At 43.4% G+C, this 132914-nt stretch overlaps 1 protein-coding gene across 1 annotated transcript; it reads right to left on the bottom strand.

Moving 5' to 3' along the window:
- Positions 1 to 16253: 16253 nt before the first annotated feature.
- Positions 16254 to 132712, bottom strand: BORCS5 (BLOC-1 related complex subunit 5). The gene is made up of 4 exons (XM_005290081.3): positions 132247 to 132712; positions 130202 to 130345; positions 45144 to 45301; positions 16254 to 17120 (listed from the first exon to the last, which is right to left on the bottom strand). Exons 1-4 carry the CDS (start codon positions 132302 to 132304, stop codon positions 16890 to 16892), a joined length of 591 nt encoding a protein of 196 aa, XP_005290138.1. The 5' UTR covers positions 132305 to 132712; the 3' UTR covers positions 16254 to 16889.
- Between the last annotated feature and the right edge of the window lie 202 nt (positions 132713 to 132914).

Below are 132914 nucleotides of genomic sequence, written 5' to 3'. Positions count from 1 at the left end.
GTGCGCACACAGTGCCGCCTTGCTGCTGAGGGGGAGTGACACATGAGGGGACAGTGGACTTGCCAGCCTGGCCTCACCTTTGAGACTAAGTGGTAGCAGTTATACAGTAAGTGTGCTGCATTCTTTTCTGGGAAAAGCGTGTAAGCTCTTACAGTACTGAACTGAGGATGAGATGAGGCTGTTTCTTTGGCTGAGATGTCAACCTACCAGCTGGTCAAGGCATTGGTGCTGCTGCACCCCCTGTCTTGAAGTAGTTTCCATCATATACAGGGTTTACAGTTTGGTTCAATGGCTCTCAGCATCTTCACTATACAAATTGTTCCAGCACCCCTGAGTCAAGGGTGATACCACCAGAGGCTATAATGACTCCTATAAACCCTTGCTTACCAGCTTATTAAAATCATCCTAACTATCCACCCAAAATTCAGCAGTGTCTTTTTTTTTTTAAAGTTCTGTTTACAATATTAAAAGGGAAAGGGTAAAGTTTCTGTATTTCCCCTTCCCTAGGAGGTAGTAGCACCATCTAACTAGCAATCTTACTTTGTGCTGGCTTTCTGAAAACAAACTGCCAGTGCTAAATAAATGCTTGAATCCAATACAGAAAAAAAATAGGGCAAGAGTGACATCTCATCTAAACTGCTTCATGTTCTTATGAAGAAAAATGCACATTTTGAAAACCTCCTTGCAGTGTCTGCTCTCACTCAACTTCACTCTGCCCCCAGCAAGTCAAGTTCTGATTTAAATAGAACATTTTGCACTTGAGTTCTCCTTGAGAAATAGACCTTAAAAGGAACAAGAGTAGTTTCAAAATGAGTCTGCTTATCTTCCAATTGTTCCTCACACCCACTCTGCATACACCACCCAGCCTTTGCATGATTTACTGTACTCCTCTCCCCACACCCACCCTCCTGTGCTCCATGCTGGTGCCATCAGAGCACTGCAACAAGAGCCCCCAAGCCCTCTCTGGCAGAAGGGAAGGAGATGAAATACAGTTGGACTCACCAAAACTTGGTCAGCTGCATCAGCAGCTTGCATGTTGCCACAAGCCAGTTCTAACTACATTCTCAAATCTGCCTCCTACTATTTCAGGGGTCTGGTAGCCTACTGATTAAATGCACTGCCTTTTCACCTGTGGAACCTCTCTCTACACAGCAAAGAAAAACATGGGGCTGTTTCATTGCTGTGTAGGTTTCCAGGCTCAGGCTAGAGCCCAAGCTCTGAGACCCTCAGGGCGCTGGAGCCCAGGCTCCAATCCAAGCCTGGAAGTCTACACAGCACTGAAATATTCCTGCAGCCCGAGCCCTGGCTGTCTAGTTGCTGTGTAGACATGGCTTTAGCTTCATATCAAGGCCAAGTTTCAGACCTGGGTTGTTCAGTCCAGATTCTAGTGGACAACTTGCTCTACTTCTCCAATCATAAAACAAGAGAACTCCATAATGCAGAAAAAGGCAGTGTTGTGCTGTTGAGTGTAAGGAACTTAACAAATTTGAAATGCTTTACTTTATTGGTATTAAGAGACCAGTAAGTAACAGTTCTATAGAGACATTTTTCCAGATAGTTCAAGCTTCCCAAAGTGTGCGTGCAGAGTGTTCATCTGTCAAAACTGTAACTTGCTGTAAGTAGTGAAGGGCTGTGGAACAATCTGCTGCTAGTTATGAACACAGCAACCACACAACCTGATTTGATCGGTGCTTGTTCTGTTTATGAAAAATCACCAAGGAGTGGTGGTTTCAAAAGCACTCAGTGTTGGCCTAACTCTATGGCCACTGTCTTCAGTAGGAGCAGAGTTAGACCATGGCTGAACAGTTCTGAAAATCAGAGTTCTTGCTAGGAGCTCCTGACTCTCTCTCACATTAAAGCTGAGCAAAAACTCCCTTGCCTTTGTTTTTAACCTTTAACTTCCTCCTGAGGTAAAAAAATCCCATTGTTGTAATACTGTGGTGATCACACTAAACACCCTTCCCACAACACAATTTGTTTTGAAGCCCAAAAGAATTCTGCTCATCGTTATCCTTATTAGACAACTGAGTTCCTGGCAACCTACCCCTCTAGAGTATTACGTGAAGTTCAACTGGAATTCAGGTCTTCCAGGTGGAATTGTCATACGTAAGACTTATTAGAGTTTCTAGAAACAAATCTGCCATTACAGTTTATACTGCCAGACGATTAAGGACAGCTGTTAGCCCCCTTTTTCTTTTCTGTTTATATTTCTAGCATTCAGTAGGTTCACCCTTTCCCATAAAGTGCTGCCTTTTTAAAAAGCTGGAGTGTAATTAGGCTTATCAACTGCTGCAAAAGAGACAAAGATTATAGAGTTGTCCTATTAGAGGGAGGTGCTGACAATTAGTCATTTATGTTATATTTTTGAACATGTAGTTCCACCTACTGTTTGGGAACTGCCAGAGGTAAAGCTCTGACTATGGTACTACAGATTATGGCAACAGAGCTTTTGATTAAGTCACTACTTTGACACTGCCAGAGTAAAGAGGTCAAAGACTGAACTGGCATGGAGAAAAAATTAAGGCCTCAAACCTGCAACTGACTCCATGCAAACACATGCCTACCCCACACGTAGTGCCCTGAACAGTGCTGAGTCTCTGTGGGTACAGGGGACTTACTGCCTGAGTGGCTCTCAGTTCAAGAAATGGACCCTAACTCTATACCTTAAGAGATGGCCATTCCAGGTCACAACTGGGGTACAGTGACAGACTCCTGTGAGAAAGTAGGAGTTCCAGACACCTGGACTACAGCTGTGGTAACATCCCACAATCACTTAAAATACAAATTGGTTTAACAAATATTTGTACTGTTCAAAACCCCAGCACAAAGGGGAGTTTTTGCACTGTTCACTGTTTTCCTATCCCAAGCCCAGTGGTTGCAGGCAAACTCACTCACTTTTTCCTTTTAGCCCTTGGTCTTCCAGCTGGCTGATTACTGTTATGGGTTGGTAAGGGAGGTGCAGCCTGCATTTCCCCACCCCTGAATTCCTTGTTTCCCCTTGAACAATCCTATCTCCCCCCACCACCCCAGCAGAAGAGAGACCCAGTGAAAGAACTTTAACAATTCTGTTACAGGAGTGTGGCAGGCAGCAACAGGATTTTAGGGAGGCTTCCCTCTGGGTCCCAGCCCAGCAGATGTTTCAAGTCCTCCTGCTACGCACAATTCCATCCTAAATGTATGACACTAAACCCATTGCCCAGTAACACACTATTACATCAGGAGATGGCTACTACTGTACTGATGGTGTGTTTAACGCTATGCTTATGGTAGCAAATGCCAGGGGTCAATGGTCAACCCTCCTGCTTAACAGGCTAGAGGCCCACTGCTGTATTTTGAAGCTAGAAATTATCATGCAGAAAACCTATTGTCAAACGAATAGTGCATGTGTGAAAAGGTAATACAGACCTAGTGTAATTAATGAACTCTTAGAGCACTCTCCTGTAGCTTAGACTGCTGCTGGCTGAATCAATACAGGATTACCCCAAAGCTGAACTCCAAGCATTTTTCAGAATGAGATGATTACCTTCAAATGATATGCGTCAGAAAACACAGAACAGGGTTAAAGACCTCCACCCACAGGATAACACACAGGAACTGGACAGTACTTCTAAAGATAAGAAGTTTCTCCCACCCCCCGAAGAAGTCACCACAGAGGAGGTTCCAGCATGAATCACACATCCTTCATTTATTAATAAAACCTAAGCAGTGCCAAACAGAATAAATATTTCAAGTCAAGGTTGTCTCCTTGGCTAGAGCGATTTGAAAATGTCCTTAGACAACAGCCCAGCGTGAGAAATCCTCCTGCTGCCTAGCACTGGAGGAAGTTGCATTTAGTAAACAAACACACACAACTTTCATACAGCGTTAAATAAACTGCTGGACAATCAACCTCACTCAATAAGGGGGGGAGGGATAGCTCAGTGATTTGAGCATTGGCCTGCTAAACCCAGGGTTGTGAGTTCAATCCTTGAGAGGGCCACTTAGGGATCTGGAGCAAAATCAGTACTTGGTCCTGCTAGTGAAGGCAGGGGGCTGGACTTGATGACCTTTCAGGGTCCCTTCCAGCTCTATGAGATAGGTATATAGATAGACCTAACAACATAAACCACTGAAGTGGCACTAAAGTGTTGGTGGGGCAGGACTGCATCTACACCACAAGTCTCACCATCCCAGTGCACAGTTAGGTTATGGTAGAACATGGCCATCCCCTATCTTAGCTACTCCTATGGCCTCCATTACTATTGTACCTGAGCACCTCACAATATTTAACATAGTTATCCTCACAGCACCTCTGTCATTATCCCCATTTTACAGATGGGGACCTGAGGCACAGAGAGAATAAGTGACTTGCCCAACATCACACAGGAAGTGTGTGTGTAGCAGAAAATTGAACCTTGGGCTAGCACCCTAAGCATTAAGCCACCCTTCCTCTCTTCCCCAATACAGTTCTATAATAATGTCCCATCCAGACTTTTTCACTCCCAAAGCTATACTAGATACCCCTACCTGTACCAGATGACCACACGCTAGTAAGGGGCAGACAGATTGAACAGAAATTAGAGTATGGCATCAGATGGCTCATTCAAAGCTGTAAACCGGTCGCTGCTGACACATTCACCTACCCATCCCACAACTGTGACTATTACTGAATGATCTTATGCCCTTTATGTTAAACTGAAGAGAGGAGGGGCAGAATGATTGAGGGTGCAAAATCTGAGGCAGACTGTGGAAGATGGGAGGCAAAAATGGGGCACCCTCCAACCCAACAGTGCCAGGCTTCCCTTTCTGCCCTCTACCCCCTTTTACCTCTGTGCTACTTTAACTAAAATTGGAATACTGAATGGCTGTTAGAGCGGGAGCTACAGGTGCCTGTTGGGACAAACTGCTGCTGAAAGGCTTCCTGGCTTCTGGAGGGCTGGACAGGGGACCCAACTCGACCAGGGAACCTTCCAAATGGAAAGAGAAAAGAGAAATGAAAACACTCAGTATTTTTCCCTATTTCTTTAAACATTGTTTATAACCTTCCCCCGCTCTTTTCTCCTCCAGTTAGGAACTATTTTTCTTAGTGGAAGGATAAACTCACTAATCATCATTTGTCGATCTAATCCCCCTCAAAATGATTTTAATTTTTTTTTAAATCAAACATTTAAAATTATAAGGAGCCACACGCCGGCACTTCTCTGGTGGCTGAAGCAACACAATGTTGAACTTTGTCCTATGTCTCACTTCCAACAGGGCCAGCTCCAGCTTTTTTGCCACCCCAAGCGGTGAAGCAAAAAAAAAAAAAAAAAAAAAAAAAAAGAAAGACGAGCGGTGGCAGGTCAATTGCGCCGCTTCATTCTTCTGCGGCAATTTGGCAGTGGGTCCTTCGCTCCCTCTCTTCCTCTTCAGCGGCAGCTCACAGAGGAAGAGAGGGACTGAAGGACCCGCCGCCGAATTCCTGCCAAAGACCCAGACGTGCCGCCCCTTTCCATTGGCCGCCCCAAGCACCTGCTTCCTTCACTGGTGCCTGGAGCCAGCCCTGACTACCACAGCCCCTGCTCTGACGTCTATCTGGGTTTCACACTCTCTAGTGCCGTATGACTTCAAGCAACCCCAACCACATCTTTCCTCTTCAGCATAGGGATGGTGGCAGGCAATACTTACACACTGTCCTCTCCAGAGCTTTGGCAAATTTTGGCTGCGTACCCTCCGGGCCTACCTAGAAAGGCTGCAGGAAAGCAGCCAATCAGAATGCAGCAGGCTCAGTTGAAAGGCACTGCAGGGCCAGAAGGGTGAAGATGGACTAGGGGGCTGTAAAACTCCACAGGTAAAGAGACTGGGGAGAATCCCTGCTCAAGCAGGGATAGGATTGCTACAAGCTCTCTAGGCAAAAATGTCTGAGAGAAGACCCTGAGAAATCATGATAGAGACTGGGAAACTCTCCAGACAAGGAGCCCTAGGACAGACCCTGCTCAAACGGGACCAAGAACCCAAGAGGAGGAAGGGACTATGTGGGAAGTAGCCTAGGGAATAACAGCAGCAATTATTGCAGGAAGTATCACCTGGCTGCTATTTGTAGGGTCCCTGGGTCAGGATCTGGAGTACTGGGTGGGCCTGGTGTGGCCAAAGCCCTGAGAAGGGGATAAGGCTCGTTTAGACGCCCAAGTGAAGAGTAGGACTTAGAGTCTCCAGGGTGAAAGCCCTGCGGGAACTGCTCTCTACCAGGACAGACACAGACTTAAAGCTAGCCCAGAAGGGGCTGAGGACTGAGCCCAGAAACAGGGCTAGAGACAGTAACAAGGTCACAGGGACAGGCCCTGTTGGACCTTTTACCCCAAGAAGGGTTCCTTCATGTGTTTAGATTATGTGTGACTTCGTTGTAGGGCTGAGCCACTGAAGACCAACCTGATGAGGGCAACAGCTGACAGGGGGCACCGCAAGCAGAGAGAGTGCAGGTTTGCACCTCGCTGACAAGAGGTACTCACAAGAAATGAGTCACAGCAACAATCTACATAGTGAGAAAACTGATAAGTCTCTGCACACCCTTAAAGACTCCTGTGCAACCGTCTGCTCCACTGGTATTTACACCCCAGCACCTTGGAGAAGTACTCCAAATCATCTCCTTATAAACTACGTCCTGCTCCTCACCCCTTTTACCATCAGAGAACTTATGAGCCTCCCAGGAAGTGCCAGAAGATGCAGCAGAGCAGACAAAATGCCCCCGTGTCATCCTCTGCCCAGTTCCAATCTTCTGTCCCATTTTTGATGGGACCCATTGGAGCTGCTGATCAGTCCCCACTTCTTCTAATACCCGTTTGGTATCTGAGCCTTCAGATGACAGCTCGATCCTGCCTGGTCCTCCACAGGCACGTGGCCTCCTGCATCTATGTGACACCCTTTGCAAGCGTCCACCTCTGGTGCCTTCAGGCCTAGTTACAGACAATCTATGCTCCTAGCAACAACAAGCTGGACAAATGAGTCTTGATTCTCCTCAGTGTCCTGACATTCACCTGATGGGAAATCAAAGAAGCTATGTGCAAAAGTTTCTCTTCATTCCCCCATCCACCACAAAGATGCTAGTTATGGATGGCTCCCTACTGGGCTGGGGAGCCCACCTGGTTGATCATGTGGCCCAAGATTCATAGTCCCAACAAGAATCCAAGCTGCACTTCAAACGCCTTGAACTGAGAGCAGTACACGAAGCCTGCAAAAGGTTCCTGCCTTTCATCCATGCATCTTCAGGTCACGTCAGACATTATAACCATAATATACTATGTCAAGAAACAGGAAGAGTGAGGTCCACCCCTCTGTGAACAGAGGTGGTCAAATTCTGAATCTGGTGCATCCAACACCAGATGATCATCTTGGTAGTGCACCTCCTGGGAGTAACAAACATGTTGGCGAACAGTCTCGGCAGACATTTCAACAGTGAGCACAAGTGGGGACTGCATGGCTGGGTGGTACAGAACATCTTCCGACAGTGCAGATTTCCAGCGTGGAACCTCTTCATGTCCCAAGAGGACAAAAAATGCCAAGTCTACTGCTCCCAAGCAGCTCAGGTCACGATTCCAAGGCTGATGCACTCCTAGTTGAGTGCTCAGAGCCACTAATGGATGCTTTCCCACCCATCCCTATTACCTTGAATCCTGAGAAAAATCAAGCAGGACAAAGCGTTGGTAATTCTAGGCACCTTGCTGGCTGAGGTAGTTTTGGTTCACCAGCATCCTTCATACAGCGGCATGTCTGTGCCTATGACTCCAGCAGTTTCCAAACCTGCTGACTCAAGACAAAGGCAAGACCAACCATTCCAGCCCAGCATCCCTCCATCTATAAGTCTTGTATTTGGATAGACGACAAGCTTAGAAAGGTCATGTTCACTGGGGGTACAATACATCTTCTAATAACAGCAGGAAGTTCTCTATGAGAAAATGTTACACCGTTAAATGGAAAGATTTTCTATCTGGTGCCAACCTCCAAAGCACTCAGGCCTGATTTCTTTAGGGAAAGGAGGTAGTCCAAAATGGTAGGGCTCTATCTCTCAGCTTACTGTGTGCATTTCACAGCAAGCAACGCCTTCCATACTGTGGTGGTGAACTATTCAGTCTTCACCCACCCTACAACTTTAAGGTTTTTCAAAAGGACTTACCAGAACATTTCCTCTGGTACCAGAACCGGCACCAACTTGGGACATCAATCTGGTGTTGTCAGCGCTCATGAATCCTCCTTCTGAATCTTTGGCTTCCTGCTCCTTTTATCTGTCTCTGAAGGTGACCTTCCTGACTGCACTCACCTCCACAAGACTCGGTGAGCTCGGCGCCCTTATAGCAGACCCTCCAGACAAGTTCTTTCATAAGGATAAGGTTTCTTTGAGGTTACACCCCAAGTTCATTCCCAACGTTCCCTCTGAACTCCTCTTGACTCAGATCATATACCTGCCTGTTTTCTACCCAAAACCCTCACAACACCAACCAAAGAAGACAGGAAGCTCCATTCTCTGTATGTCTGCCATGCCTTAGTTTTCTACCTGCAGAGGAGAAAATCCTTCAGGAAATCTCTGAGATTCTTTGTGTCCATTACTGAGAGGATGGAAGAGGAAGCAATCTCCTCACAGAGACTTTCTAAATGGAGCTCAGATTGCGTCCTGCTCTGCTATGAGCTGATGGAGACTCCTCTCCCTCAAGGCTCAGGCTACCTCAGTGGCTTCTCTTCAGGGTGTTCCCCTCCTGGATATTAGAATCTGGTACAAGCACATCCTTCAGTGTGGAATAGTGGTCCTGCAGTCTGTGGTGCAGCATGGTTCCTCGCACGCTCCTCCTCTATGAATACTATGTGAGTCATCCTCAGTGGAGTACGCCACAGGGACCACCACTCAAAGAAGAAAGGAAGGTTATTTATCTTGCAGTAACTGGAGTTCTCTAAGATGTATGGTCCCTATGGGTATTTTGCTGCCTACCCTCCTTCTCCTCTGCTTCAGATCCTTTCCTAAGGTGATTCACAGTAGAAAAGGAATTGGAGAGGTGGTCAGGCTACATCACCTCTTATGCCCTTGGGTCAGAGCACGAGGTGACAAAGGCATGGACGGTCTCAGTGCATGGAGCCCATGCACACCCACAGTGGTATACCCATAGGGATCACACATCTTGAAGAATTCCAGTTACTGTTAAGTAAGTAATCTTCCTTTCTCCAAAAGGAAAGAGTTTGAGTTAAATAGGTGTTACTAAAACACACAATGTTTAGAAAATCTACTCAAGTTTCAATCCCGCATGATAGTGGTTCTCAACCTTTCCAGACTACTGTACCCCTTTCAGGATTCTGATTTGTGTTGTGTACCCCAAGTTTCACTTCATTTAAACGACTTGATTACAAAAATACAAAAGGTGTCACAGCACGCTATTATTGAAAAATTGCTTACTTTCTCATTTTTACCATATAATTATAAAATAAATCAATAGGCATATATTGAACTTACATGTCAGTGTATAATATTTAGAGCAGTATAAACAAGTCATTGTCTGTATGAAATTTTAGTTTGTATTGACTTTGCTAGTGCTTATTATGTAGCCTGTTGTAAAACTAGGCAAGTATCTGATGAGCTGAGGTACCCCTGGGAACACCTCTATGTACCCTCAGGAGTACATATACCCCTGGTTGAGAACCACTGCCCTATGACATCAAAAACCCACCTTGTTCTCCAGAGGATTTTCAATCAATAACAGGAGGTCAAGGACTAATATTTCTAGTTTAAAACAAAAGAAACATAAGCCACCAAGCATTTTTAGCAACCCCAGAACCATCAGACCTTTTTTAACATCCTAATGCAGCAGCAAAGGACAGGAATGTTTATTTTCCTTTTACAGTCACTTTTGAGTATTACTAGTGTCAGGGTGTGGGGCTGAATCTCTTCCAGAACTACTGGCCAGCTGTGTTTCATGGATGGCATAACAGAGAGTTATTGAGACTATTTTTGATGCTGTTTGGGAGGAGGTTTGGAAAGGAATTGCATTAGTAGGCTGGTAACTCAAGGCTTACATCAAATACCATACTAAACAGCATGAAGGGAGAAAAGAGCATCAAACACCTTGAGAATCGCATATGTCTGAGATGAAGCCAATAAGCAGGACATGGAGCAAACTGGAGAGCAGCAGCAGTTAAGAAAATCAAAAGCAGCAAAACGACCAAAGCAGCAGCTTATGGAGATATAGAAAGGAGTAGCTTTCCCACCGCAAGTGATCCAAAGACTTATGGGTTACAAAATCTAATGGTGGAGAAATGAAATAAAATTGTGAACAATTAGAGAACACGTACATGACATTTTACAAAGCAATCGTCACACGTACGCTTTCTGTGCCACCCACTGAATAGAATCATAGAACATCAGGGTTGGAAGGGACCTCAGGAGGTCATCTAGTCCAACCCCCTGCTCAAAGCAGGACCAATTCCCAACTAAATCATCCCAGCCAGGGCTTTGTCAAGCCTGACCTTAAAAACCTCTAAGGAAGGAGACTCCACCACCTCCCTAGGTAACCCATTCCAGTGCTTCACCACCCTCCTAGTGAAAAAGTTTTTCCTAATATCCAACCTAAACCTCCCCAACTGCAACTTGAGACCATTACTCCTTGTTCTGTCATCAGGTACTACTGAGAACAGTCTCGATCCATCCTCTTTGGAACCTCCTTTCAGGTAGTTGAAAGCAGCTATCAAATCCCCTCTCATTCTTCTCTTCTGAAGACTAAACAATCCCAGTTCCCTCAGCCTCTCTTCATAAGTCATGTGTTCCAGCCCCCTAATCATTTTTGTTGCCCTCTGCTGGACTCTTTCCAATTTTTCCACATCCTTCTTGTAGCGTGGGGCCCAAAACTGGACACAGTACTCCAGATGAGGCCTCACCAATGTCGAATAGAGGGGAATGATCACATCCCTCGATCTGCTGGCAATGCCCCTACATATACAGCCCAAAATGCCGTTAGCCTTCTTGGCAACAAGGGCACACTGTTGACTCATATCCAGCTTCTTGTCCACTGTAACCCCTAGGTCCTTTTCTGCAGAACTGCTTCCTAGCCATTTGGTCCCTAGTCTGTAGCAGTGCATGGGATTCTTCCGTCCTAAGTGCAGGACTCTGAACTTGTCCTTGTTGAACCTCATCAGGTTTCTTTTGGCCCAATCCACTAATTTGTCTAGGTCCCTCTGTATCCTATCCCTACCCTCCAGCGTATCTAGCACTCCTCCCAGTTTAGTGTCATCTGCAAACTTGCTGAGAGTGCAGTCCACGCCATCCTCCAGATCATTAATGAAGATATTGAACAAAACCGGCCCCAGGACCGACCCCGGGGGCACTCCACTTGAAACTGGCTGCCAATGGAGCCGTTGATCACTACCCGTTGAGCCAGACGATCTAGCCAGTTTTCTATCCACGATTCATCTATCCATTCATCCAGCCCATATTTCTTTAACTTGCTGGCAAGAATACTGTAGGAGACTTTGCTAAAGTCAAGGAATAACACATCCACTGCTTTCCCCTCATCCACAGAGTCCGTTATCTCCTCATAGAAGGCAATTAGGTTAGTCAGGCATGACTTGCCCTTGGTGAATCCATGCTGACTGTTCCTGATCACTTTCCTCTCCTCTAAGTGCTTCAGAATTGATTCCTTGAGGACCTGCTCCATGATTTTTCCAGGGACTGAGGTGAGGCTGACTGGCCTGTAGTTCCCCGGATCCTCCTCCTTCCCTTTTTTAAAGATGGGCACTACATTAGCCTTTTTCCAGTCATCCGGCACCTCCCCCAATCACCATGAGTTTTCAAAGATAATGGCCAATGGCTCTGCAATCACATCCGCCAACTCCTTTAGCACCCTCTGATGCAGCGCATCCAGCCCCATGGACTTGTGCTCGTCCAGTTTTTCTAAATAGTTCTGAACCACTTCTTTCTCCACAGAGGGCTGGTCACCGTCTCCCCATACTGTGCTGCCCAGTGCAGCAGTCTGGGAGCTGACCTTGTTCGTGAAGACAGAGGCAAAAAAATCATTGAGTACATTAGCTTTTTCCACATCCTCTGTTACTAGGTTGCCTCCCTCATTCAGTAAGGGGCCCACACTTTCCTCGACTTTCTTCTTGTTGCTAACATACCTGAGGAAACCCTTCTTGTTACTCTTAACATCTCTTGCTAGCTGCAACTCCAAGTGTGATTTGGCCTTCCTGATTTCACTCCTGAATGCCTGAGCAATATTTTTATACTCCTCCCTGGTCATTTGTCCAATCTTCCACTTCTTGTAAGCTTCTTTTTTGCGATTAAGGTCAGCAAGGATTTCACTGTTAAGCCAAGCTGGTCGCCTGCCATATTTACTGTTCTTTCTACACATTGGGATGGTTTTTTCCTGCAACCTCAATAAGGATTCTTTAAAATACAGCCAGCTCTCCTGGACTTCTTTCCCCCTCATGTTATTCTCCCAGGGAGTCAAAGTCTGCTTTTCTGAAGTCCAGGGTCCGTATTTTGTTGCTCTCCTTTCTTCCTTGTGTCAGGATCCTGAACTCGACCATCTCATGGTCACTGCCTCCCAGGTTCCCATCCACTTTTGCTTCCCCTACTAATTCTTCCAGGTTTGTGAGCAGCAGGTCTTGAAGAGCTCTGCCCCTAGTTGCTTCCTCCAGCACTTGCACCAGGAAATTGTCCCCTACACTTTCCAAAAACTTCCTGGATTGTCTGTGCACTGCTGTATTGCTCTCCCAGCAGATATCAGGGTGATTAAAGTCTCCCATGAGAACCAGGGCCTGCGATCTAGTAACTTCTGCTAGTTGCCGGAAGACAGCCTCGTCCACCTCATCCCCCTGGTCTGGTGGTCTATAGCAGACTCCCACCACAACATCACCCTTGTTGCTCTCACTTGTAAACTTAATCCAGAGACACTCGGGTTTTTCTGCAGTTTCATATCGGAGCTCTGAGCAGTCATACTCCTCTCTTACATAGAATGCAACTCCCCCACCTTTTCTGCCCTGCCTGTCCTTCCTGAACAGTTTATATCCATCCATGACAGTAGTCCAGTCATGTGAGTTATCCCACCAAGTCTCTGTTATTCCAATGACATCGTAGTTCCTTGACTGTGCCAGGACTTCCAGTTCTCCCTGCCTGTTTCCCAGGCTTCTTGCATTTGTGTATAGGCACTTAAGATAACTCGCTGATTGTCCCGCTTTCTCAGTCTGAGACAGGAGTCCTCCCCTCTTGCATTCTCCTGCTCGTGCTTCCTCCTGGTATCCCATTTCCCCACTTACCTCAGGGCTTTGGTCTCCTTCCCCCGGTGAACCTAGTTTAAAGCCCTCCTCACTAGGTTAGCCAGCCTGCTTGCGAAGATGCTCTTCCCTCTCTTCATTAGGTGGAGCCTGTCTCTGCCTAGCACTCCTCCTTCTTGGAACACCATCCCATGGTCGAAGAATCCAAAGCCTTCTCTGTCAATGGCTGACACTTTGAGGATGTTTGGCATCAGGGCCCAGTTATATTTTCCAATTAAGCTACTGATTTTTACTGGTTTGTTTTGATACCCGACACTGAGACCTGCATACCACATTGCTGTTTCCTTGCTATTTGTAAAGCATTAACAGGGTGCTCAGCAGCGTCCAGAGAGCTATACAACCAGATTCTCACAAATAAGAATTTTTTTCACAATCAGACCATTTTCTAGATGTTTCATGGCAACAGTGCATAAATTAAGAAGTTGCTGATTTGCTGTGGCATCTAAATTCCCTCTAAGCTGCGCCGCCACACGGCAGGCTATCAAGGGCCACAGAGGCAGGGAGAAGCGCCTCTTCCCCAGTCCCGGAGCTGCCGTGGCCAGGGAAAGGTGCCTCTCCCCCGGCCCCAGGCTGCTGTGACAAGGACTGGGGGGGGGGGAGGGGTCCTCTCTCCTCGCTGCAGCCCCGGGGCAGCCTGCACCCCAAACATCTCATCTCCAGCCTCACCCCAGAGCCTGCACCCCCAGCCGGAGGCCCCTCCCCACACTCCAAACCCCTCGACCCCACCCCCACCACACATCACCTCCATACTGGTGCATGTAACAAAATTAATTCCGCACATGGACGTAAAAAATTAGAGGGAATATTGTGTCATCTGCAGCAAATTACATCATTGCCTTAGTTTCTGCAGCTGTAGTAAAATGGAGAGAATACTCAAGACACCTGCCTCACTTGTGCTGCAAGGAGCAATATTGGAAAGTACTTAGAAGATGGGAAACGTTGTGTATGCGCGTGTGCACCACACTTAGAGAGACAAAATAAATTGCGGAGCCACAGGATATATTGCATCTTTGACCTAGTACCTTAATACCAGGAGTCCAACTGTCCAGACCTTTATGGGAGAGAACACATTTACAGTACCTACCTTCTAAAAAAAGACCTAACAAAATATAAGCTCTGGTATCTTGTGACCTACCCAGTGGTATAAGCCTCCAGCTTCTAGCTCTGCACAGTTGTGGGATATCGATCATTCAACTCGTCATTAGTCTAGGACTGACTATTGCCCATCCTGGATCTCAAGCCAGCGTAACTCGAGAGAGGAGGTACTACTTGTGTGTCAGGTTGATTTAAGGAAATATGGCAGCTGTTTGAAGCTGCTCGAGGGAATGTCAGACACCCAGGGATGATGGAATAGTGGGCAGAGATCAGGGTTGCGCAAAAGTGCATGATAAGGGATCTTATTACAGTGCTCCCCAATTTAGCAAATGGATCTCTCCACTACGGAGGCGATGTGTGTTATATGGCTTTTGGCTTTCAATTGTCTTGACAATCTAAGAAAGAGCCCAGGACCTCAGGGCCCGATTCCCCCTTGCCTTGAACTTTGTGTTGTCATTAGCACTGGTGCAAAGCTGTTGTAAAATGCTACCATTGGTGTGAGGAAGGGGAGAATTCTGATTTGGCAGTGTTTTGCTCACAAGTACACAAGGTATAAAGCAGTGGAGAACTGGGCCCGTTAAGCTGCCTTTACTTGCATGTATCCTGCCAATAAATCTTTTGCCAAATCTGAATCATTAATTGTTCCTCATTTCAAAGGGACTCTATTCCCTCACAATGTTCAGAGGGCTTGAGTCCAACCATTGCTATGTTTCAAATATAAGTCAAAGTGGGCTGCACTCTACAATATGGATACCAATACAAACCACCTGGCCTTAGGTAATGCAACAAAAGAGAACAACAGGCAGCAATTAATATTGACAGGAGCCTGGGCACTTATTCACCAGTGCTTAGACACAAACTTTGGCTGAGTAAATTCTCTACATGTACAATAAGGTTTTCAAAGCCCTGTAGGAGACATTCAAAAAAAACCTTTGGGTAAATTACCTAACCATCCACTACATGGGGAGAATGTCACAGGAGGCTCTCAAACAGAACCGCGAGTAGGCTACTAGCATTCAAAGCAGCCAACAGGAATCACACCCTGCTTCAGGATTCCAAGATCCAGGCCCGCTGCAGCATGCACCCTGTGGAATGGCGCAGTGACTACCCAAGCCCGGTACAGGTGTGCGTTTCACTCTCAGTGACATTTTGTGGTTAAAGTAACAAGCACACGTTTGGGCCTGATTGTGGGTCTTGATTTCTTTTCTCAGGTCGCTACAAGCCAAAAGCAGGGAAGGGTTCCTCACTTTTGAGTTAAGACTATGAAGCAGCTATTCAGATCATTACATATTTGTGGCTTACACAGCACCGTTCATCTAGAGATCTCAAAGCACTGTACAAAGGCGAGTAAAGTATCATTACCCCGTTTTAGAGACTGAGAAACCATGGCCCAGAGAGGTGCACTGACCTGCCAAAGGTCATCCAGCAGGCAAGTGAAAGAGCCAGGAATAGAACCCAGCTGTCCCAGAGCAGAGCTCTACCCACACAAGCACACTGCCTCCCTTGCAGAGCTGCATGGTGTTTGCAATAGAGTGAGAACGTCCTGTTGCCTTTGGAGCAGTTTGCTGAGCACAATCCCAAAGGGCGGTGTGGTTTTAGTCATGAAACACTGCACTCACAACTGCTCTCAGAATGAAGGCAGCTGAGCCAACACACCAAGCTCAATGGACACTTCAGCCTCCCTTCAAAGATATAACTACAGTCTTCCAGCTAAAGGCAGCAGCAAACAATCTGACCAGCATGTTAAAGGCTCCCATCACATTTATCTCCTGATGCAAAACCAAAGGATGCCAAGGTTTCGATAGACTTGCTCTGGGGTAAATGTTCTGGATTAGCATCACTACGTGGGGGGCTAGAGCAGGGCCTGTATAACAATAATGACACAGACACATGGAACTGGAACAGTTATTCATTTACAGCCCCATAAATTAGTAAGACCATAAAATAGGAGCCTCAAGGAAAGAGATGCTGACTAGAACTGAAAGGGAAACTTCCTTGCCACACAAACCATGTTAATTACAACAACAGGCAGATTTAATAAGCCTGTTCCTGGCTCCACATTTTCACCTATAAAATATACATGTTTCCAGGGCTGGGGAATATTGTAAATATCTGCCAGCCATCTAATTGTCCACCTCTCCAGTGACATGGAAAGTACATTACAGGGTTTATTACACCCAGTACCCCTTTGAAATTTTTCTAAAAAGATCAGGTGGAGGAATCGCTCCTCTTTGAGACTGAATCTAGTTACAGGAATGAAGCACATGTTTCAATACAGATGGCGCTGCTATGGGGATAAAGGAAGGGTAAATTTTCTTCTCCAAACAATCCGAATAGGGAGCTCCTTTATTCCTGGCTGTACTGTTTCAATTCACAGTTCTGGCAGCTGAGACAGCTCTTCCTCTTAAAGCCTGGCAAAAAGTCAGGCAGCAAAGTGGTCTGTTCCAAGTGACTGCCAATTGGGCGTGCTGGAAGCGTGTCGTTGTGCTGAATGTTTGAAGGAGAAGGTGAGGAAAGGGAGTTTGGAGAGACTATAACTTGAGCTCCCTGTCAGGTTTCATGGTGAAGGGTTCCAGCCTCTCGCTTTCAGGCAGCATGCTGTTTAGCTTCTCCATGAGAGGGACCGTCTGGTCGATGCCCATCTGTATACGGCGGAGGATCGCAGACATCTCATTGACCTTTTGGATCTGCTCTGCATACTTGGCGTACCTTTTCTGGCGCTCCTGCATGAAGCTATAGAGAGTTTCCACTGAGAGATCCATCTGTTTAAAAACAAAACAGAGAGGGCTACGTTAGGCTAGAGTTTCCAAATGCCTTTCAGTGGGGCATGTGACTCTTACCAGTGATCAAGTGTATTTGTCACTCTGCCAGATCTCCCAGTAGCTATAAAAACGAGCTTCTCTAGCAGCTCTCTCCTGCCCATCTATACCATTAGATATAATCTGTACCTACCTATCATGGAAGTGGTATGGATCAGTTAGTGCTGGAATAGCACTTTGCATTTATATTGGTTATTTCATCTTCAAAGTAATTCACAATGCATCATCTGTTCCCAGCTTTCTAATCTACCATTTTAAAACCTATTAAGTGTTCCAGCTGTTAGTCATTTATAATGAATGCATGACAGGATAATTCCTTTTTTTTCCCCTCAAGTATTTTGAATATTGACAGATCTAGTGTATACATCTCTCTCATTCACAGCAGTTGGGAGTATTTACATTCCAAACCCTCTGGAACCATCTAAGACCCCAAAATACCCAACCTTGCAATGGCTCAGGCATATGATCACACACTTGCACGCACTTCAGTTTGCTGACTATTCAAACTCTGAGATTTCCAAGCACTTGGGCACAGGTCTTGTCTCTGGCATGCAACATTGGTAAGTGGGAGTCCTCAATCATCAGCTGAAGTAGGATAAATATACAGAATTGCGAAAGTACTACATTCAGTCTCCGCAGAAAACGACCTCCTCAGTCACGAATGAAGAAATGCTAGGTGGTGGCTACCAGCTGAAGGGGAGAAAGCGGGCATGATGGCTTAACTTTAGCCCACAGGCCTTCTGCTCTCATTGTCACCAGTTCAAGTTACCATTGTGCCCTTAAACTGGCAACATCACTGCAGTGAGTTTCAGGAATCCAGTTACACTACTGTAATACGGGGAGGAAGAAAAGCATTTTTGATCGTGGAACTGCTTTCCTATTTCCTCAACCAGCACTGCTTTCTGTTGGTCTGCTGCTGTGAACAAGCTTGACCAAGATTCCTCATTTTAACTAATAGTGTTCGATTGAGGGTGTTGACCCCAGTAACTGGAAGCTCAACAGTGTTGTACAAACTAGCTAGCTTTGCTGATCACGTCTGCACTGTACATTTTCCCACACAGCACTCACTAAACAACTCAGGTCTTGTCCCAGCATGCACTAGGGAAGGATACTCTGGGAGCAGACTCTTTAGCTGCTCCAAAGTCCTGCTTGTGAATCGGGAGGGGATGTCCCCGAGACAATACAGAGGAGGAGTCAGCCAAGGTTTTGTTAAATGACCGTTGATGACAGTTGATGCAGTCCACACCAGCAATGTCTGGCAAGAGCTCAGGAAGAAAAACAGCAGGGAAGGAATCAAGGCAAAAGTAGTCAGGAAAAAATATTTTGCTAAGGAACTGAAGTTACAAGTAGTATTAAAATAATATGTGTCTGTTTAATTGCCCTGCGGATTTAGGAGCATTTTTTCTATCACCTCCACCAGTGCCGGATACAGTATCAATTAACCTTCAATTCTTTCTAGCCTGCTTTCTGTCACTCTCAGGCTGAAATCCTTACTTTCCCCTCTGTTCTTTCCTGTGGATTCCTCCCTCTACCCTTTCACACATGGGACAAAATAAAAGCCAGCAGAGCAGGAAACTCCAAATAGTGTGGAAACAATTTAAGCCTGCTTAGGGGTTTCCATTAAAACTCCAGCTTAATACTTTGATGCTAGCTCTGTAAATTGTAGTGTGTAAAAGCAGATCACCACCAGGTCGGCTTGGGATAGAAGTAAATTCAATCCAGTGCTTAAAAATGAGACACCTAATGAGAGAGTGCTGCGGTATGGTAGCCAGTTGGAATCCTTTCAAAAGTCAGCATGCCTCATTAAACAGAGCAACACGGGGTCTGAAATAGAAATAGCCCCTGGTTTTAAAGTTTTCCTCAAGATACGTTCTTCACATGGCCTCAAAACCCCAAGCAATAGGCAAAACTTAACTTTACAAAAGGTTTGAACATAGTAAACAATCAAATAATCAGAATTATTAGCTTCCATATAGCGCACTTTATTAATAGATCTCTGGGCACTTTGTGAATGTGAGTAAGTATCATTATCCCCATTTAGGGAAGTGGAGGCACAGAAAGTTTACACTTGACCTGCAAAGAAGAAAAAATAATGGGCTTGTGCTACTTTGGATGTACACACAAAGGCTAAAGAAAGAGCCTGTCCCCCACCCCCACCTCCCAAAAGAAGTGGGTGAATTCACTTGGTGGTTGTTTTTTTCCACATTAGTAATTCAGGTTTTGTTTATTTTGGAAGACTATGGCAACTGCACAGCTAGTGATCTCACAAGAGGGTGAAATTTGCGCAACTGATTGAGGGGAAATGGGATTTTTGATCAGACTGTTTAAAAAATAATGTTTTGTGTTAACATCTGTTTATAATGCCAATGCCTACCTTTGTATTTGGGTGTGTCATTGTTACAGGGCAAGCTGCACCTCTGAAGTCAATGGGTGTCTTTTCCTTTACCTTAATGGGCTTTCAGGTCTTAAGCAACATGCTCAAGGACAAATAAGAAGTCTGCATCAGAGTCCAGAACTAAACACAGACTTCCCAAGTGCTAGTCCAGAGTGCGAGCAACACAACAGTCCTTCTTAACTGGGACTTGGGGAAAAGGAAGTGTTTATCAGTTAGGGTGCAAGAACTCAAAATACACATCCTCCAAGACTTCCTCCCTTCCCTCCTCCTGTCCAAAAGAATTCCTCCTGCTAAATCTAGGCTTCCCTGATTTTGCATTTCTAAAGTAAAACAATTTTTTTCTCCCGTATAAAAAAGTAAGTCTTAACAGTATAACAGTAAAAACAGGTACAAGCCCAATGTTTTTTAAATAAGTTCTTTTGCAAGTCAATGGCAGAGTCAGCAATAGAATCTGGGTCTGCTGGTTTCTAGTCCAGTGCCTTAGTCACTGGGCCAGTAATGTAGAGATAACATTTCATGCACCTAAGTAGTAAACAGGCTGTGCATTTACATTCATGAAAACTGGATCTCAGCCAGCTGTGGTTGAAATGCTGCAGAGGACTTTGGAGGTAAGAAACTTCTTTAGACAGGAGATTAACTTTATTAAGTTTAGGATCTAGAAAATTATGATTTTGTTTTATTCTTACTTTCTATCATTTGAATCTTGAATCTTTGATAACAAATGTATTCTGATTTTCACTCTAAATATATCTAAGTGCTGTGATATTAAGCAAGGTGCTGAGCCTGAGCTGAACCATTCAATCTGGTGTGTATTGTTCCTTTGGGGCCAGCAGACCTGGTATTACTGTGAGCATTCAGTGGAGAACGGACTGAACACACTATAGGGGAATGTTTCAAAAGGGATTCAGGGGCTGGGGTGCCCCTATTGTTAACCTGCAAGGCAAAGTAAGGGCTGGAAAGGGCTTGCAGAGCTCAAAGGAGAGTGCTTAGGTGGCTGGTGCTGGAAACTGACACCCAGTTAAGCACAAGACTCCTTCATGATGAGGCAGGGGCGTAACAAGGTGATATTCAGTTCCGGCTACCCCAAGAGCCATCACAATGGTGTACTCAGCAGGACTGATACACAGTTGGTTGGTTAGCTAAAGATCACAATCCCAGCACTTGCAGACTAGATTCTAAGAGGTTCACAAAAGAGAAGATTGGGAATAGACAAAGAAAAGTTTGTTGTTTTCTGTTCATTTCAGGTAAGGGAAAGAGAACAAAAGAAAATATAAAACGAGCAAGCAGGATGGATGGATCACCCTGATCTTTTGGCCATCCAACAAAAGGGCCTGAGAGCAAAGGGGCAAAAACAGCCTGGCATATCCCTCAGCAAAATAGCCAGGAAGTTGGAGCTCACCAGGATGAAGCTGATAGCAGAAAAGGAACAAGAGCACCAGAGGTGAGCAGCTGCAGAGAGAGCCAAAGAGCAAGAGTCAGAGAGATTAGCCCAAGAAGCTGTACATGAGGGAGCCATGGAGATGGAAGAGCAAAAACACGAAGAGAGTGAACATGTACACAGGCTGCTGGAGATGCAGATACAAAACCCAGTAAGCAGTCCTCTACAAAGATCACACAGCTGGGGCAAATTGTGACCTAATTACAAGGAAACTTGCTGCATTGAGGAATTTTGACCACCTTGGAAAGGATCTGCAGTGTACAGAACATCGCTGAGGACCAGAGAATGACTGTTGTGTTCTCCAAGCTGATGGGGAAAGCATTACAAGTGTTTAATGATATGGATGTAAGTGAAGCTATATGAAATGTGATGTTTTTAAACTGTTTCCATTTAAAAGGTTTCAAATTACACCAGAGGTTTATCGCCTCATATTGAGGAACCTTAAAACGATTGATAAATTAAGTCAAGGAGAATATGTGCATAAAATGGTGGATTATTTGAAAAAAACAGATTAAAAGTAAAGGGGCAAACACCCATGACAAATTGGTGGATTTAATAGCTCAAGAGCAGTTCTCTGAGGTTTGCACTGAAGAAGTGTGAACTGCTGTGTGGGAGAAAACTCCTGTATCAGTAGAAGCAGCTGCAGAAACAGCTGACTTATACGTAAGAGCAAGACTATGCAGGGAGCGTAGGCCACAAGGAGAAGGACAAAGATTTGGAGTAAAAGTGGGTCCCTGGTTTGTCCGTAGGAATAAGGAAGGGGGAAGTGAAGTCCACCCGACCCCAGTACCACTCTCCTCCTAGGACCCCAGCCCAAGAAGATGGTCCCTGAAAGTGTTACTCGAGTGCTTCCCCTGATCATATGAAAAGGGAGTGTCCTATGAATGATTGTTGAGTGATTTTGGAACTATCTGTTCAAGTTAATATATCTACCCTGAAGTCAGAAATTTCAGTGGTGGCAGAGGGAGCTCTAGTTAACTCTGTCAGGTTTGACCTCTCAGAGGTGGACAAAGAGTTCATTAAAATGGCCAAAGTAAATGGCAAAGTCTGTCAAGGCTAACAAAACAGTGGTGCTCAGATCTCCCTAATCAGGAGAGATGCAATTCAGGAAAGCAACATGCTCTCTGGGGAAGAAGTGAACCTGCTATCATTAGATCAGGTTAAAATGACAGTGCCTTTAGCATGCATTCTATTGGAATGGGAAGGTTTAAGGGGTAACTTAAAAATGGGAGTTCTTGAGAATTTACCAGCTGATGTGCTGGTTGGTAATGATATGCTCTTACTGCCCAAAGCGGTTACTATTGTGACCCATAGTAAAAAGGAACATGTCTCCGAGTTCCCAGAAGTTAACACTGAGGAAGGAAAGATGGATTCTCTCTCTTTATCAGCAGACGATAGTTTTGTGTCTCAAAGTGTAACCTTTTGCAGGAGGAGGGGGAGCCTTTCCCCTTACCTGTGCCAGACTTCCTTGCAAGCAAAAGCCAAACAGTTTTTGATGTTGAACAGGAAGCAGGTCTGGTCTACACTGGGGGTGAGGGGGAAGGGGTAATCGATCTAACTTATGCAACTTCAGCTACGTGAATAACATAGCTGAAGTCGATGTACTTAGATCGACTTACCATAGTGTCTTCACTACGGTGAGTCGACTGCTGCCGTTCCCGTCAACTCCGCCTGCGCCTCTCGCGGTGGAGGAGTACAGGAGTTGACAGGAGAGCGCTTGGGGGTTGATTTATCGCGTCTCGACGCGATGAATCAACAGGACGGCGCTCGGGGGTCGATTTATCGCGTCTACATGCGATAAATCGACCCCCCACTGGATCGATCGCTGCCTGCCGATCCGGCGGGTAGTGTAGATATACTATCCCTAGAAAGCATAAAAGGAACCATATTCATCAAGCCCCAAATCAAGAAAACAGGGGAAGTTTTTGTGACGTTGTGCAGTCTATAGGGTTTTATAAAAACTTGATAATAAGTCAATATAATGTAACTGAGATAGTTTTAGAGAAAATACGGTAATAAGTGAACGTAAGTAACTGGGATATGCCTCACGCAAAAGGTCTCTTGTAAGGTATCATTACAAAGCTTATAATCTACTGAGTGTGATCATCTGATTTGTATAAATGTACCACTCTTGTATCTAAAACTATAAATATAAAATGTAACTCTGAGGGCCTATTGTAATTGTGTAAAGTGTGGACCATTAATGATGGTTTGGAATCTTGATGACTCCCATTGTCTGCAGATGGCTGTATTTACCTGTGAGTCTTCCTGTATATGTGTGTGCTGGCAAGTGAGTAATGAAGTCTTGCAGTGACATGTGATCATGTCACCTGAACTGGAATCCATCTTTAACCTGGTGTTTTTCCAGTGAGGGGGGGTGGAAACCCAGAGAGACACAGAGTTCCCGCCTTATGCAAAAGATATATAAAGGGAGGGAAGAGAACAGAGAAAGGAAGAAGCCATCATGAAGAATCCCCTAGCTACCACCTGAGCTGCAACAAGAGCTGTACCAGGGGAAAGAATCGTGCCCAGGCCTGGAAGGTGTCCAGTCTGAGAAAAACTTACTGAAACATCTCTGAGGGTGAGATTATCTGTATTTAGTTTGATTAGGCATAGATTTGCGCATTTTATTTTATTTTGCTTGGTGACTTACTTTGTTCTGTCTGTTACTACTTTGAACCACTTAAATCCTACTGTCTGTATTTAATAAAATCACTTTCTATTTAGTAATTTACTCAGAGTACGTATTAATACCTGGGGGAGCAAACAACTGTGCATATCTCTCTATCAGTGTTATAGAGGGCGAACAATTTATGAGTTTGCCCTGCATAAACTTTATGCAGGGTAAAACGGATTTATCTGGGTTTAGACCCCATTGGGAGTTGGGCATCTGAGTGCTAAAGACAAGCGCACTACTGCGAGCTGTTTTCAGGTAAACTTGCAGCTTTGGGACAGGAGATTCAGACCCTGGATCTGTGTGTGGAGCCAAACAGGAGTGTCTGGCTCAGCAAGACAGGGTGCTGGAGTCCTGAGCTGGCAGGGAAAACAGGAGCAGAAGTAGTCTTGGCACATCGGGTGGCAGCTCCCAAGGGGGTTTCTGTGATCCAACCCGTCACAGTTTTTTTGTACAAGAGGGAAGGATGTTCAGAAAAGCACCCTTGGGGAAAAATAGAAGGTCTGGGGAGCCCTACAAACAACTGATTAAGCCCACTAAGAATTGTGGGGAATTAATGTTACTAATCCACGACTATCCTTGTGCAAGTCACTTGGCATCAAAGAGGACATATGAAAAGTTAAAGGCAGCCCAATATTCTGAGTATTTATGGCCCAATATTCAGATGAGGGAAAGAAATACTTGTGACTTATGTCAGAAGTGGAAAAAGCCTGTAGGGCCCCACAAGGCCCCTTGCACTCATTACCAATAATCAAGGAAACGCTTTTCCAGGGTGGCCATAGATATTGTTGGGCCAATGCCCCAGGCGATTCAGAGAGGAAAGAAATATATGTCAGTAACAGTGGACACACCACAAGATACCCAGAGGCAGTTGCTCTGTCTACTATAGAGGCTGAAACAGTGGCTGGGGCTTTGTTCACTATATTCAGTGGAGTAAGTTTTCCAAAAGAAATCTTATCAGATAGTGGGTCAAATTGCATGTCCCAGCTGTTTACTGTGTTAGGGAGGATGTATCAGGTAAAACAGCTGAGCTCTGCCCCATATCACCCATGAACAGTTTAGCTGAAAGCGTCAATGGGATTCTAAAAAAAATATGATGGGAATATATGCAACCAAAAGGGCAAATAGCTGGGCTATAATGTTACCCACCCTGTATGTTAATTGCTTAGAGGGAAGTACCCCAAGAGTTCACCCCATTTGCTCTCCTCTATGGGAGGAAGGTCAGAGGTCTCATCAGAGACTCCTGGGAGGGTGGCACTGAGGCTAAGGGGGTACCAATGACTGAACATATACAGAAGCTTAGGAAAGATCTAAAGTCTGATGGAAAGGATTCAGCAGAACCTCAGTAAAAGCATGGTATGACCACAATGCCTGTGAATGATCATTTGAGGTTACTCCTTGTAAAAAAGCACAAAATGGGACCCCACCTCCACTGGGTCCCAAGGCCTGGGCTCCAGCCTGAGCTGAACGTCTGCACTGCAACTTTATAGTCCCACAGCCTGAGCACTGTAAGCCTAAGTCAGCTGACACGGGACAACAGCGGGTGTTCTACTGCAGTACAGACATACTCTGTGGGGCCCCAGCCTGCCCCTAGCAGGCCATATCAGACCAGTGGGAAAAAGCATGAATAAATTCATAAGGAAATACAAAGTATGCTAGAAATAGGGCTAATTAAAGAGTCAAACAATCCTGGGCCTCACCAGTCATTATGGTTCCTATGAAGGATGGGACTACAAGGTTTTGTGTTGATTACAGAAAACTTAATGCTGTCACAGTACCCGATTCATATCCTATGTCCTCAATTGACGATATGTTTAGGCAAGGCAAAATTTTACTTAAGTACTCTTGACTTCACTAAAGGATATTGGTAAATCCCATTAGACAGCGAAGCACAGAAAAAAATCCCACTTTCATTACTTATTTGGGACTTTATGAGTTCAAAGTGTAACCTTTTGAGTTAATTAATGCAGGAGCCACCTTTCAGAGGCTCGTTAATAAAGTGGTAAATGGGTTACAGACTTTGTATGGGCTTATATTGGTGACGTCCCAGTAGTTAGCAAGTCTTGGTCAGATCATAAAAACCACTTGGGAATTGTGCTGACAAAACTCAGAGAGACAGCTCTCAATATGAAAGGTGAGAGTGTGGCTAGGTCTACACTACGGGGGGGGGGGGGGGTTGTCGACCTAAGATACGCAACTTCAGCTACGTGAATAGTGTAGCTGAAGTGGCGTATTTTAGGTCGACTTACCTGGCTGTGAGGACGGCGGCAAGTCGACCGCTGCCGTGCTGCCGTCGACTCCACTTCCGCCTCTTGCCGCGGTGGATTTCCGGAGTCGACGGAAGAGCCATCGAGGATCGATTTTATCGCGTCTTCACTAGACACGATAAGTCGATCCCCAATAGATCGATTGCTACCCGCCGATTCGGCGGGTTTTGAAGACATGCCCTGAGTAAAATAGGCACAGTCAAATCCCTTATTTAGAACACAGGGTAGACGGTGGCCAAATTTCTCTTGAAAGTGGAATCTATTGTTAACTGGCCTAGATTGAAGACTAAAAAGCAAATCCAGTCTTTCATAGGCGTGGCTAACTACTATTGCCAATTTGTACGTGGTTTCAGTGACACAGTTTCTGCTATTGCAGACCTGTGCAAAAAGACAAAGACAAATAAAGTAGTGTGGACAAAAGCTTGTCAGAAAGGTTTTGATGAGGCAAATAAAACCTTATCAAGAAAACCTGGACTGGCCAGAACAGGTTTTGACAAAATACTTGAAACACATACTGATGCAGACACTGGTTTAAGTGTGGTACTGATGCAAATGGGGAGGTAACAAAAAGCACCCCACTGCTTTCTTTAATAAAAAACGGAGACCTACTGAATAGAATTATTCTGTCATAGAAAAAAGAATATTATGCTATTATGTGGGCAATCAAGCAATTACAGTCCTAGCTATTTACCAGAAAATTTAGGATCCTCACAGACCATTCTCTCTTTTGGTATGGCTACATCGAACCAAAGGTACCAATGCCAAACTACTACACTGGACCATTGCTCTAAGAATATGACATGGCAATTGTGCATATTAAAGGGAGAGAGTATATAGTAGAAGATGCCTTGTCCAGGCAAGAGAGTTATGGCCAGACAACTGTGGATCAGCCAGTGGCTAACCCCACTACATCAATATAAGGGGGGAGGTGTGACCCAAGAATCCCTTAATGCCAACTGGCAAGGGGACTACAGGAACATCTTGATATTAGTATGTCCACTCTGGTTCACCAAAAAATGTCAAGTGAGGGTCACACTGGTCATTAATATTATTGTGAAATGTATTAAAGGAATTATGTGTATGTACCGAAAACATGTCCTTAGATTTTGTATCAAGACACGAGTCACCAGCAGAGGTGAAGAAACAGGTTTTCTGCCAGACAAGAGATGTTTATTCACCTTTCTCTGTCATATGTAAATTAAGCACTGTAAGCCAGCATTGTTATCGAAGAGATGTGAAATCAACAGGGCAGCAGCATACAAGAACAAGAAGCCACGGGGGCTCACACTGTCTCAGGAACTTTGAGGCTATAACTAGAAAGCAAAGAAAACACTGCAGCTAGGAAATAAACACACTGCCGGTTTACATTAATGAAAATGGGATCCCAGCCAACCTTGGCTGAAATGCTGCAGAGGACTTTGGTGATGAGAGAAACTTCTTTAGACAGGAGGTAAGCCTGTTAGTTAAGTTTGGTCTCTAGAAAGTGTGTCATGATTTTGTTTTATGTAACCATTTGTTTCCAATATTCTTGTTCTCTATTGCTTGAATCTGTGAGAATAAATGTATTCTGGTTTTCACTATAAATATATATAAATACTGTGATATTAAGCACGGTGTTGATCCTGAGATGAATCATACAAGCTTGTGCCTACATGTGCCTTTGGGGGATGGCAGACCTGGTATTTCTGGGAGTGTTCAGTGGAGAAGGGGCTGAACACTATAGGGGAATGCTTCAAAGGACCTCGGCAACTGGGGTGCATCTATTGTTAACTTGCAAGGGAAAACAAGGACTGGCAGCGCCCAGAGGAAAGTGCTTGAGTGGCTAACAGGCTGACACCCTCCTGATGGAGGCAGTGGTTAGAAGATGACTCTCAGTCCTGGATACCCTGACAACCATCACACAATTCATGGCATTTTGGGACATTTTGCACACACTGAATAGTTGCATTTCATCCCACAATTATTTCTGACCCATGCTGCTGACCAGAATGAAGATGTTAACTTAGTCAATGGAGGATTCAGATCAGCACTGGACACTACCTTTTCCTTTTCAAGACACAGTGCAAAAAAATAGTATAGCAAAAATGAATGATTCCTATTCCCGAGCCAGTGGGATTTTATAGTACGTTTACAGTGAATACACCTTGAGCAATGGGAGGTTGAGGTCACAGCTTCTAATTTTGATCTCAATTTTGTCCTCCCTTGTGCCACTCACATTTTTTCATAGTTTCAAGATTTAATATGGGAAGAGAAAATATAATGAAAGTTTCATGACTCTTGAGCTTTGAGGCAATTTTTTAAAGCAGTGTTTGCCACATTGACAGTGGTAGAAAAATATATTCCACACAAAAAATGCTTTGTCATTTCCAACCCCTCTTGAAATTTCCCTGGTGGCACAAAGATTTTTCTCTTTTCAATAATAACCTTGTAGATCCCAATGACATGTACCAAAATTTTGGTTTTTGTAGGTTTCTCTTGTCCCCGTTGCCTTCTCTGCAGGCTTTCAACCTCGATCTCTGCTGTGGCTCAGAGAACACTGCAATTAGAAGCAGATCTTTATTCTGCAAAACTCACTTATTAGAACAATGCCCTTTAACATAAACGGCCTCCACTGTGCACTGTCAGGTGCCTGGCTATGAATGAATGAGTTTCTTCTTGCAGCTGCACATAAATCACATCTGAAAATGACAGATAGGAACATGACTGCACGGAATATTAGTCATGATGAGCTGGTGTGGAAATTCTTTTAAATAAATACACTCCAAGCTGAAGACAGACCTTCTCTCTGTCAGAAGCTAGAGAAAATGTGTTTGGCGAATTACATTTCTGATAATGTTATGCAAGGTTAACACAATATCATGATGATTTCTTGATATCTCCTTTCTCCCTATCTTATGTGCTTGAAAATGAAAAGCATACAGGGTGAGTAACCTGGTCAGTGCAAAACACAACACAAAAGAGATCCAGGAAGCCTGAACCCTGCTGTGCAAAAGCAATTGTGGATAGTTTTTTTTCCTAGAGTGTTACCAGGCCAACATATGCAAAACAGATGATTTCAGGTTTTGTTTACCACTTCCACGACCAAAACCCACCTCAACCCCCTCCTTTTCCATTTATATAACCTATCTTCACTGCAAACAATGCCAAGGACTCATTCAATCCATGCTCTGCAGAGATATAATCTGAGCTAGGGGGAAAAGAAGCATTTATTCTAATTGGATGTAAAAGTCCTACTAGGATTTGAAAAAGTACACTGGAACCTGTACTACACACAAAGGGCCAAATTCCATGCCCCAAAAGCTCCAGTTATTTCAGTGGCGTTTCTCTACGTTCATCTACATGATCCTTCATCACTAGAGTGTCTGAGCTGCAGAGTGTCTTAGCTAAGATTTAGCCAGGACTGCAGAGTCTGTTAGCCAAAGTCATTCATATATTTGGATGCAGGTTGTGCATATATTTTACTTAAAGCAACACCAGACTGGTTTTTTAAATTAGCTTCTGTATTTTTTAATGTGAACCTTTTCTCTAGGATGCCATGTACAGGGTGCATTTTTGGGCCTTCCACAAATCCTGACTATAACAACCTATCTTTTTCTCATGACCTCCATTCAGCACTTCCATATTTCTAACCAACTGGCATCCCCTAAATAAAACAGACTCAAGGTAAGACGTGACAGATCTCTCTCATCACTAAATGCTGCTATGAAGCCTCCTGAAAATACTGTCAAAATTATGTGTTGTACTGCTTAAATACGTCTAATGTTAGAGAGTCCTGTTCTCAGTGTTGTGTTGTGTCACTAAAAACACACCCAAGTTCTTGAAGGCCTCACAGAGCTGTGTGTTGTGGACAATCGCTGTCCACTATCATTGCACATGTGCTAGCTCTCTTCTTCTTCTTGCCTTTTATTATGGTGAATAAGAGTGAAGTTGCAAGTTAAGAACAACTGGAAGGCCAAACATTTACTTAGTGTCCCTTTATCTGGATCTGTTGAGTGATGGGTTAGCGCGTATTAAGGGAAGTTTAACCCAATGCTGACTCAAACACATTTATAAAATCAAAATCAAAATTGTTAAGAACGGACCAAAATAAATTTCACTGTAACTGCACTTAGCTCAGATCTAGACTGGAACACCACAAAATGCCACTTGGTATTAATTACTTCATTCCCTATTTCCCTGCCTCTCCTCCCCAGATATTTACAGTCCCTTCAGGGTCTTCCATTTTTCTCCCTACCATCTATAAAACCCCACATTCAAATAAAAAAAGAGACGTTTAAACCTAATAAAATTCAGTGCTTTCTTATGTATCATAAGATTAATCTGTGCAACTCACACTACAGGGACATTACTATATTACATGCCTTAGTAACAATCTACACATGGTAGAACCAGGGCCGGCTCTGGCTTTTTGGCTGCCCCAAGCAAAGCAAAAAAAAAAAAAAAAAAAAAAACCACCTGTGGTGCAGCCGGAGCGCAAGTGCAGGGGGACCGGCTGGGGGGGGGGGGGGGGAGAGGAGGGGAAGGAAATGGGCGGGAGAGAGAGAGAGAAGGAGGTGGCCACGTGGCCCCTCCCGCTGCGCCACCTGCCACCTGCCACGAGGGCTCCGCTCTGGTCAGCGGGGAGGGAAGGAAGAGGACTGCCCTGCAGGGCACTCTGGTTCTCCGCGCCGCTGCCCCCTACAGGGCGGCCGGAGCGGAACAAGAACAACAACAAAAAGCGGCCATGCCACCCTAGGATTGGGCAGAATGCCGCCTCCAACAATCTGCCGCCCCAAGCACCAGCTTGCTCAGCTGGTGCCTGGAGCCGGCCCTGGGTAGAACTGGCTGTCAGTGCACATGCCAGACAGTTTACAGGATAATAACCAACCTCAAAGTTATTAGTTTGATTGTTATCATGAGATTTGTGAAATCTGAATCATCACTTGGTTCTTGACTTCCTAGTCTAAGCTGCAGATTGTCCCTTTTTAGATTTTAAAACTCTTCAGGAAGTATTAAATTACACTATTTTAACAGTTATGGGTGATTACTTACTTTAGGAAAGAACAAGCTTTTCTGTCTTCAGCAAAATTACAGGAGTTAACAAAACTTGCTACCATGAACAGTTCGAACAGTATGTTCTTACCCAATTCTTTGAGGTATTTACCCGCTGCTGTTTTTTGCCACAAGATTACTACATTTGGTACACAAAAACATCATAAAATTAGTCCTTTGACTTAAGCAATTTATCAGTCAATTGTCTCCCTATCACTGGATTTTGTTCAATCGATTCAGATTTCAGAAAAAAGGTATTGCAATTCTTAATATTGCAAATTTTTCCAAATTAGCAGGAAAACTCCCTAGTTGACCACAAATAATAAATCATTCAGTCAGTACTTTTACAGAATATTGGGCACGGACTTAAAAAGGGGTATCTGTGAGACAAGTCTTTTTCAGATGCATTAATATGGGCTACACCTAAAATCCATTCAAACCAAAGCTCGTCATGGAATGTGACTGCTCACTTGTTAAATGAGATATCGCACTACAGTACATGACACTGGGGCCCTGGGATCTGCACTGGCTGTCTATTAGTTTCTGTAAGGAAAAATTAAAGCAGTAGTATTTTTGATCTATAAAAGGCCTAAATACCTTGGGACTCACCTATCTGAGAGAATCACATTAAAGTGGAGTACAGAATCTGGTCCAAGAGGTGCATATAGCTGAACCTCTAAGTAATAGCAACCATGAGGTAATTATATTATATTAATTATATTTAATTAATGTAGTTATATTTAACATCCTTGTAAAGGGGAAATGTTAGCTAATGTAACATTGATTTTTTAAAAACACTCCAGAGGAGATCCTGGCAATTACAGGCCAGTAAGCCTAACTTCAGTACCAGGCAAATTGGTCAAAACTCTAGTAAAGAACAGAATTGAAACATAAATGAATACAATATGTTGGGGAAGAGTCAACATGGCATTTGTAAAGGGAAATCATGCCTCACCAATCTATTAGAATTCTTTCAGGGTGTCAGCAAGCATGTGGACAAGGGTGATCCAGTAGATATAGTGTACTTGAACTTTCAGAAAGCCTTTGACAAGGTCCCACACCAACAGCTCTTAAGCAAAGTAAGAAGTCATAGGATAAGAGGGAAGGTCTTTAGTAACTAGTTAAAAAATAGGAGACAAAGGATAGGAATAAATGTTCAGTTCTCACAATGGAAACTGGTAAATAGTGGGGTCTCCCAATGATCTGTACTAGGATCTGTGCTGTTCAACATATTCATAAATGATCTCAAAAAGGGAGTAAACAGTAAGGTGCTAAATAAAGTCTGCAGATAATGCTAAATTACTCAAGATAGTTAGGTGCAAAGCAGACTGTGAAGTTACAAAGGGATCTCACAAAACTGGGTCACTGGGCAACAAAATGGCAGATGAACTTCCATGTTGATAAATGCAAAGTAATGCACATTGGAAAACACTCCCAACTATACACACAAAATGATGAGGTCTAAATTAGCTGTTAACAATCAAGAAAACATCTCCTTAATGTGCAGTGGCAGTCAACAAAACTAACAGAATGTCAGGAACCATTAGGAAAGGGATAGATAAAAAGACAGAAAAATATCATAATGGCACTATATAAATTACTCCTGGGAGGATTCTGCATGACTGTGTACCTGCAGAAAATGCACCTCTCCCCCTCCCCCCCCCCATTTCCTGCGTTTCCCTGCAGAAAATGGCAAAGGGAAGTCGTGCGGGGGAGGGTGGTGGATGACCATGGGCGCAGCTTTCGCGGGGGGGATTGCCCCCCACCAAACAGGCGAGGCATGGGAGCAGGGCCACTTCCCCCCACATTCTGCAAGCGCAGAGCTGCCCAGCTGAAGGAGGCTGTGTCTGGTCTCCGCTAACTCTGCAGCTGAATGCTGCATCCTGGTCCTAGTGCCAGTCGTGCTCCCCTTCTGTGTGCTGGGAGCCTTCCTGTTCTCTATTCTGTGCAACAGTGAGTGCCCGTGGTGGGGCTGGGTAAAGTGGGGTGGGGGAAATGAGGGAAAAGGAGGTGAGGGGGTGGGGGAAGAGGCAGTGGGGAAGGAAGAGAGTGGAATAGGGCAGGAGGGGAAATGAGGGGGGGGATGGAGAAGAAAAGGGGATGGGGAATCGCGGGGGGAAGCAGGAGCTCGGCATGCTGCGTCCCCTCTGCAGCAGCTGGGGCTCCCCCGTTAAGCAGCCCATTTAACCCTCACTCTGACAAGCCCTACCCCCATACACCTGGACCCCTCTGACAAGCCCCCACACCCAGAGCCCCACCCCACTGATCCCCAACCAGCTGCACTTGGACCCCCACCCCATCAAGCCCCACACTCCCGGTACCTGGACCCCCCCCACACCAAGCCCCACACACCCAGCTCCCCCCCCCCCCCGCCAAGCCCCACCTCCCCATACTCAGCTCTCCCTTCCTGAGCCCCAACCACCTTCACCTGGATCCCCTGCAGAGTCCCACTGCCCCTTCACCCAGAACCCTCCAACAAGCCTGTGTGCATCCAGATCCCCCACTGAGCCACCCACACCCAAATTGCCCCACACAGAAACCTCTCACCCCACACCTGGATCCCCCCACACTAAGCCCCTCCACACTTGGATCCTCCTGGGCTGAGCCTGCCCACCCACACATCATGCACCTGGCGCAGAGGGGCAGGCCCCGGGGTGTTTCTGGGGCAGGCTCAGCCCTTCCACTGTGTCAGGGTCAGGTGCAGCCTCACTGCCAAGTTCCTGTGGGGGCTGCAGGGTATTCTCCCACCTCAATACAGCCAGTGGCCCGTGCTCCCCACTGCCATGCTGAAGACACATTTATTTATTGACGAATAAAATTTGCAAAATTTTAAAATATTGTGCACATAATTTTTAATTTTTTGGTGCAGAATTCCCTCAGGAGTAGATTAAATCCATGGTTCAGCTACCCCTTGAATACTGCATGTAGTTCTGGTTGTTCCATCTCAGAAAAGATATATTAGACTTGGAAAAGGTAAAGAAAAGAACAACAAAAATTATTAGGAGTATGGAACTGCTTCCACATGAGGAGAAATTTAAAAGACTTAGACTGTTCATTATAGAAAGAGACAATTAAGAGGGATATTTCAGAGACCCCTTCTTTGCATGATATCATAATCCTCTGTTTGTGGCCACAGAATAGCTTGTTGTGGGAATAGATTAGGATGCCCCAGCTTTCTATGAGGCCTTCCTGAATTCAAAAGACGTTTGTGCCATAATGGAAGTGCAGCCACATAGGAAAAAATTGCTGGAGTACTTAAGCCCTGGAGTGGAGGGAGGATGGACATAAAATCTTAAAAAGCTTATCTTCTGGAAATGAAGGTGGGTGAGCTTTTTGTTCGTTTGTTTTCCCCAAGAGGACTTTACCTCAGAATGGAAAAAGGGGGGGACTGGACAAAGTGACCAATTCAGAGGTTCCATCACTCAAACTTGATACCCAGTAATGTGAACAACTTGTTTCTCGTTCTCCTCCTACCTCTTAGTTTGTAGGAAACATGTTAACTCTGTTCTCAAAAGGGGTAAGGAGCAGAGATAGAGAGCTTGTTCACTTGAGCTATGTGACATTCTTGCACTTCCCTCTTGTCTGTTCCTGACTTGCAGTACATCTAAGCCTTTCTAAGAGTGGCAAAGCTTAGCATCTCCATTTGAAAAGTTACAGTAGACTTTCCTAGGCCTTACGGAAAGGAAAAGGAACACCTGGCGGCTCCGGGGGGGGGAGGGGGAGGTGAGACTCTGAATAATAATAATTGAACCTGCAGCCTGCAAACTTAATGATGTTCACTTTAACAGTGTATTTTACATAAACACCTTTTCACTTTAAAACGCAAACAATGATCTTCATGAGAAACGTCTCAGTAATGGTCTTGGTTCTCTTTTAAAATCAAAGCTTCAAAGATTGTTGTACAGATAGAAGAACAACTTCCAAAAAAATCCACTTGGTTGAAATAATAAATACTTAGCACTTGGACAGTGTTTGTCTTGAAATGAATCCTCACAGAATCCTTTTGAAATATTATTTACTCCATTTTAAAGAGCAGGAAACTGAGGCCTCCTGGTCTGATTTTCTAAGGCGCGGCGCATCAACTGTAATAGCCACTAGGGTTGCAACTCTGAAAATCAGACCATTAGTAACTCCCACAAGGCTAGAGAGACAGAGAGAGAACACCAGTAACAGAGTTGGAAATATCTCCAGACTAACGCTCTGCTATAGACAGGAATGTAAAAGAAGACAATTGAGCTCTTTTTTCCTAGCGTGTGTATATACACCTCTACCTTGATATAACACGAATTCGGATATAACGCGGTAAAGCAGTGCTCCGGGGGAGGCGGGGCTGTGCACTCCGGTGGATCAAAGCAAGTTCAATATAACGCGGTTTCACCTATAACGCATTAAGATTTTTTGGCTCCCGAGGACAGTGTTATATCGAGGTAGAGGTGTATGCACTAAAAAGGTGTGTTTTTATCATTGGATAGCTAACACACTGGAAAATCCTAGTGTAGACAGGACAAGTTGTCATTTTGCCTCAGTTTAGCAGGTCAAGGTAAAATACAGATTTCAGCCTGAAGTATCCCAAAAAACACTCTGTACACAAGAGTAACTTCACCCACCATAGAAATGCAGCTATCTCTGGGGTGAAGCCCCTGAGGAGGAATGGGGGGTCATCTAGACTTATTAAATAAAGGTTAACTATAACTTGTCCTGTGTACACTAAGATTTTACAATTCGATAACTATTCGGTCTTAAAAATATACTTTTCCCCCTAGTGTAGACATTACAAAGAAACTCACTTTTTTCCCATACTGTCAGTACTCAAGCTTCTGCAAACCAGCTTCCAGTTTGTTTGAACAGCATGGCCACAGAAATCAACTGTGTAATAATTAATCCAACAAGCTGCCAGTTTTCATCCTACACAATATTGCAATCCACTAAAGGGCAGATATACCACCCAGACAAACCTACACAAGTAATTTTGATGGGAAACTGACAGGTGATATCAAGTGCCACAACACAGAATTAAAGTTCCACAATCTGACACACAAAAATCTGTTGTGTTGTTCTTTCTGTAGTTTTTCAGTGAGAAAAAAAAAAAAAGATGTATTAATTGCACAGTTTGGCAGTCATGTAACAAGCCATGGTGAATGCAAGCAATATTGTGACAGATGGTGATTCAGATGTCAATAATTCATGTGTGACACAGAGTGAAAAATAATTTTAACAGGGAATTAATTTAAAGGAGTCAGGGCTCAGATTTCTAGATGAGGAAAAAACTGTCCTGGTTTTAAAACATGATAGCTAACAGGCTTTTAAACAGGGCATTGAATTTAGTGTAGTCAAGACAAGTTGTGTTTAAAAACCATGTTAAGATGTTTGTATTCAAGGATTGTTTGTTGTGCAAAGTATTGTTTAAAATCACATTGCTTAAATCAACTTAGGTCATTTTTTAAATGTTAGCTATTTCCCTAGGCCTTATCTACAAACAGAAGTTGCACTGGTTGAAGTTGTATTGGTTTAATCAGTTTAAGAGGCTGAACCAAATTAAGCCAGGTTTAAGCCAAAGTAAAAGCATCCAAACAAACTTGTATTCGTTTACAAAACAATTTTCAGTTAAACTAGTACAACTTCTGCACGTAGAAAAGCCTGTAGGCCTTGTCTACACACAACAGTTGTGCCACTTCACTATACTGGTTTAGTTAAAGTAGTACAACCCTCCCTAGTGCGGACGCAGTTACACCAGTATAAAGGTGCCTTTACAGGAATAAGCTCTACCAGTATAAGACTTGGTCAACCTAAGTCAACTTGTGTGGACCTAGTTATGAACGTGTCTACACCAAAATTTGTCTCCTGCCAACACATGCATCCCATTACAGAGGAACAATAAAGCCACCTCCTTGATGCAGAGCCACAAATCTACCTCCTTAGGTCAGCGCCATGCAAGTGAAAGCACTGCATTAGTTGTGGCGACCCTACGAGTCCTCCAGAAGCTCTCCCACAATGCCCCTGACCTCATGACAATTTTGAACTCCATTGCCCAGGGGTCACAGAGACCAGAAGCCCACCCACCTGTTTTTAAAATGCCTTTTCCTGATTGCCTACCTTGGTAAGCACACCTACCAGCTCACTTCAGCTGTGTGCATCTAACTATGCCAGCTCCAAATAGAGAGAACACGCTACTAGACAAGTTCTTGCCTGGAGCAGGAAAGTAATCTTCAATCTCCATAACCTATGGGGAGAAGAGGCTGTGTAAGCACAACTATGGAACAGCCACAGAAATACTGACATCTAATGGTGTGTCTGTCTCTTTTAAATCAGTAGCCTCTGGTATGGTGACCTTGAGAGATCCTTCTTCCATGACTTCTAAACAACTGACGCTTATCAGGAAAAGAAAGAAGCAGACTAAGGGAGGATATGTTTGGTGAGCTCCTCTAGGCCTCTATGGCCTCAGCTCATGAGCACAATGAGTAGAGTGGCCATGTGACTTGACCATGGAGGAGGCCTGATAATTAAGGGTTCAGTTGTTCCACGAGACGGAAAAAGGACCAAGAGGCACATCGGGAAATGTACTAGGACATCATGGGTTTGCTCAGGCAACAAACTAACGCATCGCAGAGCACTTCTGATATACATGTCCAAAGACCCCTGAATCAGAAGCCTTTCCAATCTTTGGAGAATTGCATGGTCAGTTCTCCCAACACCACTCAACGTAATAGGTGGGAGCATGGCGTACATCTCTACCTCTACCACTCCACGCTGGGAAAAAACAAGGAAAACCATACACCAACCTGTGAAAGCACAGGCTCAGACACAACTGTGATGTTACACCCCATATTCTTTATGGAAATATGCTTATGATATGGATATGGCATAACAGATATATTTTATGCAAGATGGGTCTTGTAAGATATAATTGGAAAGGTTATGATTTACTGAATGTGATTATCCAATTTGTATGCATGTATCATTTCTGTATCTGAAGTTAGGAATATTAACTATGTAACAGTTACAACTGTGTGTGTATTTGGGAGACACCCATCAGACAACAGGCCCCATCAGGCTTGATGGGTCATTAGGAAGAAACAATAAGACTTTGAAGATATTAATCTCTCTCCTTCCTGTGAGGTGTCCTGGGACGTAGCTGTGACACTAATAGGTCAGGTGGTCCTGTCACCTGGTACTAAACACCATCTTGGACTTCTAGTAATTTTCCTCTAAAAGGACGGGGAGGTCAAGACTGGGAAACAAAAGATTGCCACCGCATGTAAATCTTATTTAAGGCTGGGGATTAAGGCAAACAGGGCTCTTCTCCATTGCCTTCTTGCCCAATAAGAAAGACTGATGAAAGTACCTGAACAGACAAAGGAACTGAGCTGTGTGAAAGGCAAGGGCTGAGTCCAGACTGAGACAGAGAAGTCTAGCCTGTGAAGAGAAATACCTGGAACTTTAAGCTACAGAAACTCTGCAACTTGCCTAAAACAACATTTAGGGTGAGAAATTACTTCTTGAAACCAGTCTCGAAGATCTTAAGCTTAGTATGCGTGTTTTGTTTTATTTGCTTAGTAATCTGCTTTGGTCTGTTTGCTATCCCTTATAATCACTTAAAATCTGCCTTTTATAGTTAATAAACTTCTTTTGGTTAATTATTAACAAGTTTGTGCAATTCCTAACGGGGGGAGAAGTTGTGCATATCTTCCTCCACATTGAGGGAGGGAGCGAGCGAATTTATGAGCTTACGTTGTATAGATTTCTCTACAGTGCAAGACAATATTATTTTGGGTGTACTTTCCAGAGGGGAGCTGCACTTGAGTGCTGGGAGATTTCCTAGCAGTCTTCTCAGAGAGCTTTTTGCAGACTGTGTGATTCTACAGCTGGGGTGTCCCTACCTGTGTGTGTGTGCTGCCAGAGGCCGGAGAGCCTGATTCAGCAAAATGGAGAGGAAGCTAATGGAGCAGGCAGGTTCAATGAAATCCCAATATATCAGGTGGCATCCCAGAAAGGGGGAAGCAGGGTGGTCCAACCCGTCACAACAATTACTGTTTACTTCAAATTTGAATGTGAGGATTTAAATCATGGTTCATGTTGGCACGCTGTTTTTATCTTGTATGTTTGTTTGCATTTTACTTTTGTTGCCCTGCTTCTTTGTACATTGAGGAATTCATTGCAGGGCCCAATAACCCACCCAGATTTCCTAGTTTGTACCATACATTACAGAATTTACAGCAGCAGACAATAACAGACACATGAACTGTTTCATAACATGTTCATCAGAAAACATTTAAATGTGCCTAACTATTAAAATGGTCGTTTAAGGCCTCCTTGAGCTGTAGAGTTTCATGATAGGTTCTTCTGATAGCCCTTGTGTATAGTTGTTCAAATTCAGCAGACAGCTACTTCAGCTCACTCCTCTACCCTGGCAGTAGCTTTTTACCTTTTGCCTCATAGATATTGTGGAGCATACAACATGCAGCAATAACAATGGGGCTATTTCCCTCACTGAGATCCAATCTGGTGAGCAGATAGCGACAGCATCCCTTCAGTTTACCAAAAGCATAATTCCAGTCATTCTGCACTTGCTAAACCAGTAGTTGAATCTTTCCTTGATGCTGTTGAGGTGGCCAATTACAGCTACCTAAGCCAGGGAAACAAGGGATAGGCTGGATCCCACAGAATCAGTAACTGGCATTTCAACTTCGTGGATGATAATGCACCAGCTGAGGAGATGTATCCATGCTTGCAAAGTCCTGTATTCTTAAAGATGCAGATGTCATGCACCTTCCCTGACTGGCCCACGCTGATAATAGTGACATCTCCGGCGATACAGGGTTTGCAAAACCACAGGAAAGTATGCCTTTCTGTTGATATTCTCAATGGCAAGGTGGGCTGGTGCCAGAATAGGGATATGCATGCCATCTATCATGCAGTTTGGAAGCCCTAATCCATTCAATAACTCCTGCATTTTACAGAGAGTCACAATCCTGTATAGCAGGAGACAATTAAGAGCCTTATCCTCTTGGATAACGATAGCCCTTACTGTGAATTTTCCAAAGCCGAATTGATTACCCATTGACTGGTAGCAATACGTCGGTGTCACAAGTATTCAGAGCATAATCCCCCCTTGCTTCTCCACTACCAATGTAGCTGTCATTCTGGTGTGCATGCGCTGGAGGGTCGGGTGAGCTCAGCACAGAGATCCTGGAACGTGGCCTTTTGCATTCAAAAGTGTTGCAGCCCCTGCTTGTTATCGCAAACCCCCGATATGATGCAATCCCACCAATCAGTGCTCATTTTTCTGGGCCAGAAGCGGTGGTGTGGAGCTGTTCCATGAATACCAGCAACAGCCTCGTTTTTGTTTGTTTGTTTGTTTTTGCTGTGCCCATCAGAATCCAGTTATTGTGCTCTAACATCTCTGCATCTTCCTCATCACACACACACACAGTTCTGCAAATAAAGGGCAATTTTGTGTCCTGTATCAGCAACACTCATGAGAATTATGCTGAACTATGTAGGGTCCACACTTCTGCCAGAAAGATGGCAGAGACTGAAAAGCATAATGCAGGACTGTGGGAGGTTGTTGTTTTGGGATGGGATAAGCATTATTGGATGGAGAAAGTGGCATGGTGGGAACTTGATCCCTAGCTCTCAGAAATCCATGGGCAAATGGATGGTATCCCACAAAGCACTACGAAAATGTCCCACAAGGCATTGAGCTGGATGGCAGTTCGGGGCCCACTGGGATCCCTATCCATGGTGTAATATATTTTACATCAATGCAACCACTCATGCATACACACAACACCAACCAAGCATTCAAGGTGCAGGTGCCCAAGCAATATACAACAGCTGATGGCTGTACACCGAGGCAACTTGTGTCAACAAAAGTCTGTACTATAGAGTTGGCCTAAGGGATCTTTATACTGGTGTAAGTACGTACACAACAGGGGTCTTGCAGTGGTTTAACTAGGGTTATGTCTTCATTGCCAAAAAAGGAAAGGTTTTTTTTTTTTGGTTTAGGTTTTTGTTTGTTTGTTTTTTTACAGTAAGATAGCTACCTCGCTCTAAAAGCCCAGTGAAGACAAGTTGCAGGTGATTTTTACTGCGCTGTTATTAGGAGAGGTCAACAACATACCCCAACTTATGGTTGACCTTTCTTAGTTACATCACAGTTTAAAAAAATATAAATCCACCTTGCTTTGTCTTCACTAGGATTTTACAGCAAGACAGACAATATGCATTAATTCTTCTTCTCATGTGGTATCTCCATTACTAGAAGTTCGCAAACCTGGTATCACATTCTGTACAATCCTCTGCTAATCTCCTTTGTGGATGGAGAAGTTATTTTGATCCAACCAAGATACCACATCATTCATCCAAGTTCTTCTTTTTCTGTCTCATTTTCTGCCATCAACCTTCTCCTCCAGTGCCTAAACATGCATCACCCATGGAACCTCTTAAAATGTGTCCTGCAAATCAAATCTCTTTTCATAAGATCTATAACAAGTGTTAGATTTCCAATAATCTCAGATACTTTTTCTTTGGTTATGTGGCCTACTCATGATATTTTCAGAATTCTTCTATAACAACATACTTCAAAAATTGTAGTTTCTTTATTATACATTATTTGAAGGTCCATGTTTCACAGCCATAATTTAAACACAGACCAAATGCAAGTTTTTAGGAGAAGTGACAAATCTGAAGACTAAATTTTGACTCAGATGTTTATTCTTCCACAACGTCCCTTTTGCTCTTGATATTATGGTGTTGCATTCAATTTTTGATCTTCCATAATGCTGCTTCCTAAGTAGTAGTAATTTCTCACTTGATGTATACTTGTGTCACTCACTGGAATCTTGTAGATCTCAATATATTGAGCAATTTGTAGTGGTAGATTCTGTCAAATGCTTTTTGGAAGTCAATGAAACACAAGTCCCCGTACATACTCGATCATAAGCCGGTTCGTTTATAAGCTGACCCCCCAAGATAGATAAATAAAAATGGAAAATTTTTATAACCCATTCATAAGCCACCCTATAATTCAGGGGTCAGCAAACTTTGGCTCCCGGGCCATCAGGATAAGCCACTAGTGGGCCGAGATGGTTTGTTTACCTCAAGCATCTGCAGGCACGGAGATAAACCTAAGTAAATAAAGTGTCCCGGCGCGCCAGCTGCTTACCCTGACGGGCCAGGACAGATGAAGATGCTGGGGGTCAGGGGAGTAACCCCTGTGACCACCCCCCACATGACCCCACCCCTAGCCCGGGACCCCCACACTCTCCCCATCCCATCCCTTCCCACCTTATCTGGGGAGGGCCAGGGGAGGATGTCTCTGGCCTGGCTGGAGCTGCTCCAGCAGGCTGGGCAGCGTGGCCGTAGCCTGCTCCGGCAGGCCAGAGTGGGTGGCACGGCCACAGCATGTTCCAGCGGGCTAGGCTGGGTGGCACGGTCGCAGCATTCTCCGGCATGTTTCAGCGGGCTGGGCCGGGAGGCGTGGCCACGGCCTGCTCTGGGGGGTGGGGCCGAGTGGCACAGCTGCAGCCTGCCGGTCCCGAAGCTGCAGCTGCTTCGGAGGCTGGGGAGAGAGCAGTGTGGCCAGAAGTGGAGAGACTCTGGCCCAGCCTCTTCCCTTCTGGCTCTGCTGGCTGTATGCCTCTCCTTGCTCCCTCTGTTGGGGGGAGGGGCTGTGTCCCACCTCTCCCTCTCTGTACGTGTTCTAAGCCGACCCCCGTCTCTGGTGCTTCCCTTTTCTACTAAAAAAATTCGGCTTATGAATGAGTATATAGGGTATACTGTTTTCCCCATTTCAAATGATCTTTCTAATATGAGCTTTACGTTCATGAAGTCATTTATCGTGGCTTTCCACGTTTGAAGCTGTATTGCTGTTCATTTATTTCATTATCAATCTTTTCTTTTATACAGCCTTGAACAACTCGCAAGAGTATCTTAGAGACATGTGACATGAAGCTGATTGTTCTGTATTCTTTACAATCCGTCGCATTGTTCTTTTGGGGGATTTGGATACAAAGTGAGATTGTAAAATCTTCTGGCAATTCTCCTGTCTCAAACATTCATTACCTCTGTCAGGGCTTCAAAGCCTTCATCCCCTATTCTTTCCAACAATTCACCTGGTATCACATGACAAGCTATGCTTTTCCATTCAGAAGTCCTTTTATTGATGCTATGATTTCTTCACCCATTTTTGGTGGGCTTATTTGACTGGTCTCTAGTTGAGGTTTTTCAGGTCTATCATCACAATATAGTTCCTTGATATATTCTCCCCATCTCTCATTCTTGTCTTTAGGGTCTGTCATATATTGCCCACTTTTTTCCTTAAGGGACATATTGATTAGTTTTCTTCTGTAATCAAAGACTTATCTTTTGATATATCTCATTTTATTTGTTCTCTTTATCCAACTGTTCAATTTCTGTGCATTTCTCATTCAACCATTTAGACTTTGCTAATCTGCATTTATTCTTTATCATTTTATTTAGTCTTTGATGTTCCTCTTTTTCTGATGTCTATCTTTGTGCTTTTACTTTCCTTCTTTCACCCATCAGAGCAATGGTTTCATCTGTTATCCAAGGGTTTTTCTTAGCAAGTAACTTCTTTCCTACATGTTTATCTCATTAATTATCTTGCTGTAAAAAACACACCTTTTCAGCTGTTCAAACAGCCTATTTTGTTCAAAACAATCATACCCATGTTGGTACAAAAACTGTACATAGACCAAGGCCTCGATACAGCTGCTGAGCCTAAGATAACACCTTCCCTCAGAGTTAGGTATTATGAACCAAATGAAAGCATCATAATCATTAAGTCGAGTGGTAGCCATGCCACCTACCCTGCATAAAATAAACCCATCTACAGAAAGTGAAACTGCATCAGAAGCCAGTTGTAGAGTCTACCAGTCCTTCAAATTAGTTTGATACTGGCCCTTGCATTCTAATGGCAAAAAGAATTACAAACTATTTGAATTAATGCACTGTACTGTCATTAAATTGGCAATTTAAATAAGTTCTGGATTTATGTGATCTGAGTCACCAACATCTGCAAGTATCTTTACGTCTTGCATAATAGCTGGCTTTATATCTTCACTCACCAAAGTAGAAAAGGGGATTTTTATTTTTATTTTTTTGGTATGGCTCCCATGATATTTTGGACTCAGCACATCATGAAAACACAGCAATTCTCCAAAACAGCCCATTAATCACATTTATTATCCAGTTCATATTATGGGGTTTCTTAATCCTGAGCCAATAGAACAACAAAACAAGGTCATTGTTTATGGGGAGCCGGTACGGATTAACCACCTGCTCATCAAACTCTCCACCCTGTTGGTACTAAAATGCATGTGGTCTTGGTGACACCACTTACTCTTGTCAAAAGCAACATTCCCAAGTGTGTTCCACTATGCTTTGGGTTGGGTTATCCACCCATAGATATGTTTATTGACAGACATGCTGTTCTAAGAGGTCTCTCTCCCTTGCACCGTACCTTAACTTCTGAAATCCATACGGTCTTGGGACCACTGACAACACTAGTAAGTATACATACAAGAATAATCCAATTGCAAGCTTCAAGGTGTATGCTGTTTGCATCAGGAATTAATTTCCTTCCCATGTGTGCCGTTGCCTAACTGACCAGGTCATTGATTCTCAAACATTGGCTTAGTGATAACCCATGCTCCAGGAAGCCCTTTTTGCTCGTCTCCATATTGAATTACTTTCGAATTAACCAGCTGGGGTTAACAGGCACTAGGAGAGAAGGAGGGTCCACAAGAGATTCTCTCACAAAATGGCACGCAGTAAACAAGGAAAGTCTGAGAACCATGCTGGGCAGCTGCATTAAAGTGCAGGTCAGTGTACATTTGCCTCAAACGTCAGGAACTGGACACTACATGAGGCAGGATACTGGTCCAACGATCTAGTCTCATATGACAAATCTTTCACCAGTAAGGTTTAGGGTGCCCATTGCTCAAGCCAAGGGGATACTCAATCATACACACACACTTACTTACCTTTAAAGTTTCTCTTTGAAAGAAGAACCTAAGGGATTACTGCAAATGACTTAAGGTGATAGATAGCAAGCACTGCTATAGCTGGTGAGCTAGTCCTAGTTCAACCCCAGCTATCTCCCTCTCTGACAGAAGCATGCACCTATTGTACAGAATACCTCTTTGATTCGTTTCACTAGAGCATTCTGATCAAAGGCAACAGCTTCTGCACACTGATGAAGGTGATCTTGGTATCGGAGGCACAGCTGTAACACTTGTTGAGAGTCCAGCTTCTCCAATTTGCTGTTTGTAGGGGAAGTCTGCCCACTGAGCAGTCCTAGAAGAGATGGGAAATAATGGAATTAATCTGACTGCTTAAACAACTAATAATACACAACTGAGCTGTGAAAGATCAGCATTGGAACAAACCTGCCAAAAAGAAGGAAATCTTTAAGAGGTAATTAAAATTAATTCAGGATTAAAAACTACTAGATGGCCTTGGATGATGTAAAATAGTCATGAGAGAAGAAAGAGGGAGGGAAACCAAAAGCGTGTACTGAAAAGATGCAGCTAAAATAAATAATACTGTTTTAGCACTCCTTGCTACTGCATCTTTGACATAACTTAAACACATTCTAAGTGCAGCAGCACAATTTCAGATAACATGATTTGCTGGTGGTGGGTTACCTAAGAATTTAAATCCCCTTCCTTCCTCCTCAAACAATTTCCCATTTTTAATAATTCCCCCAACGTTTTCAAATTTTGGAAGGCGAGGAAAGAGGTAAGCCTTGAAACATTCTCAAAAGGTCATCAGATTCGGGCTATTTTGGACCAAAAAGATAATACTGCCAACCACAAGAGTTCCCACATCACTAGTCAGGCCTCCACAAAGAAAATAATGAGTTGAAATCGTCTTTAAAAAAGGGAGGCGGGGGCCTGTATTTTTTGTTTGCTTTCTGCTTTTGAGACTCCAGAATGCTATTGAGTCGTGTTTTCAAGCTTTCCTCCACAATCCTGAGGATTGGACATTCACTTTTTTCTTTAAATGAAAGCTGAGATTCTCACCTAATCACATGACTCGAGGGACTGAGACTCATGATAAAAATATGAGTTGGCAACTTCCAGAGTTGTGGGGCCCTCACAGAGAATGCTCTTCTTAGCAATCCCATATTATTTGTATCAAAAGGAGTCTAACTTGAGATCCTCTTCTGATTTCAACCGCGGCAATTTGCTATAAACTTTTTTTTAAGTTATAAGGAAGAAATTATACTAGTACTACTAAGCTCCTCCTCGTACTATTTCCTACTGTTTTGTTCTAGTTTTTCTGCTGGTTTAGTTAAACCTTTTCCTTGTTCAGGCTAAGCACAATCTGAACCTTCTAGCACTAGAGCTGGGATAGGCAAATACCACAAAAAGTTTTCCAATAATATCTGTCAGAGCTGCTAAATAAATTTAGTTTGACTGCACTTGCATCCCTTTTGTGCTCATTGCCTGTGAATATTCATAGGCATTCTAGTTTACTGGCAGGAATATCCATTGAAAAAAGCAAACAGAGAAGGCAGATTTCAAATTGATAATTAATGAGTATTTTGAATCAGAAACTGCTTCTAAGAGTCCACCCAGCCAGGAAATTGAAACAATGCTATATGACCAATATGCCTATTAGAAATAGCTGGAATTTCAAATATCAAATACTTGCCAGAAAATGGTTTATGAACAAGCTACAGATCAAGAATCAACTTGTTTGACAAATAAACTTGAGAAAAAATAAATACATCTGGTTACAGATCAGTCACAATCAGAAATAAAAGAATTATTTATTCTACTAAATTAGCCATCAGTTATTTACTTAGCTCTACTTAGCAGTATCTATTAGAGAAAAAGTTCCACAACAGAGGTTCCCTCAACAGAGTCTAGTTTCTCTCCTCCCAAAATCATCCTTCCCTCACCTCATTGCCTGTCAGAATTCATCTTTTTGCCCCAACTTTGTGCCCAATACAGTTGCTTGGGTTGATAAAAACTAAATGTTTGTCACTGAAGCCATATTAACACAGTGAGTAATGGTTTTTGTCATTTACATTCTGAAAGACAAACCAACCTTAGGTGAAATCCTGGTTCCACTGAATGTAATGGAAAAACTCCCATAGACTTCAGTGGACCCAGGAGGATTTCACCCTTGATTCTCGAATAATCTCACTGAAGCGGATAGGATTCCTTATGTGCGTGACTTCAAGCATGTTTTAGGATTTTGCTGGATCTGTTTAACTCCAAACTTCTCAAAAGTAATGAGAGCAAACATCTCATGACACAGAACCAGGATAAAGTCTGACTAGCACGGTCAGCTTGTGTCTTACGGGATTTTCACATAGGCACAACATAGCATTCCCCATCCTAGATCAGACCACTGGTCACTGAGGTGCCATCCTGCTCTTGGAAGCAGCCAAAAACCTAACGCCCCGGCCAAATAATTTCATTTACATTTATTATTACTCACTCACCAATCTTCAACCAGCAGAGGAGAAGCTACATATCATTTAGGATATTGAAGTTTAACCTTAAAGTTTTGTATAGGTATTTGGGGAACTTTTCAAGTTGTTTGTTGGAATTTGCAAAGATAGCTAGGATAAAGACTGCAACATGGATAACATGTTCCTTTTATGGCTCTTACGCTTATAGACATAAAATCTTGTACCGGTTCTGTACTGTGAAAAGCAATTAAAAAAGACACTTAAAATATAAGAAAGAGCCTGTAACTCACTATCCAGGATATCTGAAGTGAAAGAGGAGGAATGTTAAATAAACTCTATCTGAACAGTTATTAAAACAATGCATCACAGAATCATAGTGTTAGAAGGGACTGCAAGGATCATCTAGTCTACCCCCCAGTTTTTCATCACTGGTTGAAATACAATCCAGCACCAATTTATGAGGTAGCAATAAAAAACAAGTAGTGTAAATCAATTCAAGAGCTGGATGCTATTTTTTGAGGGGGGGTGGGGATGGGATTCAGAGCCTCTCTAGGATTTCTGGACTCAGGTTGATGATGTGTGCCATTATAGGCAAATTTAACTCACATGATAATCTTCCATCCATCTGAAAAACAATCAGAGTTAGTACCAACAGGCTGAAATGGGCATGTGATGTTCTCTTTTGGACTAGCTGCTCCAAGTCTCCATCAGCTATAAAATGATCAGTTATTTATTGTTTTTAAAAAACTTATCGACTACTGCTATGGAATTTGTGCTATGAATATTAAGGTTTCATTAATTCACTGCATTTTCAGCAAGTTATTAATCTGCTCTCTTGAAGCAATTTAGAAGTTATGTTGACAGTAAGTCATCTTAATTCTTCATGGAAGAGACCGTAAACACTCCGGTTTTAGAAGGGTTTTGCATGGGTGAAGGAGGAATACTGGGAGTTCCAAGGCCAAGATTTTCCAGAAGTGACTAGTGATCTGGGTACCCAATTTGAGACATCTTAATTTTCAAAGGGGAGGGATGCTCTGAACTTTCTAAAAGGCAAGCCTCTTTTAAGGTCTCTCTTAAATCACTAGTTACTTTTTAAAGCCTTGGCCCAAGCTTTGAACTCCCCACTAAATAGGCCCCTTCCTATTATAAAATTTGGGTTCTGATGACTAGCAATGGACGGTGTACACACAGTTTGCCATAAGGCTTCCAAGTAGGGAAGCTCATAGGTTTTAATACAGCTTGGGCCCCAACAGATAGGATGTTTGGCACATGAAGTGCTGCAGCTTGTCCTGAAAGACAGGTAGGGGCAAGGCATATGGAAAGTGCGTTATGACTAAAGCTACGATTTAGTCACAGGATCTGTGACTTCCAGTGACCTCCATGACTTCAGCCTGCGACAGTCAGGAGCTGCAGGGTCCCCCGCCACCTCACAGCTCCTGGCCACTGCGGCTGGCAGGGGGACCCCGGCAGCCGCGAGCGGCAGGAACACCTCACAGAGCTCCCAGCCCTGGGCAGCATGGGACCCTGGAGGTCCAACACCCAACTTGTGGTGGGGGCCCCCAGAGCTCCAAGCCGCCACGCAGCTGCCCCGCTGCAGGTGGTGCGGGCATCCGCAGATCCCCATTTTGTCACAGATATTTTTAGTAAAAGTCAGGGACAAGTCACGGCTTCTGTGCATTTTTCTTTACTGCCCGTGTATAAAAATATCCGTGACAAAATCTTAGCCTTAGTCATGACTAACTGCAAAGAAAGGGAGAAGTGGGTTACAGAGAAGCAAGGAGCAAAATACTGGGGTGAGGGGAAAGGACTACTGCAGGGTTGAGGAGCTGTAGTGATGGACGCAAAATGTCTTGGAAATTGCTAGCTGTCCACATTCCTAGCTTTTCAAACTGTACTGCAAAATAATTAAATAACGGCAGACCGCACTACACGCCTGCCACAGAGGACCAAGGGGAGTCAGCTTCTATGTTACTCAGGATGTGTCCGATCACTAAACAACACACAACCATGAAGGTGATGTTCAGCAGTTGTTGGGGCAAACAGATGGGAAATCACATTTCAGCTGCTAAACGGCACTTTAAAAAAAAAAAAAGCAAAATGTGGCATGCTTACAAAAACACCATATATCACTACTAGGCTAGTTGACCCACAGACTTGACAAAGCTCTCATTGTTTTCATATTCCTTGGCAAAGCAGAGGCATGTTAAAACCATTTCCCCCCTAGTTAGTCATCATCTTGCTGGTTCCAGTTTATAGTTTTACAGTTTACAGTTACAACAAATCACATCCTACTGAGCAGAAGAAAACTGTTAATATGAAGCCATTTCTATGAAGCCAGAGGGACAACGAAGGAGTGTCTTGAAGAGATCCTTATAACACCAGTACTGTAAATGTATGTGCATAACACATTAACCAATTACAGTAACATTCAACTGATTTAAATACACGATCCTGAGACGTGTCAGCTCACTTTGCAGGCTGAAAAGCAACATGAATTACTGGATTTTCACTTAGTTACGTATCCTGGCATTTTGTTAATCCCAGTCCCAAGCAGACATGACACAAAAAGGAATCAACACATCTGCTGCTGACGTTTTATATATTACAGAATACACAAGATTAGGGACAGTACACGAGGGTGTGGTCTTATTATGAAGATTTTAAATCAGCATGAGAGTTCGAGATGCTCACATTACTCACAAAAGTATAGCTCCCGAGGAGCTTTCTTCAAGGCATTCCAACAAGTGCCAGATATTTTACAGAAAAGCTACGTTAGAAGCATTTTGTGGCGTTCTCTTTTCTAACATTAATGGCACTATTTGTTCTCTCCCTCCACAAGTTAAGCTAGCCTTCTTTCACGTCACGAGTCCAACTGCACGAACCTCAAGAGTCAGAAAAATTCAAAGCAACACACTAGAAATAAGTTATCTAAAACTAGCATAACGTCACTGTCTTAAAGTTCATTATCTCAATATTTATCAGAACTAGAAACAAGAGGCTGCATCTCATTGGAAAGGGCAAATCCCAGTTGTACCTATTTCTAGCCATGGTGGTACACAAAATACTTTATTGATAACCTGTTATTGGCCTAGTATTGAAGACTGGTGGCAGGCTCCATAATCATTTGGTTTGTGCAACAAGCAATAGCAGGCTTTTCTAAAAATTCACCCCTTTGCAGAGGGCCACACAGTATATGCCCCACTTATGCCTTTGAGAAGCAGGCTTCAAGCATTGCATAGGCCTTTTGTTAAGTCCTCTGAATTTCACCCTCTGAGCACAATTAGGCAAGACCTGCTACAGTTGAGGACATTGCTGCACAAATTAAATGGCTATGGATCCTACCGCCTAGAGTCAATTCCTAGCACACAGCCCCACAAACACCCCTTCTCTTCCTGCTTAGCTGCTTCAAACTGCTCCTTCATAGCAATTTCTCCCTGTGTACAGGTGAGCAAACCAGCTTTGATGGACCCATTCAGTATGTCCCCAGCAGCCTTGAGTCCCATTTCTTGATCAATATGACCTGGACTAGATTGGAAACAGTGGACTTGCTGGTAAGTGGGAATATTGAAGCCTTTTTGTCTCTACTTTAAATTATTTTAAAGCCTAACTAAGTGAAAGAAATAGTCCTGTGGGGGGGGAGAGGGACAGGGGAGTCGGTTGTTTTTAAATACTTCCAAACAGAGAAGAAGTCTGGTTTGCAGAACTTATAAATACTGTGAATTTAAATAGTATTCTTCATCCATAAAAGGTTCTCTGAATGGAAGTGCCTCTTTATAGCCTCAAAATGCTAGGTTTTAACCAGTTTTAGAGTCAGGAGAAATGGCCAGACTGTCCAACTTCTTTAACTTCAATAACTGTTGCAGACACAGGTATAATGCACCAAAACTTGTCTCACTATGCTTTGGAAATCCCTGTGTTCCTTCCAGCTCTCAGGCACACTACAGACCCTGGACAGATGAACATTCATGTAGCGATGGAAAAAATTATACATATTGAACATTAAAATGCTACCACTTTCAGTAGGATATGAGAATCTACTGATCATTACTTACCTTGAAAACCAAGTTAGTAAAATGTCTACACTACAAAATTATGTCAACCTAACCTTACATCAGCATACAGCCACCAGAGTTATTAAATCACAGACGCGTGCTTGTCTCCTTGTGGTGGTGGTGCACAACCTCACCAGAAGCACTTGTATTGACTGTATTTTCAGCATCGGCCATTGTGGGATGGTTCTTGAAAGCCAGTAACAATCGATGTAAGCAATTGACCTAATTACATTACCTCCCCAAGTGGCATAGCGTTGTGGTCAGTGTTACTAAATCAGCGTAGAGAGGCGCTTAAGTTGGCAGGAGCCAAATTTCAGTGAAGACGCTTTCACAGCTAGGTTGACGCAAGGCAGCTTACATTGACCTAACCATGTAGTGTAGACCAGACCAAAGGCACTAAGAATTGCAAGATATCACACTTTAACCCACTGCTGATTGTGTAGAAATCTGTAAACTCAAATATAGATAATGCAAACTCTTGTTACCAACAAATTTATCTTAAAAGTGTAATTTTAAGAGATCTTGTAATAAAATATGCATTCGGTCATGATCGCACAGGTTTTGAACCTGGGTCCTCAGCCAACTGTTGCTTCCCTGCTCTCAGCCAGCAGCTCATTATTAACCAACTGAGCAGGACAGACCATGAAACCTGAAATTACATCAGGAAGGGCTTCTTCCCTCGGCCTGACCGAAGGAACACCGTGAACGCCAATTGGTCAGAGCTTCCTATTTAAACCCAAAGAGAGGCACAGGAATTTGTCCGCACAAGTGGGCTGCTACATTGGACCTTGCCTTCTTGCCAGATTCCTCGCCCGTGGTCTCGGACTCTAATTCTGACTGTTGGCTCAACTCCCTGATTCTGATTCCAGCTCCAACCACTAGACCTGGCAGCCTGCATCTCGCCCCTGACACATCCATTCTAAAATAAAATTTGGCTTTATACTCCATGTATTTTAAAATGCTTTGCAGTTGGATGAGGTAGTGCAATGACTATAGGCAAACTGTGCAGCCATTATGTGAGCGACAACAGCTTATATGCAGCCAGGAACATTTAACATGTTTTTACTGTGACCAGGAATGTTGGCTGAAACAGCAGTTTCTAGCCCTCTCCAGGGCAGCTTTAGCATGGTTCAATTGCACCTACAGAAATCTTGACATCAATAAACAGGAAAATATACATTTCTCTCAGCTGGGTGCAGAGGGGAGGCCCCGGGGTGGAGGCAAAGAGGGACTGGAGAGTGATCCCCCTCCGCATTCGCCACGCAGTGGTAGCTCCTGTCCCACAGGGCTGGGCTTAACTTCCTGCTCCGGGTGTGGTGACCTGGCACAAAGGGTCGCAACGCCACTCAGGTTTGGCCCCGTTGCCTTTCTACACTGGGATGGGATTAGGGTTGCAGTGCTGGGGCAGCTGGTGCTGTTGTAGATGTTCAGTGACAAGGTTAGCATAGTGCACCCATTGAAACAGGAGGCTGCATCTGCCCCAGCCCTCTCGTTGAAAAAGCACCTTGTGATGTTTAAATTCTGCAGTTGTAGCCCCCCAAAGATGAGCAGAAGGGAAATCTCCTCATGTCCCTTTTTTCTTTTCTTTGTTAAACAGGTGACAGCTCTAACAGTGGAGCACCAACACCAGCTCACTATCAACGCTATGCTTCAATTCTGAGACTGTAATGTCTAAACCTAAGACCACATCCTGGTACACTGTGAGAACACAAGTCCTTTCAGTTCAGCAGCAAAAGCATTACCATTGAGGAACTCTGCCTTTCCCCAAATATTTCCAAAGTCTCTAACTCCCCCTTTCCTGGGCAGATTTGAGACTAATTCCTCCCCCCCAAGTCCTTACACCCCTTTTCCTGGGTGAAAGGAAAGGCTTGAGAGTATGCCCTCACCAATTAGTCCTGGTGAACACAGATCCAAAACCCTCGGATTTTAAAACAATGAAAAAAAAAATCTATCGGGTTCTTAAAAGAAGAATTTTAATTAAAGAAAGGGTAAAAAATCATCTCTGTAAAATCAGGATGGAAAATAACTTTACAGGGTAATCAGATTCAAAGAACCCAGAGGACCCCCCTCTAGCCTTAGGTTCAAAGTTACAGCAAACAGAGGTAAACCTTCTAGCAAAAGGAACATTTACAAGTTGAGAAAACAAAGATAAAACTAACACGCCTTGCCTGGCTGTTACTTACAAGTTTGAAATATGAGAGACTTGTGCAGGAAGATTTGGAGAGCATGGATTGATGTCCGGTCCCTCTTAGTCCCAAGAGCAAACAACCCCCCCAAAAAAGAGCACAAGATTTAAAAGTATCTTGTTCCCTTATTGGTCCTTTGGGTCAGGTGTCAGCCAGGTTACCTGAGCTTCTTAACCCTTTACAGGTAAAAGGATTTTGGTGTCTCTGGCCAAGAGGGGTTTTATAGTATTGTACACAGGAGGGTTGTTACCCTTCCCTTTATAGTTATGACAGCCCCAATCCTGCAAAGCTTTGTATGTGATTAATGTTATCCACCTAGGTAAATAGGCCTACAGTAGAGCTAATTAATGTAAAATTAAGCATATGCATAATCTTTGCAGGATCAAGGCCCTAGCTTTTCAGTTCCTTGAAGCAAGGACTACTGTCTCTTATTTTATGTTTGTAGAGTGTTTAGCACAATGGGACTCCCAACTCATTACTATAAACCAAAAGTATTTTAGTGATGCTGTAGATGTACAGAATTTTAAACTCCCACATTTAAACAATAGTAACACTTCAGCATTTGCATTATTGGAATCCTTGTACTCTATAATGATTAGAAAAACAAAAAACATGAATAACGAGACTGAATACTTCACAAGTCCAGTATACCGTCTTTATATACGTCTCTGTGTGCGTGCAGATTGTTGAATGGTTTGCACCATGGAAAAGTCATCAGCAGTTGCCAGAACTTTGGAAAATGTTGTGTCAGCCAATACCTTTCTTTAAAAGCTACAGGTAAGAAAAAAACCCAACACACAATAGTCTGATGGCACAAACATAGCTGTGTTAAGCCAGCCACACACAGCCAAACTGCTGTCCAGTCCAGCTCCATGTTGATTCGCCACTTCTGGGGCTCAGAGGTGGTTTACAAAGGGTGCTTTCTTCTACATATTTGCATCACTGTATGTCCCACTTCCTGCCACAGACTTGAAAATATAAAAATAAATCTAACACTGAAAAAAATGGTTGAGAGAGCCACATGGAAAAGTGTCAAGATGTGCAAGTGATATAAACAGAACCAACAAGCTGCTTTTATTATTCAGGAAAGTGTCTTTAAAACACATCAAAATTGATCAAAGATCTATTATTATTATTTGTATTATAGTAGCACTTAGAAGGCCGCAGCCAAGACCAGAGCCCCATTATTCTAAGTACCATATAAATACACAGAGAAGAAGAAAGAAAACATGACTATCCTCGTAAAAAGGAATTGAGATACGGTGACTTATCCAGTGTTGCACAGGAATAGCTGTAGCAGAGCCAGGAACAGAATCCAGATTTCAAAGTCCCTGTCCAATGCCTTAACCACAAGACCATCCCCTTTCCCTCTCCAATACTTGGGGGGAAAAGAAAAAAACAAACAAACAGCTAATTTGTCTTATTATCAAACTACCAATATGGCACCAAGTCACGAGCCTGGGTCAACTGACTCAGGCTTACAGCCTCAAGGCTAAAAATTGCAGTGTAGATGCTCAGGCTGGAGCCTCGGATCTGTGGCCCTCCTCTCTCACAGGGCCTCAGAGACCAGGTTCCATCCCAAGGCCAAACGTCTATACTGTAATTTTTAGCCCCACAGTTCAAGCCCCACGAACCTGGGTCAATTGATCCGGGCCAGCCGCAGCCATGCCAACTGGTCTTTTATTGCAGTGTAGTTATACCCTACGAGCCCACCTGTCCCCCTTGAGGTACATCCATGCTTATGCAGCCCAGACTGAAGTCCACATCACTGCATTTTCACTGATATTTTTAGCAAGCTACCTAGAGTACAGTTAGCACAAATATGTCTGCAGGAACTACAAATTACAGTGCGGACGTAGCTTAAGACAAAGATATGATTGTTAGGGATAAATGGGACAGAACAGTTTAAAAAATGGAGGGAAGTGACTTGCCTGAGGTCACCCAGCAGGAGAGTGGCAGAGCCAGGAGCTGAACCCAAGTCTCTCAAGCCCCAGACCAGTCCCTTATCACTCTGCCACTCCATCAAGTCTCTGAAGACTTCCTGGATGCAGTCGAGGTGAATGGAGAGGTGAAAAACCTCCAACTTTAAGTGTAATGGCCAAACCTGCTAAAATGCCACAAAGTTCTTAGATTTATCCTCATTGGGGTGAGAGGGAGGAGGAGAGGGAGGGGATTATTAGCATTCATTCTCAAAACCATCTAGGAATTCTTATGGGAAGTTCATTCAGTTTGCAAGTCCAATTATTTCCCTCACCAACTGCGGGCAGGTGAGCAACACAGGCCTTGAATCTGGATAGCAATGTAAAAAGTGCATGTAAAAAAGTCTTATCAAGACCAGCTTGTTACGTAAGGTGCAGGGCCAGATAACTGGGTTTGGTCATGGTACTTGCTCATTTGGCTGCACTGACATAAATCAGTCGACAGAGTTGATGATCCCATCCCATTGTCCTGCATGTCAATTCCTGTGTTTAGCAGTTGCTCAGACTTGATGCTTCAGAGAATAACAGAAATACCCATTAAGGTACCTCACAATAATTGTGGGGTACATGAGTGGAGAAAGATCTCTACATTGTTTTCTTATCATCCGTTTAGAATGGTTTACCTTATATGTCTAGGTTTCTCTTTTCTATTAGGGGTCTGTCAAAAATGTTTCTGCCCTGCCCCCATAAATTTGCTATGCAGTAGTCTCTTATCTATCGTATCAGATTCTCCTCATTTAGGGTTAGATTGTGGATCTGTCACTAGCCGTGAATAGGGAGCAGTGTGTAGTTTCAGTGCCCCAGGATCAACCAGAGACTGAAATATGAAAATCACAATTCTGTCTCTGGTTATGTCATAGTCTGGACAGGGGGGAATTAGCACCAGTCCTTTACCTGGGGCAGATTACTTCTCCCTCGACATCAGCTCACTTTTGGATAGGGGCCCTGTAAACGTCCGGTGCGGGGGTCGGGCCCTCTCAGGGGCCGTCGGGGGCCAGGCCGCCTCACTACACGGCCTGGATCGGTCTCAGGGTTCCGCCCCTCTGGCAGGGACTAGGCCAAAGGTACACGGCCTCTGCAATGAGCTCCTGCTCTCCGTCAGGGTCCGGCAGTAACTCAGGCCCGGGCTCCGGTCCTCACTGCCGGAGCTGGGGATTACAAAGTCAGTCAAGCCCCCGCGCTAGCTCAGGGCGGGGCAATAAACAATAGTTCGGGCGCTCAGCTCCGTGGATCAGGAGCTGAGCCCTGACAAACTCAGGACGTCCTAGGCCCTTATTCAGGGGAGGGCAACCCCCCCCCCCAATAGTCCAGGGCGCTCAGAACCTTCCTTCAGGCTGAGCAGTAAAGTCAGGGGTTCAGGCCCGGCCCTCAATCAGGGCGGGGCAGCACACAATAGTCCAGGGGGCTCAGAACCTTCCTTCAGGCTGAGCAGTAAAGTCAGGAGTTAAGGCCCGGCCCTCAGTCAGGGCGGGGCAACAAACAATAGTCCAGGGGCTCAGGACCTTCCTGCAGGCTGAGCCCAGGCAGAGTTAGTAGGCCCAGGCCCTCAGTCAGGGCGGGGCAACAAACAATAGTCCAGGGGCTCAGGACCTTCCTGCAGGCTGAGCCCAGGCAGAGTTAGTAGGCCCAGGCCCTCAGTCAGGGCGGGGCAACCACCAATAGTTCAGGGGCTCAGGACCTTCCTGCAGGCTGAGCCCCAAACAGAGTTAGTAGGCCCTGGCCCTCAGTCAGGGCAGGGCAACAAATAATAGTTCAGGGGTTCGGGCTCAGGTCTGGGTATCAGGAGCTGAGCACGGACAAACTCGGGACGCCCCAGACCCTCAGTCAGGGTGGGGCAACAAGCACTCCTTCAGGGCAGCAAACAATAGCTCAGTTGCGGTGCCAGAGCGCTGGCTGGAGGGGGAGGCTGCCACCCGTTAAGTGGGGTGGCAGGGGGGACACAGGCCCACCCACTCCACTGTGTCCCAGCCCGGGGCCCTAAGAGCGGCAGTCAGTCTGCCGCTGTGTCGGTGGGGTCCTGACCGCAACACACCGACATTGGTTCGCTCTCTGTTGTAGCTAGACTGGGGTCAGCTACCCCCGGGCTGCTTTCCATTTCCCCCTCCATTGGTACCTGCTCCTCGCCGGGCTCGACAGCGGGGTCCCACACCATGGGTTCCTCAGCTCGCAGAGGGTCGTCTGGGTCGGGTCGCTCCTCCGGTCTCCGGTCAGGGGGGCGCTCGGGCCCCTCCTCGGGGTACCGTGCTCGGGGCAAGTGCGGCCAGTCTACGTCAGGGTACCTTGCTTGGGGAAGGCTTGGCCAATTCGCGTCGGGATACCTGGCTCTGGGGAGGTCCAGTCGGCCGGCGTCCGGGTATCTGGCTCTGGGGAGGCTCGGTCCGTCCGCGTCGGGGTACCTGGCTCTGGAAAGGCTCGGTCTAGCCGGAGCTCGCACCGGCACGTCTGGCCTCTCCGGCCGCTGGGCTCTAACTGAGGGCTGGGGCCTGGCTCTTATACTTCCTGTCCCGCCCCTTGACTTCCGGGGGGCGGGAACAGGTGGCGGTGGCTCCGCCCACTTGGGTGCCAATTCAGGCTCCTCTCCCTCAGGGGCCGTTGGGGCCCAGGCCGCCTCACTACAGGCCCCCCCAGAGCAAAGGCTCCACACACTCTCTGTGAAGGAAGCTGCGTAGCAGCCCCATGGAGGTTACTGTCCCCACAGCAATACTATACACAATGCAGGTAGCCTGCATAGAGGAGTGTTTTGTGCATGTTAATTCCCTGGCACTGGGAGACCCAAAATCTTGCCCATGGTGCTGGGAAGGTTTAGAATTTATCATTTTCAAATGTCTTTCATTGTTTCATTTGTTTTAATATATGTATTACAGAAGACATTTTAAAAGTCTTTTACAGCTACAGATCATGGCCACTCTCCTCTGTTGCCTATCCTACAAGCTTTATTCCGCACTCCTGACTTTATTTTGTAAGTGCCCCCATTTTCCAATCTCAATAAACTTCATCATGCTTGACTTCCTGTGAATCATTGTCTGCGTTCCTCTGTTTCTTTCCATTATTCACACACATACTCACCCGGGCTCTTACTCCGACTTCTCTTTCTTAGGTTCTCTAACAAGATTATTTAAAAGAATCGGGCCATTACCTCAGGAGGTTCATTTCTCCACATAGCCTATAACCAACTTAACCAAGATTCAATAGATGTTGCCCCCTTTGGGAAAAGACAAGGATGCAGTCAGACTTGATGGCTTAGAAGTTACCTGTCTGCTTTAGTTTGATGATATGTAACCTGCCACTTAGCTTTCGTATGCGTATTGAAATATAGCTTCGTTTTCTCTATTTAGTAATATTTTCCTAGATGGTCACCCGGTAGGTCTGTTAATGGAATCAGAGACAGTGGAAATTAGAGTACTGGCAGTTTGCACAGTGAGTACTAGGAAGAGTAATTTAAGCCTATTACTGGTACATTACCTGTATTCAGTAAAATACAAAGAAGAGCAGCAGCAATTTGTAAATGCTACAAGCCTAGCTGGCATTTTCCATTTGAAACCCTTTTCCCTCTGCAGCAATTTAACACTCAACCACTTTCATTTGTGTCATGGGCTACAGCTTCCATTCGGATGACAGTCTATTTCTTAACAAAAATTGGTTAAAACCATTGTTTTTAGAGGATTTGCTATATTATGACATTTTGGTTGTCTCCATCTTCTATTTTTAAAACGCAGATTTGTTTTAAAAGCCAAAGAATGAAACCTTTTAGCAGTGCAACACCACATCACCATGAGCTCTATATATGCCCTGGCCCATATTTCACAGAAATGAAGAAAGGAATGTTCTGGACAGGATATATTTATTATCAGAATATTTGTCTTTTTCCATCACCAAGTTACCAAAGCACCTTACAAATTTTCAAGTCTATATGAATGGTCTACAAGGTGACTTGATTTTTCACTTCTCTCACAAGTAGAAAGGGTTAGAATTTCCTTTCTTTGTTCATCTCCGCATTCTGAAAGTGAGCAGAGTAGTAGGTGGTGATTAAGGTGCACACCAGTGGGTAGGAGCTATGCTGTGCTATGAGAAAGCAATGTGAAGAGGCACATTTCATATTGTCTTGAACCTCGTTGAGTTCCTGGTCAAAAATCAACCCTTTCTGAAGCAAGTTCCTCAGCTTTCAGCCAGCTGCTGAAAAGGCTCAAATCTCATTGTTCCCCAGGACTGCAGCCAGCTACTTCCAAGCAGCAAGCAGGATTTTAAATTCAAAGTTCTGGAAGGACTGTGCTAAAACTGAGCTCTTCCAAAAGACCAGAACTTTGAATACCACCAAAATCAACTGATCTGAAGAGCATCCTGAATTCTATGTGGCAGGGCCACACACCATCATATTTGAAAATATGCACCGCAATAGAAGTATACTGAATTGGCACCAGAGACAAAGTAGATGTTGCAATGCAGCTGCTTTAAGCTTCACCAGGAGAGCAAGGTGGCCATAAAGCCACCATAGATGGCAATGGGGGAAATCCCTCCACTGTAGGAGAGGTCTGGTGTTTGAGTCAGTGTAACATGTAGGTGGAGAAAAGATGGCACAGCTGGTGCCTCCCTAAGCTTAGCTGTCACATCAGCCCCTTGGAGGCATTCTCTTTCTATCTACTTATATGCCACTCATCACAATACTATTTGAAAGCTTAACAATCATTACTAGATTTTATTTTACCAACACCACCTCAGGTGGTAGAGAAGTAGCATCCCCATTTTACAAATGGGGAACTGAGGCATAAAATGGATTAAGTGACCTGCCCAAGGAAGTCTGCGGCTGTGCCAGAAACTGCACCCAGGGCTCTGAGTCCCAGCTCAGTACCCTACCCACAAAACTATCCCACTGACAGTTACTACAAATTAGAACAGCCCTCTTAAATAGCCTTGCTGCTACAATGTATGCCAAAGAACCATACTGGTTCACAGACAAGCCAGGAGTGCAGAACTGTGTGCCTTAAAACCACCTTTGCACCACCTTTGAACTGTACAGCTCCACAAGATCTGGACCATTATTATCTAGTTCTCTCTTTTTTTTTAAAGTTATTCAAATTAAAATATGGTTGATTGCACCCTTTTCCCTCCTCTTGATATTGAAGAGGAGACAAGAGCCACTGCAGAGCTCCCACAAGAATGATTCGTCTGATCACAGCAGGTGGTCTGATACTAAAGGTCCCTTCATGCTAGACGATAAAATGTTGGCAGACTTCTAATGTAAAAGGTTAACAGAGATAGTAATGCTTTGTTATTGCCTTTAATACCACAGTGAAAGGGATATTGTCCTGAAGTTCGTGTCCAGAATTTGACCTACCTTAACACTTTTTATGTGATGGGAATCTCAGCCAGGTTCACAATAAATATTTAAAGAAAAAGAAAAAAAAACTTGCCTCCCCTGAGATTTTTCGGTAACAATCCAGTGACAGCTCCTCAGCTAGTTTAAGTCTTCACAGAACTTCAAATGGATTTGCCTCCCCCCTTGTTTAGGTTGGATGCAATTTTGTTTTGTACTGAGCTAGTGCTTCACTAACAGAGAGAGCACAGGTTCATTGCAAGAACTCTGCTGGTGCACAAGAAAGGAATTAAAAAAACAAACCATGGTTGGGATCAGAGAGGAGAACCAATGTTTGCCAGAAAGAAAAGTGACAACACTAGAAAAAGGATAAAAACAGATTTTAATAGAGAAAAGAACAGAAATGGCATTTTGTGTTTCTAGTTTGCAGTGTTGTAGCTGTGTTGGTCCCAGGACACTAGAGACACAAAAGTACATCGTCTATTGGACCAACTTCCACTGGTGAAAGAGACGAGCTTTCGAGAGCTCTCAGCTCCCCACCAGCACTTCCTTCGTCTCAATTTATATCCTCCCAGCTCCTGAGGCCTGGTCCCCACTAAGCCCCACTTCGGACTAAGGTACGCAAATTCAGCTACGTTAATAACGTAGCTGAATTCGAAGTACCTTAGTCCGAACTTACCGCGGGTCCAGACGCGGCAGGAAGGCTCCCCTGTCGATGCTGCGTACTTCTCTCGCCGAGCTGGAGTACCGGCGTCGACGGCGAGCACTTCCGGGATCGATCCGGGATCGATTTATCGCATCTTAACCAGACGCGATAATCGATCCCAGAACATCGATTGCCTGCCGCCGGACCCTCCGGTAAGTGAAGACGTACCCTAAGGTTGCTTGCCCCTCAGATGTAGCTCTGCTCAGTTAATTGACCTTCTAGTTAGGACCCACTCAATCTATGTTGGTGCTATTAGAGTTACAGGGTGTTGAGTCAGCTGCTAACTCTACACACCCTGTTACATGACCCTTTAAGACAGACTAGATGTACTGGCTTCTTTTAAACAAAAATGCAGTTGATACAAGCTAAGGGAGAGATAAAGATATTAATTCCACCTAAAGTAAGGGAAGTGGGAGCCCAACAAACAAACAAAGAAAAAACACACCCCAAGGCATTTTTGCTTTCTTCTGATGACACAAAAAGCTATAGTAGACAGGTATCTACATAGGAATGAATGGGGGGCAGGGGTGGAGAGAAACAGTACCTGGAGCAGATATGCTTACCAAACCAACACAGAAAATGTCTTGGTTACTAAAAATGATTTTGCTAAGAAAATATTCAAAAAACAAATCACATTAGTAAGTACAGATCTACAATATGTGGTGATTCCCTTAAATAATGATTTAGAACTTGGATGGGAGAAAGGGAGCTCCTGCTGTTTACACATGGACCACAAAGCAGAGCTCCCCGCAGGGGAACGGGCTTGTGGAGGAAAGGCACATGCATGAGGCGGGAGGAGACAGTGACAGCGCTCCGCATTCCCAGGAGGGCTCGAAGCACGGTGAGGTTTCACACACCTTGCCCCCTTCCAGCAAACCCCACCCATGCAGACATTTACCAAAACGCTCACTACCCACAAATTTAGATCGTTCATGGGATGAATGAGTAAGCACATAATGTTCCATGGAACACGTAAAACAAGTATTTATTAATCAATAGTCCTAAAATCAGAAAGATTGTGAAGATGGGAATTATTAGGCTGCATATTGTAGGCCTGGCTTGACATGAGTAATTAGACATGAACGAAGCTTCATTTTTTGGGAGACAGGATTAGGAGGTAAATGAACTAGCAGGGTGGAAACAGAATGTCTGTGCTAACTAAAATAGCTTACTGACCAATTTACCTAAGAGACAGAATGCCTGTACTAGCTAAGATAAGGGGGAACAATACTCAAGGAACCATTTACAGTGGACAAAACAACAGTGGACAAGATAAGCCTGGAACATAAGATGAGATAAAGAGTAAGTCATGCGTGGACAGAGCATACTGTACAGGGATTGGTTCCTACAAAGTAACCAAGTCAATCTCAAAATGTGTAATGCAATATATAGTGAAAGCAACATAATGTGTAAATGTATATAAAGGAAGAGCTCTTCTGTGCTGTCTGGTACGCCCTATACACGCCTTCTACGCTCGAGTCTGATCAATTCAGAGTTGCTTTGCTACATGCCAAATAAAGATATCTAAGTGACGAAATCCGGAGTCAAACTGAGTTCTTGGGAAGCCAAGTTGAAAGAGGTCTCAGAGGGAATCCCAACCTAGTGGTGCTGTAACTCGGGTTCCATTTGTCTGGAATATGTGTGTAGCTTTGCTATCAAAAATTGCAACCAAACAGCTTAGCAATGGCATTGGAAGGGTTCAAATTTAAGAAGGTTTCCAGGGCACTGGAGAAGTGTATTGGACCTAAAGGAGATCCCCATGGACTCCCTGGGAAGTGATAAGGGCAGATTGGGACCAGGTGAAACAGGAACTCCAGCAAATAGTATTAAACAAGAAATGAAAGCCCTTCTAAAATATTAAATTATATTATAAAATTCTCTCCTAAAGAAAAATTCAACAACATAAGGGAAATAAAAAAAAATATGTAGAATACCTAGGTAAAAGAATGCTTGGCAAAGCCCAGCAAAAAGATCTGTTAAATGCCACTAAAGCTTAAAAAAAAAAAAAAAAAAAAAAAACAAAGACTGCGGGACGATCAGAGAAAAAACAGTAATTGTAGCTAAAGACTGAGTGCATAAAAGCACAAAGATAATCTCAGAACCCCCGACAGAAAAATCAGTTGAGAAATGTGTCAGTTTGGAAAATAAGTAAGTAATTTAAAGAGAGAGAGTGAAGAATTAAAGGGAGTATTTATGCAGACGTTAAGAACTTTACAAAGTGCTGAAGCGATTAAGCAGGCTAGTGTAGTAAAAGTATTAAATGTAACATTAAATAAGAAAGGAAAAATAATGCTTAGTTTAATAATAAAACCTGGTTATGGCAGTACAACTCAATGCACTCTCGCCCAGTGAAACCTTGATAGTCAAACAAATTATGCAATGGAGATCAGGTTGTGACAACCACTACGCTTTTGTCCCTAAAACCTTTTACAGTCATTCTGAAGGAAAATGGGCCCTTTTCCCAAAGCAGCAGTCTGTAAATAACCATTTGTAAATGACCGCTGTAGGCAGAGAGACAATCTGATTTGGATTATTTGACTGTGGACAATCTAGTCAAAATTACTCAAATAGAAACTCCTTGTTTCCTTTTAATTTGTCTGCCTCTAAATGTATACGTAGGAAATGTAATCTAAGGACAGCTGTGTAAAAAATAATTAGAGCAACACAAGGAGTGTTGAGCAAAATATTTAAAGAAATGCAAATATAGTTGTGTAATTATGCAAAGTGGCAAGGACCTAAACACAGATTCCTGGCTTGCAAAACCCCATTTTAGATGTTTAAAATGAATTGGCTTTTAAAAAATTCCACTAAAAATTAATTTGTCTTTCACTCAAAGTTGCAAAAACTGACAGATACTTTTTGAGCAGCTGATGATATTTCCTGGTAGTCTTTGCTAAATTCTTTTTTTAACCCCTCTCAAGCCAAACACAAGTAGGTGGTGTTATCTGGCTTTGTTATTTAGCATTTGTTAATTTGAGTACCTCACTATTATTATGAAGTTCAACATCTTTTTAAATAAGGACTAGACTGTAGTTGTGGCTGTGGCAGGGACAGCATAGCAGGGGAAAAAAAAAAACAACTCGAAATCCTCTTGTATTAATACAAAGCAGCTAAAAGAGCTGCAAGAGGAAAATAAAGAGATAGTGTACCTCTGAAGTAACTGCAAGAGAGTGTTGGTGGTGAGGGGGAAGGCGGGGGTCACAAGATTAGCAATATTAGGAACACTGAGCCTTACCATGGCTCTAAGTAATCAATCAATCACTTTGATAGAGGTACCTGAAAAAAACTCTGTAATCACAAAACAGTTACACTTCATGTAAAAATTAATATAGCTAACAATTTTACAGCAACTAAAGTGTAAGGATTGCACTACCGAAGAAAAGTTCATTCCCATGAAACATGTAGTGTATACCATAAAAAGGGTCAAACAAATGTGAATAAAACATGCTATTTAATTAAAATCCTACAGAAGCTCCAAAGAGGAGCCACAATAGGTTGTATTTTCTTTTTCAGATGGCTGTGTGCTTTAAAAGCAAAAACCAACCCAGTACCGAGAAAGATCTGTGAACATAAAAAATGGACCTTAACCATTATCAATTTTATCCAAAAGTCCTATTTAACTGTAGTGTACGGTAAATGTTATTAAAAAGTAAAAACCTATATGGTAGCATTTTGTAAATGGAAAAAGAATAATTGTATTAAAACTAAGCAACTTAGGGTTGCCACCTTTGTAATTCCTAGTAACCGGACTCCTTCACCACCTCTTCCAAAGCGCTACCCCCTTTGTCACCTCTTCCAAGGTCCCGCCCCCTTCGCCCGCTCCTCTTCCCCCAACACTTGCTGGATCATCTCAAGGAGCCTACCTGCAGGTAGGAGACAGCCCCAGCTGAGCAAGGACTGGTGTTGGTTAATGACCCAGCACCTTCCCGTGCCCTGCGGGAACCATGCTTTTGGTTCCGGTGCCATTTAGGGTTGCCAGGTCCCCGAAAACTGGGCACCTGGCAACCCTAACTGGCACCCAGACACAAGCCAAAAACTGTCTGGCTAAAAACTGGACAGGTGGAAACTCTAAAGCAGCTGCATAAAAAACTGAAATGCCCTAAATTAAAAACTAATCCAACTGATGACAGCAGTAAATCTATTAAAATGTTGTTCAATGATATTAATGTGCTAAGAATTATTAAAATTTCACCAACTCTGCAGTCACTGGGCTTTGGTCAAAAATTATTAAAAACTATGAAAAGGACTTTATAGATAAAAAAAGTAAAACTTTAAAAATGCTTAAGCCTGATAAGGTGAGGCAGCGATGAAACTGGAGGGAGTTGACGGAACTGGCATGGGAGTTGAGCTTTTCAGGAGTGGTATATTGCACTAAAACGAAGCTCACAGAGATGCTGTAGGAACACCAATATACAAAATAAAGTTACTTTTATAGCATAAAAAGGTAAAAGGCAAAAATAATAATGAGTGAAATATATGCTGCATAAAGTAAAAGAGTAACATAGAACAAGAAAGGTTGCCTTCCTGTATCACGATAGAAAAGTTAAAAAATTGGTACAAGAGAGTGAATACTATTGGCACAGGGTAATAAAAATTAACAAGGGTCCAATACCACAAAGTTTGGGGGTGGGTGGAAACAACAAAAACACCTTGGTCAGAGTGTTACCAGTAAAAGTACTGGAAATCACCGCAATTCATATGGTGTGGAAGAAATTGCTTTTCCTCCTCAAATACTCCAATTCAAGGTCTGGAAAGCCTGACACTTGAAATGTTATTTGCACCTGGGAGACTCTTACCTGTGCAGGTGTAATGTCTATAGAGTTACCAGCATATGAGTTCACTCTGGGGGAACTTTTTCCAAATTGCACAGTGTGGTTGAGACACTGGAATGTTGGTAAAGTATCCCAACACATATTAGGCACAAGCAGGAGTGCAAGTATGGCGGTACCCTCCAGTACCCTGTACCTGGAAGAGTTCTAGCCGGTATGGGGTACCGGAAAGATGTTGGGCCGGCAGACGGCCCCATGCCGGCAGCTCCACCCCCTCCTGTGCCCTCCCAGAACTGCATAGCCCCATCAGAGGACACGGCTGGAGGGGCGGGGCTGCGCTCTGCTCCTTTCCTTGCTGCCACAGTGAGGAAAGGAGCAGAACGAGGCTAGGACATTTGATGGGAAGGAAGTGGCTTCCCCAGCATCTGTGAATAAGCACATGAATGGGAAGAGGGAGAGTCTCCACCCAACCATTCCCACAGGGGAGGTGTGAATCACACTGGCTCAAGCGTAATCTCCCTGAGGCCAGATTCGGTCCCCAAGGAAGCCAGTTCACTGCCTGCTCTTATCAAGAAAATTCAGGCATATCTGAGGCATGCTGTGTATCACCTTCCATCCAAGATGGTGAAACTGAGGCAGTTAATGAGTAATGCCAAATGTATGACACCTGTCCAGCTGCCCAATGTAGGAGTAAAGTGGATGCTTGGGAGAATGCTTGTAGGCCTGTCACTTGAAAGATGTTGCATATGGAAAGACTGGGAGAAAGAGAGGGCAATGGGACAGCTCACCCCGGAGCCACAACAACATTGATTAGAAACATGTTGACTGCATGACTCTGAGATTTCAAATTCTGAGTCAGAAATGTGGCTTCTCAGTTTTTCGGTGTTGGCGGAACATACAGACTAAGTTCCATGCCATTTCACAATCTGTGGGTCTGCAAAACTCTCGAATGTAAAATAAATGTTATGCTAATTTATATATAGGCGTAAATCAAAAACAAATTAAGTACCTTAAATATTAGAAGAATAATTATCAAATTACTAGTCATCATCCTAGTAATTTATGGGTAAACACTAGGGACTCTATCCACTGGTGCAGATCCTGGCAGAAGGCTCCCAATAGCATAAAAACTAGCTGGGGAGGGGGCGGTTGTAAGCATTCTGTTGAAGGGGTTGGGAGGGCTGGAGCAGGGGAGCAGTGACTCAGTAGCTGGCCGTGCTTACCAGAGAAGGAGAATGACCAGTCTGACTAGGAAATGTTCACTGAATCCTATTCATTCTTAACAGCACAACACATATGCTAACCAACTTAAACAAAGGCTTTGTTTAAGTTAGTTAGCATATGTATTTTTGTTTTACCAAATCAGGACCAAGTCAAAGGCACAGGAGTTGGTCCTTAGTGTCCTCCTCAAACAATGCTATGAAGAAGCTGACTGTATGGGCAGAGAAGCATAGTTTGGACATAAGGGAGGTACTGATAGTGTGTTAAGGGAAAGTGAGGTGATTGTCCTTCCTAGCTTTCTTTCATTTAAGAAGTTTTTAATTTGGGGTGCTGCTGGATCCTCAATGATCCCTGGAAGTACAGGTGGCACCAGGGGCCCAAAGCACCGTTTTACAACTGCATCTGTTTAACAAATGGAGCTGTAAAATTTTAGACAGGTAAGGGGGATGTTGGAGGGGACAGGGAGAGCATGGTGGCCCCAGGCTGGGTGCAGGGCAGTGAGGAATCACATGGAGGGTCACGTGGGGAGGTAACGTGCCTCCCATTTGTGTCCCTCCCATGAGTGCAGTACCAGCAAGAAATTATTTCTACTTGCACCACTAGGTGCTAGTTGGTCAAGAGTTTTAGTGTAAATTCAGCTCAAGATGGACTTCACATTTGTGTTGATTATTGAATGTTCCTCTAATGTGAGCATCTTCATGAGAAATCCACTTAAAGGTATTCTATTTATGTAAGCTCATGATGTTTTGGAGCACATGCAGTGTGTCTGTCTACACTATTACTGCCTTCTGAAGCACTATTATCAAATTGTCTCTTTTTTTTTAAATAAAGTTATGAAATACATGACCATTGTTCACTATATCAAATATAGAAGTTGGAGCAGTATATGAGAAATAGAAGTCTATTTTGAAATATAAGTCTTCATCTGCACATAACATGTAGCAGAAGCACAAGCCTAAACTTGTGTGTCAAATCTCCCCTAAATTCTTCCAGCATACAATAACCTCCAACGATACTGTGACTATGGCACTGTACCAAATCAGTTAGCAGAAAAACCCCTTACAAAACAATATTAAGGGCCTTTTAAAAAAAATTCAGAGCGTGCTACTGCTATTTAAGGAAAGACCATATTTTGTTTTTAAAAATTAGTTAAGAAAAATCCAAGTTGACAGTGTTCCTTTAACGTCTTGAATGCTTTGCACTCTGCATGTTAGCCTTAGGAGCATTAAATATTATATTTTATATAGGTTCTTATACCACACTCATCATCTTAGTATCCAAGCGCTCTCCAGTAGTGCATTAAGCAACACGACTATACATCTGTAACGTGTTTGTTCTCTCACCCACTCCCCAGAGGAGAAGCATGGGTAATGGAGTGTCTTGTTTTGGTAGGTTTTGCATGCAGGCAGGCAGAGAGACAGAGAAACAGAGAGAGGGCAAGGTCCATAAATAATGGACTTGCTTATGATGTTGCATCTCAGTGGGGAGAAGTCAAGACAGTTTTCATGTTTAACATGAAATCTACCACCAGGCCTATCACTTGGTGTGTCTTTGGCCTGGTCTACACTATGACTTTAATTCGGATTTAGCAGAGTTAAATCGAATTAACCCTGCACCCGTCCACACAACGAAGCCATTTAATTCGAAATAAAGGGCTCTTTAAATCGATTTCTGTACTCCACCCCGACGAGCGGAGTAGCGCCAAAATCGATTTTATCATTTTGAATTAGGGTTAGTGTGGCCGCAATTCGATGGAATTGGCCTCCGGGAGCTATCCCACAGTGCACCATTGTGACCGCTCTGGACAGCAATCTGAACTCGGATGCACTGGCCAGGTAGATAGGAAAAGCCCCGCGAACATTTGAATTTCATTTCCTGTTTGCCCAGCGTGGAGAGCACAGGTGACCACAGATAGCTCATCAGCACAGGTAACCATGCAGTCCGATAATCAAAAAAGAGCACCAGCATGGACCGTACGGGAGGTACTGGATCTGATCGCTATATGGGGAGAGGATTCAGTGCTAGCAGAACTTCGTTCAAAAAGACGAAATGCCAAAACTTTTGAAAAAATCTCCAAGGGCATGATGGAGAGAGGCCATAATAGGGACTCAGATCAGTGCCGCGTGAAAGTCAAGGAGCTCAGACAAGCCTATCAAAAAAGAAAAGGAGGCAAACGGTCGCTCCGGGTCAGATCCGCAGACATGCCGCTTCTACGACGAGCTGCATGCAGTTCTAGGGGGGGCCGCCACCACTACCCCACCTCTGACCGTGGATTCTGGGGGGGGGGCGGGAGATCATCTCATCAGCTACACATGAGGATTCTGCGGACGGGGAAGAGGAGGAGGAGGATGAGCTTGCAGAGAGCACCCAGCACTCCGTTCTCCCCAACAGCCAGGATCTTTTTCTCAGCCTGACTCAAGTACCCTCCCAACCCACCCAACCAAGACCACGACCCCATGGAAGGGACCTCAAGTGAGTTTACCTTTTAAAATATAAAACTTGTTTTAAAAGCAAGCGTTTTTTAATGATTACTTTGCCCTGAGGACTTGGAATGCATTCGCAGCCAGTACAGCTACTGGAAAAGTCTGTTAACGTGTCTGGGGATGGAGCGGAAATCCTCCAGGGACATCTCCATGAAGCTCTCCTGGAGATACTCCAAAAGCCTTACCACAAGGTTTCTGGGCAGTGCAGCCTTATTCCGTCCTCCATGGTAGGACACTTGACCGCGCCATGCTTGCAGCAAGTAATCTGGTTTCATTGCATGACAAAGCCTGGCAGCGTATGGTCCCGGTGTTTGCTGGCATTCAAACAACATCCGTTCTTTATCTTGCTGTGTAATCCTCAGGAGAGTGATATCGCTCATGGTAACCTGGTTGAAATACGGGAATTTAATTAAGGGGACAGAGGTGGCAGTTCCTACTGGACTGTTTGCCTGTGGCTGAAAAGAAATCCTTCCCTGCAGTTAGCCAAGAGCGGGGGGGGGGGGGGGGGGGGCAGGGGAATTGGCCCAGAGCTTTTCGTGTTTGGCTAGCAGGGATCTTCCCTGATACCAGCCACGCGGTGGGGGGAGGGATAAAGCGATCATCCAGAGAATTGGATGGGGGTGGGGGTGGGGGGGGGGTTAGTTTGTTTTCTGCTGCTGCTGAATGTTAACAGGAAAACCGCAGCACTCAACGGGCTTTGCTTGGTATGTGGGAAAGGAGGGCGCAGAAACCGAAAGACAATGGCTTACCAAGGCCGCATGCAAGCCGAATTCTGTTGCCCGGACCTGCATCTGTGATCTCTAGCAGCAAAGCCACAGGCACTCAATATTAAGAGGTAAAATGCGACCTTGCACAGAAATCACATGTGCTATGTAATGTGAATAGTGTTGGTCACTGTGAAAGAGTATAAGCATTGTTCTGCAAAATGTATCTTTTTAAAAAATTCTCTCCTTTTTTCCCTCCCTCCAGCAGCTGCAAATTCTTCAAGCCTCCCTCCTCCGTCCTGAAGGCTATCGCAGATAAGGCGTCGGAAAAAGAAGACGCGAGACAAGATGTTCGCAGAAATCATGGAATCCACCCACAGTGACAGAGCTCATCTGAATGAGTGGAAGGACATGGTTTCAAAGTATAGGAAAGAAGACAGTGAACGTGAGGACAGGAGGGACCAACGTGAGGACAGGAGGGACGCTCGAGATGAGAGGTGGCAGCAGGAAGATCAGAGGAGGCAGGATGCAACGCTGGGGCTGCTGCGTGAGCGAACAGACATGCTCCGGCATCTGGTGGAGCTTCATGAATGGCAGCAGGATAACAGAGTGCCGTTACAGCTCCTGTATAACCCTCCTCTCCCCTCACCTTGTTCCATAGCCTCCTCACCCAGACGTGTAAGAATGCGGGGGGGAGGCTCCGTACATCTTCCCATTCCACCCCAGTGGACAGCCCAAGCAAAAGGCTGTCATTTTTTTAACCTTTTTTTAGTGGCCTTTTCCTTCCCGCCGATCCTCCGCCCACACCCCACCCGGGTTCCCTCCCTCTTTTTATAATGTATTAATAAAGAATAAATGATTTTTAAACAATAGTGACTTTATTTGGTTTGAAAGCAAGCTGGGGGAAGGGGGAGGGTGGGTTCCTTACAGAGAATGAGTCAATAAAAGGGGGCGGGTTTTCAAGAAGGAGAAACAAACAGATATTTCACACTGTAGCCTGGCCAGTCATGAAATTGGTTTTCAAAGCTTCTCTGATGCACAGCGCTTCCTGGTGTGCTCTTCTAATCGCCCTGGTGTCTGGCTGCACGTAATCAGCAGCCAGGCAATTTGCCTCAGCCTCCCACCCCGCCATAAAGGTCTCCCCCTTACTTTCACAGAGATTGTGGAGCACACAGCAAGCAGAAATAACAATGGGGAGATTGGTTTGGCTGAGGTCAGAGCGAGTCAGTAACGATCGCCAGCGACCTTTTAAACGGCCAAATGCACATTCTACCACCATTCTGCACTTGCTCAGCCTGTAGTTGAACAGCTCCTGACTCCTGTCCAGGCTGCCTGTGTATGGCTTCATGAGCCATGGCATTAAGAGGTAGGCTGGGTCCCCAAGAATAACTATTGGCATTTCAACAACTCCAACGGTTATTTTCTGGTCCGGAAAGTAAGTCCCTTGCTGCAGCCCTTTAAACAGAGTAGCGTTCCTGAAGACGCGAGCGTCATGAACCCTTCCCGGCCAGCTCACGTTGATGTTGATGAAACATCCCTTGTGATCCACAAGTGCTTGCAGCAACATTGAAAAGTACCCCTTGTGGTTTACGTACTGGGTACCCTGGTGCTCCGGTGCCAAGATGGGGATATGGGTTCCATCTATCGCCCCACCACAGTTAGGGAATCCCATTGCAGAAAAGCCATCCACTATGGCCTGCACATTTCCCAGAGTCACTATCTTTCGTAGCAGCACCTGAGTGATTGCTTTGGCTACTTGCATCACAGCAGCCCCCACAGTAGATTTTCCCACTCCAAATTGATTCCCGACTGACCGGTAGCTGTCTGGCGTTGCAAGCTTCCACAGGGCTATCGCCACTCGCTTCTCAACTGTGAGGGCTGCTCTCATCTTGGTATTCTGGTGCTTCAGGGCAGGGGACAGCAAGTCACAAAGTTCCATGAAAGTGCCTTTACGCATGCGAAAGTTCCGCAGCCACTGGGAATCATCCCACACCTGCAACACTATGCGGTCCCACCAGTCTGTGCTTGTTTCCCTTGCCCAGAATCGGCATTCCATGGATAGAACCTGCCCCATTAACAACATGATCTCCAAAGCACCGGGGCCCGCGGTTTGACAGAATTCTGTGTCCGTGTCCATGTCCTCATCACGCTTGTTGCTGCGCTGCCGGCGCCGCCGCTGCCTCCTCGCCTCGTTTTTCTGGTCCTGGCTCAGCATAAACTCCACGAGAACGCGCGAGGTGTTTACAATGTTCATGACTGCTGTCTTGAGCTGAGCGGGCTCCATGCTTGCCGTGGTATGGAGTTTGCAGTGTTCACCCAGGAAAAAAGGCGCGAAATGGTGGTCTGCCATCCGTTGCTTTCATGCAGTGAGGGAGGGAGGGGTGAGGCTGTACCCAGAACCACCTGCGACAATGTTTTTTGTCCCATCAGGCACTGGGCGTGCCAGAATTCCAATGGGCGGGGGAGACTGCAGAATTCCAATGGGCGGGGGAGACTGCGGGAACTATGGGATAGCTACCCACAGTGCAACGCTCCAGAAATCGATGCTAGCCCCGGAACATGGACACACACCGCCGAATTAATGTGCTTAGTGTGGCCGCATACATTCGACTTTATACAATCTGTTTCCCAAATTCGAATTCTATACATTCAGATTAATCCCGTAGTGTAGACATACTTAAACCAAAAATGTCAACATTAAGGGTAATTAATCTTTTAGTTCATCTGGCCCTACAGTGCCACCTTTATTCTCCTGGAGTAGTGCCTTACTGTACTATGGGGTTACTCACAGAACTAAGTACTACTTGATGTGAGTAAGGTGGAGAATTTGGCCCATTGCAGTTAAGGATCTCTGATTTGATTTAATGTCTGAGAATATATTTCTTTTTAGTGGAAACAGTAACGATATTTAGTTATTTCAACAAAAGTCACCTTCTCAGTGTTACAAAGTCAATTTGGAAACTCAAGTCCGGGAGGTAGGGACCATATGAATGGCTTAAATATGGAAAGAGAAAACATATGAGGAAAGTGCTAGCAGTTCAGCAATGAAATGTACTGTGGGGTTCTCCGGCAGTCCCATAAGCTATTTCCAGTCGTTTACTATCATAAGCCCCAATTCAGTAAAGTAGGAGAGTTACTCACCTTGTGAAGTAACTGAAGTTCTTCAAGAACTATCTCCCTGTGGGTGCTTCTCTTCAGGTACCCGTGCACCTTTGACTGGAGATTTTTGGTAGCACTGCCTGTATGGCCCATGCATGTGCCCTGCACATCCCCATGCCCCATACCAAGGCTCTATAGGGTTGCTAGTGTGAACTGCCCTCTGTTCCTTCTGCACCACAAAGCCTGTACAGGAAAACTCTGAAGCAGAGGGGAAGCATTCACAGGGGAACCAGAGGGGAAGACACATCTCAACAGTTGGTCTTTACTGCACAAGGTGAGTAACCTCTCCTTCCTCTTTGAGTAGTGTCCTTTGGGTACCCCACTTCAGGTGACTGCCCAGCAGTATCCCCAACAGGAAGAGGAAGCTTCAGAACAGAGTCTTGTCTTTAAGACAGAACTACGTTCCAACTACAGCGTTGGATCTAAAGGCATGAACCAGAATATAATGGTTGGAGAAAGTATGTACAGAAGTCCAAGTTACAGTTCTGCAGACTTCAGTAAATGCTGCATTACTTAAATATGTTCCAAATGAAGATTGTGACTTTGCAGAATGAGCTACTCCAGAAGGAGGGTGAATATCAGCAGACTTATAATATGAAATAATAAACCTCAAGTCATCTCTGGGTGGAGACTGCAGACCCCTTGGACCTGTCCACAACTGAAATAAGTAGTCTAGGAGACTTTTGGAAAGATTTGGTTCTGTCCAGGTAGAAGGCTAATACTTTTCTGACATCTAAATTATGGAAGGCAGATTCCTGCCTAGAGTGATGTGGTTTAAGGAGAAGGTGAATAGTCTTGTTTATGAGAATTTCAGAGGACACCTGAAATGTGGGATATAACCACAATGGTACCTTGTCCTTAAAAAAAAAAAAAACCAACGACACTATGAAAGGAGGATCCACCATGAAAACCCCCAGTTCTCCGACCCTCTGGATGGAAGCGATGGTCACCATGGAAACTGTTTTCATAGAGAAGTGAAGCAATTAACACATACTTAGTGACTCAAAGAGGTGTTTCATAAGGCTACTAAGAAAAAGGTTCAAGTCCCATACAGGGGAGATTCTCTAATCTGTGGGGAAAAGTTCCCAGGTCCTGTGATAAGCCTTGAAGTTATGGGGGGAGGGGGAAAAAAATCAATCTTCTATCAGTGAGTGAAAGACTGGCCAAGTGAACTTGTGACAAGATCTGATCTTTTTAATTTCAACAGGTAGTCAAGGGCGGCGGAAAGAGAAGAGTGAACTGGAGAAACTTGTCGATGCGTAAATCGGTGATGAAATCTCTTCTATTTCTGGAGGTAATTATCTCTCGCAGATGTCTTTCTGCTGTTAAATAATACCTGTTGTACCTCTATTTTACAGGAGGCCTCCATTCACAAAAACCATCTATCCAAGAACTCTGCCTGGAGTCACAGAATCTGCAGATTGGAGTGAAGTGTCTGACCGGAATGCTAAAACAACAGAGTGCAACTGGTTGGAAGTTTCAATGGTGGACAAGAAGCAGCTGAATGAGGTAAGGATTCCAAATCTGTGTCAGCCAGATCAGTACAATTAGAATGATCCTGGACTTGTCTTGCTTGATCTTGTTCAGTACTTTCAAATGTAATGGTGTTGGTGGATACATGTAGAGATGACCTCTTGTCCATGAGATGAGGAAGGCATCCCTCTTGATTGAGGACCTAGTTCCCATCTCAGCAAAAATTTCTTGTTTTGTGTTGGCTGCAGTGGCAAAAAGGTCCACTTCTGGAAATCCTCAAGTTAAAAATAGGCTGTTGAGGACTCATGAATCCAAATGTCACTTGTAACTCTGGGAGAAGTGTCTGCTGAGGTCATTGGCCATGATGTTCTGTATACCCAGAAGGTAAGAAGCTGAGATGAGTATCTGGTTGGCTGTGTACCAAATTACAGCGTTTTACTGCTTTGGCACAAAGTGAGTAGGCAAATGGTCATTCCAAGACCAGCTTCTCCACATCAAATTTCTAGGAAAACTTGCATGGACTTCCTTCCTCTTATCAGAGCCATGTCTATCAAGATCATGACAGATAACATGGCCTGCAGGGCGCATTCCTACTCACTTTGTGCCAAAGCAGTAAAACGCTGTACTCCTAGTCTCCTGATTGGTAGCCAGAGACTTAGATAATACATCTCTCAGTACCATGGACACTTGGACAGAAGCAGTCTCTCCTAAGGCTTTTGGTGACCGCAACGTGGAGATGGATGGTGCAGTAGCGCTTGTATCCCTCGAGGCTCTCAGTTACCAGAACCCTGAGGTAAAATAGGACACTAGGAGTACTGGAAGACTTGCGGGTGGGGGAAGAGTGGGAGGGAGGGTTCTCAACATCCAGGTCAGAAGCTGGTCTTAACGTTTGCTCCTTCATTAGTCATTTAAAGTTGCTTTCCCTATTTTTTCAAGATCTACTTTTGAAGGAGCTACAGATTTTACACTTGCTAGGGATGCGAATGTCTCCCAAACAGCAGAGGCAGCAAAGAGGCTGGTCACTGACTGGGATAACATCAAGGCAGGAAAGACATCACTTACAGCCCAGGAATCCAGTTATACCCCAGAACAAACTCCACTTAATGGGGTGGAAGTGAAAAGGGTAAACAATGGTGCCAACAACTAACTAACTAGCACCAACAATAATAACTACACTAAACTAAGTTGTGAAGAGAACAGGCATGCGCTGTACTCCATTTCAGGCTGAAGGTGGTTAAGAAGAAACTGAGGGTGGGGTCGCCCACACAGCCCTAGATAGTCTCTGGACAGACATCAAGAATACGTAGGGCACATGTGTGGGCCAAACAGGCACTGCTACCAAAAAATCTCTAATCAAAACATGCATAGGCACATATGTATCTGAAAGGGAGCACCCATCAGGGCCCTATTCAAAGAAGAACTTAAATGTACTCTTCAGCACACAAACTAATTCCTTTCCTGTGATCCTAAGGATGCGCGTCTCAGCACTCCAAAACCCCCTGCAAGCTTGAAAAATACGAGAAAGAATGGAAAATTATCTTGCATCTTCCATTCAGAAATGCAAAGCACCAGCCTCTACACTGCTGGGATGGTGGCTCTTCTCTTCCTCTTGTAGAATACAGGATGGAGAAGCCGGACTTGCCTGTGCACGTTAATTTCTGTCTTTGGCAACATGATTGTCCAAACAGAACAAAATGATTAAAATAGCTCAGATCAATCTGTATTAAAAGATACTACCACTGCCTAACTCATTGGCTTGAGGAATGCCAGCAGTTATACTTGGCACTAGTAATTGTAAAAATATCTACTTTTGTTGTTCTTACCTTCATGACTTGAAGTAACAAAACTAAACCACTATTTCCCATTTCTTCCTCAATCTGTTTTGAATTCGTTTTTCACATCCATTAGAACAACTGATTTTAAAATCACTTAAAGGATTCAATATATGCCTTTCTCCCTCCCCGCTCCCCAAGAGGTGTATGTTCTAGCAGCTGCTATTTTTCTCAGTTTTGTATTGCAACATTCTGGGCACTTTCTTTGAGGCAAGAGGGATACATGGGGAATGGAGTTGACCTGGAAGTGAAATTAGCAAATGTGGCAAATGGATGTTAAATTCAGCCACAGATTGAGATGGAAAGTTGTGAAGGAGAGTACAAAATATACTTTTGAAAATGGTTTTTAAAAAAATCATTTGGCTTTTTGTGGCTTATTACAACACCCAAGATATGCAACAATTACTCAGAAATAAGTGACCTGTTTTGCTTTGTAGCACTTCAATATTTACCCTCTGCTGTCATTTACATTAAGTGGCAAAGCACCTTGAGGAAAGAGAGGAATCCATGTCATGCAATGTTTTAAAATCTTTGAAAAACAAATCAAATATTCCCTCTCCCCATAGTAAATGGTTTACATTCCATTCAGACCTCTTCAGTAAGTGAACTCATTGGTATGATCTATGTTATAAGATAGCGTCATCCAAGTTTTAAAAGCAGATTTACTTATGCAGGTACTGAATAATCCCTTAAGAAAACACTTGATTGTATTCTTAGAGAATGATATATATTTGCAAAGGACTCTATCATTTGGACCCATGGCATCTATTAATTTTCTCCCAGACCCTGCAATTTCTTCCATTATACACTAGTTTCACTTCTAAGAGTACCACTTTATCAGTCATACGTACCACAACTGACATCATGCATTAAGCAAGCATAAGAGTTTCCTGAACCCTGGCTTCCAACATTGTCAGATGTCTCTGAATCTCAGGATGGTCATCACACATCCAATGGAGTGAATTTACACATTCCAGCTCTGCCAAGCATGTGCGTCACTGCCTTTGTGGTTAGAGATACCCAGATAATAAAAATTCATTTTTCTCCAACTGCCCCCAAAGAAAACAGCTGTAAAAACATGCCCATTTTCTGATAAAAACGCTACCCATGATACACTCAAAACATAGCATAGAACTACTTCCTAAAACCTAAAATGGAAAGCATCAGTAATTTTACAGTCCCTTTTCCGGATCTCATTCCTCACAGTACAATTTTTAAGTAGATACCCTACTACCTATGTGTGGCAGAGTTTATTTTTCCTACACCACTTCTGTGTCCATCTGTTTATCTTAGGTACTTACAAGGCTCCCCTGACCCTGGCTCCTTTCAACCCCCTGCATTTATTGACACAATACCTCTTTGTGGTAGGGAGGTACCCTTATCCCCATTTTACACATTGGGACTGGAGACACAGAAAGACAAGGGTATATGTACACTTTGAACTGGGGTATATTTCTAGTGTGCTAGAAATAGAGCATCGCTGCGGCAGCGCAAGTGGCAGGAGGGGCTAGTCGTCCCATGTACATGCCCAGCATCTCGGATGGATTCAGAGTGGCTAGCCTTTCTCGCCACTTGCACTTTCACGGCTACACTCTAATTTTAGCGCACCAGCTTGAGCAGAGCTAGCGTGGGTGTGCCTCCTTGCGCTGGGATTACACCCCCTGCTTGAAGCATAGACATACCTAGTGTGACTTACCCAAAGTCACACAGGAAGTCTGTGGCAGAGCAGGATACTGAGTCCAGATCTCCCTTGTCCCAGGTTAGGGCTTTAACTATTGGACAATCCTTCCTCCCGCATCAATGATATTTAACCATTCAAGCGAGTCAATCTTGTCAACACACCAGTATTAAGGAATATACATAGCTGCACCCACAACTACACTAGATACAATTGTAACATATTACTGCCTGTATTATTAGAAAATATGCACCATGTGCCACACAAAAGATTTTGTATTTGATTGAATAGCTACTCAGTTACTTAGCATTAATCTGGTGTGGCTTTAAAAAAATGTCAGATGTGTGCTATAACTGAAGCATACTGTATTTCACTGAATAGTCTTCCTTTGGGTAGTGCTATACATGCAATGCTATTAGAAATAGTGCACCAGACTCTGTCCCCCTCTCCCATAGCACAAAGAATCTATAAATCCAGCTGAGAACAGGCTTTGCATATGGGAATCCCCCAAAACTTGGCACAACTGTCTCCACATCACCCCTTAGCAACTTCATTCACCCAGCAATCACTAGCTAGCAGAAGGACTCTGGGGGACAACTTCGGTCTCCACCTCCATCCCCCACTGCATCAAATGGAGGCCAGGCTGAGTAGAGGATTGAGCTTAATGTGTGAGATAAAATATAAACAAAATATAAAAAAGTTCACACACACACACACACACACACACACACACATATTCATATACAATTTCCCCTGCTGCTTACTCCACTTCTGAAGCTATGATGCTGTGTCTGTGACATTGACAGCAATTAATTTTGATATTGTATGCAGAGGGTTGTGACTTCAGATAAGGAACAGAACAGCAGGAAGGGATGAGCTCGGAAGCCAAAGACATTCTTGTTGCCCTCAGTAATTAAAAAAAAAAAAAAAAGAGCAGAGGGAGAATCTTGTAATAAATAAAGAGAACATATAAGCAGAATTGCTTCCAAATAGATTTTTCAAGGTTGTCAGTGTCAACAGTCAGAGTCAGATGTAGAACTGAAACTTTTAGCTTCTAGTCCCAAATGTAATAAAGCCAGCTTCACTCGCAGTATTCTTAAAGCTTGAAACTGTTTTACCAATAACTTTATCCTTTTGGCATGGGACTTGATATTTTCTCGGTTTCTTACTGAAATTGAAATTAACAGACTTTATCGTTTATTTCACTGGGCACAGGCATCATCAAGGATGGTCATCGCAGCCCTGAGAACAGCATTTGGTAACAGGAGCTGCTCGTACTGCTGGTTTGGTTTAGGTACTACATAAACTTATTTCCATAAGACTTTTCAAAAAACAGTGGAGTAGAACTTAAAAAGCTAGAGGCATTGAATTCTGGACTCTCTTTAAAATTTACTCCAGCTCAAATTTTAGGCATAAAACTACAAGACAGTGTTGTGAAATCCTATTGTACATTCACCTCTTCATGCAGTCAGAGGTGCTGGAACAATTTGTATAGTGGGGGTGCTGAGAGCCATTGAACCAAACTGTAAACGCTGTATTTGATGGAATCCACTTCAAGCCAGGGGGTGCAGCAGCGCCCCTAGTTCCAACACCTATGCATGCAATATACAGTGTTTATTTTCTTTCTCTCTTTTAGCCATGATAATGGGGTCAAGGAGATCCATGTAGAGCAATTGCTCGGTGAAGAATTTTAACTTTGATAATCCTTATAATTATGGAAATAGAAAACATGACAAACTTGACCATTCTCTGGAAGATACACAGCCTTCTTTTTTAACTGCCCCGAGTCTGAATGCCACTGCTGGCCTCTGTCTAGCCAGTGTACACTGAAGTGATGTATTACTCTGTGCCTATACCCACAAATGAATCATTGCAGGTTAAAAGAAGCATAAATATTTCTAATAAGGTCGCTCAGCATAACAAAGTGCTCATTTCTACTCAACCCATCACACATCAGCAGAACCTTTTGAATGATATAATTTGTGCCTGTCAGGAAGTCATCAAATCAAAAACATTTCCAGATAGGAGAGAACTATAAAGCTAAGGGGTCAGATGTAGAGTTATGCCTGCTTATACTAGCATAAAATTTAACTAATGCTTTTAAAGGCGAAGTGACAATTTGATGAAAATAAGTTTAAGATCCCCAAATTGCTTACAAATCATTTACAATTTTAAAACAAGCTGCCCAATTTGTAGGAGTGCTAAGCATCCATAAATCCCATTGGAGGTGCTCAGCTTTGAAAAAAAAATCTGACCAAAAATGTTTGAAAAGCATCTCGTCCCAATAAATAAATGAAGAGTCCTCTGAGTGGGTGACTATACTCTTAACCATTAGAGGGAAAACACACTCAAATGCCTTGAACAGACCAGAGAATGTTTCCTTGCACTCCTTGCTGTATTATAGGTTGTATGATGACATCATCTGCTATGGGACAATAAACAAGGAAGGAGGAAGAGTTGGGGTTTTTTTAGACACACTGTAATTATATTTGTAATGTCTATGGGTCCAGATTTTAATGGCAACTCAAATAACCTCTCTGTTGCAGGCACAATTTGCAACCTTATCAAAGAAGACACCTACGTGACATTAACTGATCTGTCAGTTAAAGAAAGACAGATTTTAAAAATCTGGCACTGTGGGCTTGTTTACATGGGAAACTTACCAAAATAATTATATTGGTAAAACTATAATGGCATAACTCCCTACATGGATATTCTGGAATAAGAGTTCCTTTTTCTGATTTAGTTTGTGTCACTTTGGAAGTGGCATAAACTAAACTAGAAAAAAGGCGCTCTTATTCTGGAATAAGGGTGTCCATTTAGGGAGTTAGGCCAGTACATTTCCAAATAGATAAATCCTTAGATTATATGTTAACAATCCATTTATGTTCTTCTAGGAGAAGGGAGGTTAGGCTAACAAAGGGGAGCAAGTTACGACTTGCAATTAGAATACAGCAAAGAGTCCTGTGGCACCTTATAGACTAACAGACGTATAGGAGCATGAGCTTTCATGGGTGAATACCCACTTCTTCGGATACATGCATGCATGTGGGTATTCACCCATGAAAGCTCATGCTCCTATACGTCTGTTAGTCTATAAGGTGCCACAGGACTCTTTGCTGCTTTTACAGATCCAGACTAACATGGCTACCCCTTTGCTAATTAGAATACAGACCATCTTGTTGTTATGTGTTTGTACAACACCTTGCACAATGGAGTCCTGCTCCATGACTAGGGCTCCTATATGCTACAGTAGTACAATTAATAATAAACCACCCCTAAATTCACTCAGCAAATCTACCCCATTTCTAAGGACATTTAAAATCCACTGCTGTCTGTCAGATTCACATACAGTACTGTCTGTACGCTTGTGAAGAATACACCAATTACTGCTACTTCCTAGCTTTCAGATGTTATACATTAGATGGCATGCTTTTTGTTTCATTGTACATCTTAGCATCTCTTTTTATAGTTAAAATTGTGTTACTTATGTTCTATAACATGCAATGACATTTTAACACAAGAAGCACATGCAAGTTACACAGAGTGCATCATATAAATTTTCAAAGCACCGAAGTTACCAAAGGTCACACAAGCAAAAACTCCCATTAAAATCCATTAAAGGTTTGCTTGAGTAAGGATTTGAGGATTTGAGTCCATAGCACTCTTTACTGGAAAAGATTCAAAGCAGTTATGCAACATTCTGCAGGGATCTGTGTACAGTTCTTCATAGCTGCAGTGTAGGAGGGGCCCGCATGCATCCTTAACCTTTGTCTATTTATGTCCTAGGACTCAAGACTCCTTCCAACAAAACAAACAAAGCTTTTCTATATTTTTTATTAGTTCAGTTTACAGCAAACAGCTCTCTCTCCCCTTTCCTCTTTCCCCTCCCTTTTCCCCCTGGCCATGTTGTGCTGTTTGAATGGCGGGTGGGGGGGAGGGGGAATGAGCTCCCAATCTTGCCAAGTGTGACCTCAACTCATTCTTATTCAGTGATGTCCAGTAGAATCTCACTCTGACAAAAACATTTGCTCTGTTCCAACGCCACAAGGTTACTGGCTGCGTTTTGTTTTCACTGTTTGTTTTCTGATACTTTCCTGTTGTTTGTGCAAGTCACAATACGTTAAACCCACCACATTTCCTAGACCTGGGACCACCGTAGCATTGCAAATAAAATAAAATAAAATAAAATAAAAAAATTAAAAGATTCCACTGTGCTCACATTAGAGCAAGGAAAACACTTTGTAACAGGAGTCAGTTTGCTTCTCTTTCAGCAGTGAAAGAGCGATACTGGGGGCAGGCAGAAAGTCTACAAAACAAGAATGAAGAGCAATTCTGAGTTCAACCCTATACACCTCTTGATACTTTCTGAATTTCTTTGAGATTGCTTAGCATAGCCAAAAACGAATAGGCCTGTAACTTCCCGCATCCCATGCCTCCTACTCAGAGTAGGAGTGTGTGGGGAAAGGCTCCATTCAGAGGCAGTGGTAGGAGGAAGCGGGGAGAGAAGAGGGGAGACACAAATCCCAAATGTTATTCCTTTCGCTGGGGCATTTCTCCACCAGCACCCCAGATTTTTCTCATCCATAAATGCTCCTTCCCCTCTACCTTCCTTGCTGTCTCTTTCCCTTCTTAAGGGTGGGGTTTTGTTTCTCCCTGGTCACTCCACACAAACTGCCCCAATTATTAGGACAGAAGGAACAAGATGTTCCTTTCTCTCCCTCAGCATTTTAGGCTGCTCCTGGTAGAAATCTGAGGCACCCATCAGCCAGTTGCCTTCAGGCAACCAGTGCTTCCCTAGGTATTTCAGCTGCTTGGCCTGACCTCTGCTGAGAAAGGGATTTAGGGGTTCCCAGCTGGCCTAATCATCAACCAACAGACCAAGAGTAGCCATTTACTCTCCCTGACTTGTGACAGCACTGTGTCTAAGCCCACTTTAAGCAAAAGGAATTTTATGAGCCTCCATACTCCAGAAGAACTAGTGTATTCAGAGTGCACCTGAATCATTGATTTTCTTCAGCCAGTGTGGAGAGTGAAAAAAATCAATTTATATAACTCTCCAAAAGGGAAAGAAAGAATCTAGATTGTTGTAATTAAAGGGAGAAGTCCTGGTAGCATCCACCTACAGGCTTCCTCTCTTGCAGGAAACAAACCCTGCAGATTCCTCTGGTGATCATGAAAAGGTTGCAGCTGGTCAAAACAGCTTTTAACAACAAACAACATCCTTTTAGCTTAATCCGGGGCAGAAGTTAATTACCTTTAAAATGCAACAGAGGGTCCTGTGGCACCTTTGAGACTAACAGAATACCTTTAAAATGAGAGTGAGGAGCAATCACTGTCAAGTATCATCATTAACACATACCACCTGTACTGATGTCTGTAAGTACTGAGAAAGTCTATATTGCAAGGAAGATTATTTGTTCCCCATCTATAACACAGACCATAAAAAAAAATGTTTTCCTCCCTTTTCTACTATGTCAAAATATTTTAGGGACCTGATTTTCAGACTGGCTTCAACAGCCCATCCTCTTTATTTTTTTTTAACACCCACAATTCTTAGCAGATGCAGTTAATATCATTTCGACATCTAAGTAAGTACCTGATTGTGCCTGCACATTTACAAATAAGGCCCTTTGCATCTGCCATTGCAGGAAAGAACAGATTTTTAAAAGCTGGCCTAAGTGTTCTTGGCATCTCCTCTGTAACATTGATAATGCAACCAAAAGCGTTTCCTGAACTCATTACCTGATTTTTTAACGTACTGAATCCCTTGCTGCTCCCACTTAAGTCAATGGAAGCAGCAGTACTTTAGACTATCAGGCAGAAAATGCTTAGTACAGGTAACAACTACAATCAAGGCCAGGCAGGAGTATGTTCCAAAGCAAGCCCCGAACAAGGCTGCTGCATAAGGCATATGCAAGATCTCACTGAACAGCAAAATGATACCAATTTTATCACACACACAGTTTCTGGTGGGAAGAATGTTCATTTTTCAGGCAGAAGCACAGGAATTACCAGATATAAATCTTCAGAATCTCATATGCTCTACATCAGCGTCTCTTAACCTTTTTGATACCAGGGACCAGCATGCTGCCTTCCTAAACTGTGTCAGGGAGATGTCAGGGACTGGCGCCGGTCCATGGTCTGGTCATTGAGAACCACTGCTCTACATCACATTCTATTTGAAATTGTAAAAATAAATGTTTTTGTTTTATTTAAAACAAGAGCCACCAGCTAGTTTGGCAGAAACACATTTGTACAGCACCCAGCACAATGGTGGTCCATGACTGGAACTATGGCAATACAAATAAATAATCTTGAGCAGAAGGCCCAGTAAATTAATCTATTTGATTCTTCAGAAAGACAATGGGGATACACTAGTAGGCAGCCATCTAAGTGATGGAACATTCTCTCTCCCTCCTCCACTCTCAAATGGCTGCTCCCGTAAATCTCAGCTCCACAAACAAACACTTCATGAATTGTCCTTTGGTATTTTTATGCTGCTTGTCCCCAAGTACTGTCAGGTTATAGACAATATGGGGAACCAGTACCACATTGGGCTGCCATGGAAAGGACAATGTGATGCCGTAACTGGACATGCAACACTACGGCCTTGGCTACACTGGCAATTCACAGCGCTGCACTTGCTGCGCTCAAGGGTGTGAAAAAACACCCCCCCTGAGCGCAGCGAGTGCAGTGCTGTAAAGCGCCAGTGTAATCAGCACCTGCAGTGCTGCACGCTCGCTCGCAGCGCTGCAAGCTATTCCCCTCGGAGAGAGCTCTCGCAGCGCTGGCGGTGTGACTACACTCGCGCTTCACAGCGCTGCCGCGGCAGCGCTGTGAATCCACGAGTGTAGCCAAGGCCTACTTCAGGGATGCAGCTATGCACATAAGCTCCCCGGGGAAGGGGAGGGGGGAATTGATCCAAGAACAGGTCTTTAAATCTGTTAATGGAAGAAATGCCTCCGGAAATTTATTTATTTTTAAAACACAGAGTGCATTAATTGTTACCACTGAATTCTTACATGAAAGCCATGAGACTCAGATAGGGAAGTTTTTCCCACACACAAAACAGCCTTATAAGAGTTCAGTTTGGAGGAAAATGTTTTTAAGATTACAGGAGCACAAAAATACATCTGAAACTAGCAATCTCAACTTGTTGCATTGGGGCTAGTGTAATTTAATTTTAAAAAAAAGGGAGAGAACAGATCTATTTTACATTTTGCAAAAGGGAAGGCAGTGGAGAAAATACACATCTTATCCCCGACAGAAATTCAGGCAATTTTCACAGCTTTATTCATTTCCGGGCTTAAACCTTTTCCCACCAAATTGTAGTTCACAGCATATTTTTACATGTGTTTCAAACATCTCGAAATAGGATGTTTCGTCACAAAAATATGAAACAGAGAAATAATGAAATGAGCTTAACTATAACAGGCTAAATGCCACTATAATTAGATTGCTTACCAATACATCTTAGCAGCCTTGGGTTGTTTTGTCTCAGTTTATGCAGACAACAGAATTTGTCGGAGCTGCCCGTTTAGCCAGATAAAACTCCAGTGTAATAGGAGAAGTGATGAATTATTTTACTGCAGCTATCTATACTGTATACTCATGGACAAAACAAACACTTATTCAGGACATATAGTAACACATACACTGCAACACTGTCTAAAGGGGCTAATTAGCTCAGCAGGAACACTGATAAAACATCTTATCACCAGTTTTTGCCTTCCACAAAGCCGATGACTATCAATTTAAACAGAACAAGCTGTGATAAAAACATGAACATAACATGGATGACCTTCATAGGACAAAACTGACATTTCTTCATATACCTTTCTTGTAAATATTCAAATCCGTTGGGAAGTTTAGGTTCACAGTGCTTAATTTTTAAGGACTGGATCGCTTCCTTCTTGGTCAGAAAGAAGACTTTTAAAACAATAACCAAATTAAAATTTGAAAATTCTCCTCTAAGCAATAACAAGGTTTATAATTCAACACACCAATTTCTGCCAATCCTCATAATAAGCAAAAGTTATGAGGGAAGGAATGGACCTCAGGTATGTTGTGGGATCTCAAAATTAGTTCAAATTACTGAACTTTTTTCTCCTGTAACTGTAAATCTTTTCAATATCAATCCAAATTTTTAAAGAGACTCATGTTTTCTAGCTGGGGAGAAATCTGTGGGGACAAAGGAGAACAGCACCCTTTGAGTTCAATTGACCTGGGAGGCAAGAACAGCTGGAATCTGACTATAGTTGAGAAACCTGCTTAGATAAAGACTGTAACTTGCTGAAATTAAGGTTTAGTCACTAGAAAGGGTGTTTTGTTTTAATTTTAACCACACCCGTCTCTTTCATCCTTACCTATTATCACTTAAATCTCTGTTCTTTGTTAAACCAAGAATAAGTTTATTAGTACAAAATCATCTCAGTGCTGTGTATTAAACTGGAGAGTGAATACTCAGCTAGCCTAACAGATTGATGTGCATGCTATCTCTAAGGAGGCAGCGAACTTAATAACCCCTGCAAGTGTCCAGGGAGAAGGACTGGACACTGCAGAGAGACACTTCTCTGGAGACCTCAGGAATTGGGGTTCACTGGTTGTTACCTGCAAGACAAATGTTTGGGCTGCCAGAGTCCTGTAGGTTCTCAACTAGGAGTCCAGGGCCCTCTAGGGGGCCGCGAGCAGGTTTTAGGGCCGCCTCCAAGCAGGGCCAGTGTTAGCCTTGCTGGGGCCCAGGGTAGAAAGCTGAAGCCTCACAGGGTGGGGCTGAAGCCCAGGACTCCCAGCCCTGCCACCTGGGGCTGAAGCCGAAGCAACTTAGCTTTGTGAGTACCCCTGTGATATGGGGCCCCGGGTAATTGTCCTGCTTGCTACCCCATAATGCCAGCCCTGGCAGAAAAACAGTTGTGATACTGGTGGGTCATGGAGATTTTATAGCACGTTGTGGGGGCCTCAGAAAGAAAAAGGTTGAGAATCCCTGCTGTAGAGTTTGCTAGCCAGGCAGATAAGCTGGAGTGTCAGAAAGCTGGCACATAGCTTAGCAGCAGCAAAACTCTCATTTACTGAGATTGAGAGGGTAACAGTGGCTCACAGTTCTTGGTACCCGAAGAGAAGTGTCACAATATTTAAAGACAAAGAACTTTTAACATGGTATTTATTTGCATTTGCCACTTTAAGCCAAACTATCATCTAATGCAATGGTTCTCAACCCATGGCCTAATTAGCACACAGCTGCGGCCCAGCTGTGTGCTAAAGGGCGGACCCCCTGCAGCAAGCTCAGGGCTGCAGACCAGCCCCACACAGCAAGGTTCCGAGTCAGGGCTGCCGCTCGGCCCCGCATGGCGGGGGTCAGTGGCGAAGGTTGGGTCAAGGCTGCCACTCAGCCCCCTGCAGCAGGGTCCAGGGTCAGGGCTGCCACTCGGTCTCCAGAAGCAAGTCGGGTAGGGTTGCCAACTGTCTAATCGCACAATCCCAAATTCCATTGCCTCTGCACTGTTCCACCCCTTCCCTCAAGGCCACACCCGTGCCCCTTCTCTGAGGCCCCACCCCCCGCTCACTCAGGGCCCCCTTCTTCCCTCCGTCACTCGCTCTCCCCCACCCTCACTTTCACCAGGCTGGGGCAGGGGGTTGAGGTGCGGGAGGGGGTGCAGTCTCTGGGCTTGGGAGGTGGGGGGGGCCCCGAGGGGTTCAGAGTGTGGGAGGGGGCTCTGGGCTGAGTCTGGGGCAGGGGGTTGGGGTGCAGGAGGGGGTGTGGGCTCTGGGAGGGAGTTTGGGTGCAAGGTGAGAGGTGTGAGCTCTGGGCTGGGCAAGGGGGTTAGGGTGTGGGAGGGGTGCGGGAGGGGTGCAGCGCTTACCTCGGGCGGCTCCCGAAAACGACCGACATCCCTCTAGCAGCAGCTCCCAGGCAGAGGGGTCAGGGGTGTCCTCATGCTGCCCTTGCCCGCAGGCACTGCCCCCGCAGCTCCCACTGGCCCTAGTTCCCGGCCAATGGGAGCTGCGGAGTCGGCACTCAAGGCAGGGGCAGTGTGCGGAGACCCCGTCCTCCCCTCAGGGGCCGTAGGTACATGCCAGCCGTTTCCGGGAACTGCACAGGGCCAGGGGAGGCAGGAAGCCTGCCTTAGCCCCGCCGGACTTTTAGCACCTAATATCTCCCAATTTGGCATCAGTAGCCTCCGGGAGATCGGGCCTGATTCCAGGAAACTCCCAGTGAAACTGGGAGGGTTGACAACCTTAGGGTCAGGGTCGCCGCTCGGCCACGCACAGCGGGAGTGGGAGTCAGGACTGGCGGCGGGGTTGGATCGAGGCTGCTGCCCGGCCCCACACAACAAGATCCAGAGTCCTTGCCACCCAGCCCTATCACTGGGGCTCCGCTCCTGGCACCACTCTGTGTACGGGTCTCTGGGCTGGGGGAACTGGGCATAGCAGTATGTGTGTGGGGTTGCTGATTCTCAACCTGTGGCCTAGGTAACACATGTGGGCCGCAATGATTAATAGGTTGAGAACCACTCATCTAATGTAATTTTTAAGACGTTCCAAAATATTGGCCAATAAGCCTGCATGTGCGCTCAGTCATTTATACAACAACAGAAACAGATGCGTTTTTAGATATCTTTGGGTCCTGCTACACAGTCTGGAAGTTTAACCCTGTAGACTTCAATTCAGACAAAGTTTTGGGATCTCAGCTGGGCACCACACTGCAAATCAAACCCTGATATGTTGCCTCATGTGTCCAAAAATTTTGAAATTACTACTGATCTACACATTCAGTAAGTAGGTTTAGGAACATAAGAACTACAAATACTGGATCAAACCTGAGAGCCATCTTAGTCCAGATGCCCTGCCTCCAACAATAGCCAGTATCAGATGCTTCAGAAGAAGGTGAAACAACCCCACAGTAGGCAGATCTAGGATAATCTATCCCCAACTCTATGTTAGGTCTCAGCCTGATTTCTAATCATTAAAGACTGGCATAAGGCCCAAAGCATGAGGTTTATTTTCCCTTCCAAACTTCGTTATCACAAATGATGACAACTCTGGATAGTCTTGCTATCCACATAATTGTCCCTTCCCTTTTTTAATCTTGCAAAATTATTGGCCTCAGTTTCCTGTGGCAATCAGTTCCACAGTCTAATTAGGTTGATCAAACTATGGAGCAATGCAACAGTCACTTTCCTCGCTTAAGTATTGAGCCTCTGTGTTTTTATTAAAAAAAGTTACTGTCTAATCCTTTTGAACATGTTTACATTTGTCAAGAGTAACTGGTGTGACCAGAGGGCCTGAAATCTCATTTAGCAGCCCAGTAAACAGATGTGAAAAGAGAATGTGCAAGACTGATTGCCCCCTGAAGCAATTAACTTATTCTGCTGGCCAAAGAAAATGCAGATGAAGGGACCAGGAAAGCTATTCAGTGTCCACATCCTACTCTTAAACACTCACTGCGAGTAGACAATCTTGTAGATTTTTCTAGTGTTTGCCTGAATTCATGGCACACTCTCTCACAGTTGAACATTCCCTAACCATTTGATATTAATCAAGTAACATGCATATGATGTGAACCAGTGCTAGCTCTCCCCTTTCATGCAATTGTGCATCAATGAGCCATACTGTCCTGGCAAATGTCAAGAATAAAAATCTCACAGTCTGCTATTCAACACAATGAGCTTGTATCCCAAAAAATACCACACTGGTGTCATAGCCTGAAAGTAATTAAAATCGATAATTTCTCATTAATGAGAATGTCAAGTTGCATACCTATCTGGGGAATAAAAATCTGTTAACAATAAACAGGATACTTAATGACCTGGGAAAATAATCAGTAATACATATTATAGCCTTTGACATTCAGAACAGTTGCAGCTATAGCTAAAAAAAAAAGTCTAATTTTGTTTTTCTACATACACTACAAAAAAACAGCCAGTGAAAATGTATTTTGCTTGATTTTATGATCAGGCAGTTCAGCTGAGGTGGCTAATATACACTGCAAGAGTATCACCTAAAACTGAGACGAATTATGCTTTACAAGTGCTGCCAGTAGACAGAGGGCATTATTTCATCTAAAGCAATATGACTAGCTTGTTGGGCACACATTGCAGAATTCACCCAAACCCCAGCTACAGTGCAGAAGGTCCTATTTTTCCCTTGGAAAACACATCAAACTGTCCCCATCGCCTCTCTGTTAAAAGATTCCATCCAAATGGAAAGCTACTTGATTTTGGCAACATCTCGATCAGCAGCAAAGGTCAAATGTAGATCAATCTCTGATAATTTTCATATGTCTTTACATTGTGCCTCTTCATATAACCTTGTGGTAGGTCTACCCACGTGTGACCTCTGTTTTCATGGAACTTTGTATCAAAGCCTCATTTAGAAACTTTGCATTGCCCTTGGTATAATATTATAGCCCCTAAGGATAGAATAAGATAGAAAAAACATTTCTTTTTGCTAGCAGTAGAACAAGAGCTCTTCTCCCCCCCCCCCCCCACTCTTAATCAATTGCCCTGTTGAATGAATGAGGTGTGGATGAGCAAGGCATGGAAGGCAGACAGCCTCAATTGTTGGAGAGGGGCTGGGAGCCAGACCCAAGGACAATAAAACGTGTCAAGTGGGCTCATTAAAGACAAGCAGACATACTGACAGCCTCGGGGGTTAGAAGCAAGCACCTTCTTTTGGAAACACCCTCTTTGCAGCATTGGGACAACACTCAAAAGAAAGCAGCACAAAGGACCAATGGACACAGACACAGAGTTTAAATCTGGTATAGATTTGCATAAGAGAAAAGCTGCTATAAAAGTTAGGTGTCTTGCAGAGGACCCCGGGTCTCGTCTTGTCAACATGGGAGCATCGATCCGGATCGGCAGAAGCCCGGCTCCACCCCCTCCCCCATCTAACTCACCTGACCAGTGAAGTTAAGGGGAGCAACTAATTGGTAACAAGAAGACGGAATGGGTTTGTGTGTGTGTGTGTGTGTGTGTGTGTGTGTGAGTGTAAGTGTAATATATTATATGCATATAATACAGTGTTAATGAATACATGTATTACTAATAAATGTGGCGTTCTGCCTTATTCCCCCTGAAAAGATCCTGTGCAGTACTTTAAGTACAACACAAATACATACTGAACACCCTAAACAGAGCAAATAAGAACCATACAATTATTCTTCAAGGGATCAATCCTGCAGTCCTAGCACAAACCAAACTCTCATTGCACTTCACTAGTATTTTGCCTTCTTAAAGCTTTCACGGTGAGGCTCTCATTAACTGCAATTTGTCATGCTTTACTCGTTTTATTAGAACAGGAATATAATATTCAAATGCATATTAAAAAAACCCAGAGCATATTTCCTTACCATGTTATTTTCCCCTAACCATACTGGAGGTACAAGTTTACTATCAGTGGCCAAAATCAAACTTAACTATTGGATGCAGTTTCTTAATAGAGGGACTGAAAGGAAAGTTTAGTGAACTGCATTCCAGAAGAGCTGTCCGAGGGGAAAATAGCAGTTCAGTGATGCACTGATTCATGTCTCTTATGACAGAGAGGCTATCCACTCTGTGAAAGCAGCATTATTCCAAAGTAGTGGTTTTCAACCTGTTGTTGGTGTAACTCTGGGGGGTCTGCAGACTATGTCTAAGATTTCCAAAGGGAGCTGCACCTCCATTTGAAATTTTTTAGGGGTCCACAAATGAAAAAAAGGTTGAAACCCATTGCTCTAAAGGCCTGGATCAGAACATGACTAAGCAACTAAGCCTTTTATTTGTATTTAAAATTGTGGGACAACTAAGAATGAAAATGATGGCCAAGATTTTCGGCAGCGACTAGTGGTTTGGGGGTATTTCCATTATGGGACATCCAATGAGACACCTTATAGAGTTCCAATTTCTGAAAAGCATTAGGCCCCTGTAAAGGTATCTCAAGTTGAGTACGCAAAATCGCTAGCCACTTTTGGAAATCTTGTCTTTTATTTAAACTTGTCATCTCATAGAGGGAAAATCTGTCCCGTATCAGTCTGACTCTAAGAGTTTGATACCTTTAGTACAATCAAAGAAGAAGCCTAGAAGGCCTACTAATAGGATTAAAATAAATAACCCAAGGCGGCTTGTTCAACTTACTCTATGCAATGGAGTCAGATTTTTATACCGATGTCCCGTAAGCATTTTATCTACCCTACTCAAAGTATTCAAAATAAAAATTTTAAAAGTCAAGTTAAATGTAGGTGCTAATGTCCTGAAATAAGAGAGTAATATTACAACCACAGCAGAACCAGCCTATAGCAGGTGGTGCTTATTTTACTATAAATCATCATTCTGTATAAGGTTTTATTACTACTTTGTTCCAAAATGTATTAAATTATGTTCAAGCAGGGTTCTAGGGCAATCACCCTGGACACTGAGGGACAGTCAAGCACATGATCCTGCATTAAGATTTTGAAAAACACCACCGCCTCCATATACCTTTGGAGAGTTAACAGTGCATCAAGAACATTACCAGGCACATCATCACTTAGGTCCCAATCCTGCAATGTACAAAGCACAGGCAGACTGCTTCACCTTCATGAAGGGCCACTGAAAATAACAGCCTACTCTCATATTGTACATTTCAGGATTGGGGCTTTAAACTCACCATACTTTCTTTTTTAGTTTCAGCTGTTGCACCTTGAGACACTAGAGTCAGACAGAGTAAGTGATCCCACCCCACCTTTATATTACCCTTTCACACATATATAAGAACAATTTTATGCCCTCACCAACTGTCTATATTTGATTTCAGCATTTATTCAGAAGGCTAGTATTTTTCATATCTCTTGATCAGTTTTGTCGCCTCCCTTGGATTCTTCGTAATTGGAGATTTGTCCTAGGGTTAGCTACAATCCTTGGACTGTGGTCAGCTAACTATTCTTCACAACCCAAACTTGGTGAAATTTTGTGGTGTGGACAAGTCCCTTCAGGTAGATAAGATCTGAACCGCTAATGTAAAGAACAAATAGGAAACAACAACCAGGAACAAACACAAGCATTTCAGACCTTTGCTATACATGATAAAGCAGCAGAAAACATGACAAGAGTCCATGTTTTTTCCCTTTCTTTTTGTGGTAATTTGGCTGCCTTAATTGATTTCCATCCTTTTATTTCTTTGATTTTCTTTTAAATTTTAATCTTAACCGACCATTAGAAATTCAGGTTTTTTTTTTTTTTACAATAACTATTTAAGAAATAAAATAATAAATTACCCATATTTGTTCTTAACCTTAATTCCACATTAAGGACTTTTTCCCTGGTGAAATACTGAACAAATTAAAAAGCCTTAATTAAATTTTCTGATCTCTCCTTTGCATGATTAAACACATTTGTTGAACCTACTCTGCCATATTAAACAAAACAGAAAAATACTAGCTACAGGGAATTCCAGATTTGCAGCAGAGTGAGGCTCATAGGCGCGAAAGACACCTGTAAAGAAGCTCTACATGAATGACCAAGTGATGGCTTAACCTCAAGAGAACATGTCTCACAGCTGAGAATGTAAACTGGCGAAGCAATGGCTCTGGGCAAACTACTACATTCTAATCAATGTAGCTTAATCTAAGTTCTTACCAGCAGGATGGCTTTTTTCACCTTAAAGCAAGAAATGTATAAAAACAGATATCCAGAAATTAGAGGGGTAGATTTGTCCTTGAGGATTGCGATGACATTTCATCCAACTGAAATAGTTCTTATCTCACTATCACAGTGAATGCAAGTGCACTTTAAAATATAACAGACTACTAGGCCAAGATACACTGCAGTAGGACTTTTTGGCATAAGTCCTCTCTTTTGGGCTCAGGAACAGAATTCAAATTTCTGGCCTTTTATTTATTTATTTAAAGTGTTCTGTTTTGCTGACATGTAGTGCTTACAGAATAGCAGCATCCAAGAAGCCAACTGCGTGGTCTCAATCCCTGTAACCTATCTATTTCTCAACGGCTTTGCAGAAGACAGCACCCATTTAGCTGTTGAGTCACCTGTAACAAGGACATGTGTCAGCAAATACTACAGCGAATGACACCGGTGAAGAAAGGTAAGGGGCAAAATTGCAAAGTAAATATTATTCCTTACATAAGTGCAGTCAAAGGAACAAACAGAAGATTGAGCCCATTTAAACACATACCCACACCCACATAGAGAAGAGCTGGTCAAAAATTTTCCAGGGGAACCGTTTTCCATCAGAAAAATGCCAGTTCAACAAAAACATTTTATTTAAACTATCATTTTGACTAGCGTTATGATAGAATAGAACACACAAGTCCAAATGTTTCCAGTAGCAGCTGCTTCAAAGGAAGGTGCAAGAATTTCCACATCGGACAACTATTGAATAACCTGCCCATAGCAGAAGTTAGTAGGTGGTTTATATGTAGAAATATTAGGGTTTACCTGTTTTAAAAATCTTTTTATTTAATCTAGTGTAACTGTGGATGTTCTCATTATTCATATAAAAAAATCTAATTTTTTTAAACCTATTGAGATCTTGGCTTCAAAGATCTCTAATGAAAGTGAGTAAAATATTTAAGTTCATTGTCTTTCAATACAGTCAGTCAATCTCCCCTTGTTCTCATATTATGAGAAATGGTAAGTAGGGAGAATTTGATTTATCTTCACTATATTCTTCATTATACCTCTATCATATCCCTCTCTTATTCATCTCATATCTGAACAATTCCAGTATAAAGAAATCTTTACATCTCTCAAAACATTTTTGTCACTCAACTCTGAGCCATCCCTTCTAGTCCATGTGTGTGCATGTTCACACCTGTACATATTAGAGATAAAATGATCAGCTGAAGAACACTGACAGAAATAAGTTTACTTTGTCAGTATAGGCAGAAAGAGTGGACATAGGCAGCACTAAACTGTCAACAAACATACACAGCTGAGTATCATTTTAAATCTGGTAGCACAGGCTAAGGGCTTTGTCTACATATGAACATCAATCTGGAATAACTCACCGTGTGGATGCTCTTATTTCAGAATAAGAGCACCTTATTCCAAATTAACCTAATCTACTGGATTAAGCTAAATGTAGAGGGTAGAGCGGATTAAAGTTAATTCAGAATAAGGTGCTTTTATTCCAAAATAAGAGCATCCACACACCGAGGCTAGGTCTACACTACGGGGGGTGGGGAGTAATATATAAGAAAAAGCCCCAAATACCAGGACTGTCCCTATAATATCAGGACATCTGGTCACCCTACTTTGGGGTCACACATCTCATTCCTTTAGGACCCACCTCCTCAGCATTTTTGAAATCCTAAAACAATTAGTAAAGTGGGCACATCTGCCTTGAAGGCTAAGTCACCCAATAAATTCTGTGATGGTGCAGAACTTCTTCTTCCACTTCTGGAGGCCTGAATCTAGTTTGGTAACATATTTACTGAAGAACCATTAAGGTAAGTGTTTCATTAATTTTAAACACGGTGCTAGCATGACTCCTATTGCAAAGGTTCTGACTAATAACCAGCACAGTGCCAGAATCGGAGCAGATGTTTTCTTTTAAGTTTTTATGATACCAATACATAAGGAAAAATCATAGTAACAGTCAGTGAACTGAAAAATCTGTCAAGAACACTCAGGACCAAACAATGATTCTTAAAGTTGAACAGCTTGGCCTTAATTTCAAGGCTGTCCATCCTATGTTGCAGCTGGTGGCAGTCTCCGATAGGGGTGGTAGGCAGAGTGCTATCAGATTATCAAGATATTACGACCCAATTCCACAACTTGCATTTTTCCAGCCAAAAATACATTTTTATGGGCTCATCAACAAACTATTTATGAAAAATGACTTTTAGAAAATGATGCCTTAAGTTTGCATACTTAAATCTGAGTCTATGGTCTGAGGTAACTCAGATTTATATAAAATATTTGAGCTGGAAAAGGCCGTAGTAGGTCATCTAGGCTGCTCCTGCCAGTGCAGCAATTGTCCCCTAAAAGAATTACTGTATTTTTTGTTCTTCTGGTGAGACAGTTATCCTATTTCTTCTTCCTATCACCTTAAAATTGTACCAGTAGTCAGTCATATTAGTATCAACTTCTTATTGTCTGCTGTTTTTCTGATGGAGTTTAAATTGGTTGGTGCTTTAAGATGTTCTAGGTTGTTGGGTTTTTGGTTTTGGTTGTGTCTTTGTTTTTTGTTTTTTTAAGAAATACATCTGAGTTGATATTTCAATGATTTTTGTGTTACTCTTTGTCCTGAATGCACAAATGTGAATTACATTTTCCCATAATTCCTTGTTGAGGTTGACCCCCTTAAGTCAATGTTATGAGCAGTACATTCAAAAGAAAAACTGCCTTATTTAAGATGTGTATAATGATCTTATTACAATTAAAAATCGAGTGGACCATCATCTGCCTGGATTCTACTGAACTTGTTTGCAGCATTTGACACAATGGATCAAAAGATGCTTTTATCTCAACTTCTTCTCAGTATCTGGTATCCAAGACAGTCTCTTGATTGAAGTCCTATCTTTCTAAACATTTGTTGCCTGTGGTTTGTAGCTTCCATCTAACTTTTTCTCATGATTGGTTTGGTGAATGTTCCTGGCTTAGGTCCTTTTTTTTTCCCCCCTCAAACACATAGGATGCTAACACTTACCGTTTTGAGTACCACTTGTACTCAGATGGCATGTTTTTCACATACATTCCAAGGTGCACAACCTCAGCTGGTGTAAATTGTTTCAGCTCCATTGATGCCCAGAGTTAAGACAATCTATAAGAGCCAAGCATCGACCCTGTAGTCTCTCCATTCTTGTACTTCGTGCTATCTGAATATTATTGCTAGATGAATCTATTCCCCTATCCACTTCAGAATCTCTCTCTTTGGAGATTACTTTATTCATATCACTCCTGTTACTGTGGGATGACATTTAAGTGCTATCTTTGACTGACCTACAGTCTATCCCATGCACCTTTGTTGATTCATTGTGCAGGTCTGCTGATGTGTAGTAGGGGCTGGTTTATTTTATTTTTTATTATTATTGATGCAACAAAATTGGCGCAACTTCAGCACATGGACTGGTTCTTGCCAGGCTAGCCTTTCATAAGAACCTCCTTGCTAGCCTACTGATGTCTATCACATGCAAAATGTAATTACTCCAGAGACATGAAACTGCTCTGATCTTTTGATGCTCCAGTTAGTCCTACGTGACTATATTAAGTGTTCGTTGATAAAAAATAAATTGACAGAGTAGTTAGCACTAGCATGCAAAGCCATTCATTTTTACATTGCCATCTTCTTTACATGATTTGCCACACTTTCCATTCAACTTGGACACAATATTCTGTGTTTTTTGTCACTCAGATATAGACTCTATAGCATTATATAGAAATACTTTCCCCGTGTATGATACTTGTGACCATGGAGTCAATTCTTATGTTGACCAACCACCTTGCATTAGTGACAGTCCTGATTCTTTTACTTCTACCTTTAAATTAAATGCAAAATTTTAACAGTGAGGATAGTTAAACCACTGGAAGAAATTACTAAGAGATGTGGTAAAATTTTCATCGCTTAGAGTCTTTAAAGCAAGAATGGATGTCTTTCTAAAAAAGACACACTCTAGCTTCGCCACGAGTTAAAGTGAACCATTTAAGTCACCAGACACAGAATGAAATCTATGGCTTGTGCTCTGCAGGGGGTTAGACTACAACTACATAATCATAATGATACCCTTATGGTCCCCCTTTCTTCACTTGCAGTAGTGGTCCTGCAAGTTTTAGATTATCTGGAAAAGTATATCCAGGGTAAAGGACTCCAGTTGCTTCTTTAACCTGACAGTTTGGTTAGAGCTAGTCAGAAATTTTCTGATAGAACTCCCACCATTCCACCCCTCAGAAAATGGTGATTTGTCAAAAGCAAAATGTTTAGTGAAAATGCATCAATTTCAACAAAAGTTCATTTCAAAAGTAAAACAGAAAAAGTGACAAGGTCAAGACAGCCTGTTTCAACTTTTTCAGAATGGAATCTCTCAATTTTCCATTTGAAATTACTTTTCATTTCAATTTAATTTATTGTACATAACATAAAATACAAACCATTTTGATTATATTGAAACAAAACGTTTCAGTCGTCCTGAAATTACTTTGGGGGGGATTGGAAGTGGGAGGGAGGGGATTGGAAGTGGGAGGGGAGAAGGTCAGCTTTTGTTTTGCAGGGTATTGAAGAAATTTTTGGTTTTGCTACATTTCAGAACAGGAAATATTAAAAATCACCACAGATTCTTCTATGAAAAGGAAATCCGATTTCTTCCCCGCTCCAAGCTTGGTGCTACACTGAAGGCAATATTGTTAGTATAAAAGAAGGTTGCAACTTTCCCATCATCAAGTTCAAGCCTTTCCCATTCAGTTCTTTCTATAGCATAACTGGTGACTAATTATTGCCATTTCTTGGGTGTCAAAATGAGCAGCACCTGCTCCTGAATTAAGCTGATGCTGAGGACTTATTATAGTCCTCAGCAAGCAACTTTGATAGTATAAAAAATGTCACACCTGCAGGATTATTAAACTCAATGTCTTCCTTTCCATTCCAGAAAAGACAGTTTCATTCAATCACATATTTGATCTTGAAGAATAAAAGAAATAGATTTTCTTCACTTTTGAAAGGAGCATGAATCCTTTCTATCTTGCTACTTAACAACACTTGACTCTTATGTTAGAAGAATGTATCTGTTTTCATTACTTCACTCTATTCAATTGCTTGTTTCCTATCACTGCCTTCAAATTTAGGCATATTGACTCTGACAGTCAGACACCGATACTTGATAATTACCAAATACTAAGTCACCCATTTGCAATATTGATCAGCAACTTTTGTATTTTCTACAATTAGAATGAGAAACAACCTATATGCAATGCAACACTACAAAGCCAGAAAACATAAGATGGAGTTAGCCAGCTTCAACAGAACCATGTTTTCAAATACCCTGCCCACTTTCCACAAATTTCTAGATTCTAGCAAATTAAGCCTCCATACCACTTTATAATCCTGACTAGTCATCTTCCCAATATCCAGTGACAGTTGATTCCACAACTCTTTCCAGTCAGTGACTCCATCTATTTCCCACTAGGCTTCTAGAAAGTTCTGTAGTATTCTTATTGCTTCCTACTAGTTATAACAAGACACTGGATGTTCTCATCAATTTCCCCTTAATTTTATTAATTTTTTTAAAGAAAAAAAAGTTAGAATTGTCATTTAGATTAACTCTTCTTTCAGTGTTTCGAGCATAACTCGACCCCCCCACACAGACATACACATCTTTCAAGTATATTCACGCAAATTTCAGAATTACAGATGCCCAAAAGTGACAAAACCGTCAAAATCCCTCTGACTTATAATAAAGATTCTTTAAACTCCTACAGTAACATCTGATGAGGACAACTGTTTCTACAATCTCTCCAAAATGGGATTAAATACAACAGTGTTGCAAAAGACTTTGTTACTGTGATTCATAGTTTGGTTAATGTCTACAGAGGTTCCCAAACTGTGGTCCACAGACCACCAGTGGTCCGCGAGCTCCATTCAGGTGGTCCGCGAATAGTTCCCTCTAAGATGCATGCCTGGGCGGCCACACACAAGAGAATGAAGGGCCACCCACCTAATTAGTGGAGCTCCACTAATTAGGTGCCTGGATCCTGGAGAAGACACACATATAAGGTCAGGTGGTGGCCTTGGGGGGAAGAGGCGATAGTTGGGAGGGGACAGTGGGGTGAGAAGAGGGGGTGGGGGGAATTTGGGATGTGCAGGGGTGCGGCAGCCAGAGAAAGAGGTGACTTTCCCCAGCTCCAGGGCTGCGGCTGCCAGGGAGAGAGAGCCTTCCTTCCCAGCCTCAGCTCTGTGGGGGCTGCTGCGGTGGGGGAGAGAGGGAGACACTCCCCCTCCTTACCAGCCTCAGCTCAGGGGCTGCCATGGCAGGGGAGAGAGGATATATCCATCGCATTAGAAAGGTAAGACAACTGATATTAAAATATGAGTTCTGTACTTTTATTTGTAGGGAAAAAAAACGTTAATTATTATTAAGGGTTTTTTTTATATAGCACTTTTATCCAAAGTGCTTTACAATAGTCAGCTAATGGTATAAAAACATTTGGAAAGATTATTAAGTGGTCCACCGAGACCCTCAGCAATTTTCAAGTGGTCTACGGAAAAAAAAGTTTGAGAACCACTGGTCTACACTGATATCAACAGATGCGGTACTATCCAGATCTTAAAAATAGAGAATACTATTAGACTAATCCAAGAGGTACAGCCAGAAGCAGACAGATGTCTTCTACTTACCATATATACTAATCTACCGACTCATCAATACTCAATACCACATTACAGTCAGTGAGTTATGAAAGACTAAATAAGTTAATTTTAAGACATGAACTGAACTCTTCTCTTTTGTTAACTATCAAGATATGCTGTGTCTCAGTCAAAATGCCTGCATGACAATGTGTCTTTACAGGGATCACAGTTAATTTAATTAGATTCACAGTGTGAAAAATTCATTTATCAAAATAGCCATCTGTATCCTTGAAATGATTTGTGGTTCATATATTAAATTGGTCCCAAGTCTAATTCTCATCCCCAGTTGTCTTTATTAGGAAATTACGCAAGCCAAAACCTGCTGCAGGCAGTGAAGATTAACCTATGATCTTGTGTTTGTTATTGTGTTTAGTTATATTGATAAAATGTCAAATAAATGATTGGAGGAACCGGGAATAGCAGTCCAAGGGCTTGCACTTTATGTAACTTCAGTGTAGCTGAAGTTCAGCCCATAAACCAAATGCAGTCCAGAATTCCAAAATACAGCCCAATTTCCTGCTCATCTTTAATACAGGTCCCAGTATGCAATGCTCCACCTTGATCAAAGTGACTGCATGCTGGGAATCCACCTCTGTGCTGAAGAAGAGGATATGTGCAATCAATACTATTTTGTACTAATCTGGGCATCTGACAAGTTGCAAGCATGACCCTAGGTTGGGCAAAGCTTGGGTATCGCTGATACAGTGACCTGTTCCCTCTTGCCACCAAAACATCCACATGCTTCGGAGCTTGGGAAAGATTTCAATGAACACAACCTACACAGATTTGGGGAAGAACTTAAGAACAACACCACCACCTCCATCTTCACCACTCAGCTCAATATCCAACGTAAGGTCTCATTTAGTGGTGGGACACTAAAGAGACAGACCTGTAGCAGAGGGAATGCAAAACAATGGAAAATTTCAAATAGACTAATGAGAGTAATTTTAATAGCACCCTGCCAGACATCCAAGGCTCCAGCTTTGCAATAAATTCTGAATTCACAGCTGTGACACTGTCTACCCTGGTGCCAGCTCAGGACAAAGTCGCAGGCTAATTCACTCATCTCAAAGGAGCGTCAAAAGATATTGTAATGTAATCAGGCCAATTCACTTGTGTGTTAGTTTAGTTCAAAGGAAATGTTAATGGTATTGTCTTCACTCAGCTATAACCTGTTGATTGCAGTCACATTATATTATGTATATCCCTTTAACTAGTTAACTCTAGACCAAAAGTGTGAGAGAGTGTTAAGATGAGAATCTACTCGATGTGTAAACTTCAAGAAAACTAATGAAGGATTGTTGTTTGCTATTACATTACCTTTTACACTGTATATATCCCTGTAATTAAATTACCCATCAAACATGACTGGAACCTTGGAAACGTAAATAAAGAAGAGTGCTACCTGTGATGGGTTCCCCCTGGGGTGCCACCTGGAACTGGGGTACCACTGAGCCTTCTGACTGACCAGTCTGGGCTCCCTCTCACACTGCTGCTGTGACAAGCTGCAGACCGGTTCCCAGGCCTACACTTCCACCAGCATTCACACAGATAGGGACACACCCAGTGTTGCAGTTACAGGTCTGTCGCATCTTACGCGCATTTAACATGCGCAATTTCAGCTTTACGCGGTCGGCAAAAACAAAACAAAAAACAAAAAAAGAGAAAAATAACAATTTTAATACTGTACCTGTACTGCGGGCGATTCCGCCCGCCATTACGCTCAATGTAATTTTGACTATATGCGATTTTCGGTTTACGCACTGACTGCAGAACGTAACCCCAGCGTAAGATGCAACAGGCCTGTACATGCAGGCTCTCTAACCAGCTACTGCATGAACCAACAATAGAGAGGCTACAGCCAAGATAGCCCCCAGCTTCCCAGGCACACATTCCCCCCCAAAATTGTACCATCTTGCACTGCACAGGGATTTATACAGTATAAACTCATAGAGTTCGCCCCTCCCTCAACATGGAGAGGAAATGCAACAGCCCCAGCCCCTTGAGCTAAGATTCCCAAGCATTTCACTCTAAACTTACTGGTTTAGATTAAAATATAAAATAATTTGATTAACTACAAAAGATAGATTTTAAGTGAATATAAGTGATAGCAAACAGATCAAAGCAGATCACCTAGTAAATAAACAAAAATGCAAACTAAACTTAATATACTAGAAGGACAGGAGTTGAATTAACAATCTCTCACCCTGACTGAGGATGCAAGCAGGCTTGCAGATTCTCAAGGCACAAAATACACTTGCTTTGCAGCTTGTGATCCCTATCCCTGTTCCAAGTCCTTTTCTTTTGAAGCTTTTCTAAAGTGTTCAGGTGTGGCATCATCTTCATTATGGTGTAAGATCCAGAGTACCAAATTGATCTGGGGTAAGTGACTAATCAATGGGATTGAGAGTAACCTGATGTGGTGTGATTTCTGGTTTATGTGACCATTACTTATTAAGTCCAATTTGTCTGGGAAACAGGATAGGCTGGAGTGCGTAAGGGAACTGTTTGAGGCTCCATGGTAAGACAGGTATAGTGATCCAGGAGTGCACATTTATTACTTGGTGAAATTTAAGTATAGAATATACCACCAGTTTGGGGAGTCTGCCTTATTTTCTGACCGTCTGACCTGACATTGTCACACACAGTTGTGAGCCACTCTAGACAGCGTGACAATAGCAACATCTCCAGACAACAGGTAATAAAAACAAACAGTGTAGGTATTCTACTCAATCTCCTGTTTGGAGATGAAGCTTGTATTTGAATATACAATCTAACCATTTATGTGATTAACTGCTTACTGTTGGTTATATATTTTGAGATATAAGAATAAGGCTTAATATACAGTGGGAAATGGAAGAGGCATATGCTCTTATCAAAGCATCTGTTTTGGTAGAGCTTTTGTCACTCTTAAAAATAAAATTCTGCCTCAACTTATCAGAGTGATTTTGAAAGGCAGAATTTGGCCCTCTGTCTTAGTTATCTTACTAGAGAACATATAGAAGTGAATGGTTTTTTTCCCCCACTTTCTGCTTAAATTTAAGTTTTGCCACTGCTAGATAATGATGGAAACCTGTCAAGAATACTGTATGGAAAGGATATTACAAAAGATAAACCCCTGAAGAATATTCAGCCACTCTCTTTCTTCAGTTAGATGAACATTCTGACATGTCTTCTTAGCAAGAAGCCAGCATGAGCTACTAACGAATCTCCACCAACAAATCTCCAGCATTTATTGGTTGGGGTTTGTGTTATTTAAGAGAAAAAAGAGCAGTGGAGGTGCAGGTTTTTGCCTGGAGCTGGAGCGGAGCCGGAGCACAGCTCCAAAGCCCTGGAAAAAATAAAGCAATGTTTTAAATGCCTAACTGATTTTTATTTAAAACTCATTATAAAAATGAGATAACATGTACAGCAATATCTGTCTCTTGTTATTGGTGTGACTGAGTTCTTATCACAATCCTTTCAGGTGCACCCAAGCTGATTAACAGCAGAGGGCTAGCCACTGCAGCACATCTGAGTGAATATTACTACAGCGTTTCTACAGTCTCTTCAAATTAAAGGTGCTTCTTTCCCATACTGGCCACAATGAAGCCAACCTTATAATGGTTCAACATACAAGCAGATCACATTGGGAAAAGAATGCTTGAAAAAAATCCAGTATATACTACAGTAGTTGTGAATGGCACTCCTCAGATTTTGTAGGACTTTATATAGGAATGTCACCTGCTTTATCACTGTCAAATTATTATTGTTCTTTGTTTATTTCAAAGCAGCCCTTTAGATTGGCATGTCTGTGGTGATAACAGGCCATTTAAATTTTATTAGAGATTTCATCGGTTCTGCACGATATATTTTCATACTGGCTCAAGACTTATGAGGTCCAGTGGTAGAAATGCATAAAGAGATCAAATTACACGGTAGTGGACTAACACCAGTGCTATACTACTATCGTTCATTGTATGTTTCTGACTGGCTTGGAAGGTGTAGCATTTTGTGAAATGCGTGGGTCAAATGTCATGCAGATCTGCAGCACTGCTCTTTTAGTATAAATTTCAAACCAATCTAGTCCACTAAACAAAGCCTTTGCAACTTTAAAAGGCTGCAGTATTGACATCAATAAATGGGTCAGCAAACTTTGGCTACAGGGCTATCAGGGTAAGCCACTGGCGGGTCGGGATGTTTTGTTTACCTGGAGCGTCCGCAGGCATGGAGCCCCTCAGCTCCCTGTGGTCACGGTTCGCCGTTCCCAGCCAATGGGAGCTGCAGGAAGTGGCTGGGAACGGCGAACCGCAGCTACAGGGAGCTGAGGGGCTCCATGCCTGTGGATGTTCCAGATAAACAAAATGACAATGTATTAGATATTCAATTCAATGATTCCATAGAGTTTAAAATCATCAAATTTTGGTGTAGACCTGTTTAAAGCCGACCCCCGCTCTTTGATGGGTCACTTTTTTACCAAAAATATTCGGCTTATGAATGAGTATATACATTCTGAGGTGGTCAGAATTGAGTTTAAAAAAAGAAAAAAATCTATATGACATAAGACTGAAAGGGACCTCTCCTTGGTCATCAAATCCAGTCCCCTGCTATTGCAGGCAACCTTCCACAAGGGCTTGTACTCTAAGTTAAATCAAGACACAAAGGATAACTCCTTGGAAGAGAGATAGCAGGAAAGACAGGAGGAAGAGGAGATTACTGCTCTTGGGAAGCTCAGGTCAACTCAGAAAGAGAGACTGGGTGTTTTGTTGAAGGGATTTGGCTTTTTTTTTTGTTTTTGTTTTGTTTTTGTTTCATTTTGGAAAGGGGATGAGGGGGAAGAGGTGTTAACATTAAACAGAACTTCCCTCCTGCCCCTAACTTGTGAATTAGTTTAGAAAGGCTTTGCAGAAGTAGTGAGTTTTAAGGAGGGACCTGAGCAAATCTAGTCAGATTATACCAAAAGCAGGAATTCTTAAAAAGCAAAACCTGCAAGTCAACCAATTGCACATTGTGAACACACACACACACACACAATATTTCCGTTAATGTCTCACTGAAGACAAGTCTAAGCAAGTATTAAGGTTTTGCATATGTATATCAAGCAGTTATATGAAATTAGGTATAACCTCAAATTCTTGCTAAATTGTCAATCCAGCTATTGGTGGCGCAAAGTTTGGACAGCCTGTAATAAAGAGCATCTCCAGTTGATGCCTGAATGTTCTAGTATACACCTCCCACTAACATGTTAATGAAAGATAGGCATATAAATCTCTTGTGAAGTAGAAGGGCTTCTGCTGGGTATTACAGATTTTGGATAAAAATGTCCTTATGACATCTCTAAGGCAACAGAGATGAAGATTCTTGACATTACACACATGCGCGCGCACACGTAAATGACAGGAATTAGCAGAGCACTGGACTTCAAGCTGACTAGGTGTGTCTGATGACTAGAGATGGAGGAACATTTTATTCAGTTAGAATAGCCTTAGAAAAAAAGGCTGAGGTCTTATATTCTGATTCTGCAAAGATTTATGCATTTGCCTATTTCTACACCCTGCAAGTAGACTTACAGAAGTGAATGGGATGACTCACAGCATGTAAAACTACAGGCGTAAGTCTTTGCAAGAGCTATTATCTAATCTAAGGTACTTACATAACCCTCATTACCATAGTACTTGTGTACCTCAAACTTTAATGTACTTATGTTCACAATATGCCTGTGAAGTAGGGAAATATTATCCCCATTTTACAGACGGGGAAGCGACACAGAAAGTTAAAGCAACTTTGCCCTAAGTCACACAGGAACTCTGAAGTGGAGACAGAAACTGAACTCAAGTTTCCTGAATGCCTTAAGCACCAATTATCTTCTGTATCATTATATTAAAACACCAGTATGATTAATAAACAAAAATAAGAAGGGTATCAACAATGGAAGAGAAAATTAATGCAAAGTCTTCTGTCTGAGACTCCTATATTGAACACTGCAGATTCCAATTTCTGAACAACTGTCACAGAGAGTACTGTTTTCATACCATTCCCCCTTGACTGATCCTAAAATCAGTCATGTCTTGGTTATATGCAGCAGGCTCAGCCTATGTAAAAAGTCTTAGACATAGGAGGAACTAACTTGTATCAAAGCCAGTTACCAACCTGGCTGCACAGGCCAAGGTAGCTTAGTAAAAATAATATAAACTTGCAAACTGTTAAAGACACACTTTCATTTTCTCCTAAAAGAGAAAGTTTTCATGTATAATTTCAAGAATACTTCCAGATGTTTTCATATTCCATCTTTTTGTATTATAGTGACATCTGCTGGTTGAATGTTTGCTAAATAATATCAATTTGAATTACTGTACTAGTATTTGCAGGGCCGGCTCTGGCTTTTTTGCCGCCCCAGGCAAAAAAGCCTCCTGCTGCCCCCCGCCCCCCGGCGGGGAGCGTGGCAGGGGAGGGTGCCAAGCCTGGCCGCGGCCCCGTTCTCCCCAGCTGGCCGGAGCGCCGGGGGGAGGGCGGCGAGCCCGGCCGCGGCCCCGATCTCCCCGACCGGCCGGAGCGCTGGGGGGAGGGCGGCGAGCCCGCTGCGGCTCTGCTCTGCCCCTGAGTGAGCGCCGCCCCAAACACATGCTTGGTAAGCTGGTGCCTGGAGCCGGCCCTGAGTATTGGACATGGATGTCAGAACAAAATGAAGAGACAGGAAATGTAGGAGCAAAGCTGAAATGCTGCACCTAAACAGCCCTGATGTATTTCATTAGTGAAGCATGAAATATACATGCCTTCCCTAATAGAAGAGATTAGAGGGTGCTTGGGATGTGTTGTCCAAATCACAGCACAGAATATAGACCGATTCAAAGGCAATAAATGCAGCTGTTGAAATATCATACCATTTTATTGTGGCTTTCACATGGGTGGGCCAAGCCTTTCAAAGTTGATATAGAAGGGTGAAAAATTAAACACGCTTCACTACCGATTCTCAAGTAATTCATTGCAAGGCGGAAATGCAGGTCTGCAGTCCCTTATTTCTGTCTGATTGTTAGTGATATCCCTATTCTGTCAAGGATTTAATCAGCCTTAAAAACAGAACTGCAGCCTTCATTCTGAAAACCTTGCTTTTTGTTGAATTAGAATATACCTAACATTTTCTAGAGGTAGGGTGTCTTAATACAGGCCAGCTATTAAAAAAAAAAAAAAAAAAAAAAAAAAAAAAAGCACTGAACAACACATCCAAGAGTGTAGATTAGTGTTTCGGTGCTTTGCTCTGAAACATGTGTCTCATTTTTGACTGATAAAATGGAAGAAAGACTCAGATTTCCCTGCATCATTAACCCTTCTTTCTGTCTTCTATCTGTATAGGGCCTTAAAATCTACTCCAAATGCTACTCCAGTACAATAGGCAATTGGAAGACATTACATTATGTTCCATTTTGTACTTTATAACCAAGTCATTGTGAAACAGGTGCTCTCACGTCACTGTTCTTTGTGGAATAATGCTCTGGTTGTGCACTCACTGTGTAGACAAGTGAAGCAGCCAAGTGAAGCTGCTATTATGCACTCTGTAACAATAGCTGACAGGTAGCCTTGAGTATGCAAGGCTTTTTTCTATAGAAATAGAAAGGCAACAGTACCCAAAAATCCAGTGTTATCTCCACAGTCTTTTCCAGAAGCATTTTGGGTTCTTTAGATCAAAGTGTCTTTTGCCTGTTTCTTGTGCAGTTTGCCACTGCAACCTCCCTCTCCCATTCCAAAACCCTGCTATTTCTCAAATGACATCCATTACCTGCAAGCCTCAGGCAGACATGGAATTTGCCCCCGATGCCCAGCCCCGTTGGCCTGACTGGAGCTGCCCCCACAAATATAGAAGTCAAGTTACGCCTATTCATAAAAGTCCAATGGAAGTTCAATGTCACAGCTGAAGGACTGCATCTTAAACAGAGCCCACAATGTTGCATCAGCACTAGGTATAAACCCAAGACACAGCACGAGTTCTGAACCTATGACCCTCTGGCAAGAGAGCTAGCAACTGAGACATGTAGTCCAGGATCAAGCCTTTACAAAGAGATGTTCCACTTACAGAATTCATTATCTCAGACTTCAATATTCAAATCAAATGCACACAAAACATTTTAACTACGGCTGTCAATTAATCGCAGTTAACTCACGTGATTACTCAAAAAAAAAAGAATTGCGATTAAAAAATTAATCACAATTAACTGCAGTTTTAAATTGCACTGTTAAACAATAGAATACCAATTGAAATTTATTAACTATTTTTGGATGTTTTTCTACATTTTCAAATATATTGATTTCAATTACAACACAGAATACAAAGTGTACAGTACTCACTTTATAATAGTTTTATTACAAATATTTGCACTGTAAAAACAACAAAAGAAATAGTATTTTTCAATTTACCTCATAAAAGTACTGTAATTCAAGCTCCTTATCATCGTGAAAGTGCAATTTACAAATGTAGATATTTTTTTTGTTACATAACTGCACTCAAAAACAAAACACTATAAAACTTTAGAGCCTATAAGTCCACTCAGTTGTACACTGGAACCCCGCTATAACGCACCCCGTGATAACGCGAATTCGTTTATAACGCAAGGCAAGTCTGGCCCCGGCGGCTGCAGCAGGCGTGGGGCTAGTCTGGCAGGCGCGGGGCGTTTGGGATCCATGCCCCAGCGGCTGCAGCAGGAGCGACTCTCCCTGCAGCCCCGTCCCGTCCCTGGGGTTCTCACCTCTGTCCCCGGCAGGGCCGGCTCCAGCCCGTGTCCTTCCCTCCGCGGACCGATGTAGGGGGCGGCAGTGCGGAGGAGGGAAGCGTCCTGCTGGGAGCGGGCCGCAGAGTGGCACGGAGCCCTCCAGGCCATCGGCGCAGCAGGCTGACGGCGGTAGTCTTCAGGGGCCCCGTTCCCCTGGCCAGAGCACCGGCCGGAGCGCAGCAAGCCCCACGGCCACCCATCCCCCAGCCGGCAATCCCAAGTGCTGCCCCAGGAATTGGGCCCCGCCGGCCCTAGCGGCAGGAGAGGCCGAGTGGCCAGCGCCCCAGCTGAAGGAAGCCCTGGCCGCCCCCCTTCTCTCTTTCTCCCCCCCTCCCTCCCTTCCCCTAGCCAGGGCGCTGAAGCTGAACACAAGTACAGTGGAACCCCGCTGTAACGCGACCCCGCATTTACCGCGATTGAATTTTTTGGACCCCAATGATCGCCTTATAGCGGGGTTCCACTGTACTTGTGTTCAGCCAATCGCTAAGACAAACAAGTTTGTTTACATTTACGGGAGATAATGCTGCCCACTTCTTATTTATGTCACCTGAAAGTGAGAACAGGCGTTCGCATGGCACTTTTCTAGCTGGCATAGCAAGGTATTTACATGCCAGATACAAATGTTTAGCATATTCCCCTTCATGCTTTGACCACCATCCCAGAGGACATGCATCTGTGCTGTTGACGCTCATTAAAAAAAAATTATGCATTAATTACATTTGTGACTGAACACCTTGGGGGAGAATTGTATGTCTCCAGTTCTGTTTTACCCATATACTGCCATATACTTCATGTTATAGTAGTCTCGGATGATGATCCAACACATATTGTTCGTTTTAAGAAAACTTTCACTGCAGATCTGACAAAACGCAAAGAATGTACCAATATGAGATTTCTAAAGATAGCTACAGCACTGGACCCAAGGTTTAAGAAACTCAAGTGCCCTCCAAAATCTGAGAGGGCCAAGGTGTGGAGCATACTTTCAGAAGTGTTAAAAGAGCAACACTCCAATTCAGAAACTACAGAACCCGAACTACCAAAAAAGAAAATCAATCTTCTGCTGGTGGTATCTGACTCAGATGATGAAAATGAACATACGTCAGTCCACACTGCTTTGGATCATTATCAGCATGGATGCATGTCCTCTGGAATGGTGGTTGAAGCATGAAGGGACATATGAATTTTTAGCACATTTGGCACATAACTATCTTGTGACACTGGCTACAACAGTGCCATGCAAATACCTGTTCTCAATTTCAAGAAGCACTACTCCTGGGGGAGTTCTGCGCCACTGCATGTGCCCAGAATTCATGTCCCTTGCAGATTTATTTGCTTCCCTGCAGAAAAATGACTTTCTGACAAGGAAGCAAAGAGAATCTACAAGAGCAGTCACACACCACTCCATAGCAGCGCAGGTACATCATTTCAGGCACCCAGAGCAGCCACCGGAGAGGTAAATCACTGTGGTGGCTCCTACCCTGAGCAGGGATCAGCTGCCAGCCTCACACCTGGTGCGCCTGGCACAGAGGGGCAGGTTCCCAAGGTGTTCCTGGGGAGGCCCAAGCCTTGTGCTGTGTCTGGGTCAGGTACAACCTCACCACTGAGTCTGTGTTCCACAGGCAGGGGGTGGTGGGGCTGCCGGGTGATCTCCCACCTTTGTGCAGCCAGTGGCCTGTGCTCCCCACTGCTATGCTGGAGCCTCTTTATTTATTGACAAATAAAATTCTCAGAATTTTGCAGCATTTTTAAATATTGTGTGCAGAATTTTTAATTTTTTGGCACAGAATGACCTCAGGAGTAAAGCGCCTGGCCTGAGGCCAAAGGCAGAGAGGTCCTTGGCATGTCGCACAGTTTTTCCTTTTGTTAGGAGCCTAAATCAAATACAGCATCCCCAGGAAGGGGAGAGACCTTTTCATTAACTCAAGTGTTCACTGTCTCTTACCATGGGGAAATCTGGGCTCTATTACAATATAATTTATAACCTGACCGTGTCCCCGTTAAATCTTGCTCCAAACACTATTACAACACATTGTGTTGCTCATCCAGCACTACAGACATTTATTATTAGAAAGTCTCCTAGTTTATTGCTCTTCGGAATTTGAGACACTTACTCATATATATCTGGGCACCTATGCATCCCTCTTCACTGTAGTATTCGAGTGCCTGTCTGAAGCAACATTCTCACCCGAGAGACTCCCTCAGGGGCCAAGTCATGTTCTGAAAGGCCCAGCACTTCAGGCCTTTCAGTGAGATATAAGTCACCCTTTGCTGGTGGATGTGTCTGGAATCCTCTTGTTAGTACTAATGCACATTTACATCATGTCTAGAAATACTTCAAAGTATTATGGACTAGCTACTGCACACGTGCATACACACACCCTTCATGATATTACTGGTGAGACAAAACAATAAAAGTAATAGGAGCAATGACTACAGAATGGCCAATTACTGGAAGAAGCCAGCCCTGCTGCCACTGACATCATAGCCCAGCTTCTACTGCTCAACCCTTCTTCATACCCCCAACCTCCAAATTCCATCCCCAGCACTTACCTGCTGCTTTTCAAGCTGCAAGGGAATTGCATAGCTCAGGACTAGGAAATACTTTTCCTGCTTTCCATTCAGTCACCAAAGCCATGGGACATAACATCAACAGTCCAGAACCTCAGTTAACTAACTCGAGTGATGCTTTCTAACTGATTTATCCTTACTGATTCCAGCTGTGTATCCAATTCTGTTGCACTGCTGATTGTGCTCCCTCCTATCACTGCCATTTTTTGGATTATGATGCCATTTAATTGTGTTCAATTCCTCCTAATTAATTCCATTAACTATGTTTACAATTTGAGTAATTTAATGGATTGGCTTCTAATCTGCTCACTCCTTTCTAAACCTGATTGACAGGAATGTGGCAAGGCATCTCCTGGCTATTGATTTATGCCCCCTTAACTCTCCCCTTCTCCTCCACAACCCCACTTTCCCAGCTCACCCGCCTCCCAACTACACCTCTACCCCAATATAACGCGACCTGATACAACACAAATTCGGATATAACACAGTAAAGCAGCGCTCTGGGGGGGCAGGGCTGCCCGCACTCCAGTGGATGCGGTAAGATTTTTTGGCTCCCAAGGACACCATTATATCAGGGTAGAGGTGTACTATGTCTCTTGTTACTATAAATTCTCTTTACACTTCCACCTCTTCCCTTTGGAGTCATTTGCTCTGTCATCATACACACGTCTTTGGCTCCTCCCACAATCTCCATCATATTTTCCCTCCCTCAAACTCAGACCATATCTCCAAAAAAATGGCTACTACTCATGATCTTTTCCATTTCCTGCTCTTTCTATCTCCTTGCTTCCTCAGAGACTTGGCTCTCTCACTCCAATGCCATATCTGCCTTCCTGCACCATACCATGAGATCACCTTGCTCCCACTACCACGAATTCCAACTTCTCCTGCCTCGGTCTTTTCAGAATACCTGGCTATTATCTTCCTCCTCTCCTTCTGCATAGCAGCTGTTTGCTAATCTCCCAGCTCTTCCTCTTACATTCCTAGTTTCATCCATCTGCTTCTTCCAGTTCTCCAGCATCCTTTTCTGTAACTTCCACTTCCATGCAGATAACCCCTCATGTCCTCTCACTTTCTGGGCCTCACTTTCTCATCTGACCTACATGTCTGGACCAGTACCTCACTCATGTGGTCACTTGACCTAGTACTAACCCAAAACTGCTCTTTCACTAACCTTCTCACCAAATTCCCTCTCTCCCTTCAATATCTCTAACCCCCCCAACACCCTAGTCCTCTAATGACCTACAAGCCACCAATACCTTTAACATCCTCCACCAACTCCTTCCTCTCTTTAGCAATCTGTACTTAAAGCTCTAACTCCAACCACACTTCTATCTGACCCCTTTGCCCCTAGTCTTTTGGGGGGTGGGGGCGGAGGGAGTCTCCGCTGTCCTGCCAACACCCAGCCCTTGTATCTATTCTTCTCTTCTTGTGACCCTGATCCTCTTCAATAGAGAGGTGTGAGGCAAGCACTAATACAGCAGATAAATTTAAACTGTAAAGCATGAAAAAAGGAATAGTTTAGTGAAATAGATTGCTTTAAAGGACACTATGTAATAAGATCCCAGGAATGTCTCTCACAAGCCTAACATGTCCATTGAGTCCGTGTGAAGTGATGGAACAACCACATACATAGCTGAGAGCTTGTTTTGTTCAGACTGTCATGAGGTTGAATCACTGTTACCATCCAATTTCTAAGTTCTTGGTCATTTTGACTTTATGAATTACACCCAGTTGGCATACAGCTACAGTAAGATATGTATCTATGCAACGCCAAAATCCTAGATCACAGTGATATAGGTAACTCAATCACCACACTTACTCTATAACTAATTTGCATGCAACAATTTCATTGGTTGGATGGGCGAGACTGCACAGACGGTGGATTACTGCCATCCGCACAAATCTCTCATCACAACCCCCCAGACACAAATCAACACAACCACCCACAATAATCCCAAACACCATTTATCTGTTAAGTCTGTGTGAAGCAATGGAAACAGCTACAAGCATGGTTGAAAACTTTTTGTTAAGAATAGTATCAAGTTCAGTCATCACACAGTTCATGGAAACAAGCGTTCCCATTCCCCCCCTCCCACAAACACACATGGCTTTAGAAATTACACCTCCATGACAGCACGGGTTTCAGCTACAAGCCTCAAATATTTAAAAGTCACAAATGTGTCCTGATTTTGCCAGACTTTGCATTTTGCACAGTAATTCACCATCAGGCAATCAATTTATTAGGTCTTGCCTTCACAAAGGAGTTCCACCTCTTAATCAATTTAAGTTAAACCAATACAATACTCTATATACACGCTTATTTTGTATTAAGGCTTAGTTCAGTTTAGGTTAAACTTATTCCAAACTGACTTCAGCTACAGTGATATATGCCAGGTTTATATCAATTTAAGAGTGTCCACACAGCCTTTGGAATTGATCAGACTATACTGATTTAAAAAAAAAAAAAAAATAGATATCACCCCTTTCATTAAGCCAGTACAACTCTGAACAGTCGAGTTCTTAGTCTCACATGAACGCCTCAGTTTCATTCAATGGAAGGGCCAATGTGAAGGGTTTTATTTTGAAATTTTATTTGCAAAAGGAAGCAGGTGAAAGTTAATATGACCCTCCCACGCCACAGCCTTTTTTAAGGTTATATTTTATAAAGACGAACTCAGTGATTGCAAAAGGCGCCTGACTAGTCAAACATGAACAAAAATTCCAAAGTTGTTTCCATTTTGCAAGGTTCAAAAATTACCCATTTGCATTTTTTCCAAAAGGTTTTGGGAATTTTTTTAAATCATCATACTCAAAAGTTACCAAATTTTCATTTACAAAAACACCCGGCTTTTGGTAAACTAAAATACATAGATTTCAATAAGGTTTGGGGTTTTTTTTATTTAAATAAAAAAGCCACCTTATTGAAATGGATATATACTTAATATTTTAAAAATAAGTAGCATCAAAGCATTGCACACAAGCAAAATAAAAGGAAAAATGAAGTTTTTCTTTACACATTTTATTTTCAATAAAAAGTCCGTTTTCAACAAAAGAATTTTTGTCTGAAAAATTTCAATCACTTCTCATGTCAGTTTGACATCTCTGGAGGCCAAAGATCAACAAGTACACTCAGGACAGGTATAAGAATGGTGACAGCAGTATGAAGCTCTCCATGTTTCCCCATCATTGGGATTCTCTCAGCCCTTTATTTGGCTGCTCTGCTAAAAATGCCAACAAAGATACTAGTTTTGACAGACACACTTTATTGCTAAGTTTTCCCAGCAGGTCAGTTTATGGCAAAACCAGCACTAACCACACTGTATCTACCCTTCAGATACAGACCTTGAGTCTCCTTCTTGCCACAAACTATTTAAGTTCCTTCTGTTCCCCCCGGCCCTTTCTCACCCCAACTTTTGAGTCTGTTACTAACCCTTATGTTAAGTTAAAACTTTAGATTGTAGATATTATGGGGCAAGGACTGAGTGTTCTGCTTGTAAGAAATGCCACCCACATTTAGAACACCATCCTAATTATTTGTATTGGGGTAGCATCTAGAGGCCAGGATCCCATTGTGTGAGGCAACGTGCAAACATAAAGATGGTCCCTGCCCTACTCTAAGATTATAGACAGCAGATGGATACAACAGAGATGGGGGAGCACAAGAAGACAGTAAAGGGATATTGATCTGCATGATAAGCGGTCAGCAGCAGTTCCATCAATCCAGCATATTTCACTACCATGAGGGGCGGAGGGAGTACATTTAAAGTTCAGCTTTGCACCACACCTAGCACGGAACATTAAGAAGGCTACTCAAATAGCTCTGCGCAGAGTTAGAATGTTCCCCATCAGACTTGGGCACCTGGTTCAGCAGAAGCCACTCACTCATTCACATATAGAGCAAACACTATATTGGAAACTGCCATTACAGCAACTGGAGAGTTGAATTTAGTATTGGAGGAAATGAGAGGAAAATACCAGCACAAACCTGCCAAAATTAACACGGTAATGGCTCCCATCACTTTGTTTTGAATTATTAACAATGTTGTTTTTAGTGATGAGTGTTTCAATTGAAATAGACAAGTACATGCATCTAGAAGAGAGCCATAATACTCCACACATGTTTGCCATTCTCACACAACAAGCAGCCCTGATGGAACACAGCACAGGACTTTAAAACGAACACATCATAAAGGTATTCACTACTAGATCATCCATGAAACTGGATCAGCTAAAGAGCCAGCTGGTGTCTGCCAAACACATACAACCCATCCTGGTTTTCATTTTTAAAGTGTCTGTGTTCACTCATCTAAGTTACTGGCTGGGGATTTTATTTGTTCTTTGAAGCTGAGAAAACATTTTCTTTAATACAATACAATTACCACCAGTAGACAGTAATCCATTACCAATCCAAAAACACTAACAAAAAGAAATACAGCACAACCATACTACAGATACAGGGCTCCCTTTCTGCAAAGCTAGTCCTTTAACAAATCCAGATTCAAACAAAAGAGACAAGTTCAGGAACATACAATTAATCGTCTGTCCAGAAGGTATTTTACGAAACACAATAGCCACTTCATGGCCTACAATAAGGACATTCAGATGAGTCTGGCTAAAAATAGTAAGATAGCAAATATCATGCAGTACTATTCATTATTGCCCATGCATTGAATGAACAAAACCTAGGGCAATTCTTCTGATATCAGTAGCACAATGGCAGAATCGGCAGTTGAGAAGGTACTGCTCACTGCAAGTCCTTGTTTTCAGGTGCTTACAATTTTTTTAGGCTGATATTTTTCATACTTGTTCTCACTGGAAAGAGAATTTTGGGAGAGCAGTTCTGTGAAAATCTGGTTTAGCAGAACTAGGAAAGTAGTCCTGGGTGGGACGGGTGGATTGGGACACGGGGCAAGGATAAAAGTTTGGGTACAAATAGGCACAAAAAAAAAAAGTCAGACCTAGTACAAGCAGACACAACTATGCTAACGTTAATGGGGTTGCGCCCATTTGTAATTGATCTGAACTTGGTTCATCATGTTAGCCCAATGAGATACGCAGTGCTAAAAAAGAGTAATTAACTGATTTCTCGGTTCCATATACTAATGCTAACTCTTATCTATCCTTACTTATGTCTAGTCTTTCCCCCACCCACACTCTAAGGCTATGTCTACACTACTGTGGTAAGTCGACCTACACTACGCAACTCCAGCTTCGTGAATAACGTATCTGGACTCGACATACCTTAGGTTGAGTTACCTCGGGGTCTACACCATGGTGTGGGCGGGGAGTCAATAGGAGAAACTCTGTCGTTTACTTACCTTAATCTTCTCGTCAGGAGTTGAGTACAGGGGTCGACTGGAGAGCGATCTAACTAAATCGACCCACTAAATCGACCGCCAGTGGATCGATCTCAGAGCATCGATCTCGGCTGTAGTGTAGATATAGCCTAAGTTCTTATTGATGCACTGTATCATCTATTGTTGTAGCTACTATGCAGGGAGATATTTGTACAAATGACATTCAAAATTAGACTGCAATGTCCCAGTAAAGAAGCAAATAGTGCCACCTTGTGGTAACTCAAAAAATTCATCTAGTAGACTGGACAAGATTTTCAAGTGATATGGGTCTCAAGTTGGTTGCCCAAAATGACTTATCAGGACCTGATTTTCAGGGGTTGGGAGTTCAGCACTTTCTGAAAATCAGGCCCCTTCACGGTTTTTCAAGTTGAGTACCCAAGCATTCACACATAAGGCCAGAGGGAACAGTTATGATCATCTAGTCCAGAGGTCAGCAACCTGCGGTTCCAGAGCCAAATACGGCTCTTTGGCTGCCCCCTTGTAGTTTTTGGCTGCCCCCGTGAAGGCAGCCATTTTTTGAGGGGGTGCAAGGTGCAGGCTCTGCCGGGAGGCGCTTACCACTCATTGGCAACGAGAAACTATTCAACAATAAGAAATCAAACCTAGAAAGACATTTTGGAAAGAAACATTGGACGTTTGCTGAAACCTCTCCAGCTGGTGATGTGAGGAAAAAAGTAGTAGAGGAGCTCTGACGCAAAGCAGAGCAAGATGTATGTTTGCTAAATGGATGAAGGCACCAAACGGAACCACTACTGCTAGTTTTGTGGCAGCTCAAGAAATCATCAAACGGGGGAAGCCATCCACAGATGGAGAATATGTGAAAGAATGTTTCATTACAACATCTGAGCACCTCTTCGGCGATTTTAAAAACAAAGATGAAATACTTAAAAAAATTAGAGAAATGTCATTATCTGCGACGACTGTAAGGGACAGAACTATTAAGATGGCCACAGACGTAAACAGCCAGCAGGTTAGTGACATTAGATCAGCACCAGGTTTTTCTATTGCCTGCGATGAGACATTGCTCAGATTGCCTTACTCGGCAGATACGCTAATGATCAAGGTAATGATATTGTTATTGCCACTCAAAGGACAAACTCGGGGCAAAGATATTGCATCTGCTGTCACTGAACGTCTGATACAAAAAGATATTGACATCAACAGAATAATTTCTGTAAAAAGCAACAGAGGGTCCTGTGGCACCTTTAAGACTAACAGAGGTATTGGAGCATAAGCTTTCGTGGGTGAATGCCCACTTCATCAGACGCAAGACTTCATCAGACGCAGACCTCTGTTAGTCTTAAAGGTGCCACAGGACCCTCTGTTGCTTTTTACAGATTCAGACTAACACGGCTACCCCTCTGATACCAGAGTAATTTCTACTGCTACAGATGGAGCACCAAGCATGAAGGGGGCACACAAAGGTTTCGTTTCTTTACTTAAAAAAGAAGTATGGAGCATGATGTAATTTCATTTCACTGCATAATCCACCAGAGGGCACTGTGTGCACAAACCTTTTCCAGAGGAAATCTCAAAAGTAATGGAAATGGTCATGTAGATTGTTAACAAAATAATGGCAAGTGCTCTCAACAGGCATACGCAGCATATGCACCCAAAAATTTGGTGCACCCTCACTGGCAGTGGCTTGGACTCCTCTCCTCTCCAGCCCCTCCCTCGTGCTGGGCCAGCAGGCTTCTCCCCAACCCAACTCCCTGACCCCTCCCCTCTGCCCACTTCCTCCTCAGCCAGCCAGCTGAGGGCTCTGGGAAAAGAGCAGGGGGAGAAGGCGAATACCCAGAGGCTGGGAAGAGAGGCGGGGAGCTGAGCTGGGGTGGGGGTAGAGGTAGGCACAGGACTTCGGGGAGTGGGAGGAGGAGGAACCGGGCTGGGGATGGTTGGGGGGAGCCAGGCAAAGCTGGGAACAGAGCGGGGGGAAACCTGGAGGCTGAGAAGAGAGGGAGCAGCCAAGCTCATGGGGATAGAATAGTGCACTGGACTTCAGGGAACAGGGTGACGGAGGAGGAAGTGGGCTGGGGATTGCTGCGGGAAGCTGGGCTGGGAAGGGAAGAGAGCAGGGGTGGGGGCTTCTTTGTCTGGCAAGCAGCAAACACGCTAGGACCTCCTGGGGAGCAAGCTGGTGGGCCCTGGGGAGAGCAGCTGTTCCGAGCAGCCCCACACTGTACCTGCACCTCTCCCCTCTTCTGCCCCGCCAGCAACTCCCTGCAATCTCTCTCCTAGTCTCCTTTTCACTCTGCCTCCCTCTCTGAAGTTTAAGACCAGACACCGAGGATCCCCTTTGGACCGTCACCTTTTCCTCTCCTCCCGTGCCCAGCAGGGATCAGCAGTAGCGGGCTGGGAGGAGGGAGAGGCGCCCACACAACCTGGCTGGGAAGGAGGGAAAGTTAAAAGAAGGTGGTATTTGCTTTTCCTGGCTATTCGCAATATTCCAGTGTCAACAGGAGGAAACTGACACTAAAACAAGAGGAGGAGGGGGGTGTACCTGGAGCAGAAAAGCAGCAATCAGGGCTGCAGAATGCAAGGGAGGGAGCGACCTCGTAGCTGGGCAGGAAGATGAACTCGCACTTGACAAGGCTGGAGTAGCTGAAAACTTTTATTTAGGGAAAAGGGACAGGATTTTTTTTCCTTGTGGCTCCAAGTATCTCCGGGGCTCTCTCTCAAGCTGGTAGCATTTTGAATGAGGGAGAGTTCTAAACAGTGCCGAGTTGAGTGGGATTTTAAAGGTCCCTTCAAGAATGCAGCACCTTCTTCCTCACCCATGGGAAAGACCTTTAAAAACAGCCTTAAATAATCCAAAACAAGAGCCACTGTTCAAATGAGACTTGGCAGTTTATGGCTCCAGCCCCACTGTTGAAGCACTGTTGAAACTGTGTGCTGAATTATACCCAGTACAATCCCACTGAGCTGTGTGTGACAACCAGGTGTGTAAATCAGGGGAAAAGACTGGTGCCTGACTATAATTCCTTTTCTTATTAAACTGCACATCCCAAGCACCCCTTTACTTTTCAGGATTAGAGGGAATTGCTCTGTTATAGGGAGAATGAAAGGCAATTTGGGAGTTGATGGCCCAGAGCAGTGGCAGGCAAGGGCCTGGATGAAGGCTGGACTCAGCCATAAGTATCAGCTATTTCTTTTTTGTCATTCAAAAGGGTTTTGGGTCATGGCTGACATCCCGGCCTTACCAACTCTTACCATGTGGCACCTTAGAGACTAACAAATTTATTAGAGCATAAGCTTTCGTGGACTACAGCCCACTTCTTCGGATGCATATAGAATGGAACATATATTGAGGAGATATATATACACACATACAGAGAGCATAAACAGGTGGGAGTTGTCTTACCAACTCTGAGAGGCCAATTAATTAGGAGAAAAAAAGCCAAGCTCTAAGATATAACCGTATTTGCTCCAATCCCTCGGATAGAGACAAGCACCTACAAGATCTCTATCAAGCATTCTTAAAACTACAATACCCACCTGCTGAAGTGAAAAAACAGATTGACAGAGCCAGACGAGTACCCAGAAGTCACCTCCTACAAGACAGGCCCAACAAAGAAAATAACAGACCACCACTAGCTGTCACCTTCAGCCCCCAACTTAAACCTCTCCAGCGCATCATCAGAGATCTACAACCTATCCTGAAAGATGATCCTTTACTCTCACAGATCTTGGGAGACAGACCTGTCCTCGCTTACAGACAACCCCCCAACCTAAAGCAAATACTCACCAGCAACCACACATCACTGAACAAAACCACTAACCCAGGAACCTATCCTTGTAACAAACCCTGATACCAACTCTGTCCACATATCTATTCAAGTGACATCATCATAGGACCTAATCACATCAGCCATACTATCAGGGGCTCGTTCACCTGCACATCTACCAATGTGATATATGCCATCATGTGCCAGCAATGCCCCTCTGCCATGTACATTGGCCAAACCGGACAGTCTCTACGCAAAAGAATTAATGGACACAAATCTGACATCAGGAATCAAAATACTCAAAAACCAGTGGGAGAACACTTTAACCTGTCTGGTCATTCAGTGACAGACCTGCGGGTGGCTATATTACAACAGAAAAACTTCAAAAACAGACTCCAACGAGAGACTGCTGAGCTGGAATTGATATGCAAACTAGACACAATCAACTCCGGATTGAATAAGGACTGGGAATGGCTGAGCCATTACAAACACTGAATCTATCTCCCCTTGTAAGTATTCTCACACTTCTTATCAAACTGTCTGTACTGGGCTATCTTGATTATCACTTCAAAAGTTTTTTTTTCCTCCTAATTAATTGGCCTCTCAGAGTTGGTAAGACAACTCCCACCTGTTTATGCTCTCTGTATGTGTGTATATATATATATATATATATATATATATATATATATATATATATATATATATCTCCTCAATATATGTTCCATTCTATATGCATCCGAAGAAGTGGGCTGTAGTCCACAAAAGCTTATGCTCTAATAAATTTGTTAGTCTCTAAGGTGCCACAAGTACTCCTGTTCTTTAAACAAATGACTGTGACATTGACGTTAGGTTCGTTGCAGAAACATCATCAAAATGCAAGCTGCATTTGCTGACTGATTTCACAAGTTCAGAAGGGAAAAAGCCACTTTGTCATTTCTGTTGAAACCACTTGAAGCTGAAACTTCTGCATTGAATTTTTCAGCATTTGTGGGACTCAATCGAGCAGAATTTGAACTTGAATTAGCGGACTTGCAAGACAAGGATTTATGGAATTCAAAACTGAAAGAACTTGTCACTGATCTTGTCCACTGAAAATCTGGAAAGGCAGAAATCCACCCTAAGGCTACAACACAAGTCATCTGAAATAGATGACCTTAAACGGCAAAACCAGATTATATTCAACATTTGGAATTGCCTACCGGATACATACAGTCTGCTGAAGAAATATGCCATTTGGCCGCTCTCAATCTTCAGTTCAACGTACTTCTGTGAACAAGTGTTTTCCAACATGAATTTCATCAAAAACAAACTGAGGAGCCAAATACAAGATGTTAGTCTTGAGTCCTGCTTGAAAATGAAAATCACGACATATTCACCAAACATTGAGCAACTCTCTAAAGATGTCCAACAGCAGAAGTCACATTAAAAGTATTGGTGAGTTATAATAACTTTAATATGTTCCATTATTATTAGTTGATAAATTCTAACTCTACAAGTAGCTTTGTGTGTGATGCAGTTCTCAAAATATTTTGGTCAAAAACAAAAAAATGGCTCCTCTTCTTTGAAAATTGCCAACCCCTGATCTAGTCTGACCTCCTGCATAACACACAACAGAGCACTTCCATATTGCTTCCTGTTTGAGCGAGATTTTCTAAAAGATACAAACATCCACTCTTGATTTTAAAATATCCAATAATGGGGCAATCCACCACAACCCTTGGTGAACTATTCCACTGGTTAATTACCCTCACCATTAAAAATGTGTACCTTATTTTGGGTATTAAGGCACCTAAAAAACAATCACTTTTGAAAATCTTGACCACTATTTAAGCACTTACAACGCATTGTAGTCCCTAAGCAGACGGGTACAAGACATGTTAATAGACCCAGAGGTGGTTCTGTGTCACACTATTTGGGTTTAAGTAGTTTTTTTAGTGGGTGACATTTTCACTGATGTATATCAGTGTTTTGGGCCTCAGTGAAGATATTGAATGTAAAGAATCTTCTCTGCAATTAGGAAGAGAAAATAAAGCACAGAATGGTTAATTCTCTTCTTCTGCTATGAAGGACTCAGCATTGTGTGTGCTATGAATTGGTTTAACAGTACAGCTTTGCCATAGAAAACTCAATATAGTAACATTCCTGGTATGGACTATTTTCCTAATTCTGTCAGCTGGATTTTCACAGAGTTACAATGCAATAAACTCAAATACTGGAACAGAAGAAAGGGAAATGTACACATTCTGTCAAGAATTGTTTTCTAAAATGAAACGCAACACTGACAGAATGCAGGGGACTCAGAAGAAATATAGCCAAGCCCTCTGAGCCAACATTACATTCTGAAAAGAAGGGGCCAAAACCAAGGGAAGGGATACCAGTGGTATAGAGAAGTTCAAACTCGGATCCAAGCCCTGGATAAGATGGCTCAAGATATTTAAGTATGAACTGTATAGTTATTGAGCACATTAATATCCAGGAGTGGAAGCGCTGATGGCAATACAAGTTTTACCTGATTAAGGACTGGAAGATTTGACCCTCCAACTTTAAAAAAAAAAAAAAATAAGAGGAAGAGCTGCCCAGAGCTCCTGTACCTGTTTATTTTCCTTTCTTGCCTGCAGTGGCCCTGATATACTTCAGAAGTCTAAGTTTTTTCTCAACTTAGAATGTGGAATTTTCTTTGTGTTTGGTTTTAAATAACCTCATGTAAGAGCTGCAACTCAACCGATAGTGCAGTGGTCCCCAACCTTTTTGTGTGGCGGGCGCTGGACAACTAGCTGCCGAGGTTAGTGGTTGCTGGACAAGCAGCCGCCGAGAAGCGGCAACGCCAGGAAGCATTGCCGCCGAAATGCCGCTGATTTTCGGCAGCTGCTTGTCCGGCAGCCAGTAGGCGGATGCACATAGATGCCCCGGCACGCGCCATGGCACCGCCTTGGGGACCACTGCCGTAGTGTTTTTCTTAAAAGCCTTCTGGAAAGTAACTGGTCTTTAAATAGAAATGAAAGCAGTATTGCTAACTCATAATTTTGTCATGACTCTCATAAACTGTTTTTCTTAAGACCCCCAGCTCCCAGAGTCAAGTGGCTATGTGATGATTTCAGCTGTCATTCTTAAAGAAAAAGTTAGTTTCTAGCTGTTGTGGCTTTGGAGAAAACTTCAAAATGTGACCCCAGTGCACCATAAAGGCTCAAAAAGCAGAAGGCAAATAAAAAGAACATCAAATGTATTACTTTTACATAATCTCATGATTTTTGGTGAGTCTGACTCATGATTTTTGAACATCTGGGGTTGGCAATACTGTGAAAGTAACTTAAAAGTGTCAGTTTCTAGTCTATTATTTGTAGTGGGGTAACACCCCTAGAGCCCCAGGCAAGTGCAGTATAAACTCACGGGGCCTTGCCCTAGTAGGAGGTTTCCAAAAGTTAAATGATCTATTCTAAGCTTGGTGAACTACATAAAGTAAATAGCCTAAATCTAGATTTCTTTCTACATTTGTTTCAATTGTTGTATTCAAGAGTAAGAATATACTTTAAAATTTTAAACCTAACCAGTGTCCCTTAAGTGACATGATACAAGATGTCAGAACACGTTAGAGTACTAGAGATTCTTATGTATACATAGTCAGCTAATTTCTATATTTTCTTCACACACACCAAAAAAAAAAAACACTAGAGTTTTCAGTTGCCTAAGTAGCCCCTGAATCACAGTTAAAGTTGCATCCTCCAACCAAAATCTGAAATGGTGCCCCTCGTCATGGGCCCATGCTGCTATACTTACTCCAGTTGACGGTCTCATTTTAATTGCTTCACATGACACATGTAAAACAAAAACAAACAAAAAAGACAACCCACATCCCTTTTATTTTTGCTCAGTCTAGGAGGAATCAAGAAGGGAGAAGAGCCTGGCCTGATGTGCTAATATCGCTGCTACATGGGGTATATGGGTTTAGGTCTTTAGCTCTCCAGGCCAGCAATGCATGAATGAAGGGGCAGTAGCTTAGCTCCTAAAGAAAGGCCATCTCAAGCATCCTCCTTTTACCTGATTCAGGAATGAGATCTTTGTAGTGGGGAATGTAGAGGGGAAAACGGTCATCTTGAATTGGCTAATCTCCCCACTGAAAATAAAGTTGCATAGCCAATTAGAATACCTAAGGGAGTAAAGGCTCTGAAGGTTACTTGTATTTTGTCAGCCAAGCACTCAAAGGAAATTCCTTGGAGTTTCCTTCAAGTAGTTTTGAAGTGACATCATAGGTTATAAGTAATATTAGTGACTTCCCAGCAGCCTTTTGTCTATATCTTAAGTTGTTGAAACACACACTGAAGAAATAAATCATATACACTCATTCTATAGTGTGGGGGGGGGGGGGGTGAGAGAGAAATATAGAATACAATCTTGGCCAATAGGGGGAGTACTTCTGGAGCAATGCTTCCCTTTTCCACGTTTTTCAGCTGCAATCATTGAATCAAAATCCCTAGCAGTGCCTGCAGAGCTCCTGACATTAAACGACTTAATATACTAATGAAGATAGATGAATGTCTATAACTTCAAAGTGAATTTTGTGTGTTGGTGCAGGGCTAATAAACAGTGGAAATGAAGCCTTCTGTTTATCCATAGCACAGGTACAATCTGGGCAGTGCAAGTTTCCACACAGTGCCCTGCCTCAAAACCCCTTACCCAGAGGGATCACTGATCTCTAGGGCCTACTGGATAGCGTGGTCCCCATACTGACTTGATGACTCTTCCAACAAGGATGCCAGTTGGTGTAATATTTAATGTGAATACCTGCCCACTAGCCACTGAGAAGCAGTTGTTAAATGGCAATGACTTTCAGCCTCTGCTGACCAAGCTTTTTGTGAACACACTAATTTGGGGTGCAGATCCCATGACTAATTCCACACTAATCAGTTCCATTAACTTGATTGGGACCAATCATGTGAGTTAAGGGTTTGCAGAATCTGCATTAGATTTTGAAAGTGGCATAAAATTTAGGGAATGACCTTTATACTTGTATTTAGTGGCATTTATGGAAAAACTGAAAAAGAGAAATCTTAGGGGTCTGTTAGCTAACTCTGAAAATGTCAGCCACTTTGAGTTGCCTGTATTTGGTCCTAATTAAAATTCCATTTGCTACATACTGAGCATGGAGCACAGTGAGCATTTAGGTGAGAATCACATGCAAGATCAGGTCAGGCAATGGCTAAAGGACAAATTCTGTGTACACAACTTCTAAAGACTTCAGTCTCCTGGGTTGTCGAATAGATCTTTGCTCTTGGGCACAGGGATTGTCTTTTTGTTCTGTGTTTGTACAGAACCTAGCACAGAGGGGTCCTGGTCTGCCACTAGGGCTCTTAGGTGCTAGCATGAATACAAAGAGAGAATCATATTTCACCAGCACTACATTCACACAAACAGAAGATGGAGAGTGCACCACATACTGGGTCAGCAAGGCAGTCTAGTGGCAACATGCTGCATTACCATTTCAGAGATGCAAGTTCATGTCCCACTTCCTCCCCCCTCAGCTGGCAGCACTGAAGAGTATGTTCGGTCCCAGGAACAAGCCCCGCTGCAATTCCTCTAACTGCCTCAGAGGGGCATTGTCTTGTACCTGAGGAAGCCATTTCCAGCTCTCCTCACAGAGGATGCCTACTGAAGACAAGAAGTTTGGTTCTGCCAGTTTAAAGAATTAGTACATACATTTCATCAACTGGTGCAACAGAAACTGATTTTAAATGGGAGTGGAGGGTAAATTGGGTGTGTTAAAAGAAGTCACAACCCAAAAATATATTTGAAAATGGCGAAGTGATTCCACAACAGAATGTAGAGAGCTACCGCCACCTCGGGATAGAAACTGACAAGCATGTTACATAGAGACCACTCTGCTAACTGTACAATAGAACACATTTTCTGTATTTTAATTCCCTGTATTTATTACTAGGGGTATTTGTATGCAAACAGGATCTCTGCCTCTTAAGAGTCCACTAGAGCTTGCTGCTCATTCCCCCCTTGAAATAATAACTGGCAATGTGCAAAATCAAAGTCTTCTCCTCAAAAGACTAATGGGAGTCACAAGTATAGAACATTAGGATTTCAGGTGAGGATTAAGCAGCAGAAGCACGGCTCTTACATAAGTGAAATCCTGGTTTTCCATGTAAATTTTACTAGCAATTAAAGAAGATGGGGGAGGGGAGGAGTGGACATTAATCTCCCTAGACATTTCACAGAAATACACCTCATTTTATTTTTTATGTTGAAAGACTGAATGGTTATCAGCGTTCTCCAGAAAACATTCAAGAGAGGCCAGATGTTTTCCTTGCAACAGATATGTGGGTTGTTTTTTTGTTTTTAAAGGAAAAAAAAAAGAAGAGGTAAAGATTTGCTTGCACAGAGAGCTTATGATGGATGTCAGTTATATGGGATAAGTTGTTCAAGGACTAGTCATCCAAGTAGAATTATAACTTCTACAATGCACCAAGGTCAGCAAACTGTAAGGCAAATGGCAAAGGAGATATCGGCTGACTACATTAAGCATTTCTTAAATTTTTCTAAGATTTAATAAAAGTGAATTTTAATAAAAAAATTAATTCCCAGTTTCCTATTCTTCACTGATTTGAGCTAGGTTTCAAATCTGTTCTTCCCTCCATGTAAACCACACACACAGAGCAAGATTTCCCCAGATGCATGCCTAGTAGTAATACCTAGTTCCTATATAGCACTTTTCATCTGTAGTTCTCAAAGCGCATTGCAGAGGAGGTCAGTATCATTATCCCCATTTTACCCAGGGGAAGCGACTTCCCAAGGTCACCCTGCAGGCTAGTGGCAGAACCATAAATAGAACCCAGGTCTCCCAAGTCCCAGTCCAGTGGTCTATCCTAGGCCATGCTGCTTTCAGTGATTTCAATGCCAGAATCACACACATTTTGTTTTACAAATACAACACTTGGGCTGCAAAGACAGGATATAATTATTTATTCAGTGCAATATAGTCTAGTTTGCAGCTCTGCCCAAGAGCTAACAGATGTCAGCATGACCTACATGGTCGCACCAATTAAATGGCTAAAGACTTCCTAGCAAACAACTGTATAATATTTTTTTAAAGGGGAGGAAGGGTCTGGTCACCAGTGATCTAGTGTTCAGTTCTCTGCATGGCCTTATGTGGGATCCAGGTTCCATTTCCTCATCTCTGGATTCTTGGGCTGGCCCAGGTAGAGTGCACCAAGCTGGTAACACTTCAGCCCTTTGATGGCATTCTCTCTCACCATTCAGCAACATTGTAGCCACCAGTTATGAAGCAGTGCTGATAGGCTTTGAAGCAAGTCACAAACATGGATTATTTGGAGCACAGCGGTCTCTTTTCTCCCCCTGGGAATACCAATCCAAATGAAGTGTCCTCACTTATCCCTTTCCCTCACCTCCACCCATCTGCTTCCCTTCCTTACCTCCCTTTTGCTGGAAAGGATCCTTCCAAGGTCACTTCTGTTGCATTCATCCACTTGCCTCACCTAAGAGCTCAAAGCATAACCATACAGAGCTCTGAGGGGCTTCCCCAGCTCAGAGGCACCCCAGCACCGCGAAACTCAGAGACTGGTCTATGACACTCGCAATCTCTATAGCGGGGTGGCCAAACTTACTGACCCGCATAAGACAATCTTCAGAAGTTCAGGAGCCAGAGCTTGGGGCTTCAGCCCAGCTGGAGGCACCTGCCGGGGCTCAGAGCTTCAGCCCTGGCTGGTAGATGGAAATTAGAGGAGTCGGTGGGGGGGAGGGGGGGGGGGGCTCCACAAGTCGCACTTTAACTATAAAAGAGCTCGCAAGCCATGGTTTGGCCACCCCTGCTATATAGCATGCAGGCAACTCCAAGGTAACAGACAGACACGGTGCTCCTATCAGCAACACACTCAGACAGGAGAGATGTGGAGTATCACTTTCATACAAAATACCGGAAAAGCAACTGAGCGGCAGGGACAAAGGAAGAGTCAGCTCAGAAGGGGAATAGAACAAGCAAAAGAATAAGGATGGGGTGAAGGGAAGGAAGAAGATGTGGTGGGAATAAAGGTTTTGAACTGATACTAAGGGACACTATTACATTCCATAGGCCCCAAAGGGTACTTTCTTTCTCTCTACCCATTTTATTTTCCAATAGCCTCCAATAACAAAAAGTCCAAAACAGTTTTAACATATCCACACCAGGCTGGGCAAACTAACAACTAAACCAGGTCTCTAGATCTCTTGTAAACACAGAAGCGTGCCCACGGCCTTTGGGAGAGGCAGAACTTCCACCATTCCCATTACGCCACTGCCCCTGCTCACCACTCCTCAGGATAGCCCAGCGGGGTAGGGCTTATGGGTGAAAGGCATAAAACATAGATTGGGGAAAGAAGGGCAGTGATTAGATCATCAGGAACCTGGACTCTGACAGAGATGGGGTTGTGTCCCCTATTGAGTTTCCAAAGGGTGAAAAGTGCCAGGAAGTGGGGGGGGGGGGGGGGGGGAAGAGAGATTCTCTCTTACCTGTCAAAAGGGGCTGGAAAGTTGGAATCTCTTGCAATTTTATCACATCAGGATCGTTGCTTACATTCCGTGAGGTCTGTGTTCCCGGAGCCACCACCACAATATCATCCATTTTAGCTCGTTGCTTGGCTGGAGAAGGAGATGCTGTAGGGAAAAATAAGTAAATCAAACATTTAAATGAATAAAGGAGGTACAGTGCTAACACTATCACTACTGATCTGCTTCCTCCTTTGCCAAGAAAGCATGACTGTGGTGTGTGCAGTCTGCCTATAATAAGGTTTTCTGTAGCAGCCACCACTGGAGTACCTAGATGTCTCCCAGGTAAGTGAAATGGACTTCACTGTGCTCTTCTACTTTCCCTGGTTATAAGAGGTTCTGTTTGATAGATATAGATCACATACACACACACTTTTATATTGGGTTATATCACATTCAGCATTATTCCAGGGTTTTTTAATGCTGAACAAAGAATATTTGTTACTTAAAAATAGATTGAGCTATCAGAAAGTAACTGCTGTGGGCCATTTCAAACCTTCACTTAGACCCAGAAATGCTACACTTCTTAAAATTTTAGAGCATTACCATCAACTTAAATTTGGCCCAAAATTTTAATGTTATTAAAAACAAGCCAAAGAACAACAAATATTTTCATTAACACATACCGCGCCCCCGCTCTTCCCCCCCTAGACAGTTGAGGACTTTGTTTCAAACAAGTGAACAATCCCCTGCACCATTTGAAACTCAAAATATTGTAGCCTAAAGAATCTTACAGTGGCATGAACAAAAGTGAAACTGACTTGTTAATGTTCACTCCCTAAAGAAATGTAAAAAAGTACATATAAAACACACACACAGGCAAATACAGCATTTTTATATTTCTTTCATTTTTAATAATCTAAAGGGCTTATTAGTAATACAAGTAAAGATATTTTTGACAACACATGATTTTGAAGGCGACACTATCCCAGTACATTTAGGGCTTTTTAAAATCCTCAAAATATTTCCTGCTACAGTCACTTTCTGCAGTTAACTGGATGTACATGGTGTTTCAGCTATTTGTTTTAAATTAATGCTGTTACTCATTGTGATGAAAATTAGATAAAACAAACTCTACTGAAGTCTCTCTCTCCAGGAATCTTGGCTGGGGCTAAAGCTCCTCCATCCTCCCATGGCCATCTGATTAGCATGCAACACAGCTAGAGAGATGAAGTGTGCAAACAAGACACTCTGTAGCCATGTTGCCTGCAGTATTCCCCCACTCTCCTGAGACACATCTGCCAGTATACACAATATGATTACTAACATGCAGGGATAAAGTTAGACAGATGTTTCTCTCCCTCTGGTCAGACCACAAAATTTCCTCTTCACTGACCCTCCACTCATTTAATCTTTTGCAGCATGAATGTAATGCTGATCCTCACCTTCAAGACTCTGAACAACATCTCTGCTTCTCTTCCCATATTTTAGCCCTAACAAATATTTTAGTATTCTTCTGCCTTGCCACCCCTGGGGATCAAACAGTCTCCCACCTCTTGTCTACAAGTTACCCACGCTCTCATCATCCTGATCCTTCCATACACAGACGCGTCTTCACAATCACCCACTACAACAGGAATAAGAGGAAGAACTAGAGCAACATATACAAGCTGCTTTCTGCAGGGAAAAAACCTGCACACAGACCCATAAGGCTCCACCATCAAATGCTATTTTCCCTTACTATAGAAATTGTGTCTTGTCCCCCTTGCTGTCAATTTGTTGCATCCCTGAGACATGTATAAGCAGGGGCTGTCATTTTAGTCTCCTGTAAAACACCATGCAAACACGTAGGGCTCAGTAATACATACAATCATCCAGCCACGTATTCACAATGAATACACAAAAATCCCTGCCACTCCTAACCACCAGCACTGCCCAACTCACCCCAGAAATCCAGACTGCACACAAGAGCTCATGCTGCTGCCACCCCCTCCCCCCCTGACTGGTGGGTTATGACGGTAGCAGAGGGGTGAGAGATGGCGGTGAGGGGGGGACACAGAGAGACCGACCTGAAGTGCTCAGATCATTTGGCCGGTTCTCAGCTTCTGCACTTTGCTCAGCTCCCATGGTGGCTGGTGCTGCGCTGGAGGATTCTCCCTAGGACCTCTTCGCTGCTGGAAATCCCCCACCCACTCCTTTCCCCGGGGGGAAGCAAGGGCAGCAACCTGCCCTGGAAACCAAGCACCTGCCACTGCACTGCAAGCCAGCCTCCCCCCGCCCGCGGGCCTTTAACTGCTGTAGCCACAGGGCTCTCCCTCTGGGCCTGCTGACTAGGGAGAAGGGGATGCAGTGCATACACAGCCCCTTAGACTCCACACCCAACAGAAAGCGCCTCCCAACTCCCTCCTGCTGCAGCTGGTGCCGCCTGTGTGGGAATAAATGTATGCAGGCTGCAGAGAGATGGCTTCCGGGCTCCAGCAGCCAGCCAGCTAAGAGGATGTTTCTGTTCCTGGGTCAGGAGGAGGCCTCGCCCATGCAGTAGATGGGAGGAGGGAGATCTCAGTGGCTCAGTTTTAAAGGGCCAGCTTCATTGCCTCATATCATACAGCAGCGATATTATTATCCTTACCCTCGGCTGGGGTTTTGTTTGTTTGTTTGTTTTTGAGTGAGGGGCTTTTGAGCAGGAAAATAGTGATAACAAGCATCTCGCCTGCCACATGCACTGAGAGAGAAAAGG

Source organism: Chrysemys picta, chromosome 1 (genome assembly GCF_011386835.1).
Source record: "Chrysemys picta bellii isolate R12L10 chromosome 1, ASM1138683v2, whole genome shotgun sequence".
Classification (NCBI taxonomy): Eukaryota; Metazoa; Chordata; order Testudines; family Emydidae; genus Chrysemys; species Chrysemys picta.
This window is presented reverse-complemented; position numbering and strand designations above follow the sequence as displayed.

What these genes read in the sequence shown, in the direction of transcription:
- BORCS5 (XM_005290081.3), bottom strand. Translation starts at nt 132,304, where the DNA reads ATGGGAGCTGAGCAAAGTGCAGAAGCTGAGAACCGGCCAAATGATCTG. An exon ending in AAATGATCTGAGCACTTCAG is followed by an intron (nt 130,346 to 132,246) that starts GTCGGTCTCTCT and finishes TTTTCCCTACAG; the next exon opens with CATCTCCTTCTCCAGCCAAG. An exon ending in TTTCCAGCCCCTTTTGACAG is followed by an intron (nt 45,302 to 130,201) that starts GTAAGAGAGAAT and finishes CATCTCTTCTAG; the next exon opens with GACTGCTCAGTGGGCAGACT.